The following is a 144179-nucleotide window of genomic DNA, read 5'->3' as shown; positions in this document are numbered from 1 at the left end:
GGGGAGGGAGTATGACAGGGAGTATGATAGGGGAGGGAGTATGGCAGGGAGTATGATAGGAGAGGGAGCATGACAGGGAGTATGATAGGGGAGGGAGTACGACAGGGAGTATGATAGGGGAGGGAGTATGATAGGAGAAGGAGCATGACAGGGAGTATGATAAGGGAGGGAGCAGGACAGGGAGTATGATAGGGGAGGGAGCAGGACAGGGAGTATGATAAGGGAGGGAGCATGACAGGGAGTATAATAGGGGAGGGACTATGACAGGGAGTATGACAAGGAGTATGATAGGGGAGGGAGCATGACAGGGAGTATGATAGGGGAGGGAGTATGACAGGGAGTATGATAGGGGAGGGAGTATAACAGGGAGTATGATAGATGAGGGAGCATGACAGGGAGTATGATAGGGGAGGGAGTATGACGGGGAGAATGTTAGAGGAGGGAGTATAACAGGGAGTATGATAAGGGAGGGAGCACAACAGGGAGTATGATAGATGAGGGAGCATGACAGGGAGTATGATAGGGGAGGGAGTATGACGGGGAGAATGTTAGAGGAGGGAGTATAACAGGGAGTATGATAAGGGAGGGAGCACAACAGGGAGTATGATAGATGAGGGAGCATGACAGGGAGTATGATAGGGGAGGGAGTATGACAGGGAGTATGATAAGGGAGGGAGCATGACAGGGAGTATGATAGGGGAGGGAGTATGACAGGGAGTATGATAAGGAAGGGAGTATGACAGGGAGTATGATAGGGGAGGGAGTATGACAGGGAGTATGATAGGGGAGGGAGTATGACAGGGGAGGGAGCATGACAGGGAGTATGATAGGGGAGGGAGTATGATAGGGGAGGGAGTATGACAGGGAGTATGATAAGGGAGGGCGTATGACAGGGAGTATGATAGGGGAGGGAGCATGACAGGGAGTATGATAGGGGAGGGAGCATGACAAGGAGTATGATAGGGGAGGGAGTATTACAGGGAGTATGATAGGGGAGGGAGCATGACAGGGAGTATAATAGGGGAGGGAGCATGATAGGGAGTTTGATAGGGGAGGGAGTATGACAGGGAGTATGATAGGGGAGGGAGTATGACAGGGAGTATGATAGGGTAGGGAGCATGACAGGGAGTATGACAGGGAGTATGAAAGGGGAGGGAGTATGACAGGGAGTATGATAAGGGAGGGAGCAGGACAGGGAGTATGATAGGGGAGGGAGCATGACAGGGAATATGACAGGGAGCATGATAGGGGAGGGAGTAAGACAGGGAGTATGATAAGGGAGGGAGCAGGACAGGGAGTATGATAGGGGAGGGAGCATGACAGGGAGTATGATAGGTGAGGGAGTATGATAGGGGAGGGAGAATGACAGGGAGTATGATAGGGGAGGGAGCATGACGGGGAGTATGATAGGGGAGGGAGTATGACGGGGAGTATGATAGGGGAGGGAGCATGACAGGGAGTATGATAAGGGAGGGAGCATGACAGGGAGTATGATAGGGGAGGGAGCATGACAGTGAGCATGATAGGGGAGGGAGCATGACAGGGAGTATGATGAGGGAGGGAGCATGACAGTGAGCATGATAGGGGAGGGAGCATGACAGTGAGCATGATAGGGGAGGGAGTATGACAGGGAGTATGATAGGAGAGGGAGCCTGAAAGGGAGTATGATAGGAGAGGGAGCATGACAGGGAGCATGACAGGGGAGCGAGTATGACAGGGAGTATGATAGGAGATGGAGCATGACAGGGAGTATGACAGGGGAGGGAGCATGACAGGGAGTATGATAGGGGAGGGAGTATGATAAGGGAGTGCGCATGACAGGGAGTATGATAGGGGAGGGAGCATGACATGGAGTATGATAGGGGAGGGAGTATTACAGGGAGTATGATAGGGGAGGGAGCATGACAGGGAGTATGATAGGGGAGGGAGTATGACAGGGGAGGGAGCATGACAGGGAGTATGACAGGGAGTATGGGAGCATGATAGGGGAGGGAGTATGACAGGGAGGGAGTATGACAGGGAGTATGATAGGGGAGGGAGTATGACAGGGAGTATGATAGGGGATGGAGCATGACAGGGAGTATGACAGGGAGTATGATAGGGGAGGGTGTATGACAGGGAGTATGATAAGGGAGGGAGCAGGACAGGGAGCATGACAGGGAGTATGACAGGGAGCATGATAGGGGAGAGAGTATGACAGGGAGTATGATAAAAGAGGGAGCAGGACAGGGAGTATGATAGGGGAGGGAGCATGACAGGGAGTATGATAGGTGAGGGAGTATGATAGGGGAGGGAGTATGACAGGGAGTATGATAGGGGAGGGAGCATGACGGGGAGTATGATAGGGAAGGGAGTATGACGGGGAGTATGATAGGGGAGGGAGCATGACAGGGAGTATGATAAGGGAGGGAGCATGACAGGGAGTATGATAGGGGAGGGAGCATGACAGGGAGTATGATAAGGGAGGGAGCATGACAGTGAGCATGATAGGGGAGGGAGCATGACAGTGAGCATGATAGGGGAGGGAGTATGACAGGGAGTATGATAGGAGAGGGAGCCTGACAGGGAGTATGATAGGAGAGGGAGCATGACAGGGAGTATGACAGGGGAGGGAGTATGACAGGGAGTATGATAGGAGATGGAGCATGACAGGGAGTATGATAGGGGAGGGAGTATGACGGGGAGTATGACAGTGAGCATGATAGGGGAGGGAGCATGACAGGGAGTATGATAAGGGAGGGAGCATGACAGTGAGCATGATAGGGGAGGGAGCATGACAGTGAGCATGATAGGGGAGGGAGTATGACAGGGAGTATGATAGGAGAGGGAGCCTGACAGGGAGTATGATAGGAGAGGGAGCATGACAGGGAGTATGACAGGGGAGGGAGTATGACAGGGAGTATGATAGGAGATGGAGCATGACAGGGAGTATGATAGGGGAGGGAGTATGACGGGGAGTATGACAGTGAGCATGATAGGGGAGGGAGTATGACAGGGAGTATGATAAGGGAGGGAGAAGGACAGGGAGTATGATAATGGAAGGAGCATGACAGGGAGTATGATAAGGGAGGGAGCATGACAGGGAGTATGATAGTGAAGGGAGCATGATAGGGGAGGGAGCATGACAGTGAGCAGATAGGGCAGGGAGCATGACAGGGAGTATGATAAGGGAGGGAGCATGACAGTGAGCATGATAGGGGAGGGAGCATGACAGTGAGCATGATAGGGGAGGGAGTATGACAGGGAGTATGATAGGGGAGGGAGTATGGCAGGGAGTATGATAGGAGAGGGAGCATGACAGGGAGTATGATAGGGGAGGGAGTATGACAGGGAGTATGATAAGGGAGGGAGTATGATAGGAGAGGGAGCATGACAGGGAGTATGATAGGAGAGGGAGCATGACAGGGAGTATGATAGGGGAGGGAGTATGACAGGGAGTATGATAGGGGAGGGAGTATGATAGGGGAGGGAGTATGACAGAGAGTATGATAGGGGAGGGAGCATGACAGGGAGTATGATAGGGGAGGGAGTATGACAGTGAGCATGATAGGGGAGGGAGCATGACAGGGAGTATGATAAGGGAGGGAGCATGACAGGGAGTATGATAGGGGAGGGAGTATGACAGGGAGTATGATAAGGGAGGGAGCAGGACAGGGAGTATGATAGGGGAGGGAGCAGGACAGGGAGTATGATAAGGGAGGGAGCATGACAGGGAGTATAATAGGGGAGGGACTATGACAGGGAGTATGACAAGGAGTATGATAGGGGAGGGAGCATGACAGGGAGTATGATAGGGGAGGGAGTATGACAGGGAGTATGATAGGGGAGGGAGTATAACAGGGAGTATGATAGATGAGGGAGCATGACAGGGAGTATGATAGGGGAGGGAGTATGACGGGGAGAATGTTAGAGGAAGGAGTAGAACAGGGAGTATGATAAGGGAGGGAGCACAACAGGGAGTATGATAGATGAGGGAGCATGACAGGGAGTATGATAGGGGAGGGAGTATGACAGGGAGTATGATAAGGGAGGGAGCATGACAGGGAGTATGATAGGGGAGGGAGTATGATAGGGGAGGGGGTATGACAGGGAGTATGATAAGGGAGGGAGCATGACAGGGAGTATGATAGAGGAGGGAGTATGATAGGGGAGGGAGTATGACAGGGAGTATGAAAGGGGAGGGAGTATGACAGGAAGTATGATAAGGGAGGGAGCATGACAGGGAGAATGATAGGGGAGGGAGTATGATAGGGGAGGGAGTATAATAGGGGAGCGGGTATGACAGGGAGTATGATAAGGGAGGGAGCATGACAGGGAGTATGATAGGGGAGGGAGTATGACAGGGAGTATGATAAGGAAGGGAGTATGACAGGGAGTATGATAGGGGAGGGAGTATGACAGGGAGTATGATAGAGGAGGGAGCATGACAGGGAGTATGATAGGGGAGGGAGTATGACAGGGAGTATGATAGGGGAGGGAGTATGACAGGGAGTATGATAGGGGAGGGAGCAGGACAGGGAGTATGATAAGGGAGGGAGCAGGACAGGGAGTATAATAGGGGAGGGACTATGACAGGGAGTATGACAAGGAGTATGATAGGGGAGGGAGCATGACAGGGAGTATGATAGGGGAGGGAGTATGACAGGGAGTATGATAGGGGAGGGAGTATAACAGGGAGTATGATAAGGGAGGGAGCATAACAGGGAGTATGATAGGGGAGGGAGTATGACAGAGAGTGTGATAGGGGAGGGAGCATGACAGGAAGTATGATAGGGGAGGGAGTATGACAGGGAGTATGATAGGGGAGGGAGCAGGACATGGAGTATGATAAGGGAGGGAGCAGGACAGGGAGTATGATAGGGGAGGGACTATGACAGGGAGTATGACAAGGAGTATGATAGGGGAGGGAGCATGACAGGGAGTATGATAGGGGAGGGAGTATGACAGGGAGTATGATAGGGGAGGGAGTATAACAGGGAGTATGATAGGGGAGGGAGTATGACGGGGAGTATGACAGTAAGCATGATAGGGGAGGGAGTATGACAGGGAGTATGATAAGTGAGGGAGAAGGACAGGGAGTATGATAATGGAAGGAGCATGACAGGGAGTATGATAAGGGAGGGAGCATGACAGGGAGTATGATAGTGAAGGGACCATGATAGGGGAGGGAGCATGACAGTGAGCAGATAGGGCAGGGAGCATGACAGGGAGTATGATAAGGGAGGGAGCATGACAGTGAGCATGATAGGGGAGGGAGCATGACAGTGAGCATGATAGGGGAAGGAGTATGACAGGGAGTATGATAGGGGAGGGAGTATGGCAGGGAGTATGATAGGAGAGGGAGCATGACAGGGAGTATGATAGGGGAGGGAGTATGACAGGGAGTATGATAGGGGAGGGAGTATGATAGGAGAGGGAGCATGACAGGGAGTATGATAGGAGAGGGAGCATGACAGGGAGTATGATAGGGGAGGGAGTATGACAGGGAGTATGATAGGGGAGGGAGTATGACAGGGAGTATGATAGGGGAGGGAGTATGATAGGGGAGGGAGTATGACAGGGAGAATGATAGGGAAGGGAGCATGACAGGGAGTATGATAGGGGAGGGAGCATGACAGGGAGTATGATAGGGGAGGGAGTATGACAGTGAGCATGATAGGGGAGGGAGCATGACAGGGAGTATGATAAGGGAGGGAGCATGACAGGGAGTATGATAGGGGAGGGAGTATGACAGGGAGTATGATAAGGGAGGGAGCAGGACAGGGAGTATGATAGGGGAGGGAGCAGGACAGGGAGTATGATAAGGGAGGGAGCATGACAGGGAGTATAATAGGGGAGGGACTATGACAGGGAGTATGACAAGGAGTATGATAGGGGAGGGAGCATGACAGGGAGTATGATAGGGGAGGGAGTATGACAGGGAGTATGATAGGGGAGGGAGTATGACGGGGAGAATGTTAGAGGAGGGAGTAGAACAGGGAGTATGATAAGGGAGGGAGCACAACAGGGAGTATGATAGATGAGGGAGCATGACAGGGAGTATGATAGGGGAGGGAGTATGACAGGGAGTATGATAAGGGAGGGAGCATGACAGGGAGTATGATAGGGGAGGGAGTATGATAGGGGAGGGGGTATGACAGGGAGTATGATAAGGGAGGGAGCATGACAGGGAGTATGATAGAGGAGGGAGTATGATAGGGGAGGGAGTATGACAGGGAGTATGAAAGGGGAGGGAGTATGACAGGGAGTATGATAAGGGAGGGAGCATGACAGGGAGAATGATAGGGGAGGGAGTATGATAGGGGAGTGAGTATAATAGGGGAGCGGGTATGACAGGGAGTATGATAAGGGAGGGAGCATGACAGGGAGTATGATAGGGGAGGGAGTATGACAGGGAGTATGATAAGGAAGGGAGTATGACAGGGAGTATGATAGGGGAGGGAGTATGACAGGGAGTATGATAGAGGAGGGAGCATGACAGGGAGTATGATAGGGGAGGGAGTATGACAGGGAGTATGATAGGGGAGGGAGTATGACAGGGAGTATGATAGGGGAGGGAGCAGGACAGGGAGTATGATAAGGGAGGGAGCAGGACAGGGAGTATGATAGGGGAGGGACTATGACAGGGAGTATGACAAGGAGTATGATAGGGGAGGGAGCATGACAGGGAGTATGATAGGGGAGGGAGTATGACAGGGAGTATGATAGGGGAGGGAGTATAACAGGGAGTATGATAAGGGAGGGAGCATAACAGGGAGTATGATAGGAGAGGGAGTATGACAGAGAGTGTGATAGGGGAGGGAGCATGACAGGAAGTATGATAGGGGAGGGAGTATGACAGGGAGTATGATAGGGGAGGGAGCAGGACATGGAATATGATAAGGGAGGGAGCAGGACAGGGAGTATGATAGGGGAGGGACTATGACAGGGAGTATGACAAGGAGTATGATAGGGGAGGGAGCATGACAGGGAGTATGATAGGGGAGGGAGTATGACAGGGAGTATGATAGGGGAGGGAGTATAACAGGGAGTATGATAAGGGAGGGAGCATAACAGGGAGTATGATAGGCGAGGGAGTATGACAGAGAGTGTGATAGGGGAGGGAGCATGACAGGAAGTATGATAGGGGAGGGAGATTGACAGGGAGTGTGATAGGGGAGGGAGTATGACAGGGAGTATGATAGATGAGGGAGCATGACAGGGAGTATGATAGGGGAGGGAGTATGACGGGGAGTATGTTGGGGAGGGAGTATAACAGGGAGTATGATAAGGGAGGGAGCATAACAGGGAGTATGATAGATGAGAGAGCATGACAGGGAGTATGATAGGGGAGGGAGTATGACAGGGAGTATGATAGGTGAGGGAGTATGATAGGGGAGGGAGTATGACAGGGAGTATGATAGGGGAGGGAGCATGACGGGGAGTATGATAGGGGAGGGAGTATGACAGGGAGTATGAAAGGGGAGGGAGTATAACAGGGAGTGTGATAGGGGAGGGAGTATGACAGGGAGTATGATAGATGAGGGAGCATGACAGGGAGAGTGATAGGGGAGGGAGTATGACGGGGAGAATGTTAGAGGAGGGAGTATAACAGGGAGTATGATAAGGGAGGGAGCATGACAGGGAGTATGATAGATGAGGGAACATGACAGGAAGTATGATAGGGGGGGGAGTATGACAGGGAGTATGATAAGGGAGGGAGCATGACAGGGAGTATGATAGGGGAGGGAGTATGATAGGGGAGGGGGTATGACAGGGAGTATGATAAGGGAGGGAGCATGACAGGGAGTATGATAGGTGAGGGAGTATGATAGGGGAGGGAGTATGACAGGGAGTATGATAGGGGAGGGAGCATGACGGGGAGTATGATAGGGGAGGGAGTATGACGGGGAGTATGATATGGGAGGGAGCATGACAGGGAGTATGATAAGGGAGGGAGCATGACAGGGAGTATGATAGGGGAGGGAGCATGATAGGGGAGGGAGCATGACAGTGAACATGATAGGGGAGGGGGCATGACAGGGAGTATGATAAGGGAGGGAGCATGATAGTGAGCATGATAGGGGAGGGAGCATGACAGTGAGCATGATAGGGGAGGGAGTATGACAGGGAGTATGATAGGAGAGGGAGCCTGACAGGGAGTATGATAGGAGATGGACCATGACAGGGAGTATGATAGGGGAGGGAGCATGACAGGGAGTATGATAGGGGAGGGAGTATGACAGTGAGCATGATAGGGGAGGGAGCATGACAGGGAGTATGATAAGGGAGGGAGCATGACAGGGAGTATGATAGGGGAGGGAGTATGACAGGGAGTATGATAAGGGAGGGAGCAGGACAGGGAGTATGATAGGGGAGGGAGCAGGACAGGGAGTATGATAAGGGACGGAGCATGACAGGGAGTATAATAGGGGAGGGACTATGACAGGGAGTATGATAGGGGAGGGAGTATGACAGGGAGTATGATAAGGGAGGGAGCATGACAGGGAGTATGATAGGGGAGGGAGTATGATAGGGGAGGGGGTATGACAGGGAGTATGATAAGGGAGGGAGCATGACAGGGAGTATGATAGAGGAGGGAGTCTGATAGGGGAGGGAGTATGACAGGGAGTATGATAGGGGAGGGAGTATGACAGGGAGTATGATAACGGAGGGAGCATGACAGGGAGAATGATAGGGGAGGGAGTATGATAGGGGAGGGAGTATAATAGGGGAGCGGGTATGACAGGGAGTATGATAAGGGAGGGAGTATGACAGGGAGTATGATAGGTGAGGGAGTATGATAGGGGAGGGAGTATGACAGGGAGTATGATAGGGGAGGGAGCATGACGGGGAGTATGATAGGGGAGGGAGTATGACGGGGAGTATGATAGGGGAGGGAGCATGACAGGGAGTATGATAGGGGAGGGAGCATGATAGGGGAGGGAGCATGACAGTGAACATGATAGGGGAGGGAGCATGACAGGGAGTATGATAAGGGAGGGAGCATGACAGTGAGCATGATAGGGGAGGGAGCATGACAGTGAGCATGATAGGGGAGGGAGTATGACAGGGAGTATGATAGGAGAGGGAGCCTGACAGGGAGTATAATAGGAGATGGACCATGACAGGGAGTATGATAGGGGAGGGAGCATGACACGGAGTATGATAGGGGAGGGAGTATGACAGTGAGCATGATAGGGGAGGGAGCATGACAGGGAGTATGATAAGGGAGGGAGCATGACAGGGAGTATGATAGGGGAGGGAGTATGACAGGGAGTATGATAAGGGAGGGAGCAGGACAGGGAGTATGATAGGGGAGGGAGCAGGACAGGGAGTATGATAAGGGAGGGAGCATGACAGGAAGTATAATAGGGGAGGGACTATGACAGGGAGTATGATAGGGGAGGGAGTATGACAGGGAGTATGATAAGGGAGGGAGCATGACAGGGAGTATGATAGGGGAGGGAGTATGATAGGGGAGGGGGTATGACAGGGAGTATGATAAGGGAGGGAGCATGACAGGGAGTATGATAGAGGAGGGAGTCTGATAGGGGAGGGAGTATGACAGGGAGTATGATAGGGGAGGGAGTATGACAGGGAGTATGATAACGGAGGGAGCATGACAGGGAGAATGATAGGGGAGGGAGTATGATAGGGGAGGGAGTATAATAGGGGAGCGGGTATGACAGGGAGTATGATAAGGGAGGGAGTATGACAGGGAGTATGATAGGTGAGGGAGTATGATAGGGGAGGGAGTATGACAGGGAGTATGATAGGGGAGGGAGCATGACGGGGAGTATGATAGGGGAGGGAGTATGACGGGGAGTATGATAGGGGAGGGAGCATGACAGGGAGTATGATAGGGGAGGGAGCATGATAGGGGAGGGAGCATGACAGTGAACATGATAGGGGAGGGAGCATGACAGGGAGTATGATAAGGGAGGGAGCATGACAGTGAGCATGATAGGGGAGGGAGCATGACAGTGAGCATGATAGGGGAGGGAGTATGACAGGGAGTATGATAGGAGAGGGAGCCTGACAGGGAGTATGATAGGAGATGGACCATGACAGGGAGTATGATAGGGGAGGGAGCATGACAGGGAGTATGATAGGGGAGAGAGTATGACAGTGAGCATGATAGGGGAGGGAGCATGACAGGGAGTATGATAAGGGAGAGAGCATGACAGGGAGTATGATAGGGGAGGGAGTATGACAGGGAGTATGATAAGGGAGGGGGCAGGACAGGGAGTATGATAGGGGAGGGAGCAGGACAGGGAGTATGATAAGGGAGGGAGCATGACAGGGAGTATAATAGGGGAGGGACTATGACAGGGAGTATGATAGGGGAGGGAGTATAACAGGGAGTATGATAAGGGAGGGAGCATAACAGGGAGTATGATAGGGGAGGGAGTATGACAGAGAGTGTGATAGGGGAGGGAGCATGACAGGAAGTATGATAGGGGAGGGAGAATGACAGGGAGTATGATAGGGGAGGGAGTATGACAGGGAGTATGATAGATGAGGGAGCATGACAGGGAGTATGATAGGGGAGGGAGTATGACGGGGAGTATGTTAGGGGAGGGAGTATAACAGGGAGTATGATAAGGGAGGGAACATAACAGGGAGTATGATAGATGAGGGAGCATGACAGGGAGTATGATAGGGGAGGGAGTATGACAGGGAGTATGATAGGTGAGGGAGTATGATAGGGGAGGTAATATGACGCGGAGTATGTTAGGGGAGGGAGTATAACAGGGAGTATGATAAGGGAGGGAGCATAACAGGGAGTATGATAGATGAGGGAGCATGACAGGGAGTATGATAGGGGAGGGAGTATGACAGGGAGAATGATAGGTGAGGGAGTATGATAGGGGAGGGAGTATGACAGGGAGTATGATAGGGGAGGGAGCATGACGGGGAGTATGATAGCGGAGGGAGTATGACGGGGAGTATGATAGGGGAGGGAGCATGACAGGGAGTATGATAAGGGAGGGAGCATGACAGGGAGTATGATAGGGGAGGGAGCATGATAGGGGAGGGAGCATGACAGTGAACATGATAGGGGAGGGAGCATGACAAGGAGTATGATAAGGGAGGGAGCATGACAGTGAGCATGATAGGGGAGGGAGCATGACAGTGAGCATGATAGGGGAGGGAGTATGACAGGGAGTATGATAGGAGAGGGAGCCTGACAGGGAGTATGATAGGGGAGGGAGTATGACAGGGAGTATGATAAGCGAGGGAGCATGACAGGGAGTATGATAGGGGAGGGAGCATGACAGGGAGTATGACAGGGGAGGGAGCATGACAGGGAGTATGATAGGGGAGGGAGTATGATAAGGGAGGGCGCATGACAGGGAGTATGATAGCGGAGGGAGCATGACATGGAGTATGATAGGGGAGGGAGTATTACAGGGAGTATGATAGGGGAGGGAGCATGACAGGGAGTATGATAGGGGAGGGAGTATGACAGGGGAGGGAGCATGACAGGGAGTATGAAAGGGGAGGGAGTATGACAGGGAGTATGATAGGGGAGGGAGTATGACAGGGAGTATGATAGGGGAGGGAGCATGACAGGGAGTATGACAGGGAGTATGATAGGGGAGGGAGTATGACAGGGAGTATGATAAGGGAGGGAGAAGGACAGGGAGTATGATAATGGAAGGAGCATGACAGGGAGTATGATAAGGGAGGGAGCATGACAGGGAGTATGATAGTGAAGGGAGCATGATAGGGGAGGGAGCATGACAGTGAGCAGATAGGGCAGGGAGCATGACAGGGAGTATGATAAGGGAGGGAGCATGACAGTGAGCATGATAGGGGAGGGAGCATGACAGTGAGCATGATAGGGGAGGGAGTATGACAGGGAGTATGATAGGGGAGGGAGTATGGCAGGGAGTATGATAGGAGAGGGAGCATGACAGGGAGTATGATAGGGGAGGGAGTATGACAGGGAGTATGATAGGGGAGGGAGTATGATAGGAGAGGGAGCATGACAGGGAGTATGATAGGAGAGGGAGCATGACAGGGAGTATGATAAGGGAGGGAGTATGACAGGGAGTATGATAGGGGAGGGAGTATGACAGGGAGTATGATAGGGGAGGGAGTATGATAGGGGAGGGAGTATGACAGGGAGTATGATAGGGGAGGGAGCATGACAGGGAGTATGATAGGGGAGGGAGCATGACAGGGAGTATGATAGGGGAGAGAGTATGACAGTGAGCATGATAGGGGAGGGAGCATGACAGGGAGTATGATAAGGGAGAGAGCATGACAGGGAGTATGATAGGGGAGGGAGTATGACAGGGAGTATGATAGGGGAGGGAGTATGATAGGAGAAGGAGCATGACAGGGAGTATGATAGGAGAGGGAGCATGACAGGGAGTATGATAGGGGAGGGAGTATGACAGTGAGCATGATAGGGGAGGGAGCATGACAGGGAGTATGATAAGGGAGGGAGCATGACAGGGAGTATGATAGGGGAGGGAGTATGACAGGGAGTATGATAAGGGAGGGAGCAGGACAGGGAGTATGATAGGGGAGGGAGCAGGACAGGGAGTATGATAAGGGAGGGAGCATGACAGGGAGTATAATAGGGGAGGGACTATGACAGGGAGTATGACAAGGAGTATGATAGGGGAGGGAGCATGACAGGGAGTATGATAGGGGAGGGAGTATGACAGGGAGTATGATAGGGGAGGGAGTATAACAGGGAGTATGATAGATGAGGGAGCATGACAGGGAGTATGATAGGGGAGGGAGTATGACGGGGAGAATGTTAGAGGAGGGAGTATAACAGGGAGTATGATAAGGGAGGGAGCACAACAGGGAGTATGATAGATGAGGGAGCATGACAGGGAGTATGATAGGGGAGGGAGTATGACGGGGAGAATGTTAGAGGAGGGAGTATAACAGGGAGTATGATAAGGGAGGGAGCACAACAGGGAGTATGATAGATGAGGGAGCATGACAGGGAGTATGATAGGGGAGGGAGTATGACAGGGAGTATGATAAGGGAGGGAGCATGACAGGGAGTATGATAGGGGAGGGAGTATGACAGGGAGTATGATAAGGGAGGGAGCATGACAGGGAGTATGATAGGGGAGGGAGTATGATAGGGGAGGGGGTATGACAGGGAGTATGATAAGGGAGGGAGCATGGCAGGGAGTATGATAGAGGAGGGAGTATGATAGGGGAGGGAGTATGACAGGGAGTATGATAGGGGAGGGAGTTAGACAGGGAGTATGATAAGGGAGGGAGCATGACAGGGAGAATGATAGGGGAGGGAGTATGATAGGGGAGGGAGTATAATAGGGGAGTGGGTATGACAGGGAGTATGATAAGGGAGGGAGCATGACAGGGAGTATGATAGGGGAGGGAGTATGACAGGGAGTATGATAAGGAAGGGAGTATGACAGGGAGTATGATAGGGGAGGGAGTATGACAGGGAGTATGATAGGGGAGGGAGTATGACAGGGGAGGGAGCATGACAGGGAGTATGATAGGGGAGGGAGTATGATAGGGGAGGGAGTATGACAGGGAGTATGATAAGGGAGGGCGTATGACAGGGAGTATGATAGGGGAGGGAGCATGACAGGGAGTATGATAGGGGAGGGAGCATGACAAGGAGTATGATAGGGGAGGGAGCATGACAGGGAGTATAATAGGGGAGGGAGCATGATAGGGAGTTTGATAGGGGAGGGAGTATGACAGGGAGTATGATAGGGGAGGGAGTATGACAGGGAGTATGATAGGGGAGGGAGCATGACAGGGAGTATGACAGGGGAGGGAGTATGACAGGGAGTATGATAAGGGAGGGAGCAGGACAGGGAGTATGATAGGGGAGGGAGCATGACAGGGAATATGACAGGGAGCATGATAGGGGAGGGAGTAAGACAGGGAGTATGATAAGGGAGGGAGCAGGACAGGGAGTATGATAGGGGAGGGAGCATGACAGGGAGTATGATAGGTGAGGGAGTATGATAGGGTAGGGAGAATGACAGGGAGTATGATAGGGGAGGGAGCATGACGGGGAGTATGATAGGGGAGGGAGTATGACGGGGAGTATGATAGGGGAGGGAGCATGACAGGGAGTATGATAAGGGAGGGAGCATGACAGGGAGTATGATAGGGGAGGGAGCATGACAGGGAGTATGACAGGGGAGGGAGCATGACAGGGAGTATGATAGGGGAGGGAGTATGATAAGGGAGGGCGCATGACAGGGAGTATGATAGGGGAGGGAGCATGACATGGAGTATGATAGGGGAGGGAGTATTAAAGGGAGTATGATAGGGGAGGGAGCATGACAGGGAGTATGATAGGGGAGGGAGTATGACAGGGGAGGGAGCATGACAGGGAGTATGATAGGGGAGGGAGTATGACAGGGAGTATGATAGGGGAGGGAGTATGACAGGGAGTATGATAGGGGAGGGAGCATGACAGGGAGTATGACAGGGAGTATGATAGGGGAGGGAGTATGACAGGGAGTATGATAAGGGAGGGAGCAGGACAGGGAGCATGACAGGGAGTATGACAGGGAGCATGATAGGGGAGGGAGTATGACAGGGAGTATGATAAAAGAGGGAGCAGGACAGGGAGTATGATAGGGGAGGGAGCATGACAGGGAGTATGATAGGTGAGGGAGTATGATAGGGGAGGGAGTATGACAGGGAGTATGATAGGGGAGGGAGCATGACGGGGAGTATGATAGGGAAGGGAGTATGACGGGGAGTATGATAGGGGAGGGAGCATGACAGGGAGTATGATAAGGGAGGGAGCATGACAGGGAGTATGATAGGGGAGGGAGCATGATAGGGGAGGGAGCATGACAGTGAGCATGATAGGGGAGGGAGCATGACAGGGAGTATGATAAGGGAGGGAGCATGACAGTGAGCATGATAGGGGAGGGAGCATGACAGTGAGCATGATAGGGGAGGGAGTATGACAGGGAGTATGATAGGAGAGGGAGCCTGACAGGGAGTATGATAGGAGAGGGAGCATGACAGGGAGTATGACAGGGGAGGGAGTATGACAGGGAGTATGATAGGAGATGGAGCATGACAGGGAGTATGATAGGGGAGGGAGTATGACGGGGAGTATGACAGTGAGCATGATAGGGGAGGGAGTATGACAGGGAGTATGATAAGGGAGGGAGAAGGACAGGGAGTATGATAATGGAAGGAGCATGACAGGGAGTATGATAAGGGAGGGAGCATGACAGGGAGTATGATAGTGAAGGGAGCATGATAGGGGAGGGAGCATGACAGTGAGCAGATAGGGCAGGGAGCATGACAGGGAGTATGATAAGGGAGGGAGCATGACAGTGAGCATGATAGGGGAGGGAGCATGACAGTGAGCATGATAGGGGAGGGAGTATGACAGGGAGTATGATAGGGGAGGGAGTATGGCAGGGAGTATGATAGGAGAGGGAGCATGACAGGGAGTATGATAGGGGAGGGAGTATGACAGGGAGTATGATAGGGGAGGGAGTATGATAGGAGAGGGAGCATGACAGGGAGTATGATAGGAGAGGGAGCATGACAGGGAGTATGATAGGGGAGGGAGTATGACAGGGAGTATGATAGGGGAGGGAGCATGATAGGGGAGGGAGTATGACAGGGAGTATGATAGGGGAGGGAGCATGACAGGGAGTATGATAGGGGAGGGAGCATGACAGGGAGTATGATAGGGGAGGGAGTATGACAGTGAGCATGATAGGGGAGGGAGCATGACAGGGAGTATGATAAGGGAGGGAGCATGACAGGGAGTATGATAGGGGAGGGAGTATGACAGGGAGTATGATAAGGGAGGGAGCAGGACAGGGAGTATCATAGGGGAGGGAGCAGGACAGGGAGTATGATAAGGGAGGGAGCATGACAGGGAGTATAATAGGGGAGGGACTATGACAGGGAGTATGACAAGGAGTATGATAGGGGAGGGAGCATGACAGGGAGTATGATAGGGGAGGGAGTATGACAGGGAGTATGATAGGGGAGGGAGTATAACAGGGAGTATGATAGATGAGGGAGCATGACAGGGAGTATGATAGGGGAGGGAGTATGACGGGGAGAATGTTAGAGGAGGGAGTAGAACAGGGAGTATGATAAGGGAGGGAGCACAACAGGGAGTATGATAGATGAGGGAGCATGACAGGGAGTATGATAGGGGAGGGAGTATGACAGGGAGTATGATAAGGGAGGGAGCATGACAGGGAGTATGATAGGGCAGGGAGTATGATAGGGGAGGGGGTATGACAGGGAGTATGATAAGGGAGGGAGCATGACAGGGAGTATGATAGAGGAGGGAGTATGATAGGGGAGGGAGTATGACAGGGAGTATGAAAGGGGAGGGAGTATGACAGGAAGTATGATAAGGGAGGGAGCATGACAGGGAGAATGATAGGGGAGGGAGTATGATAGGGGAGGGAGTATAATAGGGGAGCGGGTATGACAGGGAGTATGATAAGGGAGGGAGCATGACAGGGAGTATGATAGGGGAGGGAGTATGACAGGGAGTATGATAAGGAAGGGAGTATGACAGGGAGTATGATAGGGGAGGGAGTATGACAGGGAGTATGATAGAGGAGGGAGCATGACAGGGAGTATGATAGGGGAGGGAGTATGACAGGGAGTATGATAGGGGAGGGAGTATGACAGGGAGTATGATAGGGGAGGGAGCAGGACAGGGAGTATGATAAGGGAGGGAGCAGGACAGGGAGTATGATAGGGGAGGGACTATGACAGGGAGTATGACAAGGAGTATGATAGGGGAGGGAGCATGACAGGGAGTATGATAGGGGAGGGAGTATGACAGGGAGTATGATAGGGGAGGGAGTATAACAGGGAGTATGATAAGGGAGGGAGCATAACAGGGAGTATGATAGGGGAGGGAGTATGACAGAGAGTGTGATAGGGGAGGGAGCATGACAGGAAGTATGATAGGGGAGGGAGTATGACAGGGAGTATGATAGGGGAGGGAGCAGGACATGGAGTATGATAAGGGAGGGAGCAGGACAGGGAGTATGATAGGGGAGGGACTATGACAGGGAGTATGACAAGGAGTATGATAGGGGAGGGAGCATGACAGGGAGTATGATAGGGGAGGGAGTATGACAGGGAGTATGATAGGGGAGGGAGTATAACAGGGAGTATGATAGGGGAGGGAGTATGACGGGGAGTATGACAGTAAGCATGATAGGGGAGGGAGTATGACAGGGAGTATGATAAGGGAGGGAGAAGGACAGGGAGTATGATAATGGAAGGAGCATGACAGGGAGTATGATAAGGGAGGGAGCATGACAGGGAGTATGATAGTGAAGGGAGCATGATAGGGGAGGGAGCATGACAGTGAGCAGATAGGGCAGGGAGCATGACAGGGAGTATGATAAGGGAGGGAGCATGACAGTGAGCATGATAGGGGAGGGAGCATGACAGTGAGCATGATAGGGGAGGGAGTATGACAGGGAGTATGATAGGGGAGGGAGTATGGCAGGGAGTATGATAGGATAGGGAGCATGACAGGGAGTATGATAGGGGAGGGAGTATGACAGGGAGTATGATAGGGGAGGGAGTATGATAGGAGAGGGAGCATGACAGGGAGTATGATAGGAGAGGGAGCATGACAGGGAGTATGATAGGGGAGGGAGTATGACAGGGAGTATGATAGGGGAGGGAGTATGACAGGGAGTATGATAGGGGAGGGAGTATGATAGGGGAGGGAGTATGACAGGGAGTATGATAGGGGAGGGAGCATGACAGGGAGTATGATAGGGGAGGGAGCATGACAGGGAGTATGATAGGGGAGGGAGTATGACAGTGAGCATGATAGGGGAGGGAGCATGACAGGGAGTATGATAAGGGAGGGAGCATGACAGGGAGTATGATAGGGGAGGGAGTATGACAGGGAGTATGATAAGGGAGGGAGCAGGACAGGGAGTATGATAGGGGAGGGAGCAGGACAGGGAGTATGATAAGGGAGGGAGCATGACAGGGAGTATAATAGGGGATGGACTATGACAGGGAGTATGACAAGGAGTATGATAGGGGAGGGAGCATGACAGGGAGTATGATAGGGGAGGGAGTATGACAGGGAGTATGATAGGGGAGGGAGTATGACGGGGAGAATGTTAGAGGAGGGAGTAGAACAGGGAGTATGATAAGGGAGGGAGCACAACAGGGAGTATGATAGATGAGGGAGCATGACAGGGAGTATGATAGGGGAGGGAGAATGACAGGGAGTATGATAAGGGAGGGAGCATGACAGGGAGTATGATAGGGGAGGGAGTATGATAGGGGAGGGGGTAATGACAGGGAGTATGATAAGGGAGGGAGCATGACAGGGAGTATGATAGAGGAGGGAGTATGATAGGGGAGGGAGTATGACAGGGAGTATGAAAGGGGAGGGAGTATGACAGGGAGTATGATAAGGGAGGGAGCATGACAGGGAGAATGATAGGGGAGGGAGTATGATAGGGGAGGGAGTATAATAGGGGAGCGGGTATGACAGGGAGTATGATAAGGGAGGGAGCATGACAGGGAGTATGATAGGGGAGGGAGTATGACAGGGAGTATGATAAGGAAGGGAGTATGACAGGGAGTATGATAGGGGAGGGAGTATGACAGGGAGTATGATAGAGGAGGGAGTATGACAGGGAGTATGATAGGGGAGGGAGTATGACAGGGAGTATGATAGGGGAGAGAGTATGACAGGGAGTATGATAGGGGAGGGAGCAGGACAGGGAGTATGATAAGGGAGGGAGCTGGACAGGGAGTATGATAGGGGAGGGACTATGACAGGGAGTATGACAAGGAGTATGATAGGGGAGGGAGCATGACAGGGAGTATGATAGGGGAGGGAGTATGACAGGGAGTATGATAGGGGAGGGAGTATAACAGGGAGTATGATAAGGGAGGGAGCATAACAGGGAGTATGATAGGAGAGGGAGTATGACAGAGAGTGTGATAGGGGAGGGAGCATGACAGGAAGTATGATAGGGGAGGGAGTATGACAGGGAGTATGATAGGGGAGGGAGCAGGACATGGAGTATGATAAGGGAGGGAGCAGGACAGGGAGTATGATAGGGGAGGGACTATGACAGAGAGTATGACAAGGAGTATGATAGGGGAGGGAGCATGACAGGGAGTATGATAGGGGACGGAGTATGACAGGGAGTATGATAGGGGAGGGAGTATAACAGGGAGTATGATAAGGGAGGGAGCATAACAGGGAGTATGATAGGGGAGGGAGTATGACAGAGAGTGTGATAAGGGAGGGAGCATGACAGGAAGTATGATAGGGGAGGGAGATTGACAGGGAGTGTGATAGGGGAGGGAGTATGACAGGGAGTATGATAGATGAGGGAGCATGACAGGGAGTATGATAGGGGAGGGAGTATGACGGGGAGTATGTTAGGGGAGGGAGTATAACAGGGAGTATGATAAGGGAGGGAGCATAACAGGGAGTATGATAGATGAGGGAGCATGACAGGGAGTATGATAGGGGAGGGAGTATGACAGGGAGTATGATAGGTGAGGGAGTATGATAGGGGAGGGAGTATGACAGGGAGTATGATAGGGGAGGGAGTATGATAGGGGAGGGAGTATGACAGGGAGTATGATAGGGGAGGGAGCATGACAGGGAGTATGATAGGGGAGGGAGCATGACAGGGAGTATGATAGGGGAGGGAGTATGACAGTGAGCATGATAGTGGAGGGAGCATGACAGGGAGTATGATAAGGGAGGGAGCATGACAGGGAGTATGATAGGGGAGGGAGTATGACAGGGAGTATGATATGGGAGGGAGCAGGACAGGGAGTATGATAGGGGAGGGAGCAGGACAGGGAGTATGATAAGGGAGGGAGCATGACAGGGAGTATAATAGGGGAGGGACTATGACAGGGAGTATGACAAGGAGTATGATAGGGGAGGGAGCATGACAGGGAGTATGATAGGGGAGGGAGTATGACAGGGAGTATGATAGGGGAGGGAGTATGACGGGGAGAATGTTAGAGGAGGGAGTAGAACAGGGAGTATGATAAGGGAGGGGAGTATGATAGATGAGGGAGCATGACAGGGAGTATGATAGGGGAGGGAGTATGACAGGGAGTATGATAAGGGAGGGAGCATGACAGGGAGTATGATAGGGCAGGGAGTATGATAGGGGAGGGGGTATGACAGGGAGTATGATAAGGGAGGGAGCATGACAGGGAGTATGATAGAGGAGGGAGCAGGACAGGGAGTATGATAAGGGAGGGAGCAGGACAGGGAGTATGATAGGGGAGGGACTATGACAGGGAGTATGACAAGGAGTATGATAGGGGAGGGAGCATGACAGGGAGTATGATAGGGGAGGGAGTATGACAGGGAGTATGATAGGGGAGGGAGCAGGACAGGGAGTATGATAAGGGAGGGAGCAGGACAGGGAGTATGATAGGGGAGGGACTATGACAGGGAGTATGACAAGGAGTATGATAGGGGAGGGAGCATGATAGGGAGTATGATAGGGGAGGGAGTATGACAGGGAGTATGATAGGGGAGGGAGTATAACAGGGAGTATGATAAGGGAGGGAGCATAACAGGGAGTATGATAGGGGAGGGAGTATGACAGGGAGTATGATAGGGGAGGGAGTATGACAGGGAGTATGATAGGGGAGGGAGTATGATAGGGGAGGGAGTATGACAGGGAGTATGATAGGGGAGGGAGCATGACAGGGAGTATGATAGGGAGGGAGCATGACAAGGAGTATGATAGGGGAGGGAGTATGACAGTGAGCATGATAGGGGAGGGAGCATGACAGGGAGTATGATAAGGGAGGGAGCATGACAGGGAGTATGATAGGGGAGGGAGTATGACAGGGAGTATGATAAGGGAGGGAGCAGGACAGGGAGTATGATAGGGGAGGGAGCAGGACAGGGAGTATGATAAGGGAGGGAGCATGACAGGGAGTATAATAGGGGAGGGACTATGACAGGGAGTATGACAAGGAGTATGATAGGGGAGGGAGCATGACAGGGAGTATGATAGGGGAGGGAGTATGACAGGGAGTATGATAGGGGAGGGAGTATGACGGGGAGAATGTTAGAGGAGGGAGTAGAACAGGGAGTATGATAAGGGAGGGAGCACAACAGGGAGTATGATAGATGAGGGAGCATGACAGGGAGTATGATAGGGGAGGGAGTATGACAGGGAGTATGATAAGGGAGGGAGCATGACAGGGAGTATGATAGGGGAGGGAGTATGATAGGGGAGGGGGTATGACAGGGAGTATGATAAGGGAGGGAGCATGACAGGGAGTATGATAGAGGAGGGAGTATGATAGGGGAGGGAGTATGACAGGGAGTATGAAAGGGGAGGGAGTATGACAGGGAGTATGATAAGGAAGGGAGTATGACAGGGAGTATGATAGGGGAGGGAGTATGACAGGGAGTATGATAGAGGAGGGAGCATGACAGGGAGAATGATAGGGGAGGGAGTATGATAGGGGAGGGAGTATAATAGGGGAGCGGGTATGACAGGGAGTATGATAAGGGAGGGAGCATGACAGGGAGTATGATAGGGGAGGGAGTATGACAGGGAGTATGATAAGGAAGGGAGTATGACAGGGAGTATGATAGGGGAGGGAGTATGACAGGGAGTATGATAGAGGAGGGAGCATGACAGGGAGTATGATAGGGGAGGGAGTATGACAGGGAGTATGATAGGGGAGGGAGTATGACAGGGAGTATGATAGGGGAGGGAGCAGGACAGGGAGTATGATAAGGGAGGGAGCAGGACAGGGAGTATGATAGGGGAGGGACTATGACAGGGAGTATGACAAGGAGTATGATAGGGGAGGGAGCATGACAGGGAGTATGATAGGGGAGGGAGTATGACAGGGAGTATGATAGGGGAGGGAGTATAACAGGGAGTATGATAAGGGAGGGAGCATAACAGGGAGTATGATAGGAGAGGGAGTATGACAGAGAGTGTGATATGGGAGGGAGCATGACAGGAAGTATGATAGGGGAGGGAGTATGACAGGGAGTATGATAGGGGAGGGAGCAGGACATGGAGTATGATAAGGGAGGGAGCAGGACAGGGAGTATGATAGGGGAGGGACTATGACAGGGAGTATGACAAGGAGTATGATAGGGGAGGGAGCATGACAGGGAGTATGATAGGGGAGGGAGTATGACAGGGAGTATGATAGGGGAGGGAGTATAACAGGGAGTATGATAAGGGAGGGAGCATAACAGGGAGTATGATAGGGGAGGGAGTATGACAGAGAGTGTGATAGGGGAGGGAGCATGACAGGAAGTATGATAGGGGAGGGAGATTGACAGGGAGTGTGATAGGGGAGAGAGTATGACAGGGAGTATGATAGATGAGGGAGTATGATAGGGGAGGGAGTATGACAGGGAGTATGATAGGGGAGGGAGCATGACGGGGAGTATGATAGGGGAGGGAGTATGACAGGGAGTATGAAAGGGGAGGGAGTATAACAGAGAGTGTGATAGGGGAGGGAGTATAACAGGGAGTGTGATAGGGGAGGGAGTATGACAGGGAGTATGATAGATGAGGGAGCATGACAGGGAGAGTGATAGGGGAGGGAGTATGACGGGGAGAATGTTAGAGGAGGGAGTATAACAGGGAGTATGATAAGGGAGGGAGCATGACAGGGAGTATGATAGATGAGGGAGCATGACAGGGAGTATGATAGGGGGGGGAGTATGACAGGGAGTATGATAAGGGAGGGAGCATGACAGGGAGTATGATAGGGTTGGGAGTATGATAGGGGAGGGGGTATGACAGGGAGTATGATAAGGGAGGGAGCATGACAGGGAGTATGATAGAGGAGGGAGTATGATAGGGGAGGGAGTATGACAGGGAGTATGATAGGGGAGGGAGTATGACAGGGAGTATTATAAGGGAGGGAGCATGACAGGGAGAATGATAGGGGAGGGAGTATGATAGGGGAGGGAGTATAATAGGGGAGCGGGTATGACAGGGAGTATGATAAGGGAGGGAGTATGACAGGGAGTATGATAGGTGAGGGAGTATGATAGGGGAGGGAGTATGACAGGGAGTATGATAGGGGAGGGAGCATGACGGGGAGTATGATAGGGGAGGGAGTATGACGGGGAGTATGATAGGGGAGGGAGCATGACAGGGAGTATGATAAGGGAGGGAGCATGACAGGGAGTATGATAGGGGAGGGAGCATGATAGGGGAGGGAGCATGACAGGGAGTATGATAAGGGAGGGAGCATGATAGTGAGCATGATAGGGGAGGGAGCATGACAGTGAGCATGATAGGGGAGGGAGTATGACAGGGAGTATGATAGGAGAGGGAGCCTGACAGGGAGTATGATAGGAGATGGACCATGACAGGGAGTATGATAGGGGAGGGAGCATGACAGGGAGTATGATAGGGGAGGGAGTATGACAGTGAGAATGATAGGGGAGGGAGCATGACAGGGAGTATGATAAGGGAGGGAGCATGACAGGGAGTATGATAGGGGAGGGAGTATGACAGGGAGTATGATAAGGGAGGGAGCAGGACAGGGAGTATGATAGGGGAGGGAGCAGGACAGGGAGTATGATAAGGGAGGGAGCATGACAGGGAGTATAATAGGGGAGGGACTATGACAGGGAGTATGATAGGGGAGGGAGTATGACAGGGAGTATGATAAGGGAGGGAGCATGACAGGGAGTATGATAGGGGAGGGAGTATGATAGGGGAGGGGGTATGACAGGGAGTATGATAAGGGAGGGAGCATGACAGGGAGTATGATAGAGGAGGGAGTCTGATAGGGGAGGGAGTATGACAGGGAGTATGATAGGGGAGGGAGTATGACAGGGAGTATGATAACGGAGGGAGCATGACAGGGAGAATGATAGGGGAGGGAGTATGATAGGGGAGGGAGTATAATAGGGGAGCAGGTATGACAGGGAGTATGATAAGGGAGGGAGTATGACAGGGAGTATGATAGGTGAGGGAGTATGATAGGGGAGGGAGTATGACAGGGAGTATGATAGGGGAGGGAGCATGACGGGGAGTATGATAGGGGAGGGAGTATGACGGGGAGTATGATAGGGGAGGGAGCATGACAGGGAGTATGATAGGGGAGGGAGCATGATAGGGGAGGGAGCATGACAGTGAACATGATAGGGGAGGGAGCATGACAGGGAGTATGATAAGGGAGGGAGCATGACAGTGAGCATGATAGGGGAGGGAGCATGACAGTGAGCATGATAGGGGAGGGAGTATGACAGGGAGTATGATAGGAGAGGGAGCCTGACAGGGAGTATGATAGGAGATGGACCATGACAGGGAGTATGATAGGGGAGGGAGCATGACAGGGAGTATGATAGGGGAGAGAGTATGACAGTGAGCATGATAGGGGAGGGAGCATGACATTGAGTATGATAAGGGAGAGAGCATGACAGGGAGTATGATAGGGGAGGGAGTATGACAGGGAGTATGATAAGGGAGGGGGCAGGACAGGGAGTATGATAGGGGAGGGAGCAGGACAGGGAGTATGATAAGGGAGGGAGCATGACAGGGAGTATAATAGGGGAGGGACTATGACAGGGAGTATGATAGGGGAGGGAGTATAACAGGGAGTATGATAAGGGAGGGAGCATAACAGGGAGTATGATAGGGGAGGGAGTATGACAGAGAGTGTGATAGTGGAGGGAGCATGACAGGAAGTATGATAGGGGAGGGAGAATGACAGGGAGTATAATAGGGGAGGGAGCATGACAGGGAGTATGATAGATGAGGGAGCATGACAGGGAGTATGATAGGGGAGGGAGTATGACGGGGAGTATGTTAGGGGAGGGAGTATAACAGGGAGTATGATAAGGGAGGGAACATAACAGGGAGTATGATAGATGAGGGAGCATGACAGGGAGTATGATAGGGGAGGGAGTATGACAGGGAGTATGATAGGTGAGAGAGTATGATAGGGGAGGTAGTATGACGGGGAGTATGTTAGGGGAGGGAGTATAACAGGGAGTATGATAAGGGAGGGAGCATAACAGGGAGTATGATAGATGAGGGAGCATGACAGGGAGTATGATAGGGGAGGGAGTATGACAGGGAGTATGATAGGTGAGGGAGCATGACGGGGAGTATGATAGGGGAGGGAGTATGACGGGGAGTATGATAGGGGAGGGAGCATGACAGGGAGTATGATAAGGGAGGGAGCATGACAGGGAGTATGATAGGGGAGGGAGCATGATAGGGGAGGGAGTATGACAGTGAACATGATAGGGGAGGGAGCATGACAAGGAGTATGATAAGGGAGGGAGCATGACAGTGAGCATGATAGGGGAGGGAGCATGACAGTGAGCATGATAGGGGAGGGAGTATGACAGGGAGTATGATAGGAGAGGGAGCCTGACAGGGAGTATGATAGGGGAGGGAGTATGACAGGGAGTATGATAAGCGAGGGAGCATGACAGGGAGTATGATAGGGGAGGGAGCATGACAGGGAGTATGATAGGGGAGGGAGTATGACAGGGAGTATGATACGGGAGGGACTATGACAGGGAGTATGATAGGGGAGGGAGCATGACAGGGAGTATGATAGGGGAGGGAGTATGACAGGGAGTATGATAGGGGAGGGAGTATGACAGGGAGCATGATAGGGGAGGGAGTATGACAGGGAGTATGATAAGCGAGGGAGCATGACAGGGAGTATGATAGGGGAGGGAGCATGACAGGGAGTATGATAGGGGAGGGAGTATGACAGGGAGTATGATAAGGGAGGGAGCATGACAGGGAGTATGATAGGGGAGGGAGTGTGATAGGGGAGGGGGTATGACAGGGAGTATGATAAGGGAGGGAGCATGACAGGGAGTATGATAGAGGAGGGAGTATGATAGGGGAGGGAGTATGACAGGGAGTATGATAGGAGAGGGAGCCTGACAGGGAGTATGATAGGGGAGGGAGTATGACAGGGAGTATGATAAGCGAGGGAGCATGACAGGGAGTATGATAGGGGAGGGAGCATGACAGGGAGTATGATAGGGGAGGGAGTATGACAGGGAGTATGATAAGGGAGGGAGCATGACAGGGAGTCTGATAGGGGATGGAGTATGATAGGGGAGGGGGTATGACAGGGAGTATGATAAGGGAGGGAGCATGACAGGGAGTATGATAGAGGAGGGAGTATGATAGGGGAGGGAGCAGGACAGGGAGTATTATAAGGGAGGGAGCAGGACAGGGAGTATGATAGGGGAGGGAATATGACAGGGAGTATGACAAGGAGTATGATAGGGGAGGGAGCATGACAGGGAGTATGATAGGGGAGGGAGTATGACAGGGAGTATGATAGGGGAGGGAGTATAACAGGGAGTATGATAAGGGAGGGAGCATAACAGGGAGTATGATAGGGGAGGGAGTATGACAGAGAGTGTGATAGGGGAGGGAGCATGACAGGAAGTATGATAGGGGATGGAGTATGACAGGGAGTATGATAGGGGAGGGAGTATGACAGGGAGTATGATAGATGAGGGAGCATGACAGGGAGTATGATAGGGGAGGGAGTATGACGGGGAGTATGTTAGGGGAGGGCGTATAACAGAGAGTATGGTAAGGGAGGGAGCATAACAGGGAGTATGATAGATGAGGGAGCATGACAGGGAGTATGATAGGGGAGGGAGTATGACAGGGAGTATGATAGGTGAGGGAGTATGATAGGGGAGGGAGTATGACAGGGAGAAAGATAGGGGAGGGAGCATGACGGGGAGTATGATAGGGGAGGGAGTATGACGGGGAGTATGATAGGGGAGGGAGCATGACAGGGAGTATGATAAGGGAGGGAGCATGACAGGGAGTATGATAGGGGAGGGAGCATGATAGGGGAGGGAGCATGACAGTGAACATGATAGGGGAGGGAGCATGACAGGGAGTATGATAAGGGAGGGAGCATGACAGTGAGCATGATAGGGGAGGGAGCATGACAGTGAGCAGGATAGGGGAGGGAGTATGACAGGGAGTATGATAGGAGAGGGAGCCTGACAGGGAGTATGATAGGAGATGGACCATGACAGGGAGTATGACAGGGGAGGGAGTATGACGGGGAGTATGACAGTGAGCATGATAGGGGAGGGAGTATGACAGGGAGTATGAAAAGGGAGGGAGCAGGACAGGGAGTATGATAATGGAGGGAGCAGGACAGGGAGTATGATAAGGGAGGGAGCATGACAGGGAGTATGATAGTGTAGAGAGCATGATAGGGGAGGGAGCATGACACTGAGCATGATAGGGGAGGGAGCATGACAGGGAGTATGATAAGGGAGGGAGCATGACAGTGAGCATGATAGGGGAGGGAGTATGACAGGGAGTATGATAGGAGAGGGAGCATGACAGGGAGTGTGATAGGGGAGGGAGTATGACAGGGAGTATGATAGGGGAGGGAGTATGATAGGGGAGGGAGTATGATAGGGAGTATGATAGGAGAGGGAGCATGACAGGGAGTATGATAGGAGAGGGAGCATGACAGGGAGTATGATAGGGGAGGGAGTATGATAGGGAGTATGATAGGGGAGGGAGTATGACAGGGAGTATGATAGGGGAGGGAGTATCATAGGGGAGGGAGTATGACAGGGAGTATGATAGGGGAGGGAGCATGACAGGGAGTATGATAGGGGAGGGAGTATTACAGTGAGCATGATTGGGGAGGGAGCATGACAGGGAGTATGATAAGGGAGGGAGCATGACAGGGAGTATGATAGGGGAGGGAGTATCACAGGGAGTATGATAAGGGAGGGAGCAGGACAGGGAGTATGACAGGGGAGGGAGCAGGACAGGGAGTATGATAAGGGAGGGAGCATGACAGGGAGTATAATAGGGGAGGGGACTATGACAGGGAGTATGACAAGGAGTATGATAGGGGAGGGAGAATGACAGGGTGTATGATAGGGGAGGGAGTATGACAGGGAGTATGATAGGGGAGGGAGTATAACATGGAGTATGATAAGGGAGGGAGCATGACAGGGAGTATGATAGGGGAGGGAGTATGACAGGGAGTGTGATAGGGGAGGGAGTATGACAGGGAGTATGATAGATGAGGGAGCATGACAGGGAGTATGATAGGGGAGGGAGTATGACAGGGAGTATGATAAGGGAGGGAGTATGACAGGGAGTATGATAGAGGAGGGAGTATGATAGGGGAGGGAGTATGACAGGGAGTATGATAGGGGAGGGAGTATGACAGGGAGTATGATAGATGAGGGAGCATGACAGGGAGTATGATAGGGGAGGGAGTATGACAGGGAGTATGATAAGGGAGGGAGTATGACAGGGAGTATGATAGAGGAGGGAGTATGATAGGGGAGGGAGTATGACAGGGAGTATGATAGGGGAGGGAGTATGACAGTGAGCATGATAGGGGAGGGAGCATGACAGGGAGTATGATAAGGGAGGGAGCATGACAGGGAGTATGATAGGGGAGGGAGTATCACAGGGAGTATGATAAGGGAGGGAGCAGGACAGGGAGTATGACAGGGGAGGGAGCAGGACAGGGAGTATGATAAGGGAGGGAGCATGACAGGGAGTATAATAGGGGAGGGACTATGACAGGGAGTATGACAAGGAGTATGATAGGGGAGGGAGCATGACAGGGTGTATGATAGGGGAGGGAGTATGACAGGGAGTATGATAGGGGAGGGAGTATAACAGGGAGTATGATAAGGGAGGGAGCATGACAGGGAGTATGATAGGGGAGGGAGTATGACAGGGAGTGTGATAGGGGAGGGAGTATGACAGGGAGTATGATAGATGAGGGAGTATGACAGGGAGTATGATAGGGGAGGGAGTATGACAGGGAGTATGATAAGGGAGGGAGTATGACAGGGAGTATGATAGGGGAGGGGGTATGACAGGGAGTATGATAAGGGAGGGAGCATGACAGGGAGTATGATAGAGGAGGGAGTATGATAGGGGAGGGAGTATGACAGGGAGTATGATAGGGGAGGGAGTATGATAGGGGAGGGAGTATGACAGGGAGTATGATAAGGGAGGGAGTATTACAGGGAGTATGATAGAGGAGGGAGCATGACAGGGAGTATGATAGGGGAGGGAGTATGATAGGGAGTATGATAGGGGAGGGAGTATGACAGGGAGTATGATAGGGGAAGGAGCATGACAGGGAGTATGATAGGGGAGGGAGTATGACAGGGAGTATGATAGGGGAGGGAGCAGGACAGGGAATATGATAAGGGAGGGAGCATGACAGGGAGTATGATAAGGGAGGGAGCAGGACAGGGAGTATGATAGGGGTGGGACTATGACAGGGAGTATGACAAGGAATATGATAGGGGAGGGAGCATGACAGGGAGTATGATAGGGGAGGGAGTATGACAGGGAGTATGATAGGGGAGGGAGTATAACAGGGAGTATGATAAGGGAGGGAGCATGACAGGGAGTATGATAGGGGAGGGAGTATGACAGGGAGTGTGATAGGGGAGGGAGCATGACAGGAAGTATGATAGGGGAGGGAATATGACAGGGAGTATGATAGGGGAGGGAGTATGACAGGGAGTATGATAGATGAGGGAGCATGACAGGGAGTATGATAGGGGAGGGAGCATGACGGCGAGTATGTTAGGGGAGGGAGTATAACAGGGAGTATGATAAGGGAGGGAGCATAACAGGGAGTATGATAGATGAGGGAGCATGACAGGGAGTATGATAGGGGAGGGAGTATGACAGGGAGTATGATAAGGGAGGGAGCATTACAGGGAGTATGATAGAGGAGGGAGTATGATAGGGGAGGGAGTATGACAGGGAGTATGATAGGGGAGGGAGTATGATAGGAGAGGGAGTATGACAGGGAGTATGATAAGGGAGGAAGCATGACAGGGTGTATGATAGGGGAGGGAGTATAATAGGGGAGCGGGTATGACAGGGAGTATGATAAGGGAGGGAGTGTGACAGGGAGTATGATAAGGAAGGGAGTATGACAGGGAGTATGATAGGGGAGGGCGTATGACAGGGAGTATGATAGAGGAGGGAGCATGACAGGGAGTATGATAGGGGAAGGAGCATGACAGGGAGTATGATAGGGGAGGGAGTATGACAGGGAGTATGATAGGGGAGGGAGTATGACAGGGATTATGATAGGGGAGGGAGTATGACAGGGAGTATGATAGAGGAGCGAGTATGACAGGGAGTATGACAGGGAGTATGAAAGGGGAGGGAGTATGATGGAGTATGTTAAGGGAGGGAGCATGACAGGGAGTATGATAGGGGAGGGAGTATGACAGGGAGTATGATAGGGGAGGGAGCATGACAGGGAGTATGATAGGGGAGGGAGTATGACAGGGAGTATGATAGGGGAGGGAGTATGACAGGGAGTATGATAGGGGATGGAGTATGATAGGGGAGGGAGTATGACAGGGAGTATGATAGGGGAGGGAGTATGACAGGGAGTATGATAAGGGAGGGAGTATGAAAGGGAGTATGATAGGGGAGGGAGTATGACAGGGAGTATGATAGAGGAGGGAGCATGACAGGGAGTATGATGGGGGAGGGGGTATGATAGGGGAGGGAGCATGACGGGGAGTATGATAGGGGAGGGAGTATGACAGGGAGTATGATAGGGGAGGGAGTATGACAGGGAGTATGATAGACGAGGGAGCATGACAGGGAGTATGTTAGAGGAGGGAGTAGGATAAGGGAGGGAGTATGACAGGGAGTATGATAAGGGAGGGAGTATGACAGGGAGTATGATAGGGGAGGGAGTATGACAGGGAGTATGATAAGGGAGGGAGCATGACAGGGAGTATGATAGGGGAGGGAGTATGACAGGGTGTATGATAGGGGAGGGAGTATGACAGGGAGTATGATAGGGGAGGGAGTATGACAGGGAGTGTAATAGGGGAGGGACTATGACAGGGAGTATGATAAGGAGTATGATAGGGGAGGGAGCATGACAGGGAGTATGATAGGGGAGGGAGTATGATAGGGGAGGGAGTATGACAGGGAGTATGATAGGGGAGGGAGTATGACAGGGAGTATGATAGGGGAGGGAGTATGACAGGGAGTATGATAAGGGAGGGAGCATTACAGGGAGTATGATAGGGGAGGGAGTATGACAGGGAGTGTGATAGGGGAGGGAGTATGAGCGGGAGTATGATAGATGAGGGAGCATGACAGGGAGTATGATAGGGGAGGGAGTATGACAGGGAGTATGATAAAGGAGGGGGTATGACAGGGAGTATGATAGGGGAGGGAGTATGACATGGAGTATGATAGGGGAGGGAGTATGACAGGGAGTATGATATGACAGGGAGTATGATAGGGGAGGGAGTATGATAGGGGAGGGGGTATGACAGGGAGTATGATAAGGCAGGGAGCAGGACAGGGAGTATGATAGAGGAGGGAGTATGATAGGGGAGGGAGTATGACTGGGAGTATGATAGGGGAGGGAGTATGATAGGGGAGGGAGTATGACAGGGAGTATGATAAGGGAGGGAGCATGACAGGGAGTATGATAGGGGAGGGAGTATAATAGGGGAGCGGGTATGACAGGGAGTATGATAAGGGAGGGAGCATGACAGGGAGTATGATAGGGGAGGGAGTATGATAGGGGAGGGAGTATGACAGGGAGTATGATAAGGAAGGGAGTATGACAGGGAGTATAATAGGGGAGGGAGTATGACAGGGAGTATGATAGAGGAGGGAGCATGACAGGGAGTATGATAGGGGAGGGAGTATGACAGGGAGTATAATAGGGGAGGGACTATGACAGGGAGTATGACAAGGAGTATGATAGGGGAGGGAGCATGACAGGGAGTATGATAGGGGAGGGAGTATAACAGGGAGTATGATAAGGGAGGGAGCATTACAGGGAGTATGATAGGGGAGGGAGTATGACAGGGAGTGTGATAGGGGAGGGAGTATGACAGGGAGTATGATAGATGAGGGAGCATGACAGGGAGTATGATAGGGGAGGGAGTATGACAGGGAGTATGATAAAGGAGGGGGGTATGACAGGGAGTATGATAGGGGAGGGAGTATGACAGGGAGTATGATATGACAGGGAGTATGATCGGGGAGGGAGTATGATAGGGGAGGGGGTATGACAGGGAGTATGATAAGGGAGGGAGCATGACAGGGAGTATGATAGAGGAGGGAGTATGATAGGGGAGGGAGTATGACTGGGAGTATGATAGGGGAGGGAGTATGATAGGGGAGGGAGTATGAGGGAGTATGATAAGGGAGGGAGCATGACAGGGAGTATGATAGGGGAGGGAGTATAATAGGGGAGCGGGTATGACAGGGAGTATGATAAGGGAGGGAGCATGACAGGGAGTATGATAGGGGAGGGGAGTATGATAGGGGAGGGAGTATGACAGGGAGTATGATAAGGAAGGGAGTATGACAGGGAGTATGATAGGGGAGGGAGTATGACAGGGAGTATGATAGAGGAGGGAGCATGACAGGGAGTATGATAGGGAGGGGAGTATGACAGGGAGTATGATAGGGGAGGGAGTATGACAGGGAGTATGATAGGGGAAGGAGCATGAGAGGGAGTATGATAGGGGAGGGAGTATGACAGGGAGTATGATAAGGGAGGGAGCAGGACAGGGAGTATGATAGGGGAGGGACTATGACAGGGAGTATGACAAGGAGTATGATAGGGGAGGGAGCATGACAGGAAGTATGATAGGGGAGGGAGTATGAGAGGGAGTATGATAGGGGAGGGAGTATAACAGGGAGTATGATAAGGGAGGGAGCATGACAGGGAGTATGATAGGGGAGGGAGTATGACAGGGAGTGTGATAGGGGAGGGAGCATGACAGGAAGTATGATAGGGGAGGGAGTATGACAGGGAGTATGATAGGGGAGCGAGTATAACAGGGAGTATGATAAGGGAGGGAGCATAACAGGGAGTATGATAGATGAGGGAGCATGACAGGGAGTATGATAGGGGAGGGAGTATGACAGGAGAATGATAAGGGAGGGAGCATGACAGGGAGTATGATAGAGGAGGGAGTATGATAGGGGAGGGAGTATGACAGGGAGTATGATAGGGGAAGGAGCATGACAGGGGAGTATGATAGGGGAGGGAGTATGACAGGGAGTATGATAGGGGAGGGAGTATGACAGGGAGTATGATAGGGGAGGGAGCATGACAGGGAGTATGATAGAGGAGGGAGTATGATAGGGGAGGGAGTATGACAGGGAGTATGATAGGTGAGGGAGTATGATAGGAGAGGGAGTATGACAGGGAGTATGATAAGGGAGAGAGCATGACAGGGAGTATGATAGGGGAGGGAGTATAATAGGGGATCGGGTATGACAGGGAGTATGATAAGGGAGGGAGTATGACAGGGAGTATGATAAGGAAGGGAGTAGGACAGGGAGTATGATAGGGGAGGGAGTATGACAGGGAGTATGATAGAGGAGGGAGCATGACAGAGAGTATGATAGGGGAGGGAGTATGACAGGGAGTTTGATAGGGGAGGGAGTATGACAGGGAGTATGATAGGGGAGGGAGTATGACAGGGAGTATGATAGGGGAGGGAGTATGACAGGGAGTATGATAGGGGAGGGAGTATGACAGGGAGTATGATAGAGGAGGGAGTATGACAGGGAGTATGATAGGGGAGGGAGTATGACAGGGAGTATGATAGGGGAGGGAGTATGATGGAGTATGATAGGGGAGGGAGCATGACAGGGAGTATGATAGGGTAGGGAGTATGACAGGGAGTATGATAGGGGAGGGAGCATGACAGGGAGTATGATAGGGGAGGGAGTATGACAGGGAGTATGATAGGGGAGGGAGTATGATAGGGGAGGGAGTATGACAGGGAGTATGATAGGGGATTGAGTATGATAGGGGAGGGAGTATGACAGGGAGTATGATAGGGGAGGGAGTATGATAGGGGAGGGAGTATGACAGGGAGTATGATAAGGGAGGGAGTATGACAAGGAGTATGATAGGGGAGGGAGTATGACAGGGAGTATGATAGAGGAGGGAGCATGACAGGGAGTATGAGAGGGGAGGGGGTATGATAGGGGAGGGAGCATTACGGGGAGTATGATAGGGGAGGGAGTATGACGGGGAGTATGATAGGGGAGGGAGTATGACAGGGAGTATGATAGACAAGGGAGCATGACAGGGAGTATGTTAGGGGAGGGAGTATGACAGGGAGTATGATAGACGAGGGAGCATGACAGGGAGTATATTAGGGGAGGGAGTAGGATAAGGGAGGGAGTATGACAGGGAGTATGATAGGGGAGGGAGTATGACAGGGAGTATGATAAGGGAGGGAATATGACAGGGAGTATGATAGGGGAGGGAGCATGACAGGGAGTATAATAGGGGAGGGAGCATGACAGGGAGTATGATAGGGGAGGGAGTATGACAGGGAGTATGATAAGGGAGGGATCATGACAGGGAGTATGATAGGGGAGGGAGCATGACATGGAGTATGATAGGGGAGGGAGTATGACAGGGAGTATGATAGGGGAGGGAGTATGACAGGGAGTATGATAGGGGAGGGAGTATGACAGGGAGTATGATAGGGGAGGGAGCATGACAGGGAGTATGATAGGGGAGTTAGTATGACAGGGAGTATGATAGGGGAGGGAGTATGATAGGGGAGGGAGTATGACAGGGAGTATGATAAGCGTGGGAGCATGACAGGGAGTATGATAGGGGAGGTTGCATGACGGGGAGTATGATAGGGGAGGGAGCATGACAGGGAGTATGATAGGGGAGGGAGTATGACAGGGAGTATGATAGGGGAGGGAGTATGACAGGGAGTATGATAGGGGAGGGAGTATGACATGGAGTATGATAGGGGAGGGAGTATGATAGGGGAGGGAGCATGACAGGGAGTATGATAGGGGAGGGAGTATGACAGGGAGTATGATAGGGGAGGGAGTATGACAGGGAGTATGATAAGGGAGGGAGCATGACAGGGAGTATGATAGGGGAGGGAGCATGACAGGGAGTATGATAGGGGAGGGAGTATGATAGGGGAGGGAGTATGACAGGGAGTATGATAGGGGAGGGAGTATGACAGGGAGTATGATAGGGGAGGGAGTATGACAGGGAGTATGATAGGGGAGGGAGTATGACAGGGAGTATGATAAGGGAGGGAGCATGACAGGGAGTATGATAGGGGAGGGAGTATGACAGGGAGTATGATAGGGGAGGGAGTATGATAGGGGAGGGAGTATGACAGGGAGTTTGATAGGGGAGGGAGTTTGACTGCCTACCCTGACTGCACGTCTCCTGCTAAACACTTATTTTATAGTTTATTACTATATCCATACTTCTTGTACAGTACAGATAAAGCATAAAGAACAGAGTGCGGGGTGGAGGTTTGGAGGAATATAGGGAGGGGAGCAGTCAGTGTAGGCAAGGTGGGTGTAGGCAGGCTGGGTGTAGATAGCTTGAGGAGGAGTGCAGGCTCAGGGAGGTGAGGCGTGTAAGAGAGTGACAGGAGAGACATTGGGAGAGGACAGGATTCACAGACTGACTGTTACTGACAGAGTGAGTGACAGTGACATTAGGAGAGGGCAGGGTGCACAGAGACAAAGACAGAGCGAGTGACTGTGAGACTGACAGGGAGAGGGCAGGGACCAGGGTGCACAGAGAAAGTGTGAGTGTGATAATAACGGAAAAGGAAGGAGGAAGTGACAGAGGCAGAGAGGAGGCTGGTGGTGCCTGTAGCCGGCGTGCAGCTGCTCTCAGGAGGATGCACCAAGCACAGTCCCCAATTACCGGTGAGTGGTATCAACTTCGTGACAGAGAGGAGTTATATAGGGGGTAACACAGGGAGTTATACAGGGGGTTACACAGGGAGTTATATAGAGGTTACACAGGGAGTTATACAAGGGGTTACACAGGGAGTTATATAGAGTTTACACAGGGAGTTATACAGGGGTTACACAGGGAGTTATATAGAGGTTACACAGGGAGTTATACAGAGGGTTACACAGAGGGAACATGATGTTATGGGAGTTTTACAGATGTTACACATGGAGTTATACAGAGGTTACATGGTGTGATGGGAGTTATACAGAGGTTACACGGGGAGTTATACAGAGGTGAGATGGTGTGATGGGAGTTATACAGGGGTTACACGGGAGTTATACAGATGTTGCACAGGGAGTTATACAGAGGTTACATGGTGTGATAGGAGGTATACAGGAGGTTACACGGTGAGTTATACAGAGGTTACATGATGTGATGGGAGTTATACAGGAGGTTACACAGTGAGTTATACAGAGGTTACATGGTGTGATGGGAGTTATACAGAGGTTACACAGGGAGTTATACAGATGTTGCACAGGGAATTATACAGAGGCTACATGGCGTGATGGGAGTTATACAGAGGTTACACGGTGAGATATACAGAGGTTACATGGTGTGATGGGAGTTATACAGAGGTTACACGGGGAGTTATACAGAGGTTACATGGTGTGATGGGAGTTATACAGAGGTTACACGGGGAGTTATATAGAGGTTACATGGTGTGATGGGAGTTATACAGAGGTTACACGGGGAGTTCTACAGAGGTTACATGGCGTGATGGGAGTTATACAGGAGGTTACACAGGGAGTTATACAGAGGTTACACGGGGAGTTATACAGAGGTTACATGGTGTAATAGGAGTTATACAGATGTTACACGGGGAGTTATACAGATGTTGCACAGGGAGTTATACAGGGGGTTACACAGGGAGTTATACAGGGAGTTATATAGAGGTTACACAGGGAGTTATACAGACGGTTACACAGAGGGAACATGGTGTGATGGGAGTTATACAGATGTTACACAAGGAGTTATACAGAGGTTAGATGGTGTGATGGGAGTTATACAGAGGTTACACGGTGAGTTATACAGAGGTTAGATGGTGTGATGGGAGTTATACAGAGGTTACACGGTGAGTTATACAGAGGTTAGATGGTGTGATGGGAGTTATACAGAGGTTACAAGGGGAGTTATACAGATGTTGCACAGGGAGTTATACAGAGGTTACATGGTGTGATGGGAGTTATACAGAGGTTACACGGTGAGTTATACAGAGGTTACATGGTGTGATGGGAGTTATACAGAGGTTACACAGGGAGTTATACAGAGGTTACATGGTGTGATGGGAGTTATACAGGAGATTACATGGTGAGTTATACAGAGGTTACATGATGTGATGGGAGTTATACAGGAGGTTACAGAGGGAGTTATACAGAGGTTACACAGGGAGTTATACAGGGGGTTACACAGGGAGTTATATAGAGGTTACATAGGGAGTTATATAGAGGGTTACACAGAGGGAACATGGTGTGATGGGAGTTATACAGATGTTACAAGGGGAGTTATACAGATGTTGCACAGGGAGTTATACAGAGGTTACATGGTGTGATGGGAGTTATACAGAGGTTACACGGGGAGTTATACAGAGGTTACATGGTGTGATGGGAGTTGTACAGAGGTTACAAGGGGAGTTATACAGATGTTGCACAGGGAGTTATACAGAGGTTACATGGTGTGATGGGAGTTATACAGAGGTTACACAGGGAGTTATACAGAGGTTACACGGTGAGTTATACAGATGTTACATGGTGTGATGGGAGTTATACAGGAGGTTACATGGTGAGTTATACAGAGGCTACATGGTGTGATGGGAGTTATACAGAGGTTACACTGGGAGTTATACAGAGGTTACATGGTGTGATGGGAGTTATACAGAGGTTACACGGTTAGTTATACAGAGGTTACATGGTGTGATGGGAGTTATACAGAGGTTACACGGGGAGTTATACAGAGGTTACATGGTGTGATGGGAGTTATACAGAGGTTACATGGGGAGTTATACAGAGGTTACATGGCGTGATGGGAGTTATACAGGAGGTTACACAGGGAGTTATACATAGGTTACATGGGGAGTTATACAGAGGTTACATGGTGTAATAGGAGTTACACAGATGTTACACAGGGAGTTATACAGATGTTGCACAGGGAGTTATACAGAGGTTACATGGTGTGATGGGAGTTATACAGAGGTTACAAGGGGAGTTATACAGATGTTGCACAGGGAGTTATACAGAGGTTACATGGTGTGATGGGAGTTATACAGAGGTTACACAGGGAGTTATACAGAGGGTTACACAAAGGGAACATGGTGTGATGGGAGTTATACAGATGTTACACAAGGAGTTATACAGAGGTTACACGGTGTGATGGGAGTTATACAGAGGTTACACGGGGAGTTATACAGAGGTTACATGGTGTGATGGTAGTTATACAGAGGTTACAAGGGGAGTTATACAGGAGATTACACAGGGAGTTATACAGAGGTTACACAGTCAGTTATATAGAGGTTACATGGTGTGATGGGAGTTATACAGGGGTTACATGGTGTGATGGGAGTTATACAGGAGGTTACACAGGGAGTTATACAGAGGTTACACAGGGAGTTATACAGGGGGTTACACAGGGAGTTATATAGAGGTTACACAGGGAGTTATATAGATGGTTACACAGAGGGAACATGGTGTGATGGGAGTTATACAGATGTTACAAGGGGAGTTATACAGATGTTGCACAGGGAGTTATACAGAGGTTACATGGTGTGATGGGAGTTATACAGAGGTTACACGGGGAGTTATACAGAGGTTACATGGTGTGATGGGAGTTATACAGAGGTTACAAGGGGAGTTATACAGATGTTGCACAGGGAGTTATACAGAGGTTACATGGTGTGATGGGAGTTATACAGAGGTTACACAGGGAGTTATACAGAGGTTACATGGTGAGTTATACAGATGTTACATGGTGTGATGGGAGTTATACAGAGGTTACACTGGGAGTTATACAGAGGTTACATGGTGTGATGGGAGTTATACAGAGGTTACACGGTTAGTTATACAGAGGTTACATTGTGTGATGGGAGTTATACAGAGGTTACACAGGGAGTTATACAGAGGTTACATGGTGTGATGGGAGTTATACAGAGGTTACATGGGGAGTTATACAGAGGTTACATGGCCTGATGGGAGTTATACAGGAGGTTACACAGGGAGTTATACATTGGTTACATGGTGAGTTATACAGAGGTTACATGGTGTAATAGGAGTTATACAGAAGTTACACAGGGAGTTCTACAGATGTTGCACAGGGAGTTATACAGAGGTTACATGATGTGATGGGAGTTATACAGAGGTTACAAGGGGAGTTATACAGATGTTGCACAGGGAGTTATACAGAGGTTACATGGTGTGATGGGAGTTATACAGAGGTTACACAGGGAGTTATACAGAGGGTTACACAAAGGGAACATGGTGTGATGGGAGTTATACAGATGTTACACAAGGAGTTATACAGAGGTTACATGGTGTGATGGGAGTTATACAGAGGTTACACGGTGAGTTATACAGAGGTGACATGGTGTGATGGGAGTTATACAGAGGTTACAAGGGGAGTTATAGAGATGTTGCACAGGGAGTTATACAGAGGTTACATGCTGTGATGGGAGTTATACAGGAGGTTACATGGTGAGTTAAACAGAGGTTACATGGTGTGATGGGAGTTATACAGGAGGTTACACAGGGAGTTATACAGAGGTTACACAGGGAGTTATACAGAGGTTACACAGTCAGTTATACAGAGGTTACATGGTGTGATGGGAGTTATACAGAGGTTACACAGGGAGTTATACAGATGTTGCACAGGGAGTTATACAGAGGTTACATGGTGTGATGGGAGTTATACAGAGGTTACACGGGGAGTTATATAGAGGTTACATGGCGTGATGGGAGTTATACAGGAGGTTACACAGGAAGTTATACAGATGTTACATGGTGTAATAGGATAGAGAAAACCATAAACAGCGCTGAGAGGTCAAAATCCAACGGGAGACACAGATCCCAAATGTTCAGCTGTAATATTCCAACGAAGCTGTCTTATTTTCTCATAACTCCAACGTGGATTTTCATGATATGAGAAATAAAATACAAAAAATGGGTTACATAACTATTAGGATGTACACAGTGTAAATTCACTGTCACTCACAACGCGTTTCAACGCTCGCTGGCTTCTTTATCAAGTGGAGTGACCCTGTTATAGGATCAAACCAGCACTGGTATCCACCGTGGATACCAGTGCTGGTTTGATCCCATAGCAGGGTCCCTCCACTTGATAAAGACGCCCTCGAGTGTTGAAACGCATTGTGAGTGACAGTGAATTTACATTCCGTACCTGCAAAGCCTATTTCATGTCATTTAAATAGAGCACCCGGGTTCTATACCATCTGTAAAGCTCATGGATTAGGCTTGTTACTATCTGGTATGGATGTATTATTGCTTATATATATTTTAAACATTAAAAAGTGATTTTATCTACATCCTGAGTTTTCCTTCACTTTCATATATGTGACCAATGGGAAGTTGAGGAAAAAATATACGGAGAAAAGAAACCTTTATGAGTCTGCGACATGTCTTGCTGATGTAAGCTTATAGTAAGAATTACTTTATGCATCTTCTGCTATGTGCTATGGGAGTTATACAGATGTTACACAAGGAGTTATACAGAGGTTACACGGTGTGATGGGAGTTATACAGAGGTTACACGGGGAGTTATACAGAGGTTACATGGTGTGATGGTAGTTATACAGAGGTTACAAGGGGAGTTATACAGGAGATTACACAGGGAGTTATACAGAGGTTACACAGTCAGTTATATAGAGGTTACATGGTGTGATGGGAGTTATACAGGGGTTACATGGTGTGATGGGAGTTATACAGGAGGTTACACAGGGAGTTATACAGAGGTTACACAGGGAGTTATACAGGGGGTTACACAGGGAGTTATATAGAGGTTACACAGGGAGTTATATAGATGGTTACACAGAGGGAACATGGTGTGATGGGAGTTATACAGATGTTACAAGGGGAGTTATACAGATGTTGCACAGGGAGTTATACAGAGGTTACATGGTGTGATGGGAGTTATACAGAGGTTACACGGGGAGTTATACAGAGGTTACATGGTGTGATGGGAGTTATACAGAGGTTACAAGGGGAGTTATACAGATGTTGCACAGGGAGTTATACAGAGGTTACATGGTGTGATGGGAGTTATACAGAGGTTACACAGGGAGTTATACAGAGGTTACATGGTGAGTTATACAGATGTTACATGGTGTGATGGGAGTTATACAGAGGTTACACTGGGAGTTATACAGAGGTTACATGGTGTGATGGGAGTTATACAGAGGTTACACGGTTAGTTATACAGAGGTTACATTGTGTGATGGGAGTTATACAGAGGTTACACAGGGAGTTATACAGAGGTTACATGGTGTGATGGGAGTTATACAGAGGTTACATGGGGAGTTATACAGAGGTTACATGGCCTGATGGGAGTTATACAGGAGGTTACACAGGGAGTTATACATTGGTTACATGGTGAGTTATACAGAGGTTACATGGTGTAATAGGAGTTATACAGAAGTTACACAGTGAGTTCTACAGATGTTGCACAGGGAGTTATACAGAGGTTACATGATGTGATGGGAGTTATACAGAGGTTACAAGGGGAGTTATACAGATGTTGCACAGGGAGTTATACAGAGGTTACATGGTGTGATGGGAGTTATACAGAGGTTACACAGGGAGTTATACAGAGGGTTACACAAAGGGAACATGGTGTGATGGGAGTTATACAGATGTTACACAAGGAGTTATACAGAGGTTACATGGTGTGATGGGAGTTATACAGAGGTTACACGGTGAGTTATACAGAGGTGACATGGTGTGATGGGAGTTATACAGAGGTTACAAGGGGAGTTATAGAGATGTTGCACAGGGAGTTATACAGAGGTTACATGCTGTGATGGGAGTTATACAGGAGGTTACATGGTGAGTTAAACAGAGGTTACATGGTGTGATGGGAGTTATACAGGAGGTTACACAGGGAGTTATACAGAGGTTACACAGGGAGTTATACAGAGGTTACACAGTCAGTTATACAGAGGTTACATGGTGTGATGGGAGTTATACAGAGGTTACACAGGGAGTTATACAGATGTTGCACAGGGAGTTATACAGAGGTTACATGGTGTGATGGGAGTTATACAGAGGTTACACGGGGAGTTATATAGAGGTTACATGGCGTGATGGGAGTTATACAGGAGGTTACACAGGAAGTTATACAGATGTTACATGGTGTAATAGGATAGAGAAAACCATAAACAGCGCTGAGAGGTCAAAATCCAACGGGAGACACAGATCCCAAATGTTCAGCTGTAATATTCCAACGAAGCTGTCTTATTTTCTCATAACTCCAACGTGGATTTTCATGATATGAGAAATAAAATACAAAAAATGGGTTACATAACTATTAGGATGTACACAGTGTAAATTCACTGTCACTCACAACGCGTTTCAACGCTCGCTGGCTTCTTTATCAAGTGGAGTGACCCTGTTATAGGATCAAACCAGCACTGGTATCCACCGTGGATACCAGTGCTGGTTTGATCCCATAGCAGGGTCCCTCCACTTGATAAAGACGCCCTCGAGTGTTGAAACGCATTGTGAGTGACAGTGAATTTACATTCCGTACCTGCAAAGCCTATTTCATGTCATTTAAATAGAGCACCCGGGTTCTATACCATCTGTAAAGCTCATGGATTAGGCTTGTTACTATCTGGTATGGATGTATTATTGCTTATATATATTTTAAACATTAAAAAGTGATTTTATCTACATCCTGAGTTTTCCTTCACTTTCATATATGTGACCAATGGGAAGTTGAGGAAAAAATATACGGAGAAAAGAAACCTTTATGAGTCTGCGACATGTCTTGCTGATGTAAGCTTATAGTAAGAATTACTTTATGCATCTTCTGCTATGTGCACTAAAGGTGTATTCTACTACTGAGCACATCCTTGGGAACCAGTGGACTCATTCTTCAGTAACTGTGTACATCCTAATAGTTATGTAACCCATTTTTTGTATTTTATTTCTCATATCATGAAAATCCACGTTGGAGTTATGAGAAAATAAGACAGCTTCGTTGGAATATTACAGCTGCACATTTGGGATCTGTGTCTCCCGTTGGATTTTGACCTCTCAGCGCTGTTTATGGTTTTCTCTGTTGTATCCTATTACGCCATGTAACATCTGTATAACTTCCTGTGTAACCTCCTGTATAACTCCCATCACGCCATGTAACCTCTGTATAACTAAGTGGTGTTTCATTTTTAAAACCAGAGCCGCTGTGAGGTGTTGCGCCCTATAATTTAGTGTTTCTTGTTTTGTTTTATGGTGTAATAGGAGTTATACAGATGTTACACAGGGAGTTATATAGATGTTACATGGTGTGATGGGAGTTATACAGATGTTACACATGGGAGTTATACAGAGGTTACACAGGGAGTTATACGGATATGACATGGTGTGATGGGAGTTATACAGAGGTTACATGGTGTGATGGGAGTTATACAGAGGTTACACAGGAAGTTATATAGAGGTTACACAAGGAGTTATACAGGGAATGTTACATGGTGTGAAGGGAGTTATACAGAGGTTACTTAGGGAGTTATACAGAGGTTACATGATGTGATGGGAATTATACAGAGGTTACTCAGGGAGTTATACAGCGGTTACATGGTGTGATGGTAATTATACAAAGGTTACATGGTGTGATGGGAGTTATACAGAGGTTACATGATGTGATGGAAGTTATACAGAGGTTGCATAGTGTGATGGGAATTATACAGATGTTACACAGGGAGTTATATAGATGTTACATGGTGTGATGGGAGTTATACAGATGTTACACAGGGAGTTATATAGATGTTACATGGTGTGATGGGAGTTATACAGATGTTACACAGGGAGTTATATAGATGTTACATGGTGTGATGGGAGTTATACAGATGTTACACAGGGAGTTATATAGATGTTACATGGTGTGATGGGAGTTATACAGATGTTACACATGGGAGTTATACAGAGGTTACACAGGGAGTTATACAGAGGTTACACAGGGAGTTATACGGATATGACATGGTATGATGGGAGTTATACAGAGGTTACATGGTGTGATGGGAGTTATACAGAGGTTACACAGGAAGTTATATAGAGGTTACACAAGGAGTTATACAGGGAATGTTACATGGTGTGAAGGGAGTTATACAGAGGTTACTTAGGGAGTTATACAGAGGTTACATGATGTGATGGGAATTATACAGAGGTTATACAGGGTTTGATACACGGTGTAATGGGAGTTATACAGAGGTTACTAAGGGAGTTATACAGAGGTTACACAGGAAGTTATACAGGGATTGTTACATAGTGTGATGGGAGTTATACAGAGGTTACACAGGAAGTTATACAGGGATTGTTACATGGTGTGATGGGAGTTATACAGAGGTTACTCAGGGAGTTATACAGCGGTTACATGGTGTGATGGTAATTATACAAAGGTTACATGGTGTGATGGGAGTTATACAGAGGTTACATGATGTGATGGAAGTTATACAGAGGTTGCATAGTGTGATGGGAATTATACAGAGATTACACAGGGAGTTATACAGGGATTTTTACATGGTCTGATGGGAGTTATACAGAGGTTACCCAAGGAGTTACAGTATATAGGGGTTACATGGTGTGATGGGAGTTATACAGAGGTTACATGGTGTGATGGGAGTTATACAGAGGTTACACATGAAGTTATATAGAGGTTACACAAGGAGTTATACAAGGAATGTTACATGGTGTGATGGGAGTTATATAGAGGTTACTTAGGGAGTTATACAGAGGTTACATGATGTGATGGGAATTATACAGAGGTTATACAGGGTTTGATACACGGTGTAATGGGAGTTATGCAGAGGTTACTAGGGGAGTTATACAGAGGTTACACAGGGAGTTATACAGGGATTGTTACATGGTGTGATGGGAGTTATACAGAGGTTACACAGGAAGTTATTCAGGGATTGTTACATGGTGTGATGGGAGTTATACAGAGGTTACTCAGGGAGTTATACAGAGGTTACATGGTGTGATGGTAATTATACAAAGGTTATATGGTGTGATGGGAGTTATACAGAGGTTACATGATGTGATGGGAGTTATACAGAGGTTGCATAGTGTGATGGGAATTATACAGAGATTACACAGGGAGTTATACAGGGATTTTTACATGGTCTGATGGGAGTTATACAGAGGTTACACAAGGAGTTACAGTATATAGGGGTTACATGGTTTGATGGGAGTTATACAGATGTTACATGGTGTGGTGGGATTTATACAGAGGTTACACAGGGAGTTATACAGAGGTTACACAGGGAGTTATACAGGGATTGTTAAATAAGGGGCCTATTCTTCATCATCACTTAATTTTTACAAAACCAGGTGAAAATTAACATTTTCACCTGCAATTGTAAAAATCAAGTGTTCAGGCCATTCATCAAGATGGTAAGGCAGGAGATATCATAGATATCTCCTACTTACCTTTCTCTGGTGGAATGGCCCACTGTCCCCATACACTAGCATCACAGATATCTCCTACTTACCTTTCTCTGGCGGAATGGCCCACTGTCCCCATACACTAGCATTACAGATATCTCCTACTTACCTTCCTCTTGCAGAATGGCCCGCTGTCCCCATACACTAGCATTACAGATATCTCCTACTTACCTTCCTCTTGCGGAATGGCCCGCTGTCCCCATACACTAATATTACAGATATCTCCTACTTACCTTCCTCTGGCGGAATGGCCCACTGTCCCCATACACTAGTATCACAGATATCTCCGGCTTACCTTCCTCTTGCGGAATGGCTGCTGTCCCCATACACTAGTATCACAGATATCTCCTACTTACCTTCCTCTTGCGGAATGGCCCGCTGTCTCCATACACTAGTATTACAGATATCTACTACTTACCTTCCTCTGGCGGAATGGCCCACTGTCCCCATACACTAGTATCACAGATACCGTATGTCCTACTTACCTTCCTCTGGCGTAATGGCCCCACTGTCCCCATACACTAGTATTACAGATATCTCCTGCTTACCTTCCTCTTGCGAAATGGCCCGCTGTCCCCATACACTAGTATCACAGATATCTCCTACTTACCTTCCTCTTGCGGAATGGCCCGCTGTCCCCATACACTAGTATCACAGATATCTCCTACTTACCTTCCTCTGCCGGAATGGCCTGCTGTCCCCATACACTAGTATCACAGATATCTCCTACTTACCTTCCTCTGGCGGAATGGCCCGCTGTCCGCATACACTAGCATCACAGATATCTCCTACTTACCTTCCTCTTGCGGAATGGCCCGCTGTCCCCATACACTAGTATCACAGATATCTCCTACTTACCTTCCTCTGGCGGAATGGCCCGCTGTCCCCATACACTAGTATCATAGATATCTCCTACTTACCTTCCTCTGCCGGAATGGCCCGCTGTCCCCATACACTAGTATTACAGATATCTCCTACTTACCTTCCTCTTGCGGAATGGCTCGCTGTCCCCATACACTAGTATCACAGATATCTCCTACTTACCTTTCTCTGGCGGAATGGCCCGCTGTCTGCATACACTAGCATCACAGATATCTCCTACTTACCTTTCTCTGGCAGAATGGCCCGCTGTCCCCATACACTAGTATCACAGATATCTCCCACTCACCTTCCTCTTGCGGAATGGCCCGCTGTCCCCATACACTAGTATCACAGATATCTCCTTCTTACCTTCCTCTGCCGGAATGGCCCACTGTCCGCATACACTAGTATCACAGATATCTCCTACTTACCTTCCTCTTGCGGAATGGCCCGCTGTCCCCATACACTAGTATCACAGATATCTCCTACTTACCTTCCTCTGGCGGAATGGCCCGCTGTCCCCATACACTAGTATCACAGATATCTCCTACTTACCTTCCTCTGCCGGAATGGCCCGCTGTCCCCATACACTAGTATTACAGATATCTCCTACTTACCTTCCTCTTGCGGAATGGCTCGCTGTCCCCATACACTAGTATCACAGATATCTCCTACTTACCTTTCTCTGGCGGAATGGCCCACTATCTGCATACACTAGCATCACAGATATCTCCTACTTACCTTTCTCTGGCAGAATGGCCCGCTGTCCCCATACACTAGTATCACAGATATCTCCCACTCACCTTCCTCTTGCGGAATGGCCCGCTGTCCCCATACACTAGTATCACAGATATCTCCTTCTTACCTTCCTCTGCCGGAATGGCCCGCTGTCCGCATACACTAGTATCACAGATATCTCCTACTTACCTTCCTCTTGCGGAATGGCCCGCTGTCCCCATACACTAGTGTCACAGATATCTTCTACTTACCTTCCTCTGGCGGAATGGCCCGCTGTCCCCATACACTAGTATCACAGATATCTCCTACTTACCTTCCTCTGCCGGAATGGCCCGCTGTCCCCATACACTAGTATTACAGATATCTCCTACTTACCTTCCTCTTGCGGAATGGCCCGCTGTCCCCATACACTAATATTACAGATATCTCCGGCTTACCTTTCTCTGGCGGAATGGCCCGCTGTCCCCATACACTAGTATTACAGATATCTTCTACTTACCTTCCTCTCGCGGAATGGCTCGCTGTCCCCATACACTATTATGGGGACACAGGGTCTCATTCAGACCCGCTCGCGAGTGCTGTACGCTCGCAAGCGGGTCGATGTTACCCAAATGCGCATGTGCACAAAGGGGGCGTGCTGTCGATGGTGAGTGACAGCACGCCCCCTTTGGTGGGCGTGCCGGTGGCGTAGCTGCCCAGACGGAGGCGTTCCCATGGTCCGGCCCCAGTGACTCAGACTGCCCGCGGCCCGCATGACGCTGCAGCCCGGGGGGCACATGGCACCCTGCCCCCCGGCCCAGCCCGCCACTGGTCATATGTAGTCACGGAGGAACCTTCATACTGAAGGGAAATGCATTAGGACTGTGGACTGTCACACATCTCTCTTCCCCAGTCCTTGTGTCTGTCACCCCCCACTCTTCCTCAGCCCCTGTGTCACACATCCCTCTTCCCCAGCCCCTATCACACCTTCCCCTCTTCCCTAGCCCCTGTCACATCTCCCCTTCTTTTCCAGCCCCTATCACATCTCCCCCTCTTCCCCAGCCCGTCACATCTCCCCCTCTTCCCCAGCCCGTCACATCTCCCCCTCTTCCCCAGCCCCTATCACATCTCCCCCTCTTCCCCAGCCCCTATAACATCTCCCCCTCTTCCCCAGCCCGTCACATCTCCCCCTCTTCCCCAGCCCCTATCACATCTCCCCCTCTTCACCAGCCCCTATAACATCTCCCCTTCTTCCCCAGCCCCTATCACATCTCCCCCTCTTCCCCAGCACCTGTCACATCTTCCCCTCTTCCCCAACCCCTATCACATCTCCCCCTCTTCTCCAGCCCCTATAACATCTCCCCCTCTTCTCCAGCCCCTATCACATCTCCCCTTCTTCCCAAGCCCCTGTCACATATGCCCCTGTTCCCCAGCTCTTGACACATCTCCCCTTCTTCCCCAGCCCCTGTCACATCTCCCCCTCTTCTCCAGCCCCTATCACATTTCCCCCTCCTCTCCAGCCCCTATCACATCTCCCCCTCTTCCCCAGCTCCTGTCACATCTCCCTTTCTTCTCCAGCCCCTATCACATCTCCCCCTCTTCTCCAGCCCCTATCACATCTCCCCCTCTTCCCCAGCCCATCACATCTCCCCCTCTTCCCCAGCCCCTAGCACATCTCCCCTTCTTCCCAAGCCCCTGTCACATATGCCCCTCTTCCCCAGCTCTTGACACATTTCCCCTTCTTCCCCAGCCCCTGTCACATCTCCCCCTCTTTTCAAGCCACATCTCCCCCTCCTCTCCAGCCCCTATTACATCTCCCGTTCTTACCCAGCCCCTATCACATCTCCCCCTCTTCCCCAGCTCTTGAAACATCTCCCCTTCTTCCTGAGCCCCTGTCACATCTCCCTTTCTTCTCCAGCCCCTATCACACCTCCCCCTCTTCCCCAGCCCCTATGACATCTTCCCCTCTTCCTGAGCCCCTATCACATCTCCCCCTCTTCCCCAGCCCCTATGACATCTCCCCCTCTTCTCCAGCCCCTATCACATCTCCCCTTCTTCCCAAGCCCCTGTCACATATGCCCCTCTTCCCCAGCTCTTGACACATCTCCCCTTCTTTCCGAGCCCCTGTCACATCTCCCCCTCTTCTCCAGCCCCTATCACACCTCCCCCTCTTCCTGAGCCCCTATCACATCTCCCCCTCTTCTCCAGCCCCTATCACATCTCCCCCTCCTCTCCAGCCCCAATCACTTCTCCCATTCTTCCCCAGCCCCTATCACATCTCCCCCTCTTCCCCAGCTCTTGAAACATCTCCCCTTCTTCCCGAGCCCCTGTCACATCTCCCTTTCTTCTCCAGCCCCTATCACATCTCCCCCTCTTCCCCAGCTCCTATCAAATCTCCCCCTCTTCTCCAGCCCCTATCACATCTCCCTTTCTTCCCAAGCCCCTATCACATCTCCCCCTCTTCCCCAGCCCGTCACATCTCCCCCTCTTCTCCAGCCCCTATCACATCTCCCCCTCCTCTCCAGCCCCAATCACATCTCCCGTTCTTCCCCAGCCCCTATCACATCTCCCCCTCTTCCCCAGCTCTTGAAACATCTCCCCTTCTTCCTGAGCCCCTATCACATCTCCCTTTCTTCTCCAGCCCCTATCACACCTCCCTTTCTTCTCCAGCCCCTATCACACCTCCCCCTCTTCCTGAGCCCCTATCACATCTCCCCTTCTTCCCCAGCCCCTATGACATCTCCCCCTCTTCTCCAGCCCATATCACATCTCCCCTTCTTCCCAAGCCCCTGTCACATATGCCCCTCTTCCCCAGCTCTTGACACATCTCCCCTTCTTCCCGAGCCCCTGTCACATCTCCCCCTCTTCCCCAGCCCCAGTCACATCCCCCCCTCTTCTCCAGCCCCAGTCACATCTCCCCCTCTTCTCCAGCCCCTGTCACATCTCCCCCTCTTCTCCAGCCCCTATCACATCTCCCGTTCTTCCCCAGCCCCTATCACATCTCCCCCTCTTCCCCAGCTCTTGAAACATCTCCCCTTCTTCCCGAGCCCCTGACACATCTCCCCCTCTTCCTGAGCCACGTCACATCTCCCCCTCTTCCCCAGCCCCTGTCACATCTCCCTTTCTTCTCCAGCCCCTATCACACCTCCCCCTCTTCCCCAGCCCCTATCACATCTCCCCCTCTTCCCTAGCCCCTGTCACATCTCCCCCTCTTCCCCAGCCCGTCACATCTCCCCTTCTTCCCTAGCCCCTATCACATATCTCCCTCTTCCCCAGCCTCTATCACATATGCCCCTTGTCCCAATCTCCTGTCACCTCTTCCCCAACCCCTGCCACCCCCTTCATCTGTAGCTCCCCACCTCACGACCTGTGAGACTGTAGCCCAGCCCGACCCGGCCAACACTTACCTGCTGCACTTGACTGTACTCTTCAGTCTTCTCTGGTGGCTCACACCCAGTGGCTCCTCGGTAATGTCTAAATCCCCTTCCTGGAGAGGACCCTGATGTCACCAGTCAGTATCCAGCACCATTCCCTACCATCCAAGTGGGCATAGAGGGGGAATTTAGGGGTCTATTTACTAAGCAGTATTAGGAGACAGATAAGAAAGTGATAAGGTGCCAGCCAATCAGCTCCCAACTGTCATTTTTCAAACACAGCCTGTGAGATGGCAGTTAGGAGCTGATTGGCTGGCACCTTATCACTTTCTTATCACTTTTCACTGTGTCTCCTAACACTGCTTAGTAAATAGACCCCATAATCTTGTGGCAAGCGTAGCGAGCAACCGAGCCTGCGAGGGGCCAACTTTCTTCTTTAAGTGGAGACAACTTACTTGTTTAGCTGGCCTTAATGGGCATGACACTGCACTTCCATCCTCACTCACGTCACTTCCAGGTCCCTAGCATGAAGGGAAATAAGCTCTACCGTGGCTCCTCGGACTGAGGGCCTGATTCAGACCCGGTCGCAAGCGTTGTGTGCTCGCAACCGGGTCGATGGTGGATAGCGACGGGCAATCCGTTGCTCTGGGTCTCGCACCAAAGGGGGCGTGCTGTTGATGTTGAGTGACAGCACGCCCCCTTTGGTGGGCCGGGCGGGGGGCTGGCTGCCCAGACGGAGGCGTTCCCATGAGAATGCCTACCGTCTGGGGGCGGCCCCACTGACATCACAAGTGATGTCAGTGGGAGAGCTTTCGGCTCTGTTAGAGCCGAATGCTCTCTGTGGCTTGCGGCCACGAGACCCTACCACAAGGGTCTCGTCGCAAGCCCGATGGTCGCGATGGTCTTGACCGTCATGACCATCATCCTGGCCGCTCGCATTAGCTGTGGGTGGCAACCCACAGCAATGCGAGCGGCCAGGAGGCCGCTCCATAAAAAAAAAGCCCGGCCCTGATTCAGAGCGAGCGCTCTGTCAGAGCGTCCGGCTCTGAATCAGGGCCTGATTCAGCAGCGCGACATCATGACGTCACGCACGCTGCGCTGGTCCGGCCTCCCTGTGTTTGCCGGGACGGTAACAGCTAGATCCCCTTCCACCTTGCTAGTCAGGAGGATCTCTGGCAGCAATCGTCGTGCCAGGTTCCTGCTTACATTACACAGCAGGTAGTCTGCAGAGGAAAGGGGGGCACATGAACTTTGCTTCCAGAATTGCTGAGGGTTTGGGGCCCCTTAGAATCTTGGGACCCGGTTCAAGTGTACCCTATGTTCCCCCCCTGTTGCCTGGCCTGGCCATATCGAGAGCTGCCGCTAGCGGCCGGTTCAGGGGGTGGGGCCGGACTGATGACGTGATTACGCCCCGTTCCTTTCATGGAAAAGTCCGCGATGAGGTAACGGGGCTAAATGATGCAAACGCCATTTAGCCCCGCCCCCTCCTCACGGACCCGTAAATTTCCTATTAAATCTTCCCATCCTGTCCACTTCACTAGAAAGTGGGCAGGATGCGGGAGATCTACCTATACTTCTGGGGGTGCGAGGGGCTACCCGAAAAATCGGGAGCCTCCTGCGACTTCCGGGAGAGTGTAGGCAAGTATGATATAGAGATTACACAGGGAGTTACATAGGGGCTACATGGTGTGATGGGAGTTATACAGAGGTTACACTGGGAGTTATATAGGGGCTACATGGTGTGATGGGAGTTATACAGAGGTTACACAGGGAGTTATATAGGGGTTACATGGTGTGATGGGAGTTATACAGAGGTTACACAGGGAGTTATACGGATATGACATGGTGTGATGGGAGTTATACAGAGGTTGTTACATGGTGTGATGGGAGTTATACAGAGGTTACACAGGGAGTTACATAGGGGCTACATGGTGTAATGGGAGTTATACAGAGGTTACACTGGGAGTTATATAGGGGTTACATGGTGTGATGGGAGTTATACAGAGGTTACAAGGGAGTTATACGGATATGACATGGTGTGATGGGAGTTATACAGAGGTTGTTACATGGTGTGATGGGAGTTATACAGAGGTTACACAGGGAGTTATATAGGGGTTACATGGTATGATGGGGGTTATACAGAGGTTACACAGGGAGTTATACGGATATGACATGGTGTGATGGGAGTTATACAGAGGTTGTTACATGGTGTGATGGGAGTTATACAGAGGTTACACAAGGAGTTATATAGGGGTTACATGGTGTGATGGGAGTTATACAGAGGTTACACAAGGAGTTATATAGGGACTACATGGTGTGATGGGAGTTATACAGAGGTTACACGGAGTTTTATAGGGACTACATGGCGTGATGGGAGTTATACAGAGGTTACATGGTGTGATGGGAGTTATACAGAGGTTACATGGTGTGATGGGAGTTATACAGAGGTTACACAGGGAGTTACATAGGGGCTACATGGTGTGATGGGAGTTATACAGAGGTTACACTGGGAGTTATATAGGGGCTACATGGTGTGATGGGAGTTATACAGAGGTTACACTGGGAGTTATATAGGGGTTACATGGTGTGATGGGAGTTATACAGAGGTTACACAGGGAGTTATACGGATATGACATGGTGTGATGGGAGTTATACAGAGGTTACACAGGGAGTTATACGGATATGACATGGTGTGATGGGAGTTATACAGAGGTTACACAGGGAGTTATACGGATATGACATGGTGTGATGGGAGTTATACAGAGGTTACACAGGGAGTTATACGGATATGACATGGTGTGATGGGAGTTATACAGAGGTTGTTACATGGTGTGATGGGAGTTATACAGAGGTTACACAGGGAGTTATATAGGGGTTACATGGTATGATGAGAGTTATACAGAGGTTACACAGGGAGTTATAAAGGGGTTACATGGTGTGATGGGAGTTATACAGAGGTTACACAGGGAGTTATAAAGGGGTAACATGGTGTGATGGGAGTTATACAGAGGTTACACTGGGAGTTATACAGAGGTTACATGGTGTGATGGGAGTTATACAGAGGTTACACTGGGAGTTATACAGAGGTTACATGGTGTGATGGGAGTTATACAGAGGTTACACAAGGAGTTATATAGGGGCTACATGGTGTGATGGAAGTTATACAGAGGTTACACAGGAAGTTATACAGAGGTTACATGGTGTGATGGGAGTTATACAGAGGTTACACTGGGAGTTATATAGGGGTTACATGGTGTGATGGGAGTTATACAGAGGTTACAGAGGGAGTTATATAGGGACTACATGGTGCGATGGGAGTTATATAGAGGTTACACAGGGAACTATATAGGGGTTAATAATAATAGTAATATGAGTAGTTCAGTCATTGTGATCTGTCCTCTCTCTCTCTCCCCTCTGATATAGGGTGGGATGTCTCAGAGTTTCTGGGCTAAGCCTCTGGCTGGAGGGCTTCTCATTCTGATTATCAGTATTGGTTATTCTGAAGGTGAGAAACTCGTCCTGTATAATTGTATCTGTATTTCTGCCACCATATTCTGCTCTACTGCACAGTACCCCTCCTTCTGTTCTGTATCAGTGTCTAACGTTCCCCATACACCAGGAACGGATCACCGCGACCCTGCGGAGCAGAGATGCCAGGTTGCAGGATCGGTGAAATGTTGGATATCACTGATTTGCTTATCACCATCAAAATGTGATCGTGATTTGCAAATCGCTGATATTTAACATGGAGAATTTCACCGATCCTCTTACGGATCACAGAACGTCGAAGACCGCCGGTCAGCATTTCCGACTGGTGGATCGGTGATTCTGATCCCATCGCATGACCACGCAAGCTGTCTGTAGGTGTATGGGGGCCTTAATTCCCTGCTTCCGTTTATATTCTGCATTCCTTTTCAAATGTACAGTAACATAATTGGATAGTGCAGACGGTTTAAAATTCAGAACATGGGGCGTACTACATTCAGCGCCACTGGCAGTTTGCATTATCATGGGAGCATGCCTGCGGTCCAGGTCCTCTGCATAGCTCCTCTCCGGCGTTGGGGACTGTGCGGGAGGCGGTGGCTGCGAGGACTCTCCGGGAGACTCCCATTTGGCTCTGCATCAGCATGTAGGAATGGAGCCGAATAGAGACATGCTCACATGGTATTGCAAACAGCCTGCGGCACATATGGTAGTGCACCAATGTCAGTATACGGGAATCCGGAAGCTGGCGCCGCCGATGGCAGTAACCCCGTGTTCTCAACTTGAACTCCAGTCACATGTTCTAAAAAATACTTTTTTTCTAACTGAAAGGTAGTCACCATGTCGACCTTTACAATTCATTGCGCCCAATCCTAGTAGGTGCGAGTTTGTTTCATGAGGCTCGCAGACATCGCACGGATGCGCGCACCTGCGAAATGCGAGATTCAATTAGAAATGCCAATCCACGGGACTCGCTGTGAGGTTTGCGCGACTTTTCTACAAATTGCAACCTGGGAGAAGTGCATGAAATGTGGGGAATCCACCCTGGACCCCAGAAAACAAGTGAGATGGCAGGACCATATAGAAGGCTGATAGTGGCCATAAGGAAAGTACTGGAGGTTTTTAAAAAGTGTCAGATGGGTGATTTTTGCACTAGGTTAATGCCGACAGAATAAACCCAGCCCGTGCCACCCACCTGGAGGAGTTTCACACTTGGAAACATTGGTACCACTGGGGCCAGGGAAACTGTGTCAGAAGACACAGCCACTGGCCTCAATGCACTCAGCACCACAGCCACTGGCCTCAATACACTCAGCACCACAGCCACTGGCCTCAATACACTGAGCACCACAGCCACTGGCCTCAATACACTCAACACCACAGCCACTGGCCTCAATACACCCAGCACCACAGCCACTGGCCTCAATACACTGAGCACCACAGCCACTGGCCTCAATACACTCAACACCACAGCCACTGGCCTCAATACACTCGCACCACAGCCACTGGCGGGTGGCTCCAGATCCCCACTATGGGGGAGAAGTATCGAGTGTTGGAGTGAGATAAAATCAGCTTCTAACTGTAATTTCAAAGACTGTGCTGGATAAATGTCAGTTAGACGCTGGTTGGTTGTTTTGGGCAACTTCTCCACTGTATCCCTCTCCAATGTTTGATACATTTCCCCCTATACTTGAGGTACATTTCATATATTCATTCATTTCTGTGCACGACACTCAGTGCCGTTCCTTAACCCGTTAGATGCTGTGTCTGACAGACACTGTTCTGGTTCCGCAGCTGATAGTAATTACATTATTTAAAGAGTAGTACTGGTGCATCGTGCCATAGGCCTGAAGCCCTGCAGACCGCCAGCCGCCAGACTCCGTCCGATGTTACGGCACAAAACACAATTTCCATTCATTAAGGGTGTTTCATGTATTAATAATTGCGGCAGTGCATAGGTGTCAGACGGTAGTCCCCGGTCTGCAGAGCATATCAGCCCCTTTGCAGGAGATTTCTGTGACATCTCCTGCATTAGGCTATTAGTACACAGGTTTTCAAACTCATCCCCAAACAGTGCATGTTTTCCAGGTCTCCTCACAGAATCACTGTGAAATAATTAGCTCGACCTGTGGATCTTTGAACATGTGTCATTGAGTAATAAGTACACCTGTGCACCTGCTGGGTGACATGGAAATCATGAATTGTTTGCGGTCCTGAGGACCGAGTTTGAGTACCACTTTATTAGTACATAAAAGGGAAACGTAAAATTTAGCACTTTTACTTGACTTTTACGTGCACTGGGAGTTAACGTATTCATCGCCACAGCAGCACTGACCGTTAACCCCTACAGTGCCGCGTCTTCGATGCCTGGAGCCGACTCCCCAGCCACGAACCCACGCTGCAGTTGAGTGTGTAAAATCTCTACATTTGCTACTGACCACGAATGATCAGGATCAAAGAGTTCGGACAGGCTATTGGCTTTCTGCCCATATTCAATTGCCAGCGAAATGCCGAGATCGGCGAAAAGTTCTCGCCGGTGACGTCATTTTGCCAGGCGAGAACATTTCCCCCGTATTCAAGGGCAAAGAGTTTCCGCCGGTGCGAAAAGTCTGCGCCTTGTAACCAGCGGACAAGATTCGCCTCTGATAGGAGGTGGAAAAAAGTGCAGTTTTGGGGTGCAAGGTTGAGGGAACACCCCTGCAGCCTTGGGACAGTCCCCCAAAGGTAAACTGCATCAAAAAAATATTAAAATATACTTCAGATCACCCCAAAAAAGTACTATCGTTTTGGGGGCGAAAAAAAAAAACTAAGTTGGGGTACATACTTAAAAACTAGCGAAATAGACTCCAGGGGGTCCCCCAAGTATGCCCAAGCTGTTTTTTTGTTTGCAGGTGCTTGCTGAAGGTGTGTTTTTTAAAAAATTTTAAATACGCACTTTAGCGTTTTTTAACCATGCTTGCACCCATTTTCATGTACCCCAAATTTGCTGGGACTACTCATATTTGCAAAAAAAACCCCTGCTAAATACTATTCTTCACCACTTGTGCAAAGACACTAAATAGCACCTATTGAGACTATTCAAGTACCCCAAATACCTTCAGCAGGGATATTCGGGGGTATCCATAGTGATCCCCCATGTCAGTACATCTTTTGGGGGGTGTCAGGCTGATTTCCCCAAATCTGACAGTACTTTTCGTCAATCTCAGTTTCGCCGGGACGCGTTCTCGAGTCCTTTGCAATTGAATAGGGCGAATCGCGGGCAAAACTGGCGATGACGGTGAAAACTCCGGCATATGAAAACTCCGGGACTTTTCGCCGGCAATTGAATACGGCCATTAGAGTTAATTTGGAAATATCAATTGTATAGAATAGTATTCTATGACAGAGCTGATTCGGAAATGTTTCCGCCACAGGGTCTGCTATGCAACTAAAACACTACCCACAAGTTCCACTGGTCATTTACAGTTCTATGCCAAACAAAGGTTCATTCAGTGTGTGTGAAGATGAGAGATTTTTGGATGTCACAGGATGTATTTTCCTATTGGATGAACCGTCCAGGTCTTGTGACATTTCTCCCTTGTTTTGCCCGAAACAGGCTTTGACGACTTGTGTTCCTTTTGCTGCTTCCTACAAGGCAAGATAGAAGATCTGAATTGCACGTGGAGCAGCACCCAGCACACCGCCTCGCTGCAGAGTCTCACCAAGTAAGGAATGTACACACATGATAGACACACGTGATGTATTTGTAGTCACGCCTCCGAACCTTCCAGAATTAAAAATGGAGACAAAATATAGCATGTCCCAAGTCATCACAGGCAGCAGCCCAGTTTGCCCCTCCATGTCTGTTCTAGTTATGGGTCTCACCCCCATTACTGATAGCCACTCCCCCTTCCACCTCTTCCCTTGACCCTATCCCTTCACGTCTCCACCGCTACCTCTCTCCTTGTGTCTCTTCCCATCTTGCCTACTTCCTCAATCTCTTCCTCTCATCTGGCACTGTCCCTTCTCCATTCAAACATGCCCTTGTCACCCCCATTTTTAAAAAACCTACCCTTGATCCTAACACTCTCTCCAACTACCACCTCATCTCTCTTCTCCCTTTTGCCTCCAAGCTCCTTGAGCATATTGTCTACAACCGCCTTACCACCTTTCTTTCCTCCCACTCCCTCCTTGACCCTTTTCAGTCTGGCTTCCATTCTCTCCACTCCACTAAAACTGCCCTCACAAAAGTCTGCAATGACCTCCTTGCTGCCAATTCCAAGGGCCACTACTCTCTGTTCATTCTCCTTGACCTCTCTGCTGCCTTCGACATTGTTGACCACCCTCTCCTGCTGCAAATCCTTCACTCCCTTGGTCTATGTGACACTGCCCTCTCCTGGCTGTCCTCCTACCTCTCTGACCGATCCTTCTCTGTCCCCTCTCACAACTCCTCTCCCCCCCCCCACAGCCTCTTACAGTAGGTGTTCCCCCAAGGTTCTGTTCTTGGACCTCTCCTATTCTCTCTCTATACGTCCCTCTCTAGGTAAACTCATCCGTTATTTTGACCTCCATTATCATCTCTTTGCTGATGATACTCAGATCTACCTTTCCTCCACTGACCTCTCCCCCTCTCTCCTCACTCGTATCTCCAACTGTCGCTCTGCTATTTCTTCATGGATGTCCCAGCGATTTCTTAATCGTAATATTTCTAAGACTGATCTGATCATTTTCCCACCCCCCAACATAACCTCACTTCCCACTATTTCTTTAACAATTGATAGCGCAACTATCTCTTCTAGCCCCAAAGTGCGCCGTCTTGGAGTTATCCTGGGCTCATCCCTCTTCTACAAATCACATATCCAGAGCCTCTCACAGTCCTGTCGTTTACATCTCAAAAATATTTCCAAGATCAGACCCTATCTCACCCAGGATGCCACTAAAACCCTCATACACTCACTGGTCACTGGATTACTGTAACCTCCTCCTATCTGGCCTCCCCAACTCCCATCTCTCTCCTCTCAAGTCTGTGCTCAATGCTGCTGCTCGGCTTATCTTCCTCTCCAAATGCTCTACATCTGCCTCCCCTCTCCTACAATCCCTCCACTGGCTCCCCTTCCCTTTCAGAACCCAATTCAAGGTTCTCACACTTGCTTACAAAGCCCTCACCCATTCCTCTCCCATTTACATCTCTGACCTCATCTCCCTCCACTCTCTTGTCCGCCCTCTTCACTCAACTAATACACGCCGCCTCTCATGCCAACTGATTACTTCCTCCCACTCCCGCCTCCAAGATTTTGCCCACGCTGCTCCCCACCTCTGGAACTCTCTCCCTCTCCCCATCAGACTCTCCACCTTTCTACAATCCTTCAAACGGGCTCTCAAGACCCACTACCTCATCAAAGTCATCCAGCTCTCATCCTAACTTGCTGCAACATACTGCTTCCTCCCTGTGTACCCCATCTGTGTCACACCTGTTTGTCTGCCCCTCCCCTTTAGAATGTAAGCTCTCACGAGCAGGGCCTCTCCCCTCTTGTGCTTCTCCTTAATTTACTTTCATCTAGATCTTAACCCTCGCCAGGGCACCTAACACTTGGTTGCTTACGTTCTGTTGCATATCTAGGTGTTATAGTCACTAATGAAGCAATGTATATTATCCATGTCCTTGTCCTGAATTGTATTTTACTGTAAGTCACTTGTCAAATTATTTGTTTATGTACTGTGTAAGGCGCTGCGGAACACTTGTGGCACCATATAAATAAAGGATTATAATAATAATAATTTACCTGAGGGAACGTGGCCTGTCCCGTAAAAATCAGGACTGTTGTGTAGGCGCGCACATAAAATACACTCGCTGATCTGGGGGGATTTATCAGTGCGTCAGTGACTACATGGATATAAGTGAGTGAAGGTACCAAATACTGTTCCACTACATTCCAAAACATTAAATAAAAAAAAACTGGTTCCCGTGATTCCTGAATGAAAATAGTAAGATCATTTTGTAGCAGCTAATATGTTATGTTCTTTAATAAATATATCTTAATTTTCAGACTATCTAATTTACAAAAAGTTCTATTTGTAAGGAAATAGTATGGACTGGTAGCTAATACTACAGAGATACTTTAGTTATTGAGTCATAACAAAAGTATGGGAGACCCACAGACCAGTCATCGAGCGCGCCTCCTCCTATAGTGACAATGTGGGGCGCACCGCGAGGGTACAAGCACAGAGGAAGGAGGAAACCCCTCTTGTTGTCAGTCATCATGCTCAATTAGAGGCGAAAAGCCGCGATCGGCAAAAAGTGCGCGGTTTTAGCCACTTTCCGAAGTATCACCCTATTCAAGCGAAAACTCCATAGGCATAGACAGGCGAAAAAGTTTCTCCACCCAGAGGCAGGAGAAAAGATGTGCAAAATCCCTATTTTGGGCTAAAAAAAAGTGGGGACTTGTTTGAGAACCCTTTTCCCCCCATGCCCCCCCTAATGACTAATTAGGAAAAAAAAATTATAAATATCTTTCACCCTAAAAAAGACATGTCATTTTGTGGGTGAAGATGTAAAAAATTAAAATGGGACTAAAGTACTGGGACAGGTATTTTGGGGTGATCTATGGATGGGACAGGTATTTTGGGGTGATTTATGGATGGGACAGGTGTTTTGGGGAGATCTATGGATGGGATAGGTATTTTGGGGTGATCTATGGATGGGACAGGTATTTTGGGGAGATCTATGGATGGGACAGGTATTTTGGGGTGATCTATGGATGGGACAGGTATTTTGGGGTGATCTATGGATGGGACAGGTGTTTTGGGGTGATCTATGGATGGGACAGGTATTTTGGTGTGATCTATGGATGGGACAGGTGTTTTGGGGTGATCTATGGATGGGACAGGTATTTTGGGGTGATCTATGGATGGGACATGTATTTTGGGGTGATCTATGGACGGGACAGGTGTTTTTTTGGATTGCAGGAGGCTGCAGCAGGAGTATTTTTAACATTTTATTAAATCTGCACTTTACAGACACAAAAATATACTAGCAGTGTACCCATTTACATGTACCCCCAATTTAACTACAGCGATTATTTTACACAAAAGACATTGCTTTATATCATTTTTCCACACTTATGGAAATATGCATATAACAGCTCTTTGACTCAATATAAGATCCCTAATTACATTTATTAGGGCTATTAATACCCTTCTATATTGATTCCCCGGGTCAGTTGGGCTTTTTAGGGAGTACAGACGGATTTTCCCCCCAAAAAAACCTGTCTTTTTCGGCATTTCCGCTATTCGCTGCATTCGCACATATGCGTTTTCGCCTGTTTTGCAATTGAATAGGATGAAAAGCAGGAGCGCGCATTGTGTAAGTAGGCCAAAACTTCATCTCAAAACCGGCGAATGAGGCGAAAACACTGCACCTTATCGCCAATCTTGCTAATTGAATATGGGTCTCAGTCTGTGGAGTAGGACGCGCGTCCAGGGATCAGCCTGTGCATGGGTACCATAGGGTTCCAGGTGTCCCCTGCCGCGTCCCAGCTCCCAATAGCGCCTAAGGAGCCTCCCCACAGGGCTTAGTGACATGGGCTTTGGTGACACACATCACTGGGAGCTTCCTCCTGCAGTTGTTATGTGCGGAGCGTGGGCAGTGTCTGACAGTGGAGCCTAAATAGGTGCATGGGAGGGAGAGGTGCGACCCTACCTCTTCTGTAACACCTGCTCTATGCTGTTGGACCCCATGCTCCTCACAGCTGCAAGAGGAAGCTGATGGTGATATGTGTTACCGTGGCCCCTCCTGCAGGAGGTGGTGATGTGAGATGTTGGGGCGAGGAGGTGGTGCATTGTATGGTAGAGTTAGGAGCGCTGGGCATTGTACCACCTGAGACAGGTTCTTCAATGATTTTATCCGTGGGAGCCACCTTGGTCCATGCCGCGGCGCCGACCCATTTAATTAAAGGTTTTGAGATTTCAGTGTTACCTAAAGCAACTTTTGTTACATTTTGTATCAAACCTGCTACGGACGCCCCTCTTGGACCCTCTGGTAAGTTTACGTGAAAGCAGACTCTGCTTAGCCTCTAAACTTCCTTCTCATCGGTGGATCTTAGACAACTTTCTCTGTCTCCTCCTTTAGTCCTGAGGATCCCCCCCATCATCTCACCCTGCAGCCTGGTCAGAACTGGCTGGTGATTCCCAGGGAGAACCTGATTCATTCTCACCGGTATCAGCTGAGAGTATCGGGTGGAGACAAAGAGGAGACCTTGAACTTCACCTACAGTCATGATGGAGAGAATGGTAAGGAGGTGCAGGGGGGGAAAGGCACCATCTCCGACTGTTTTTTTTTATCAACTATAGCAACCAATCAGATCCTACCTATTTTATAGACTGTGCTTCATAAATGTTACTTCAAAGCTGATTGGTTGCCATGGGCAACTTCTCCACTGGTCCACTTCACTAAGGACCTCATTCAGACCCGCTTGCAAGCGCTATGTGCTCGCAAGCTGGTCGATGGTGAGGGCCTGCACTGCGCGTGCGCAAGCCCCGGAGCGAGTGACAAATGCACTTGCTGCGGGGCTCGCTGCAAAAGGGGCGGCTGTCGATGTTGATCGACAGCTCGCCCCGTTTTGTAGGCGGGGTGGGGGGGTGGCCGGACAAACGGAGGCGTTCCTGAAGGAGCGCCTGCCGTTTGTAGGCGGCCCTACGGACATCACCAGTGATGTCAGTAGGGAGCTTCCTGCTCTGTTAGAGCAGGAAGCTACCTGGGGCTTGCGGTAGACGAGACCCTACCACAAGGTCACCCACAGCTTAGCGAGCGGTCAGGAGGCCGCCTTTCAAAAGAAAAGCGGCCGCCCTCATTCAGAGCGAGCGGCTCTGAATGAGGTCCTAAGTTTTTCACTGCTTAATAAATAAACCCCTGAGTCACAGAGATCTAAATATACCCCCACTGACACCCTGAGCTCAGCCGCGTCTGTCCAAACTGCCTGGGAGTAGCAGATGGGGGGAGATACCAACCAATCCGCTTCTAACTGTCACTTTACAGGCTGTGTTTGAAAAATGACAGTTAGAAGACGATTGGTTGGTACATGGGGGTAGATGTATTATAGCGGCACTTAACGGGATCTTGCAAGTATCGCGAGATTCCCGCGTGGAGCCCTGGAGCCGGCAGCCGCCGCAGCAGGGACAGCGCTGTCCCTGCTGTGGAGATAAGGCAGCGCCAGGATGTAGCTGTCGATAACGACAGCTACAGCCGGCCGAACGGTCATGCGTTATGACCGTTCGTACATGGCCCTGCCGTCGGCGCTGATATCTTGTAGATAGCAGCGCCGATAATGACAGGGGCGCATAGCGCCGATGTCATTTACCGCCCAGACCCCCGATCATACATCGGGGAGAAGCGGTATCAGCGCACATAACGTGCGCTGATACCGTTTCTGGGCTTCTTACATCTACCCCATGATCTCTCTCCACTTTATCTCTCACCAAGCTTTGGTACATCTACTCCCCCCCCCCCCTAGTGTCGACTGCTGATTGTATTTTGACTATGAAAATTTCCTCTATATGACCTCATTAACATCACATACTGCCTTCTTATGCTAAACCCTCCCCTCCTTAAAACGCCCTGATCATCTCTGAACATGGGAAAATTCAGAGGGACGGTGCTAACCCCGTTTTTCCTTGTTTCACAGTGTCATGCACCTTATTGTGAATGTTACAGATTTACTTTGACTGACATGAACCTGCTCCACAAAAATATTGCATAAATGCAACAATGAGAGAGAAAGGACTGGTGCTTTGCACCAGTGGATGCACATGGCAGAGACATAGACACATTTGCGCAAAACATTAACGCCACTTCACCTCCGCGCACCTTTCCTGGCTGTATATGACCCCAGGGAAATCTGCACGCTGGAAATCACCGCACGAACGTCAGAAAGGGTAATGAAGTGACTAATTAGGCTCCTCCTTTCTTGCAGTGTTTATTAGACCACCGGTCCTTAATTCGTCTATCTTGGAAGATATAACAGTGGAAGTGACTTGGGAAAACCCAGAGGACTCTCCATACCCTCTGCTGGTGGAATTGAGGTATCGCATACTGGGAGATAGCAGTTGGACCCTGGTGAGTATGTGAGTGGTACAGTCGCAGGGAAGTGTTGATATTTAAGTAGCAGAGACGTATATATTGGGCCCATCCATTCAGTAGGAATTTGTTGCATCAAGTAGCCACAATTTGGCTGCCTCCACTGTCTGTGGGTAGTTAGTAAGTGTATTTGGCCGGCCAGATCAAGCACAGTGACCCAAGAGTTCAGCATAGAGATTTAGGTTTTGAGGGCAGGATTTGTATTGTTTACTCAGTGGCAAACGCAGGATTTCCAGAGGGGTTTTTCCAAATGCTTAATTTTAGAGCGAGTGTGGCCTGTCAATGAAGAGGGCAGAATTTGTACTTATCCAGTTTTAATAAGCGTCCTACAAAGTGTATTATGTGTAATAATTCCAGCATATACAGGACCAGCGATCACAGTAAGCCATTAGATGTATCAGTAGGCCATCCTGCCTGAGCTGAATGTATTTATTTTAGATGTGGGCACCATTGCAGAGCATGGGAGCAAGTTCGGGAGCCTGGAGGAGCAGCAGAAGAACCTAGCACTGCCCTGGACATACCGTATATGTACATATTGGGCTCTATAGCAGTGCATCTCTAACAGTGCATGTTTTCCAGATCTTCTAGTTGGTGCACGGGTTATTTATTACTGGCTGATACATGTTAAAAGATCCACAGGTGGTGCTAATTATTTCATTTGTGATACTGAGAAGAACATGCAGCACTAGTAACAATCTATTATATTACTATTTCTATTGTGGACATGGTGTGGGCTGGGAGGGGGGTTTCCAGGCATACGGAACCCCCCCCTGTGTTTGCCTATGTTACTAGTCACCAGATTAAGTTCAGCTTTGCTTATTGGCCATTAGATCAGGGTCTGTTATGTATACTAAGCTCCTGACTTTAGCTCTATTATATTATGGAGTTGGGTAGAGGATCCTGGTGGTCGGGATGCAGACAGACAGAATACCGACAGCAGGATCCCGACAGTCAGAATCCCAATGCCGGAAGGTAAGTATGCTAACCCTAACCCACCTATCCTGCAGCCTAACCCTAACCTTCCCTGCCCGCAGCTTAAGCCTAACCCTCCCCCTAGTGCCTAAGCCCTACACCTAACCCTAATACTTACCGACGCGATGCCGGCGATCGGGATGCTGGAGCTGGGATTCCGACTGCTGTCAGAATTCGGCGCCGGTATTCTGAGAGCCGGTATGCCGACCTCCGGGATGGTAAGTACCTCCCATATAATGGTCTGTCCAGCAGTTCTGCTTTGTATAAAAGCCATGGGCTTAGACTCAGATTTGAGATGTGTTTGGTATACTCGTCACAGGACCGGAAGCTATTTTTTACACTAGCAGCGTGGAACCCTCTGCGCTCTCAGGGTGTTCGTCTCACCCAGGACGCCGGTGTCTCTGCAGCTAGGTATGAATTTGCAGAGGCTCACTAGGGCACGCCCAGAAAATGATCGCAATTGCGTTAACGTAGCCAACCCCCGTTACTTTCCCCTCAAAAGCTGACTACCAGCCACTTGCTTGAAGGAAGAAAATCCTTGGTGGACCACCATTCCACGTGCGCAGTGCAGCTTTGGCGCATGCACATTATTTAAAAAAAACGCTCCACTGCGCCCGACAACCACACTCCGTCCGCCTATGAAACGGGACCGTCCGTATTACTGATGGCCGACAAAGGGTCCGTACAGTAATCGTGCTGAGTGGAGGTTAAAGGGACGCTAACCTTAAAAATAATGTATACCTAAGATGGGAATGCATGTACTGCAGATTGTTCTGTGTTATTCCTACAGCGATAGGGAGTTGTCTTCCACCTTTACCTGCAGTGTAATAATTTATGGCCTTTTTGGGCTGGGCCACGCACCCATTTATGTCATATCCTACCCCCCCTGTGATGTGGCGCATATCCCTTGCCGCTAATCCAGGCCCCCAAACCTTGTATGATCACAGTTCACTTAGGGGGTCATTCAGACCCACTCGCGAGCGGCAGTACGCTCGCAAGTGAGTCGATGGTCCCCACTGCGCATGCGCACGACGGAGGGAGCTCCGTCGTGCGCATGCGCGAGACCCGGCGAGCGAAGGACTTTCCATCGCTCCGGGTCTCGCACCAAAGGGGGCGTGCTGTCGATGTTGATTGACAGCATGCCCCCTTTGGTGGGCGTTCCGGGGGCGTGCCTGCCAGACGGAGGCGTTCCTATGGGAACGCCTACCGTCTGAAGCCGGCCCCACTGACATCACTAGTGATGTCAGTGGGAGTGATTTCGGCCCTGATAGAGCCAAAATCACTCCTGGCCTTGCGGTTGAGAAACCCGACCACAGGGTTTCACTCGCAAGTCCGATGGTCGCGATGGTCAAGACCATCGCGAAAATCTTGTTGGACGCTCGTATATGCTGTGGGTGGTGACCCACAGCTATACGAGCATCCAGGAGGACGCTCCATTTTAATGGAGGTGGGCCCTGATTCAGAGCGAGCGCTCTGGTCAGAGCGTCCGGCTCTGAATCAGGGCCTTAGTTTGATAGGAGAGCTCTGGGCAGAGATGATAGGATTTCGGGGGTAATGGAATGAAGCAATGGAACTGCACTGTAGGGTGAGATCTGTTGGCAATCTTACAATCGCTGTCATAGAATCTAGGTAAAATCCTGTAAACAGTATATACAGTATGCAAAAATACAAGCTATAGGGTTAAAGTCAGTTTTAATACAATGGTTGGTATACTAATGTAACAGTACTATCCGGTTTATCCATTATTGTATATTGTTATTGTATATATCTACCTTGTGAATAAGTACATTAATAAGTACATTATTTAATCTCAATCATAACTTTCTCATTGATCAGAAGCTTATTAATGTCCCATACAGGGACGACCAATACGTTTAACATGTTGACACCAGAATGTCGACATACAGTTTTTTGCTTAGTTTACCTTAACCCTAAACGTAACTCAAAAAATAATAAAAAAGCAAAAACAAAACACATATGTCGACATGAACATGCTGTTGTCGATATGTTGACATTTGTGAATGGCTGTCGACTTAACGTCCATGTTGGCATTCAGAATCTGACGACATTCTGGGGTCGATATTCTAAATGTTGACATTGTGACTGGGTCCCAGTCAGCGTCCTAGCTCATAAAGTACCAAACTGGAAAAAAAATGATAATATGAATCATATAAACCTGTATCCCAGGAGTATGGTGATGGGGCTCAGTAATGAGGTTATTATACCTATGTGACAATTGGAGATTATATCCAGCATCATGTTACATTCCAAAGCAGACTCTACTAATTACATTCAGGTTAACGAGAACAACCTGGAGGCCAACGCATATCTGCTAGATGACCCAGAGCCATATACAAAGTATGAATTCCAGATCCGCTATCTGCCAGATGAGCAGCAGGAGAACAGAGGCAGTATGTGGAGTGAGATTTATGTTCTCACTACTCCAGAAGATGGTAAGTGAGGGAGGGTGAGCTTTCCTGGAGACAACACGTTTTGCTTCCTACTCCCTAAAACATCATCACCTCCTTATCTCATTACTACCGCTTCGTGTTCTCATTTGTAATCTACCACAACCTCTTACATTTCTCTCTCCAGTTCATTATCTAATCTATATATATATATTTTTTTTGCATAATTCACTACTACCTCTAGTGTTCTTCTCTCTATCTCATTATCTCCACTTGTGCACTCCTCTCTATCCTATAACATCCTCTTGTGTTCTCCTCTCTATCCTATAACATCCTCTTGTGTTCTCCTCTCTATCCTATAACATCCTCTTGTGTTCTCCTCTCTATCCTATAACATCCTCTTGTGTTCTCCTCTCTATCCTATAACATCCTCTTGTGTTCTCCTCTCTATCCTATAACATCCTCTTGTGTTCTCCTCTCTATCCTATAACAACCTCTTGTGTTCTCCTCTCTATCCAATAACATCCTCATGTGTTCTCCTCTCTATCCTATAACATCCTCTTGTGTTCTCCTCTCTATCCTATAACATCTTCTTGTGTTCTCCTCTCTATCCCATAACATCCTCTTGTGTTCTCCTCTCTATCCTATAACATCTTCTTGTGTTCTCCTCTCTATCCCATAACATCCTCTTGTGTTCTCCTCTCTATCCTATAACATCCTCTTGTGTTCTCCTCTCTATCCTATAACATCCTCTTGTGTTCTCCTCCCTATCCTATAACATCCTCTTGTGTTCTCCTCTCTTCCTCTCTTTCCTATAACATCATCATGTGTTCTCCTCTCTATCCTATAATATCCTCTTGTGTTTTCCTCTCTATCCTATAACATCCTCTTGTGTTCTCCTCTCTATCCTATAACATTCTCTTGTGTTCTCCTCTCTATTCTATAACATCCTCTAGTGTTCTCCTCTCTATCCTATGACATCCTCTTGTGTTCTCCTCTCTAACCTATAACATCCTCTTGTGTTCTCCTCTCTATCCTATAACATCCTCTTGTGTTCTCCTCTCTATCCTATAAGATCATCATGTGTTCTTCTCTCTATCTCATTACCTCCACTTGTGCACTCCTCTCTATCCTATAACATCCTCTTGTGTTCTCCTCTCTATCCTATAACATCCTCTTGTGTTCTCCTCTCTATCTCATTACCTCCACTTGTGCACTCCTCTCTATCCTATAACATCCTCTTGTGTTCTCCTCTCTATCCTATAACATCCTCTTGTGTTCTCCTCTCTATCCTATAACATCCTCTTGTGTTCTCCTCTCTATCCTATAACAACCTCTTGTGTTCTCCTCTCTATCCAATAACATCCTCTTGTGTTCTCCTCTCTATCCAATAACATCCTCTTGTGTTCTCCTCTCTATCCTATAACAACCTCTTGTGTTCTCCTCTCTATCCAATAACATCCTCATGTGTTCTCCTCTCTATCCTATAACATCCTCTTGTGTTCTCCTCTCTATCCCATAACATCCTCTTGTGTTCTCCTCTCTATCCTATAACATCCTCTTGTGTTCTCCTCTCTTTCCTATAACATCATCATGTGTTCTCCTCTCTATCCTATAACAACCTCTTGTGTTCTCCTCTCTATCCTATAACAACCTCTTGTGTTCTCCTCTCTATCCTATAACATCCTCTTGTGTTCTCCTCTCTATCCTATAACATCCTCTTGTGTTCTCCTCTCTATCCTATAACATCCTCTTGTGTTCTCCTCTCTATCCTATAACATCCTCTTGTGTTCTCCTCTCTATCCTATAACATCCTCTTGTGTTCTCCTCTCTATCCTATAACATCCTCATGTGTTCTCCTCTCTATCCTATAACATTATCATGTGTTCTCCTCTCTATCCTATAACAACCTCTTGTGTTCTCTCTATCCTATAACATCCTCTTGTGTTCTCCTCTCTATCCTATAACATCCTCTTGTGTTCTCCTCTCTATCCTATAACATCCTCTTGTGTTCTCCTCTCTATCCTATAACATCATCATGTGTTCTCCTCTCTATCCTATAATATCCTCTTGTGTTCTCCTCTCTATCCTATAACATCCTCTTGTGTTCTCCTCTCTTTCCTATAACATCATCATGTGTTCTCCTCTCTATCCTATAACATCCTCTTGTGTTCTCCTCTCTATCCTATAACATCCTCTTGTGTTCTCCTCTCTATCCTATAACATCCTCTTGTGTTCTCCTCTCTATCCTATAACAACCTCTTGTGTTCTCCTCTCTATCCTATAACATCCTCGTGTTCTCCTCTCTATCCTATAACATCCTCTTGTGTTCTCCTCTCTATCCTATAACATCCTCTTGTGTTTTCCTCTCTATCCTATAACAACCTCTTGTGTTCTCCTCTCTATCCTATAACAACCTCTTGTGTTCTCCTCTCTATCCTATACCATCCTCTTGTGTTCTCCTCTCTATCCTATAACATCCTCTTGTGTTCTCCTCTCTATCCTATAACAACCTCTTGTGTTCTCCTCTCTATCCTATAACATCCTCTTGTGTTCTACTCTCTATCCTATAACATCCTCTTGTGTTCTCCTCTCTATCCTATAATATCCTCTTGTGTTCTCCTCTCTATCCTATAACATCCTCTTGTGTTCTCCTCTCTTTCCTATAACATCATCATGTGTTCTCTCTATCCTATAACAACCTCTTGTGTTCTCCTCTCTATCCTATAACAACCTCTTGTGTTCTCCTCTCTATCCTATAACATCCTCTTGTGTTCTCCTCTCTATCCTATAACAACCTCTTGTGTTCTCCTCTCTATCCTATAACATCCTCTTGTGTTCTCCTCTCTATCCTATAACATCCTCTTGTGTTCTCCTCTCTATCCTATAACATCCTCTTGTGTTCTCCTCTCTATCCTATAACATCCTCATGTGTTCTCCTCTCTATCCTATAACATTATCATGTGTTCTCCTCTCTATCCTATAACAACCTCTTGTGTTCTCTCTATCCTATAACATCCTCTTGTGTTCTCCTCTCTATCCTATAACATCCTCTTGTGTTCTCCTCTCTATCCTATAACATCCTCTTGTGTTCTCCTCTCTATCCTATAACATCCTCGTGTTCTCCTCTCTATCCTATAACATCCTCTTGTGTTCTCCTCTCTATCCTATAACATCCTCTTGTGTTCTCCTCTCTATCCTATAACATCCTCTTGTGTTCTCCTCTCTATCCTATAACAACCTCTTGTGTTCTCCTCTCTATCCTATAACATCCTCTTGTGTTTTCCTCTCTATCCTATAACAACCTCTTGTGTTCTCCTCTCTATCCTATAACAACCTCTTGTGTTCTCCTCTCTATCCTATACCATCCTCTTGTGTTCTCCTCTCTATCCTATAATATCCTCTTGTGTTCTCCTCTCTATCCTATAACATCCTCTTGTGTTCTCCTCTCTATCCTATAACAACCTCTTGTGTTCTCCTCTCTATCCTATAACATCCTCTTGTGTTCTACTCTCTATCCTATAACATCCTCTTGTGTTCTCCTCTCTATCCTATAACATCCTCTAGTGTTCTCCTCTCTATCCTATAACATCCTCTAGTGTTCTCCTCTCTATCCTATAACATCCTCTAGTGTTCTCCTCTCTATCCTATAACATCCTCTTGTGTTCTCCTCTCTATCCTATAACATCCTCTTGTGTTCTCCTCTCTATCCTATAACATCCTCTTGTGTTCTCCTCTCTATCCTATAACATCCTCTTGTGTTCTCCTCTCTATCCTATAACATCCTCTTGTGTTCTCCTCTCTATCCTATAACATCCTCTTGTGTTCTCCTCTCTATCCTATCAACATCTTATGTGCTCTTGTGTTTCATTCTCTGTCTTCTCAGCTCATCCATATTCCTTTCTATATATTTCCTTTTCCTCTAACATGTCTATTGTTCTATCACACTTGTCTCTCCTTTAGTTCCTAGTGGGACCCTGGACGTGTGGAGAAGTTTGGAGATGTGGCCTCTGCTACTGATAATGTGGAAGGTGAGAGCACCTAATGATTGTATGATGGTGTGTGACAGCGGCTACTGCACCAGGTCTGCATGTACAATGTAGACCATGTCACTGCCTTAAATGTACATGGAAAATGAAGATGCTGCCATATGTAGAGGAAGGGTACCTGCAGGTGAGGTACCCTTCCTCTACATGGGTAATAGTATGTGAGCAATGGGTGATAATGCCATGCTAGTATATATGGAAGACAGTCCTGTCAGATGACTATTCCCTGTAAGAATGACAAAGCTCTCTCCCCCCTCCTCATCTTTCTCTCTGCCTCTCCCTCTCTTTGCAGCCTTTGAGCCCTCGCTTTGCAAGAGGCAAAATCCTCAGTTACCAGGTGGTGTTTAATAGCATTGAGCCCATAATCACTGAAGCTCCATGTTGCAGCACGATACTGCCTGCCCAGACCACACGTGTGTGCGTCAGTGCCAGGAACTCAAGGGGGCTCGGCAACAGCACTTGTCTCACCCAGCTTTGTTCAGGTAATTTATTACTGTGCTATAGACTGGAGCACATGATATCACTGGGCAATGCCCGCTGGTATGTCCCTGGGCAGCTGTCTTTGTCACGTTGTGTCACTGGGCAGCGCCTTCTGGTACGTCTCTGGGCAGCTGCCTTTTGGTACTTTAGTGTCACTGGACAGCACCCTCTGGTATGTCAATGGGCAGCTACCTTTGGTACATTAGTGCCACTGGGCAGCACCCTCTGGTACGTCAATGGGCAGGTGCCTTTGGCACGTTGTGTCACTGGGCAGCATCCTCTGGTATGTCACTGGGCAGCTGCCTTTGGCACATTGGGGCACGGAGCAGCGCCATCAGGTATGCCACTGGGCAGCTGCCCTTGGCCTGTTGTGTCCCTGGGCAACGCCATCTGGTACGTCACTGGGCAGCTGCCTTTGGTATGTCTTGTCACTTGGCAGCACCCTCTGGTATGTTATTTTATTGAGAAATTTCCTATTTGTGAACAATGTCTCAACTGAACCTGTTACCACTGACCAAGCCACTGCCTGCTGTACTTTACCTATAGAATAGCATTTTGGGCATAATACTGTAGTTGATTTATGCACCGAGGCCTATCCTATTGTCGCTCTCTGTGTGATTTATGCACCGTGGCCTAGTCCTATTGTTGCTCTCTGTGTGATTTATGTACCGTGGCCTAGTCCTATTGTCACTCTCTGTGTGATTTATGCACCGTGGCCTAGTCCTATTGTTGCTCTCTGTGTGATTTATGTACCGTGGCCTAGTCCTATTGTCACTCTCTGTGTGATTTATGCACCTTGGCCTAGTCCTATTGTCGCTCTCTGTGTGATTTATGCACCGTGGCCTAGTCCTATTGTCGCTCTCTGTGTGATTTATGCACCGTGGCCTAGTCCTATTGTCGCTCTCTGTGTGATTTATGCACCGTGGCCTAGTCCTATTGTCGCTCTCTGTGTGATTTATGCACCGTGGCCTAGTCCTATTGTCGCTCTCTGTGTGATTTATGCACCGTGGCCTAGTCCTTCGCTCTCTGTGTGATTTATGCACCGTCGCCTAGTCCTATTGTCACTCTCTGTGTGATTTATGCACCGTGACCTAGTCCTATTGTCGCTCTCTGTGTGATTTATGCACCGTGACCTAGTCCTATTGTCGCTCTGTGTGATTTATGCACCGTGGCCTAGTCCCATTGTCGCTCTCTGTGTGATTTATGCACCGTGGCCTAGTCCCATTGTCGCTCTCTGTGTGATTTATGCACCGTGGCCTAGTCCTATTGTCGCTCTCTGTGTGATTTATGCACCGTGGCCTAGTCCTATTGTCGCTCTCTGTGTGATTTATGCACCGTGGCCTAGTCCTATTGTCGCTCTCTGTGTGATTTATGCACCGTGGCCTAGTCCTATTGTCGCTCTCTGTGTGATTTATGCACCGTGGCCTAGTCTTATTGTCGCTCTCTGTGTGATTTATGCACCGTGGCCTAGTCCTATTGTCGCTCTCTGTGTGATTTATGCACCGTGGCCTAGTCCTATTGTCGCTCTCTGTGTGATTTATGCACCGTGGCCTAGTCCTATTGTCGCTCTCTGTGTGATTTATGCACCGTGGCCTAGTCCTATTGTCGCTCTCTGTGTGATTTATGCACCGTGGCCTAGTCCTATTGTCGCTCTCTGTGTGATTTATGCACCGTGGCCTAGTCCTATTGTCGCTCTCTGTGTGATTTATGCACCGTGGCCTAGTCCTATTGTCGCTCTCTGTGTGATTTATGCACCGTGGCCTAGTCCTATTGTCGCTCTCTGTGTGATTTATGCACCGTGGCCTAGTCCTATTGTCGCTCTCTGTGTGATTTATGCACCGTAGCCTAGTCCTATTGTCGCTCTCTGTGTGATTTATGCACCGTGGCCAAGTCCTATTGTCGCTCTCTGTGTGATTTATGCACCGTGGCCAAGTCCTATTGTCGCTCTCTGTGTGATTTATGCACCGTGGCCAAGTCCTATTGTCGCTCTCTGTGTGATTTATGCACCGTGGCCAAGTCCTATTGTCGCTCTCTGTGTGATTTATGCACCGTGGCCAAGTCCTATTGTCGCTCTCTGTGTGATTTATGCACCGTAGCCTAGTCCTATTGTCGCTCTCAGTGTGATTTATGCACCGTGGCCTAGTCCTATTGTCACTCTCTGTGTGATTTATGCACCGTGGCCTAGTCCTATTGTCGCTCTCTGTGAGGTTCTGAAGGGACTACACTTGGTGTTGCTGCCCAATGTCGCTCTCTAGTTTGATATTTGCATTCACTGATTCAGAGCTGCTGGTCTGTTACGTCTTCCGTATCAAACCAAAGTAATAGACCTCACGGTTGAGTGACTTTCATCCACTGTTGTCCCTCGTTTGTGATGTCTTTCTCCAGACATTCTCTGTACCAGGAGAACCATCAGCGAGGGGAAGTTATCATCTCCGTAGCTCCTGGCAGATGTTCCCAGCAATCTCTTTTCTCTCTCTCATTTTTGCGCGATTGAAGGTCCAGCTGGAAGTGCTTATAATGGAAAATTTAAAAATGTTACTTTAAAGTCCAACCTGCTACCAGATTAGACTTAACTTGAACGTACCTGGAAATGAGCTGAAAATATAAATGGGTTTCTATATATTGGTTGCTTATTTTGTAAAAATATCTTGCTCAGAGGGGTTCTGTTCCATGAAGGTAACATAAGAATTCCATACTTATTTTTCATGCCAATCTGACTGAGATTATTGATTACCGTTCATGCAGAAATTGCTGGGATGTCTCCTTTTGGTGGTAGAGCCTGGGGAGATGCGACAGGAAGAATCAACGTCTGGTGGGAAGAGACACTGTCCCCCGACCTCTCTTTGAGTTATCTGGTGGAATGGAGAGAAGATGGGAGACAACAGCTTAACTGGACCAGAAGCCAGACGGCCAATCAGACACTAATACTTCCAGGTGAGACCCAGGTGAGAGCCTAGCAACACCCCTAAGTGAATAACGAGAGTCTGATACTCCCACAAAAGCAGGAGCACATGAGAGCAATGGGAGAAGGACAGATGAGAGTACAATGACCCTCAGAAGTGAGTGTCAGAAGTCTAAGTGAAACACTAACACAACCAGGCAAATTATAAGTAATAGTCTAAAGAACGTATTAAGTGAATAGTAAGAGAAGTGATAACTGGATAGGGACAAGCTCCGTTTTGCTTCATCCGTGACTTTGTATGTGTGTAAACCTAATTCCTGAGCAGTTATAGTCACATCCCAGCGTCTCTGGTTTGGGGATTATACAGTCGGGAAGCCGGCGGTCGGGATTCCGTCCATCGGCTTCCCGACTGTTTCCCGGTGAGTGGTGTGTCGCTGCGTCTGTGATGCAAATTAGAAGCAAAATCGAAAAAAAAAAAATACAGAGCGCTACACCTTTCAAGACGGCTCAGTCACCGGGGATCTCGTGTCATTATGACGTTTAGACAATAGGTGTATGAGGGCACATCTGTACTAGCACTTGTAAATGTGAATACAAAACTTCCAGGTGAGGAACAGGTGAGAATCTTACACTTCCAGATGAGGGTCAGGTGAGAATGATACAGTTCCAGGTGAGGGACAGGTGAGAATCCTACACTTCCAGGTGTGGGACAGGAGAATCCTACAATTCCAGGTGAGAATCTTATACTTCCAGTTGAGGGACAGGTGAGAATCCTACACTTCCAGGTGAGGGAGAGGTGAGAATCTTACACTTCCAGTTGAGGGACAGGTGAGAATCCTACACTTCCAGGTGAGGGAGAGGTGAGAATCTTACACTTCCAGTTGAGGGACAGGTAAGAATCCTACACTTCCAGGTGAGGTAGAGGTAAGAATCCTACACTTCCAGGTGAGGGACAGGTGAGAATCCTACATTTCCAGATGAGGGACAGGTGAGAATCTTACACTTCCAGGTGAGGGAGAGGTGAGAATATTACACTTCCAGTTGAGGGACAGGTGAGAATCCTACACTTCCAGGTGAGGTAGAGGTAAGAATCCTACACTTCCAGGTGAGGGACAGGTGAGAATCCTACACTTCCAGGTGACTGACAAAACCAAGCAGAACAATATACAATGAGAGCAAAGTGCTAACTTGTAATACTCAGGTGAGAGGCAAACTCTCCATTACACTCTTAGGTGAGTGACAGATGAGGCCAAAACACTCTCAGGTGAGGGACAGATGAGGCCAAAACACTCAGGTTTGGTACAGATGAGGCCAAACACTCTCAGGTGAGGGACAGATGAGGCCAACACTCATGTATGGGACAGATGAGGCCAAAACACTCCCAGGTGAGGGACAGATGAGGTGATTACACTACCAGGTGAGTAACAGGTGAGAGCCTAACTCTCAGTATAGAAAGAAGCTTGACACTCTCAGGTAACGGGAAAGTGAGGCCATCACACTCTTGGCTCAGGGACAGGTGAGAGTGTGGTAAAAGTTTCACACTCTCAGGTAATGGACAGGTGAGGCCAATTCACTCTTGGATGAGGGACCATTGAGATACTAGCGATCCCAGATGAGGGACAGGTGGAGACACAGCACTTCAGGTGAAGGTTTAATGCGAGCAGAACAATCTCAGGTGATAGCCAAAAGTTGGGGACAGGTGAGAAGGGAACACTCTCAAGTAAGGAAAGGGTGAGAAACGAGGATTTTTAGTGGCAGATGCTTTTAACACATCAAAGCTTTGTTATTAACAATGGAAATATCACCTCCTATTATATTATGTATACAGCTATTAATAAAACGTCAAACATTTAAAATGAGAATAAATACCCTAAATAACTATAAAAGCGCACATAGCACATTTGAAAAGTACAATGAGGGTTAACTAGCCCTCTGGTAATTATTTTGTTTTTAATCTTGGAGCGTTTATTTGAAGTCATCACACTCATCTTGTCAGTTATACATAATGTATCCGTGTTCTATTTGTAGACATATTAGAATACACACACACACACACACAAAAAGCTTGATGATGAATTAATTCTCTTAAAAAACCTATATTTAATAACTGAAGACAAAGTAAATATGGTGCTATTGAGTATAAAAGGTTATACTTGTGATGGACATTGTGAACAGTCCGTCATCGACATTTGCAGTTGCCTATGGTCTACTCTAGCTACTCTGTAGCTTTGGATTTGCCATTGGGAACGCAGCAGCATTCCAGACACACCCATGCCCCTTTTTGCGATCACTTTAGGTCGCCTCCCACTCCCCACCCCGATGCACCCAGGGCTCACAGACCCCTTCCCTAAACCTAACCACCCCCTTCCCCGCAGCCTAAACCTAAGTCTCCTGGGGGGGGGTGACTAGCCTAACTTCCCCCCGGGGGTGCCTAACCCTAACCTTCCCTTCCCCTAGCCTAAACCTAACCTTCCCTGGGGGGGTGCCTAACCCTAAGTCTCCCCCCGGGAGCCCTAAAACCTAACCCAACCCACACCCCCCCCGTGCGGCTGTCCGCGCCCGGCTTACCTTCGTTCGGTATGTCAGGCTCCTGGCGTAGGTCTAATGACAGGTGTCGGGATCTCGACGTCTGTCATTAGTACCTTGCCGGGATTTGACAGTTGGGAAGCCGGCGGTCGCCATTTCGACCGTCGGCTTCCTTACTGGATCCCGATGGATGCACCTTTCAGATTTCAGGGGCTGTCAGTGTGACACTATAATCATCAGTACAAGGATTTTATATCCTAATTTAAAGTAAGATCACATCAAGCCACTGACATTATTTTGAAGGACTTATATATATTCTCAAATTGGAAAGGGTATAGCTAAATAGTCGCCAAATGTAACTCTTGAGCAATTGGGATATTGTGAACATATATTGAAATACCATGTTATTCTTATATTTCACCTACGATTCCGAGCTCAGTACTAATATAATCAATGAGTAACAAATAAAAGGAAAAAGCAAAAAATATGGTAGTTGCTCAATCAGCTTAGTATACTACAGGTGCTTGTAAAGGGCGGGGTTTACACTGAACACAGAAAAAAGAAAATACTTGAATCCTACATGATAATAGAAATTCAGAGGTATTGGTTTACAATTACATACATTTGCAAATATATGAATAAGCGCTGGGCCGATGTCAAGGCTCCTCTATACCAGCGTCCCTAACATTAAGGGGTTCACGTCCGAGAAGCAAGGCACCCCAAAAAATTCCAGCCAAGGACCACACACTTATTGATTTATCTTTACACACGTATCCTTTAACACTTCACTATCACCTTTTTTTCCCCTTTTCGTGTGATGCCCTGGGGATGGTCCTTGGCTGGAATTTTTTGGGGTGCCTTGCTTCTCGGACGTGAACCCCTTAATGTTAGGGACGCTGGTATAGAGGAGCCTTGACGTCGGCCAAGCGCTTATTCATATATTTGCAAATGTATGTAAACCAATACCTCTGAATTTCTATTATGTAGGATTCAAGTATTTTTGATTTATCTGCAGTGTGCTGGGGGGCAGTTTTCTTTTTTCTATGTAACAAATAAAAGACACACAGCAGGCATATACTTTATTTTAATACACTTTTTTCTATATATACTTTTCTTAACACACTAATTTTTTTACCTCTATTTCGCTGGCTAATATCCCGCAAAGGGATATTTTTAATGCATATCGAATAAAAGTTTAATTTTTATATGTAAACTAATAATACTAATGTGCTCTCTTTAACTAACATATATTTTTGTCTCTCTTATGAATATCTAACTATTAGTTTTGTCAGTCGGCAGCACCCCCAAACAGAATAACCATTGATTTATTACAAAATACAGGGTCCTTTATCTAATTGTAAGAGGTGTGTGCAGATGTATATATTTCCCCCCCCTCTTATTTTGAACTCCCAGATGAGGGACAGGTTAGAGCCTTACACTCCCAGGTGAGGGACAGGTTAGAGCCTTACGCTCCTAGGTGAGGGACAGGTTAGAGCCTTACGCTCCCAGGTGAGGGACAGGTTAGAGCCTTACACTCCCAGGTGAGGGACAGGTTAGAGCCTTACACTCCCAGGTGAGGGACAGGTTAGAGCCTTACGCTCCCAGGTGAGGGACAGGTTAGAGCCTTACACTCCCAGGTGAGGGACAGGTTAGAGCCTTACACTCCCAGGTGAGGGATAGGTTAGAGCCTTACACTCCCAGGTGAGGGACAGGTTAGAGCCTTACACTCCCAGGTGAGGGACAGGACAGATTAGAAATCCACCATGTGTATGGCCCACAGAGAGGCAAGTAGTGATAGCCCATGTGTGTTCGTCTTACATTCAGAAGTATCTTGAAGTTCAGCATTGAGAAGCCCTGTATTCTGTGGGAAGGTTGAGAAAGGGCCTAACACTCATGGGGGACAGGCAGCTGTTACTTATCTCAAAAAGTGCAAGAAAGTCCCAACAATGTTTTGCTTTATATTCTTTTCTGGTGTAAGCTTTACTATATTATACTCTCCTTCAGCCAATCACTAACATCCTGTATGTCTCGCACCGCAGGAGAATTCACCACCGGCGTCCTCTACCATGTCTCTGTATATGCCCTCAAGGATGGCGAATGTGTTGCTAATTTCTCTACTGAGACCTACAGCCTAGAGGGAGGTGAGTAATGACTGGGGGAAGGGGAGCTGGGAAACTACAATGTACATTGTGCTGAGAAAAACCAGCAAACTTACTACAACCTGATGTACAAGGCTCCCACTGCTAAGAGATTTATCATTTAGGCATTGCGGCAGAGCTTTAATGTATTGCATGCAGGTGACAACAGGGAGTGCTATGGCTGTCTATGGGTGTTTTTCATGCTTAGCTCACTGGAATAAACAATATGGTTCCCAGAGGTTGGTTACGGGATGCTGGTGCTCGTGATCCCGGCGGTCAAAATCCCGACGCCTGCATTCCGACAGGATAAGCATACAGACACCTGTCGGTAGGTATATTAACACTTCCCCTACCCCTCCCTCCCTGGTCCCTAAAACTAACCTCCACCCCTAGTGCCGAAACCTAACCTCCGCCTACCCACACCCTAAACCTAACCATCCCAACTTGGTGCCTAACCCTCCCCCTAGTGCCTAACCCGTAACACTCCCCCTAACCCCGCTACTTACCTTCGGGATGTCGGCGGTCAGGATTCTGACAGGTGTCTGGATTCCAAGGGTTTTAAGCGCCGGCTTCCCCTGTGCCGGTATACTGAACATATCCCGGTGCCGAGCTATAGGTATAAGTAAAATAGTTTTCTTCACTAAGTTATGTTTGTATGTTATTTAACAAAAATAATAAAAAAGGATTATTATACTTGTGTTAATTCCTTTTCCCCTGAGTCCATTTCCAGACACTGAATATACAGTATAGTCGAATTCAGAATGCTTGCACTTTAAACATCCTAAAGTGCTAATTTCTCCCTCTTCTATACCCTCCCATACACCCATCCTGCTGGGCACAGTGTTACTTTTCTAATCATGTCCCGACTGACAGAACCTGAGAAGAAACATCGATAAGAGGGAAATATAATATTTATCTTTAGTCAAACTTCAGATAGTAGATTAGCAGTAATATGGGAAGGTGCGTAGTGTCCCCCAAGTATACAGATCCTGTATTTTCTATCATCCTATTGGTGGACACGGGACCCTTGGAATATCCCAAAGCTGCTCCCTCAGGAGGGTACTGTCACAGATTTTGTATATGCAGTACCTTATGCCCAATATGTTGTGCAGTCGACATCGGAATAACAACACTTATGTCGACATGGATAAAATGTTGTAATCAGAAATGGAAAATGTCGACACGGACAGAATGTCAACATTGTGAAAATGTCGACGGCAGGGTTAGGTTTGGGGGGTTTAGGAATAGGCTTACTTGGAACAGACAGTGTTGAGGTGCTGAATGCTGACATTATGAAAGTTAAACTAATATGCAATCCTCCCAAATCCCGGCTCTTTAGCCGCAAACACATTGAACTTGTATAATTTGGCCAAAATATGGACCAGAGAGTGCATGGCTGCCTGACACAGTGGCTCCGTGGAGACACCCGTGCCTCAGCCAAAATACGCTCAGCGATCTAATAGAATGGGCCTTTAAATCGCAAGGAAAAGCCTTTCCTGCTGCAATGTAAGTGTGGCTAATCACCTCTAGCAAGGATCTGCTTGGGCACAGGCCATTATTTAAGTATTATATAGAACCAGAGGATCATCCAGGCATCAAAGGTGTCCTGGCAACATAGATCTTGAAAGTTTTAACAACAGCCAATGAATGAGGGATTCCTCCTCCTCCTCCGTTGATGGATCTGGATGTCATCTTGCAATAACAATATCTCAATTTCAGTTGGAATTTGGAAATGACCAAAAGCAGGAAAAGAATTTCCTGTGAAGAGCAGCCTTACCTTCATGAGACCACCAAACCAAAACCCAGTCTCGCTAAGCACTGATGATGAACCAGTGTCTGAGTTTACAGGTCGTGTATCGGAGGAAGATGTCATCAACGGACCCACTGACAACCTAACAATGTGCATGTATCACAACCGTCTACCAAAGGAGGAAACGGGTAAGTTAGATGAAGTTTAAGAGGGCCGCCATTGCGTCTAGAAGAAATGTGCGCTCATCCCTGTCTGTGAGCAGTAGCACTCCGACTTGTGATTCAACCGGGACACCATAATGTGGACATCTGGCTGACCCCTTCCATACACAATCTGCTGGGAGCTGTCCAGGGTGAAGGAACCATTATCCGGGATAGATTATGTGGCTGCTAAGGTAATCAACTCCCGGTAGTCTGCTCCTGGAATGAATACGGACAAAATGGCTGGCACATTTTGTTCCGCCCAGTGCATGACCTCGTTGGATACCTTTATTACAAGGGAGCTTTGCATGCTTCCCTAATATCAGATGTACCACGCTACCGTGGCATTACCTGACCAAATCTAAATGGGATGTCACCGAAACAGAAGATGAACTTGGAGCAGAGTGTTCAGCACCGCTCGGAATTCTAGAACAGCCCTTGGCTATAGAATGAGCTGTTGTCTAGTCACACAGCCACATTGGAGAATGGCAGTAAGCATTCTTATGCCATACACTCTTCCCATTCCAGACCGTGTATCACAAATCTCAACGATTCCAACCATAGTGGGCATAAAGTGCTCCTGATACAAAATCTGTGACCGAACCCTCCTGAAGGGGCAGCTTTGGGAGGTTCCTCCAGAACAGGAATGTTTAGTGTCTTTAGGCTCCAAATGTCCCCAAAAGGATACTTTTGGTTTTTGTACCAAAGAGAAGTTTGAATAAAAACCGATCTCCTTGTATTCTACTGGCTCAAGAATTAGCAATGGAATGGTGATTGATGTGTGAAGGGCTTAACATATGGGTGGTGCTTATCCTTATTTTCAGGAAGACAAACGTAGGTGCTTATTTCAGAGTAGATCAATGATGTGTCCCTGATCACAAATGCCCCTCACCGAGGAATCTGAAGTGGAACTGAACCACTGATTGTTGTAGAGCAGCAGACGACCTCCCAACGCAATCTTCCACCAAGTGGGAAGACCGCAGACTGCCCATCGTACGAACCGCAGACTGCCCATCATACGTACCGCAGACTGCCCATCATACGTACCGCAGACTGCCCATCATACGAACCGCAGACTGCCCATCATACGTACCGCAGACTGCCCACCATACGTACCGCAGACTGCCCACCATACGTACCGCAGACTGCCCACCATACGTACCGCAGACTGCCCACCATACGTACCGCAGACTGCCCACCATACGAACCGCAGACTGCCCATCATACGAACCGCAGACTGCCCATCATACGAACCGCAGACTGCCCATCATATGTACCGCAGACTGCCCATCATATGTACTGCAGACTGCCCATCATATGAACCGCAGACTGCCCATCATATGAACCGCAGACTGCCCATCATATGAACCGCAGACTGCCCATCATATGAACCGGAGACTGCCCACCATATGAACTGCATACTGCCCATCATACGAACTGCAGATTATCCATCATACGTACCGCAGACTGCCCATCATACAAACCACAGACTGCCCATCATACAAACCACAGACTGCCCATCATACAAACCGCAGACTGCCCATCATACAAACCAAGACCTTCTACCTCTCTGCTGTCTGAATTGTCATTTCGACCACTAACCAAGCTACCCAGGATTTACTGCTCCTCCCTTATGGTCCAGCACCACAGAAGCCACCATCCTGAAGGATGGCCTCCTCCGCTATATAGTGCAGGGCAGCCATTATTGAGGCTGTACCCTTCTAATCTGGCTTTTCCTGTGGCACTCTGGGACTATAAAAAGTCCTAACTGATCTCAGGGCACCCACTGGTAGTGGAGTATGGCTTCCCCTGTTCCCTTCACCAGCGCCGGGAAAGAGGCTCAGTCCAATGTGTGTGTTCAGCCGGATGGGGATATTAAAGGGGGAGGAGTTAAGATTTAAAGAGCCAACATCCTGAAGGAGTCTCTCTCTCTCTCTGTCTCTCTCTCTCTCTCTAACCCGCCCCCCTCCCCCCCAGGGTCCACATTCACCCATAAGGATGATAAAAAAAATGTTACTCGAATATGAAAGGGCAAGAGGAAACTCTATCGTGTGGTTTTCTTACAGAGTAGTATAACAACTTTATCTTGTCTCTTTTATCTCATCAGTCCCTTCTGCTGGCCCCAACTTCTCCATCCACATTCTTACGTCTACAGAAGTCGTCATCTCATGGGATGAGATACCAGTGCATCACCGGAGAGGAAACCTGAAACATTATTCCATCTATGTAAACAGCACAGACCGTTATCAAAACCACACAGGTAATCCTCACACTGTATAATACAGTCACTATCAGCACCACACATGTTCCCCTCACCATCTCTCCTCACACTGTATAATACAGTCACTATCAGCACCACACCGGCTCCCCTCACCATCTCTCCTCACACTGTATAATACAGTCACTATCAGCACCACACAGGTTCCCCTCACCATCTCTCCTCACACTGTGTAATGCAGTCACTATCAGCACCACACAGGTTCCCCTCACCATCTCTCCTCACTCTGTATAATACAGTCACTATCAGCACCACAAAGGTTCCCCTCACCATCTCTCCTCACACTGTATAATACAGTCACTATCAGCACCACACATGTTGCCCTCACCATCTCTCCTCACACTGTATAATACAGTCACTATCAGCACCACACAGGTTCCCCTCACCATCTCTCCTCACACTGTATAATACAGTCACTATCGGCACCACACAGGTTCCCCTCACTATCTCTCCTCACACTGTATAATACAGTCACTATCAGCACCACACAGGTTCCCCTCACCATCTCTCCTCACACTGTGTAATACAGTCACTATCAGCCCCACACAGCTTCCCCTCACCATCTCTCCTCACACTGTGTAATACAGTCACTATCAGCACCACACAGGTCCCCTCACCATCTCTCCTCACACTGTATAATACAGTCACTGTCAGCACCACACAGGTTCTCCTCACCATCTCTCCTCACACTGTATAATACAGTCACTATCAGCACCATACAGGTTCCCCTCACCATTTCTCCTCACACTGTATAATACAGTCACTATCAGCACCACACAGGTTCCCCTCACATCTCTCCTCACACTGTGTAATACAGTCACTATCAGCACCACACAGGTTCCCCTCATCACCTCTCCTCACACTGTATAATACAGTCACTATCAGCACCACACAAGTTCCCCTCACCATCTCTCCTCACACTGTATAATACAGTCACTATCAGCACCACACAGGTTCCCCTCACCATTTCTCCTCACACTGTATAATACAGTCACTATCAGCACCACACAGGTTCCCCTCACATCTGTCCTCACACTGTAAAATACAGTCACTATCAGCACCACACAGGTTCCCCTCACCATCTCTCCTCACATTGTAAAATACAGTCACTATCGGCACCACACAGGTTCCCCTCCCCATCTCTCCTCACACTGTGTAATACAGTCACTATCGGCACCACACAGGTTCCCCTCCCCATCTCTCCTCACACTGTATAATACAGTCACTATCGGCACCACACAGGTTCCCCTCCCCATCTCTCTTCACACTGTATAATACAGTCGCTATCGGCACCACACAGGTTCCCCTCACCATCTTTCCTCACACTGTATAATACAGTCGCTATCGGCACCACACAGGTTCCCCTCACCATCTCTCCTCACACTGTATAATACAGTCGTTATCGGCACCACACAGGCTCCCCTCACCATCTCTCCTCACACTGTATAATACAGTCACTATCAGCATCACACAGGTTCCCCTCACCATCTCTCCTCACACTGTATAATACAGTCACTATCGGCACCACACAGGCTCCCCTCACCATCTCTCCTCACACTGTATAATACAGTCACTATCGGCACCACACAGGTTCCCCTCCCCATCTCTCCTCACACTGTATAATACAGTCACTATCGGCACCACACAGGTTCCCCTCACCATCTCTCCTCACACTGTATAATACAGTCACTATCAGCACCACACAGGTTCCCCTCACCATCTCTCCTCACACTGTATAATACAGTCACTATCGGCACCACACAGGTTCCCCTCCCCATCTCTCCTCACACTGTGTAATACAGTCACTATCAGCCCCACACAGCTTCCCCTCACCATCTCTCCTCACACTGTGTAATACAGTCACTATCAGCACCACACAGGTTCCCCTCACCATCTCTCCTCACACTGTATAATACAGTCACTGTCAGCACCACACAGGTTCTCCTCACCATCTCTCCTCACACTGTATAATACAGTCACTATCAGCACCATACAGGTTCCCCTCACCATTTCTCCTCACACTGTATAATACAGTCACTATCAGCACCACACAGGTTCCCCTCACATCTCTCCTCACACTGTGTAATACAGTCACTATCAGCACCACACAGGTTCCCCTCATCACCTCTCCTCACACTGTATAATACAGTCACTATCAGCACCACACAAGTTCCCCTCACCATCTCTCCTCACACTGTATAATACAGTCACTATCAGCACCACACACGTTCCCCTCACCATTTCTCCTCACACTGTATAATACAGTCACTATCAGCACCACACAGGTTCCCCTCACATCTGTCCTCACACTGTAAAATACAGTCACTATCAGCACCACACAGGTTCCCCTCACCATCTCTCCTCACATTGTAAAATACAGTCACTATCGGCACCACACAGGTTCCCCTCCCCATCTCTCCTCACACTGTGTAATACAGTCACTATCGGCACCACACAGGTTCCCCTCCCCATCTCTCCTCACACTGTATAATACAGTCACTATCGGCACCACACAGGTTCCCCTCCCCATCTCTCCTCACACTGTATAATACAGTCGCTATCGGCACCACACAGGTTCCCCTCACCATCTCTCCTCACACTGTATAATACAGTCGTTATCGGCACCACACAGGCTCCCCTCACCATCTCTCCTCACACTGTATAATACAGTCGCTATCGGCACCACAAAGGTCCCCTCACCATCTCTCCTCACACTGTATAATACAGTCACTATCGGCATCACACAGGTTCCCCTCACCATCTCTCCTCACACTGTATAATACAGTCACTATCGGCACCACACAGGCTCCCCTCACCATCTCTCCTCACACTGTATAATACAGTCACTATCGGCACCACACAGGTTCCCCTCCCCATCTCTCCTCACACTGTATAATACAGTCACTATCGGCACCACACAGGTTCCCCTCACCATCTCTCCTCACACTGTATAATACAGTCACTATCAGCACCACACAGGTTCCCCTCACCATCTCTCCTCACACTGTATAATACAGTCACTATCGGCACCACACAGGTTCCCCTCCCCATCTCTCCTCACACTGTATAATACAGTCACTATCGGCACCACACAGGTTCCCCTCACCATCTCTCCTCACACTGTATAATACAGTCACTATCAGCACCACACAGGTTCCCCTCACCATCTCTCCTCACACTGTGTAATAGGCACTAGGGGGAGAGTTAGGGTGTGGGAAGGGGGAGATTAGGTTTAGGCACTGGGGAGGGAGGGTTAGGGGAAGGATTAGGATAGCGACTGACAGGTGTCAGTATCCGAACCCTGTTAGGATGCCTGCGTTAGGATTCTGACCGCCGCCATCCCGTACCCAACCTTTAGCCATGTGAGTATGTATTATATGTCTATTTTCTCATTATCAAATGATGACATTTGGGTTTATGTGTGTACTGTATATGCCTGTTGTGTCTTTACAAAGGCAGCAGGAATCCCATGTGCCAGGGAAACCCCTATATGCAAAGTATTGATACACTAATCTCATTATGCCCCCTCAGGGACACAGTCTGAGATAATAATATATACTCACTGTGCAAATCACATACAGTCTATAGCTGAAGTGTCATATGTATTTTTATCACAGTGTACAGCGGGAATGAGATCCTCTCAGGACTGTCACCAGGGATAGTATATACGGTCTGGATGACTGCAGCCACTACAGCAGGGGAAGGACCACCAAGCACCAAGAAGAATTTTCAAACCACAGGTAAGTACATTGTGTGGTTTTGTAACGCTGGGTAATTCAATAAATTGCTCTCAAGCACTCCAATATGCTGTGTGTTCTCTAACACTCTACTCTGTATGCAGTCTCTCCCATATTCTGTCTTTCTAGAAGTCTTCCTAAATTATATTTTTATCTCCCATATACTGCCTCACCAGCACTCTCACTCTCTCTTGTCTTCTGCCTCACCAGCACTCTCTCTCCCTTGTTCTCCCTTGCCAGGACACTCTCAACTGTGTTCTGTCTCGTCGGCACTCTCTTTCCTGAGTTCTGCCTTGCCGGCACACTCTCTCCCATCTTCTGCCTCACTGGCACTCTCCCATCTTCTACCTCACCAGCACTCTCTCTCCTGTCTTCTGCCTCACCAGCACTCTCTCTCTCCTGTCTTCTGCCTCACTGGCACTCTCTCTCCCGTCTTCTGCCTCGCTGGCACTCTCTCTCCCGTCTTCTGCCTCGCTGGCACTCTCTCTCTCCTGTCTTCTGCCTCACTGGCACTCTCTCTCCGTCTTCTGCCTCGCTGGCACTCTCTCTCCCGTCTTCTGCCTCGCTGGCACTCTCTCTCCCGTCTTCTGCATCGTCGGCACTCTCTCTCCTATCTTCTGCCTCGACGGCACTCTCTCTCCTATCTTCTGCATCGTCGGCACTCTCTCTCCTATCTTCTGCCTCGACGGCACTCTCTCACCCATCTTCTGCCTCGCCGGCACTCTCTCTCCCATCTTCTGCCTCGTCGGCACTCTCTCTCCTATCTTCTGCATCGTCGGCACTCTCTCTCCTATCTTCTGCCTCGACGGCACTCTCTCACCCATCTTCTGCCTCGCCGGCACTCTCTCTCTTGTGTTCTGCTTTGCCGGCACTTTCTCACTGCTGAGTTCTGCCTTGCCGGCACTCTCTCTCTTGTCTTATGCCTCGCCGGCACTCTCTCTCCTGTGTTCTGCCTTGCCGGCACTCTCTCTCCCGTCTTCTCCCTCGCCGGTACCTCTCTACCATCTTCTCACTCGCCGGCACTCTCTCTCCTGTCTTCTGCCTTGCCGGCACTCTCTCTCCTATGTTCTTCCTCGCCGGCACTCTCTCTCCTGTCTTCCGCCTCGCCGGCACTCTCTCTCCTGTCTTCTGCCTCGCCGGCACTCTCTCTCTCCTGTCTTCTGCCTTGCTGGCACTCTCCCGTATTCTGCCTCGCCGGCACTCTCTCTCCCGTCTTCTGCCTCGCTGGCACTCTCTCTCCCGTCTTCTGCCTCGCTGGCACTCTCTCTCCCATCTTCTGCATCGTCGGCACTCTCTCTCCCATCTTCTGCCTCGCCGGCACTCTCTCTCCTGTGTTCTGCTTTGCCGGCACTTTCTCTCTGCTGAGTTCTACCTTGCCGGCACTCTCTCTCCTATGTTCCTCCTCGCCGGCACTCTATCTCCTGTGTTCTGCCTCGCCGGCACTCTCTCCTGTGTTCTGCCTTGCCGGCACTCTGTCTCCCGTCTTCTCCCTCGCCGGTACCTCTCTACCATCTTCTCCCTCGCCGGCACTCTCTCTCCTGTGTTCTGCCTCGCCGGCACTCTCTCTCCTGTGTTCTGCCTCGCCGGCACTCTCTCTCCTGTCTTCTGCCTCGCCGGCACTCTCTCTCCTGTCTTCTGCCTCGCCGGCACTCTCTCTCCTGTGTTCTGCCTCGCCGGCACTCTCTCTCCTGTGTTCTGCCTCGCCGGCACTCTCTCTCCTGTGTTCTGCCTCGCCGGCACTCTCTCTCCTGTGTTCTGCCTCGCCGGCACTCTCTCTCCTGTGTTCTGCCTCGCCGGCACTCTCTCTCCTGTGTTCTGCCTCGCCGGCACTCTCTCTCCTGTCTTCTGCCTCGCCGGCACTCTCTCTCCTGTCTTCTGCCTCGCCGGCACTCTCTCTCCTGTCTTCTGCCTCGCCGGCACTCTCTTTCCTGCCACTTATTGTTGGGTGTGGTGCAGAGCACAATACTTTTTGCAAAGACAATTAAAGGGACAGTTACAGTGAGGTAAGGCCCTGATTCAGAGCCGCTCGTAAGCGGCTGCTCGTTTGTTCTGACTGATGTTCGCACATCTGCGCATGCGTATGGATTTTAATACGCATGCGCGAACCAGTCAGTGCGGCCGAAAATCGTTTGTTCGCTATATAGCGAATGCCTGCTATTTTGAGTGACAGAAGGAGGCGTATGTGGGTGGTAACAGGGGAAGGTGCTTGAAAACGGGGGTGTGGAATTCGAACGCAGGCGTGCTTAAAGGTCAAAACGGGCGTTTTAAGGGAGTGCATAATTAATCCAGCAGCGTCATTGACAACGTCACTTGTTTTTTTTTTACTCAGAACTGCTCGCAAAATAGCGGTTGGAAAAACCAGCCACAAGAATAGCGAGCAGTTCATACGCTGTTCGATGTACTCAATTAATCTAATAAATAGCGGACATGAGGTATGCTGTGAGCGGCAAGGGGGCGTATTTTTAAAAATTACAACCGCAAGTTTTGCTCGCTCGTTCAGACTTAGAGGCGTGAACAGACTGCAATTAGCGAACGGTTCATTTGAATAGCCACCCCTTGTTTTAGAACGAACGACCGCAAATAGCGAGCGGCTCTGAATGAGGGCCTATGTTGGTAGTTGTAGTGACAGGTCTGCATGTCTAATAAAGTTGTTTGCTGTGTTGTGGATACATTTAAAAGCAAAGTGTGAAACAGTAAAACAAGAAGAGCTGTTCCTGTATGTACTGTGTGCAGATAAGTATGAGGAATAAAAAGAAGCATGCTCATAGAAGGAGCAGGTTACCTGCAAAGGTTCAGTCTCAAGCTGGGTAGTTGCAAATCCAGGATTCTACAGTTTGGAAGTAAAACAAATATGTTGCAGGGATGTGATGTAAAGGTTTTGCACTCTGTGATATGATAAAGGATAACTCTATTCAAGATGCTGCGTTGCAAAATGATGTTACAGAGAAAGAGAAAGCTAAATAGCAGAGTAAAACTAATAATGTGTATAGTCATGTGCAGCCCTCCGACTGCGAGTACGCTCGCTGTTGTCTCCCTGCCGCAGCCTGATGGATAGGCTGCGGCATTTGGGAGGAGGAAAGGGGGCATTACCGGGAAGCGTTCCCGGAAATCGGGGCGTGTTGTCCCCGTTATCCGGGAGGGACGAGGCCAGAGTCTGCCTGAGTACATTCAGACTTTCTGGCCTCGCAATCTGCCAAGACCCGGCCAGGCTGCGGGAAGCTTTAGCTCCCATCGCCTGGCCGAAGGTACATCGGCAACAATCACGATCTGATGGTCGCGATTGTTTCTGATGGTGACCCCAGGCTGCGACCTCGGTCGCAGCGCTGGGATAATGCAAATGCAGCTAGGAGGTATGTGACACCTCCTTCTGCATTTGCATTTTAAATGGACAGAAATGCACAGCCGCTTATGTGCGCTTACGTGCCACTGTGCAATGCCGTCCATCTCTGAATCAGGCACTAACTGAAAAGCTCCATGAATGCTCTAAGGGGAAAAGAGGATGCGAGTTTTGAGAAGCAGATACGTTCCAGTCCAACTTGTCTACTTTCAGAGCAACTTCACAGTGTCTTGCTGAAAGAAATCTATTTCTAGAGGAAATTCTGCATGAAACAGCAGAACAAAGTGAATTTTAGAGAAGGAACTTTACCATGTCCATGCTGTGATTGAGGAGTTGCAAGGAGAGAATATGAACATTCACAAAAATGTCTATCAAGTGCACAGAAACAGTTGGTAATGAGTGCCAGAGAGGGAGAGCTTCAGTGTAAAATACAAGTTGCAAAATCTGGAATAGTTGGAATAAAAGTTCTTTTCCTACAAACATTCTGAGTGCAGATTCCTATTCTACGTTAGTCTGTTTCATTCTCCCTGACCTTCAGCTTCTCTGCTTTGTTCTCTCCAACATTCAGTGTCTCTGCTGCATTCATTCTGACATGCAGTATGTCTCTCAGTCATTCAGCGTCTCTCCAACACTCTGGACCTCATTCAGACCCGCTCGCAAGTGCTGAGCGCTCGCAAGCGAGTCGATGTTTAGGCCCTGCGCACGCGCAGCGGCCGCACTGCGTGTACGCAAGCCCCGGAGCGAGAGAAATTCTCTCGCTCTGGAGCTCACTACAAAAAGGGCAGCTGTTGATGGTGATTGACAGCTCACCTCGTTTTGTAGCCGTGGCGGGTGGTGGTTTTCACAAACAGAGGAACGCATGCCGTTTTGTGGGCGGCCACACTGACATCAGCAGTGAAGTCCCTGGGGCTTGCGGTTGCCAAGACCCAACCTCAAGGTCTCGTCGCAAGCCCCGATGGTCACGATGGTCTTGACCATCGCGGCCATCAACCTGGTCGGTCACTAAAGCTGTGGGTGGTAACCCACAGCTTAGCTAGCGACCAGGAGGCCGCACTTCAAAAGAGAAGCGGCCGCCCACATTCAGAACGAGCCGCCCACATTCAGAACGAGTTGGGTCTGAATGAGGGCCTCTGTCCCAACTTCTGCCTCTTTCCAACACTAACATAAACCTGTGACTGTCTCTGTTGGGTTCTTTGTGTAAGCAGTGCTGGAAGTCAATGATTTTCTCTTGCTTTAACACACAGTTACTGTAACTAGGTGCACACTACATTTTAGGAAGGTTACAGATCATAACGAAAAACAAAAGTTAAATAAAATCCCCCAAAAGAGCAGAACATAATATAACAGCAGTTAGAAACTATAGCTCCCTCTTGTGGTACAAAATACTCCTCACACCTGTAATAATTGCCCATCCACTTAGAAGGCATCCTGCTGTGTAACGGCCACTTTGCAGCTTGTACATGAGCACATATCAGGATAAGCCATTGTGAATGAGCCATTGTGACTCAGAATTCTGTGGATGAGAATTATTAAATGACGGAAGGGTTTCACTTGTTCCTTGGCGACCTGGAACAACAACTTCATTTGGCATTGTTTAAGTTGCTGAGACCAATACAAGACAATTCTTGGCAAGCACAGGATTATAAAGAACAACTGAACATCATGTCATGCATGACAGGGGTAGCACCCCACGCCTGGTGTAATGTCTCCTCTAAATCCTCATACAGGGCTCGATTAAAACAATCAACGGATGTCTAAAGACAGCACCCAATGAACTCTTTTGGCTGTAGTTGGATAGGTGATAACGTGTTCAGTGAAAGTGAGCTCCCCTAGTAATCCTTTTTGTGTGATTTTATGTTCGCTGCTGTCTTTACCATTCTAACAGCTTTATATAGGTTGCCGCAATGGTTACAGCTCACGCCAGTTTGTTATCAGTGAAAGCCTTGAATTATTCAGAAGGTAAAGCATGCCATTGTCAGATACAAGGACAGCTGTCTAATGGCGGAGGCAGTCACAGCAGAATTGAAAAAAAAACAAAAGCTGATTACCTCCATGTAAATTCTGATGGGTGTAAACCACAGTACAGGTAAAAATGATACGTCATTGGGGATTGCAGCGGGATACATAATTGTACAGGTCAGGTGGCTTCTAAGAACAAGAAGTCTATTAGATTATGTGAATAAAACTGTAATATATAAATAAAGTAAAATGTGTCTGCAGGAGAAGATTCCATGTTAGACTGTTTGTAGCTCAGGCAGGAAAAAGACAGGAGCGTAACCAAGGGGCGAGGGTCAGAAGGGAAATCAATGTAAGCCGCGTTCATACGCCATATCATCCAATAGCAGAGTCAGCTACGGTGGCAGATCCCAATGATCTGGTCTCTTGCTGGCGACCTGACAGCATCATTCAGAGGCAGCGTCGGTGGCCTCTTTCTGCTGTGTGTGAGCTTTGTCATTAAAATCAGTTTGCCAAGATTAGGTGCAAGATGATAGTCCTAGACTGCAGCATGTGACACTCCGCCACGCTGCTGCGTTTCGCCTCCTGTACGGCCTAAATGACCACAGCGAGGAGACGCACGGAAAGTTGTTGTTTTTTTTTTTTTTACTTTCTTTTTATTGAAGATTTCACCATAACAAATATAAATACAGACAAATCACGTTGTAAAAAGTAGTAGATATGTAACAATCAGACGTCATGGGGTCAGGAGGTCATCTTGATACAGTTTCATCCAAAAGAAAGCAATAATCTATAAAGTGTTTACAGTGCGCGATAACAGTTTATAAGGCATTGTAACACATACTAACCTAGATGAAAATGATAGTAACTAATGAGGAAGGGGGATAGGAGGGGACATATAAACCTTTCCTAATGGTGCAATCTGTTACTCAGCAGGAGAGTGTCTCAGAGCGGTCCATCCATGTATGACTATATGATGATATCCATGTGAGGATATGAGGGTAATGAGTACAACTCCTAATACCCAGGGCTTGTGCTAGACACACACACACTATCAGGGCGTAACTAGAACATTTGGGCCCCATAGCAACATTTTTAAGGGGCCCCCCCTAACTTAGATCTTACACAATGCCCACAGTAGTAGTTCCTCTAAAACACTAAATGCCCACTTGTAATGGTGCCCCTTATGCAATGCCCAATGTAATGGTGCCTCTTACGCAGTGCCCCCAACAGTAATAATACCCCCTGTAGTTGTGCCCCCAGTAGTAAGTTCCCTGTAGTGAACCCAGTAATAAGGCCCCTGTAGAAGGCCCCTGTAGTGCCCCCAGTAGTAAGGCCTCTGTAGTGGCCCCAATAGTAAGGCCCCTGTAGTGCCCCCATATTATGCCCCCAGTAGTAAGGCCCTGTAGTGCCCCCAGTAGTAGGGCCCCTGTAGTGCCCCCATATGATGCCCCCAGTAGTAAGGCCCCAGTAGTAAGGCCCCTGTAGTGCCCCCAGTAGTAGGGCCCCTGTAGTGCCCCCAGTAGTAGGGCCCCTGTAGTGCCCCCAGTAGTAAGGCCCCTGTAGTGCCCCTGTAGTAAGGCCCCTGTAGTGCCCCCATATGATGCCCACAGTATAAAAAAGCCCCTGTAGTACCCCCAGTAGTAGGGCCCCTGTAGTGCCCCCAGTAGTAAGGCCCCTGTAGTGCCCCCAGTAGTAAGGCCCTTGTAGTGCCCCCAATAGTAAGGCCCCTGTAGTGCCCCCAGTAGTGCAGCCCCTGTAGTGCCCTCAGTAGTGCGGCCCCTGTAATGCCCCCTGTAGTGTCCCCAGTAGTGCGGCCCCTGTAATGCCCCCAGTAGTAAGCCCCTCCCGCGCACACACACAAACACATAAAAAAAAAAAACAACACTTACCTTCAACCCCGCTCCAGTGCCTGCTGCCGTCCGTCCCCGGCGCCCGCTCCTCAGAACTATGGGAGTGACATCATGAGTAGTAGGGCCCCTGTAGTGCCCCCAGTAGTAGGGCCCCTGTAGTGCCCCCAGTAGTAGGGCCCCTGTAGTGCCCCCAGTAGTAGGGCCCCTGTAGTGCCCCCAGTAGCAAGGCCCCTGTAGTAGGGCCCCTGTAGTGCCCCCATATGATGCCCCCAGTAGTAAGGCCCCTGTAGTACCCCCAGTAGTAGGGCCCCTGTAGTGCCCCCAGTAGTAGGGCCCCTGTAGTACCCCCAGTAGTAGGGCCCTGTAGTACCCCCAGTAGTAAGGCCCCTGTAGTGCCCCCAGTAGTAAGGCCCCTGTAGTGCCCCCAATAGTCCCCGGCGCCCGCTCCTCAGAACTATGGGAGTGACGTCATGACGTCACTCCCATAGTGCACTGCGGGTCCTGGAAGATGGAGCTCAGGAGCGAGCTCCATCCTCCGCAGCGGTCGGGAGGGGGGGGGGGGGGGCGGTTGGTCAGGAGGCGGGTGCCCCGGGAAGGGGGGGGGGGGGGTAGAGAAGGAGCCGGGCGCCCGCTGGTAACACAATCTCAGCAAGCACCCAGCAAATGGGGGGGGGGGGTGATCGGAGGGCCGGGTGCCCTCTGGTGGCCGGCGCCCCTAGGAAGCTGCCTAAGCTTGCCTAGTGGAAGTGCCGGCCCTGCTAATAACCCCGGAAGTATAGCATGTAAGACCCTGATTCAGTGTCGTTAGATAGGTGTCTATGGGGCATATTCAATTGGGCGCGAGGTTTAGCTAGGTAAAAAACCTTGCGTCCAATTTTGGGGCGCTCCCAATACCTGCGGTATCCAATAAAAAAATAGTGGTCTGAAAATCCCGCTGCGTGAGAAAAAAAAATAACGAATCTGCACTTACCTGGCCGGGGGTCTCCGGTGGTCTCCACGGCTGCCAGTGGCCTCCTCTCCATCTTCTCTTTGGAGAGGGGGCTGCTGGGAGCCCCTGGGGCTGCTGGTAGGCTCCAGGGCTGGTGGGAGGGGCAAGGGCTGCAGGGAGATGTAGTTCTCCCAGTGCTCAATCCGGGGGTGGGGTGCACACAGACACTGGGGGGGGGGGCACACACAGCACTCATACACACACACTCACTCATACACACTTACAAACACTCACACACACTGACATGCTGCAGGAGAGGACCTGGCTTCCAACGCTGGATACAGAAGAAGATGAAGAAGACAGCGCTGCCGGAGGTAAGTGATTAAGGACTAATTGAGCAAATCGGAAACTTCCAATCGCATAATTTGTCCTCAGGGGGGTGCAGCCGAGGTCCCAGAGCAAGTCCCAGTGATATTCCCCCAAAATAAAGATTTTGGGAAAAATCACACTTGCTCTGGAGGTGCGTGACAAAAACCTCCCGCGGCACAAAAAAGAAAAAACACGCAACCTAATTGAATAGCAAAAATCCTGCACCTGCGGGTACAACCTCGCATGCGCGGGATTTTTGCTCTTCACGCACCCAAATGAATATGCTCCTATATGAGTAGCAAGCTGTATTGTCAAAAACCCTCATAAATTTGGGTTGTGTCCAGGTATTCAATGTAGGTACCCCCATTTCTCCTAAAATATATCCACTCCCTTTTCTGTGGTCCTCATTTATCAAGGAGTTTTATCGCTCACAAGGGGTGATAAAACTCATTCCGTATGATAATGGTGCTCCAGCCAATCAGATCTCAGCTGTCATCTGTTTGAAAAATGAGAGTTGGGAGCTGATTGGCTGGAGCACCATTTATCATACTCAACGAGTTTTATCACTCGTTCTGAGCGATAAAACTCGTTGATAAATAGGCCCTATCTGGAAAGTAGGTCTTCTCTCACAGTAAAGAAGTTCTAACAAGGAGCGCTGCACTAGTCTTAACGAGGGGGGAACAGGTACGGCCATTTTCTGAGAATTAGCTTTCTACGCCACAGTCAGTTTAAATTTGAGGAGGGGAGACAACCTGGGGTCATTTTGCTCCGTGATTTGGGAGGCTCAGACATCAAAATGACAGAAGAGCATAGGAATTACATGTGTGGCGTAACCCCCCCATAAGTGCGTTAATGAATGCGGACATTTTATTCCTAAAAAAAACGCGTGGTTTCCCTACATTCCCAGAAGCAGGGATGGAGATTTGCTCCATTTTGTTTACATTTCTGACAGCAGCCTGTTTCATCCAGGACCAAGTGTCTCCGCGGTCAGGGTCAGAGTATAAGTATATTAAGTTAGTGGTATAGTATTTTAAAAGAATCCTTATGAAGTGTGTCCAGGGCGTAAAGCAGCAGATGTAGAAATCCATGGGTCACTTTTATTCGCAGTGACTAAGGGGTCTATATACTAAGCAGTGTTATGGTGCATACACACGGTCAGATTTTTCTTCAGATCTGAACGATAACGATTTAAAAAATCATTCAGTCATTCATATCTGATGGAAAATCTGACATATCTGACATGCCTGAATGATGACCGATGAATGATGCGCGTTCTCGATGGTCAGATATCTGACATCTGATGTGTTTGCAGTCAGCTTTGGATGATTTCAGTCATTTTAATGCAGTCAAAAATCGTTCATAGTTGAAATCGTTTAAATCGTTGGTCAAATCGTTCAGAACGTTCATCTGACACATCTGACCATGTGTATGCTTCATTAGGAGACAGAGTGAAAAGTGATAAGGTGCCAGCCAATCAGCTCCCAACTGTCATTTTTCAAACACAGCCTGTGAGATGGCAGTTAGGAGCTGATTGGCTGGCACCTTATCACTTTCTTATCACTTTTTCACTGTGTCTCCTAACACTGCTTAGTACATAGAGCCCTATGTCAGCGTACACATAGATATTTCATTGTTAAGGCCAGGGGTGTATCTACCCATTGGCCAGGATGGCACTCGCCAGGGGCGCCGGCCAAGGGGAGGTGCCATCCGGGGGTACCTCCCGTGGCTAGGGGTAGAATCAAGACAGGGCCGCTAGGACTGCACTCCCGGGTATGCCACTGGGACAGCAGCGATGAGGCACACATGATGCCATGTGCGCCTTCTTCTTCTTCAAATAAAGCTTTATTTATTCTATGTATCAGGCAGCCACCGGCAAGCGATGGCGGCTGCACAGATCTTGACATCTAGGAACTTCCAAGATGTCAAAGTCCGGGCAGCCGCCATCGCATACCAGCGGCTGCCTGGTAGGTACATAGAATAAATAAAGCTTTTTTTTTCATTGAACAAGGCTCGCATGACATCATGTGCGCCTCATCACTGCTGCTGCACTGAGGAGCCACCGAGTCACAGGCTGAAGTTGGTAAATATTTGTGGGCCGCAGGGAGCCGGTGGCTGGATGGTGGGGGCCAGGGACTGGATCCAGGGGCTGGATGCGTGGAGCCAGGGACTGGAGCAGGGGGGACAGGGACTGGAGCCCCGCATTACAGGCAGGCTAATGGCTGGGGAGACAGGAGGGGGGTGACTGGGGAGACAGAAGTAGGATGGTGGGGCTGGGGAGACAGGAGGGTGATGGCTGGGGAGACAGGAGAGGGATGACTGGGGAGACAGGAGAGGCATGGCTGGGGAGACAGGAGGGGGATGGTGGGGCTGGGGAGACAAGAGGGAGACAAGGCCCACCAAGAGCCAGGTAACAGGGCCGTGGCCTAATCGCGGGAGGCCCGCCAGGCCCCTCAGGAAGCCCGGGCCCGGGTAATTTGTACCCACTCCCCCTCCCCCTCTCGGCGCCCCTGGATGGGGATGCTGGAGAGACAAAAAGGGTGCTGCCTGAAGAAACAGAAGGGGGGTGCTGGCTGATAAAACATGGGGGTTGGCTGGGGATACAGAAGGAGGGCTGGCTGTAGAGACGTTGTAAGCACAGAGTAATTATTCAGAAAATATGGGGGGGAGGGGGTGCCAGTCCATTACTTTGCCAGGGGCGCTTGGACCCCTAGATACACCCCTGGTTAAGGGTTTTAAGAAAATGAAGTAAAGTTCCAGAGTATCTTATGGAGGTAAAGTATGACTAGCTGGGGTAAAAGAGAGGGCATAATGCCGGAGTTGTAAGAAATTTTCTTGGGGTATCTTATATTTATATTTTAATTGTTGAAATGAGTATACTGTATATCTACACCAGGGTGAGTCACCACCTATCTGAGTTGCCCCAGTTTCCCTCCATTTACACGTATAACTTTATATATGTATATAGCTTTCCATTTCATTGCTGAGAGTGTCCATGTGTATCTGAGCTTGTATTATAAATTACATGATTTACTTAATTGAGAAAAATAGGTGGAGAAGGGGCCATGTACATGCTGTGAGGGTTGGCACCCGGCCTTTTCTACCTCACAATACCATCTGAGTACTCAGCAATCAAGTCTCAGCACTTCTGGGGTCAGGGCGGGACTTCCAGCATGGGAAGCACCGATGGGGTCAGGGCGGGACTTCCAGCATGGGACATCGCTTCTGGGGTCAGGGCGGGACTTCCAGCATGGGACATCGCTTCTGGGGTCAGGGCGGGACTTCCAGCATGGGACATCGCTTCTGGGATCAGGGAGGGACTTCCAGGTATGGGACAGCGCTTCTGGGGTCAGGGAGGGACTTCCAGGCACAAGACAGCGCTCCTGGGGTCAGAGTGGGACTTCCAGGCATGGGACAGCGCTCCTGGGATCAGGGCGGGACTTTCGGTCCATCAGACACTTACAAATAAAACCAACAGTTAAAGGAAAAACAAAAGTCCAAAAAAAACGCAACACACAGGAAGGCCCAAAAAAAAAAAATGTAAAAAAGCAAAATTTTAAATTTAAACAACAATTTTACTTCTTAGAACCAGAACTACCCACTATGCCTACACGTCAGGAAGATCCCAGAGAGGGAGAAAGCACAGTGCACCACAGCGCGCCCACCCAGTGAGTAACACATATACCGTATATCGGGCTTGATTCTGATGTGGCCGGTATATTGCACAGCTGCAGGGAATCGTCCACCTGAAATGTAAATGCAGCAGGAGGTCTCTGTAGGAAACGGACACCTCCCGCATTGCATCTGCGATCTGAGTGCAGCGTCTGCAGACCATTGCATCCTTATTAAGTCTGCGTAAGCTGAAGTTTACTTCGGTACCCCTCTGCCGGGTCCAGAGTCTGCACCCAGTAATGCTGATTATGGGCTCGGCATGCCTACAAAACGTGGGCAACACACTTCCATTTTGTAGAAACGCCCCGGTCGCCGCCCCAAACGCCGCTGCATGTCAGTCATGGTGCAGCTTAGGGGGGGGGGGCTGCGAGCGATCACAAAGGACCCATTCTGCACATGCGCAGAACGGGGTCTGCGCAAAACCATCGGATTTGTACGGGTTTGCATACAAATCCGAATAAGGTAGAGTTAGATACTACGTATGATCTACGTCAGTACCTACAGCACTCCCCTATGCTGCATCTCTTCTCTCCTGCCGCTCTCTCTCTGTCCGCATTGCTTTCTTGTGTTTCTCCGGAATGCTATCATGTCTCTCTCCGGAATGCTATCATGTCTCTCTCCGGAACGCTATCATGTCTCTCTCCGGAACACTATCATGTGTCTTTGCCGTTTCTTGAACAACTTTTTTTTTAATCCCTATTTTTCCCTCTGATATCTCAGGGACCCGGAACCGTATTTTGACCGTAGTATCCATCAGCATCTTTTTTTTCATCTTGCTGGGAATACCAAGCATCCTGAAAACTCTGCTCAATGTCTGTTGGCCAAAAATCCCCAAACCCGAGGATAAATTCAAGGGACTCTGCACGACACCCAGCAGCAAAGTGTGGGAACACCAGCAGGTAGAGTACCTCCCATATATAGCTGGACAGGTGGGAAGCTGCACTCTCAGGAAAATGGCTCAGGTAAAAGTCACCCGCCACTCATCAGAAACCCAGGGGCGGAGGTTATAGTTCCCGATGGGGGTTGCAACCCTGTTGACCAATAAGAAGCCACAATCACAGATATTACATCACCCAGTGAGTGGCAATATATATAACCATTATACAGTATATATAGAGATTCACCATTTTATGCTGATTAATAAGTTTTTTATACTTACAGACAAATAAATGATTTAATAGTGTTTACTATCATATAAAGACTCATACATTTATATATATATATATATATATATATATATATATATAAATAAAAGGTATGATTAGATCTAGAGCTGGTGCAAAGAGATGATAGGAATAGCTACATCCAGGAACAGGAGACTTATCGATGAAGAAACCTGAAACCTCTGGTTCCCAATTCCCCAACGTTTCCTCACCACACCGAGGAAGCTTTGAGCCTGCACCTGGCAGGAGAGGAGCGACCTTCTAATGCCCAGGTGACACCAATTATAATCCCTGAGTCATCTGAATGACCCATGTGCCTACTCCTGGTAGTTAAAGGACATTCTATCAGTCCTCGGATTCCCATTATCAAAAAGTTTTTCCATGAAAGGACAAATGTCAGTCTTGTTCCCAATCCCGGGTCTTGGATATCCCAGGAAGACTGGGACATGGAAGAAGGAACCCGGGACTCGCCCTGTCCAGCATTTTTCTGGGCAGACTTATTCCACCCCTTTCACTGTAACCTGCCCCTACTTGAGAGCTGTTGGGCGCGAGGAAACAAAAGTCAGGAGATCGGTCCAAGAATGAATCCCGCTCTTCACTAAACCAACCTTCACCCATTCTTTCATGAAAGCGGAAATCTCAGCCCGAGAGTCTGCTACACACAATGGAGGGTTCTCTTCCAAGAGGCTACTAAAACTAAGCTTCATTAAAGTGTTCAGAGAACACAACACGGGATGGATCGTGCACAATCCCTGCTCCTCCCTTTGCAGATATGTGACATTCCTCTAGCTGGGAATTCATTTGTTGCTCCACAGGCGTTAGAAGAAAACCAGCATAGGGGTAAAACAAAAAACAAACCTTTCCCATAGAGATAAGATTTGTCCTTTCCACAGAGTCACCATGGAAGAGGCTGTATTCTGGTTCTCCCACTACTTCACCATGGCCACGTGATTTTTAGTACGTTATTTGGTTGGCCAATAGTGATCATTTACCCCCGGCCGGGGCATGTGTGACAGGAGGAGTTGGGTGGAGCAGGATCATGCGTGTATGGTCCCGAGATCGTTAGCATGCGTAGATTAGGCCACTCCCTCTCGTGCTTCCTCCGCTGGACCCCTCTGTACTTTTTGAGGTCAGCTCTGTTCTGAGCACATCTGCATGGTATGTTATAACACAATATTACAACACTGAAGTGAATGTGTGTACACAGCGTTCTCAGATTCTACGATATGCCTACGTTACTCAGCTTTTTTCCCACCAGAAGTGACTGTTGTTTTTGCTATTTTAATTTTTTTTCTTCAGAAGTAAATTAGCACACAAGTTCTCCATAGAGGCAGTTGACCTTGAGTTAGGGGACCTTAGATTAGCACCTCGATGTTGGTTTGCTCCAGGTCCCTGAAGAACTCGGAACCTAATTCCTTACCCTAAAGCAGTGGTTCTCAAACTCGGTCCTCAGGACCCCACACAGGTCATGTTTTCCAGGTCACCTAGCAGGCACACAGGTGTTTTCATTACTCACTGACACATTTTAAAAGATCCACAGGTGGAGCAAATTATTTAATTTGTGATTCTGAGAGGAGACCTAGAAAACATGCATTGTTTGGGGTCCTGAGGACCAAGTTTGAGAACCTGTGCCCTAAAGCATGCAGGCATTTTGTTACACTATTTTCTGCTCTGAAGGTATTTTTGCTGCATGTTAGCCCCCACACTAGTTGAGGAGGAAAAAAGATGTCCATGTCCTTTCTCCCGGCTGCAGCAGGTACCAGAGCTTTGCCCACAAGGGGGAGGTCAGGGAGTGTCCCAGAATCCTCCTCTCTAAGGATCATGACCTGCACTAGGCAAAAGTACGAGTCAAGGCCTTGGAGTGTCGGAACTCTGAAACGCAGGAGCTCAGACAAGACACAACCTCCATTCTTCATCAGGGAGTTGGCCAATGCACAGTCCACGGCTCCAGACTCTATGCTGCCCCCTTGCCCAGTTTTGTATTTACCTATATATATTCCCCTCTGCCAGTGTAAATACGGTTTACATCGCGACCTGCCCTTTCAACCTAATCACTCCTGTTCCTGCGTTGCTGAGCTGCGCTGGTTCTTGGACATCACCATGTGATATAGGTTTAGAACTATCTTTAACTCTGTTGGCAGCTGTATCCCTTCGGACGCCCAGTCTGTCATAGAGTTATGTCTCACTATGAAATGGACGATCAAGAACCCCTGCTACTATAGAGCTGGGGTTGCCTCAAATGGGGGTGGCATGGTGGGAGTTTTGATAATTTTCTGGAATGCCCAACCCAACGTAGACCACTAAGGAGGAGGAATGGCTCACTCTGTGCTACCCTCTGCCAGTCTACCTACTATTTATATAATAGCCCTTTTATTCCCATCCTTCACCCTCCCACACCTCTGTTCCTCTATTGTATTTGGTGCCCTCACATTTACGTCTAATAAAGCTTCTGCCTAAATTCTACACTTGGATCCATGGTCCTGACCCGACTACTGGCCCCCACCTCCGTGTCAATAAGCAAACTGTACAACCCTCACACTGCAGTCTGTGATGTAAGCCTACTTCCTTGGGCCAGAACCCTGATATTGGAAACGTAACTATGTGGTGCCTTCTAAACTTGCTGTGATGTCATGGCCACTCAGGGCCGTAGCTAGGGTAGTGCGGCCGATGCCATCGCACAGGGCACCACAGGGCAGGGGGCGCTGTTTGGGCATGTCAAATTTCTGTTTATTATCATTCTCACTTGTAGCTTCCTCTTATTTCATCCCCAGCATCTCCTGGCCTTTCCTATCTCTTCCCTGGCCCTTCCCCTTGAGTCAATTCCTCTTTTTTGGGTGCATTATATCCCTTTGAAAAATGAGGGGGGCGCCAATGCTCTTTGTGGCACAGGGCACCAAAAAGTCTGGTTACGGCTCTGTGGCCACTCCTATATCTGCATACACCAATCGCATACAGCAGGGGTTCTCAATTCCAGTTCCCAAGCCCCCCCCCCCCCCGCAACAGTTCATGTCTTCTGGATTTCTTTAGTCCAGTGGATCCCAAATTGGGGTTCTGCAGGTTGATGGTCCAGGACCATTTAAAATTATTTATGGTTAATGTGATAGACAAAACCAGTGCTGGTGGCTGTCAGTCATAAAATACAAACAGAAGCGTAACCCTGTCCACCACCACGTAACTGACCCTAAGGATGACACAGGTAAACACAGTTCACTTAATTTCATATTTTTTTCTGAGTTTCTCAATAAGAAAATGTTGGCCTAGGGATGCCGTCAAAAAATGCCGATACTCTAGGCCACCGTGATTTAGTCTGGGTCAGTAATATTCCCACCTGTTTCCAGCGACAGAAATCCTGAAAACATGACCTGTTGGGGGTACTTTTGGAGCTGAGAACAACTGGCACCCTTGCAGGGGTGGTGTGTGTTTCTAAACCCTGCTATCGCTTTAGAACCGCCTGCAGCATAGCATGCAGTGCAGGACAGAGCTGTATTGACATATGTCATGTGACAGACACTTTCCAGGCCAGGTTAATGTTTGAAGCGCAGCCTGTTAAACACACAGACCCACAGTGCAATCTGAATTCCAGTTTTGCCCGATCAGCTGATGCTTCCTCTGTACAGGATGCCCTGGGGTGCTGTGCTGGGAGACAGGGAATAAGCATCTGCCTGATATTATTCACCCACTTGCACCTGCCTGCAAATCCATAGCAAAAGCTGACTCCCTCGTTTCATTGTCCCAGGACTGACACATTGCAGACCCAGAATCCAGGAGGGAGGTGACGTCAACCCTTTGTTAGGGACAGAACCTTTTTTTTGCCCTTCAGCACCATAATTAACGGCTGTCCCGATTAACATTCTGGAGATTAAAAAAATAAAGTCTTTGTTTTTTCTTTAATAATAATGTAAGAAAATAAACACGTAGCAGACCTCGGTCATCCGGATATGATGGCAAGCCTTTGAGACAATGGATGCACCTGTGTCATCACTGGGGTTTTGGAATATACATCAAATTGTAGTGTTTCCAATCGTGAAATAAAGTTACACAACCAACTAAAGTAACAGTTACTAGGTGCTCCTGGCGGGAGAGTGACCTGAATACTAGTTAATTGAGTTACATATTAAGAATAGGGAGTAATTATAAACAGAAAAACCATGCTGGGGCCGTGTATACAAATTAGTGCAAAGGAGACTTTACAAAAATAAATAAAGCATTTTCCTTTTCTCTCTGCCATTTGCTGGGTTGCAGCCCCTATAATGAACTTTGGGTTTCAGACTATAGATAGACAGTAAAAAGGTCGACAATGTCTAGATAGATACCAGATGTTAGACAGTCAATAGGTCAGCTTGGACAAAATGGTCGACACACTAAAGGTTGACATGTAAGAAGGTCGACAGGTACAACGGGTCGACAGGGTCAAGCGGTCTACACAAAATTGGTCGACACATGATTCTTTTTGTTGGTTAAGGTTAGACACTTACCCAGACGGTTAGAGTTAGACACCAGGAGGGAGGGTTAGGCACTAGAAGGGACAGTTAGGGTCATACACCTACCCCGACGGTTAGGCACCAAGGGGAGGGTTAGGGTGAAGATTAGGGCTAAAAAGTTTTTTTTTTTTTTTTTCGACCTTTTGACACTGTCGACCTTCTTACATGTTGACCTTTAGTGTGTTGACCTATTGACTGTCTAACATCTGGTGTTTATCTATACACTGTCAACCTTTTTACTGTCTGTTAATCCACACCCATGAATTTATGCACCAAATTATTACTTGAAAAGGGAAATTCCCCAATAATATTGTTCCTGGCCGATCGGAGGTTGAGATGGCTTCCTCACAGGTTTAAAATATATCTTCTGCATGGAGTGTCATCTGTAAGTAGCGCCTTTTATAAGTACAGGGAATTTATCGTAGCTTTTCTTTTTTAGTAAAGGATTTATTTACCTAATTTATTAAATTCAAGGTGAAAATTGTGCGGGATGGTTTTAATGATTTAGCTGTTCTCTAGTCACCTTCATCCAGGTCAGCATGGCCCAAGACAGAAGCAAAACTGCAATGCCCACACTGCTCAGTACACCCTTACATGTTGCTTACACCGTGGAGGCGGCCATTTTGGCTCAATCTGAATTTAGCATAGAAGTACAACAGAAACATTTTACATGGCTGCCTCATGAGGTCCATCTCTTATCAGTACATTTACAGAGGCGACGCTATAGGAAACTCTATGCCAAGGGTATCTACTGCTCCCTAGCCACTGGGGACCTAGATTCCATTGTAAAGGGATGATGGAGGCCAAGGTCCAGCTGATAGACAATGGTGTTTGCCTATGGATAAAAATACTGCCTTGTATACTAATATGCATTTCTTTACATCAACACAGGACCTCATCTCTATCATCACAGTAGTTGAAGAGATTGAGCCCCCTCCACCTGCTCCTCCGCTGCCCCTGCACGAACCGCCATTACTACTACCCAACAAGCCACCGGCCATTATTTCTGGTTATGAAAAACACTTCTTGCCAACCCCAGAAGAGGTGATGGGATTTTGCTGAGAGCCATTATGGAGACGATCCCTATCACAGGCAGACTCAGCTGGTAATAGGCAGACAACGTAAGGGGTGTGACTGCCGCATCCACCCCCACACTGTAACACAATATGGCTGCAAAGTGTCAACGACCCAGTGAAGGGTGCAGGGATTAGTTTCAGCACAAGGGGGCGCACTGCGCATTGAACGTGAATAGAGAGACGTGTACGGACAGGATTTTTCAGACTGGCACATTTTATTTGCTGAACCTGTTCTGCGAGATCTTCTATTTACAACATAGATATATACGGTTTCTCCAATTACCAGGCAATCTGTCACCAGACCTTACTGTGAAAGCCAGGCTGCCTAAAGCTGGGTACACACCTATACAATCACCGGTCCGTTCATCCATTATCGGGAGAACGCTCGTTGGATTGTATAGGTGTGTACACTGTCCCGATGCAGTAGTGTTAGCCAATAAATGGCTTTTAACACTCCTGCAACAATCGGAAGGTCACATCTTATGTACTGTGTAATATTTATCGGTTCGACCTCCCGATCCCATAGAAGCCCGTATACACTGTGCTATGTCTGCACAGTGTGTACACGGCTGACAGGGGGTCACACTGGGGACAGACTGTACGGCTGATCGGGATAGTTTTACCCGATCAGCCTGCAATCGAGAAAGTGTGTACCCAGCTTTAGTCCCTGTATATACCTTTCTACCCCCATGTACAGACTCTTGTGCCCACTTTTTCTAGACTTTCTCACTTGGAGATCAACTTTTTAGATTGTTTTTATTTTTTTTACCTCCATTTTGTTACTGTTAATATTAAAAAATAAAAATTTTTTTTAGAAGGATATCCAATGTCCTCAGCACTTGATTGCATCATATTAAGAATCTAGCATCTGCCAATTTACAGGAAACTGGCAGGAACATATTCCCGGAATAAATTATTAGCCGGAATGGAGTACAAATGAGGAGGTTATTCCTGGCAGTGTTCTGCAGATGGAGGCGTCTTAACTAGCAATATGCAGGTTTAAAGATGCAAAAAAATGAATTCTGGAGCTCTGCCTGGTGAAAGTTCTTAGGTTGTTAAGTGCAGGTCCTATAAATAGAGAATTGACCAATCACAGCTCAGCTTAGAGAGGACTGATACCAGGTCAGGTCTTGTGTCAGCTGACTGTGTGACCACGGCAACATGACAGCTCATTAACGGATGCGGGCGCAGCCTGAGTGCTGCCATATAACATTTATACTGTTTACTCACTATATATTTAGGCTTAACATTTGCACTAAACCATAGCAACCAGAAAGCAATTTGACGTTATCTGTCTCCTGAAAGACATGTAGGCTCATGTACAAATTGGCAAAATCCCAGCCTGACGCTCTGTGTGTATAATTGTGCCTAATTTTACTACCAGCCAGTAAAGGCCACTTCACCGGGCTTTGGCAACACCCCGTACAGGGAAGTGTAGCATTAGTAAATAACCTATAAGTGAAGTTATGTCTAAATAACCAAGAACATGATAATGGACACTTTCTTTAACAAACTCAAATACTGCACACTCTAAAGAAGGGATGGGGAACCTCAGGCCCGGGGGCCGTATAAGGCCCTCAGAATCATTTGGTCTGGCTCTCTGAGCTTTTCTCTGCTAGCCTCATCTGGCTAGCAGGGTGCCTAGAATGGCACACTGCCGCCAGAATCTATGCAGCAGTGCCGCCTGGGGTGTCCTTAGGATGCTTCAGACGGTCACACCGCTGCCCTTACAGCGCCCTGGAGCATCCTCAGGATGCTTCGGGCATTGCTGTAATCACTGGCGATTGTGGCCCCGCCCCCATGTGACATCACACAGAGGATGTGGCCTGCGAGTAATGTTATATATATCGAAATGGCCCTCTGCAGAAAAAAGGTTCCCCACCCCTCCTCTAAAGGCTCATGTTCTGCTGTAACTCAGTATTTCATCAGGACTTACAGCGGGTTGGGTATGGGATGCCGCCGGTCAGAATACCGACAGAGGCATCCCAACAGTCAGAATCCCGACACTAAAAGGTAAGCTAACCCTTACCCCTAACCCTCCCCAGTGCCTAAACCTAACTTTCCCCCTTAGTGCCTAACCCCTAAACCTAATCCTCGATACTTACCTTTGGGATGTTGGCAGTCGGGATTCTGGAGCTGTGAACCCGACGCTAACAGGATTCTGTCACCGGTATTTTGACCATCGGCATCTCGCACGCCGGGATGCTGGCTACATCCCCTTTCAGCTACTAAAGAAAATATAAACATTGCAATTTGGAAGCCCTCCTGATGGCTGCAGCAATAGAAAAACGTGAGGTCATGAGTTCATAGTGAACGGACATCTCAAAATGGCTGCCTCCGACCCCGGAGAAAAAACGGGATTTCACGGCTACCTGGCCCCCCTGGTTGGACGAAGTGCCCATAGTATCCTCTACTTGTATTCTGGGGCTTCCTACTCTTCCACTTTTCTCCATTCTACCTTTCCCTTTTGGGTCTTGTTTTTGTTTACCAGTTTCATTGGGTTTTTTTTGGGTAAAATATTTTCTTTAATACATTTTGTTAGAATTATAATGAATACTGTTTCAGATATTTTTTATATATATATTCTGTACAAATTTTTATGATTGTCTCTGTTATGTACAGATTTGATATTGTATTTATTGTATTATGTTTTGAATATATATATATATATTTTTTTTTTTTGGATTGTTTTAAAAAATGAAACATAAAATTGAAATTTAAAAATAAAAAAAATGGCTGCCTCCACCAGTGACTCCAACATCATTTGGTTCCATTGAATTGGCAGTCCGCGTTCTTATGAATATTTATTTATGATTAGATAATTAAAGCAGCAGAACACTCGTAGGGCAAGCCTAACCTGTAGCAATAAATATTTATTATTACTAATAATTACAGTATTTGTGTAACCATGTTTATTTATTACTGGAAAATAATCAGAGCACCAGTATATTTACAGGGCTTGTTAAAACTTTCCACCAATCAGCGCATTAGGAGGCCCACAATGATAGCCCATCTTATAGATAGAGCACGACATGTTTTACAGGCCTAAACCAAACTGTAGCCAAACCAAGCATAAAAACATTGACATCACAAAAGTTAAAAGGGATTCTCCACAGGAGAGTACAATGTATTTAGTGTCATCTCATTTAGCCCCCCCCCCAAAAAAAAAAAAAAAAAACAGTGTCCCCAATGTAATTGGGCAGCTGTGGCGCTGGCTACGGTGTCTGGGAGCATATTGTTGTCTTTATAAAAACAAAAAGTTAAACTATAAAAAAAAAAATTGCCGATTTAATTTGCTACTTGTGAGCGAACACCTGTAAGAAAGAGTGTTTTGGATTCCATTTGGATGGCTGTGCGGCAATCCAAGTAAGGGTCACGGGAAACACGAAAAAAAAAAAGGGAAGAGGCAGCGAGAATAATTGCAACCAAACTCAAAAATGACTCTAATGCAGAGGTAATGGAGGAAGGGCGTGAACATTCGAGAGCACAGCGGCCTAAAGTATTATAAGCCATTTTTAGTTTAATGCAAGTGTGGCCTGAAGACCCGGCCCACACGGTCAATATGGCAGCCACGGCCCTGTGGGGGTTAGTCCCTCATGGTGCCTGCCATTTTCATATGAACCATCGGCACTAGGCGCCATGTACTGTAAATGTATATGTAATAACACGTTATAACATGTTATACAGGAATCGGTATGTAATACTGCCAGACCTAAGCCTTGCAGATGAAGATCCAGACTAGAGTAAGTCCCCTAACCCTCCCCCCAACCCTCTCGTGGTGGTGCCTAACCCTAACCACCCCAGGGGTACCTTACCCTCCCGGGGGGGGGGTTGCCAGACCCTAACCTCCCCCCGGTGGTGCCTTACCCTACCCCCCCCCTTTCCCTAGCATAACCCTCCCACAGGGTGCCTAATCCTAAATCCCCCCAGAAGCCCCTAAACCTAACCCTCCCCCCCGCGGCTAAGAGCTCCCAACGCCCGGCCAACTACGTTTAGTAAGCCGAGCGTCGGGATTTCAGCGTAGGGCTAATGATAGGCGTCGGTATTTAGACGCCTACCTTTAGTCCCATACCGGGCTTTCACTGTCGGCATTTCGTTACATCCCGTTATACACAATGTGCTGTGCGCAGTTGTAGAATTGTGGAAACCTGTATAAATGCCTGGGCTATGCATTTATAGGCCCCGATTTACTACAAGTGGATTGTAGTGTGATCATTTCACCTAAATTCACATTGCGAATTTAGTATCACGAGTGTGCACCAACATTCTCAAGCAGGAACAGGTGGCGAGGAAGCTCTGTCCTTGCAAATCCTTACCGCACCCTGCCCACTGTAGGAGAGCTCACCGATCAGCGGACCCTCGGCTGCAGGTATTTTTGTTTTAGAAGGCTTTGACATTTGGAGACAGATTGTTCATGGGACATTCTCAGACAGGAAGGGAGATGGTAAGTATACTGACCTAGCACAATGTCTAGTGTGAAATGACCAAGCCTCTGTTTACATTCAGTGCCCTTCAAAGGTATTCATGTATTGTGGGGCTTTATAAGCTGTTAGGGAATCAGACTGTGTTTGGACAAACTGGTTCGGTCGGGATACTGTATGCATGAAAGAGATTATGGTTTAGTTGCTTTGAAATGTATTTATATTTTGTGAGATAGCTGGCTGATTGGTATATGATTCCTAGAGGTACATGGGGGAAGATTACATGCTGTATTGTGTCTTCTGCCAAAATAGAGGGCTGATGTGGCTCTGTAAGTATATATCCTCTGACTCTCAGGGGGCATTTACTAAAGTGCAGGGCAGGTTTTTAGAAGTGGAGATGTTGCCCATAGCAACCAGTCAGATTCCAGCTATTATCTTCTTGATAAATATTAAGTAGAATCTGATTGGCTGCTATGGGCAACATCTCTACTTCTAAAAACCTGCACATTATTAAATACACCCCTCATACAGGACTGACTTCGGTCACATCTTGCATGCTATGGAGCAATAAATATCAGTATTTGCTTCAAGACATCTTTCCCTGCTGTATCCTGTGACCACCAGGATAGTATAAAACGTTGTTCCGTTCTCCGGCTTTTCTGGATTGAGCCCAGTGTCTCCAAGCTGGGAGCCAGCTACCCTGCAGACTGGCCCATGGTGAGGGAGCAGTGGGAATTAGCTGACATTACTCAGGAAGTGTTACAGCAGGGTGTCCACACATACCCAGAAGTAGGCAGTAGGAGCCTGGGAGTAGCGGTTCCAGGTGCCTTATAGGAGTCTGGTGATGGCAGCAAGTTACCCGCCCACTGCGCAGCAGTCAGTAAAAGGCGGTTACTGACAGTGATAGGGAATCTCTAAGAGTGGTGAAGTAAGTTACTACCCACTATTCTGATCAGTGGATCAAAATATCAGTGATCGGTTGGTCACAGTTAATCGTCCCACATTAAGTAAAAAAATAAAATAAAATATATATATATATAAATAACAGGCAAGCAAGGCAGTGGCATTGTACATTGGATACAGCACAGCGTAAACAGACTTTTTATGAAGTATGATAGCAAGTAATAAACAACTGATTCCAGTATTATTGGTGAAAAGAATATAGTCACAGCGGCTGTCAAGGATAATAGACAATAAAGACTGAGGCTCTGTCTCACGCTGCTGTTTGTACACTCTTTATTAGCTGGCAACCATACTAACAGGAAAAGAGTAACAGCGCTGTGAAACACCCGACACTATACTCTATTACAAGTAAAAATATTTGACAGATGAATATTCAATAAAAATATTAATTGCATTTTATTTATACATGCTAAAACAAATCAGTGCCCATAAATCTAGGGCAAATTAATAGGTCACATATAAAAATACACAAGCAATAAAAAAACTTAGTTGTTAATAAACAGTTAATGAGCAAGTGTCTGATCATATGTCCATATGGCAACTATGTAATAAGTGTTGCAGTAGATGATATTGAAACACTACTTCTGTATATATCCTTAAATCACCAGCGTTTCATGGATATAGCTGACATGTGGCACCGTACAATTGTGGATGGAGTATTGAGATCTGCCAGTCTCTAGCCGGACGCGGCTTTGAGGCAATTTAACTACAGCACATACTCGCACTGTGATATTGACTGAGAAGCCCCCCAAGTGTTACTTATATATATGTGAATTCCCATTGGTGGACCGCACTCTATATACACTTAAAAGAAAGGTGCAATAAGGACATATGAAACTAGGGAACTTAGAAGCTCTGGCAAAGAAACATACCAGCATTGTACGGTGCCACATGTCAGCTATATCCATGAAACGCTGGTGATTTAAGGATATATACAGAAGTAGTGTTTCAATATCATCTATTGCAACACTTGATGTTACATAGTTGCCATATGTCTAAAGCTGCATACACACACACAATGATTTAAGGTGCGTACACACTAGACGATATGCTCCCTGAGCGATATCGTATAGTGTGTCCCCGGCAGGCTGTGCTCAATGTCGTTCGTGACATTGAGCACAGCCGCTGAACGATATCATTAACGATATCGTTCAGCGCCGGGCTCTCTCCCCCATTCCCCGACATGCAGCAACCTGACGAGGTCGTCAGATTGTGCTGCATGTTCAGGCGATGGACAATGTCGGAAACGACCAGCGGGAGTGCGCATCGCTGGTCGTTTCCGACATAAAAGTGCACGATTTCTGAGCCATCGCACGATTCCGATGTCGTAATCGTGCAGTCGCTCAGTAATATCGCCCAGTGTGTACCCACTATTAGTAAATGAACGATTTTAGTAAACGATTTTCGTTCATTTTTTCAAGGGAAAAATTTACGAAAATCGTTTACTAAAACCGTTCATTTACTAAATGTAATGAACGATTTTTTTTTAACTACAAATGATTTTTGCATATTCCCTTACTGAAAATCGTTGAGTTGGTCGGTCTGACTGAACTACAAACGTGAACGTGCGTGAACGATAATCGTTCTAACTCAGAAAGTGAACGATTTTTTTCAACGATTAACGATATAGTTATCGATAATCGTTCAAAAAAATCGTTGTGTGCGTATGCACCTTAACTGTTTTATTAGGTGTCATGACATACGATCACAGACACTTGCTCATTAACTGTTTATTATTAACAACTCATTTTTTTTATTGCTTTTTTACTGCTTGTGTATTTTTACTGTATATGTGACCTATACGTTTGCCCTGTATTTATGGGCACTGATTATTGGTGAAAAGACATCAAAACCAATCTGCTTCCGACACTTCTCCGTGGGCCCGATTCGGAGGTTTATGCAATGCCGATATTTACTCAGATTGAGCGATTTTTAGTCAGTCTCCCGTGCATGAAAGCCGCACTGCGCACACACAGCGATTGGTTTGTGATTACGCTCGCACAGAAGACTCTTTCGCAAAGTGATAGGCAGTCAGCATTTCAGGGAGGTAACGGGCGGTGGCTAGGCAAACACAGGTGTGTCAGGACTGTTTAGACGCCGTTTCATGGGCGTGCATAAGTCAGCCATTGCCATCTCCCTCGCAGCATGACAGCCCTTTGCGTATCAGGAGAGCCGCGGTGTACGAGACAGGTTAGACTTCACTCAGAAGCTGCCTTGCTGCCCTAACTGCAACGATGTTCCCGATGTTTACGCTGTTGCACGTCCTCAGACGGATATGAGAAGGCAGCAGTGAGCGCCCCTGTGCTCGGGTGAGCTTTGGAAGACATTAGCGTATTTTGCAAATGAGAACCATGAGAGATCACAGATGCGATTGCATTAGTGTAAAGGTCAGAATCAGGCCCAGACTGCACTAGATAAACTGACAGAAGCCGATTAGCTGCTCTGGGCAACTTCTCCACTTTATCTCCCTCCGTGGCTAGATACACATCTCTCAATGGGTTGGGCACGGGACGCCAGCACTGGGGATCCCGGTGGTCAGAATCCACAGACACAGATACAGACACCTGGTAATAGGTATCCTAACTCTGCCCCTCTCCCTACCCTACCCCTCCCCCCTCTCTATACCCTACACCTATCCCTCCCCCTCTCTATACCCTCACTTATCCCTACCCTACACCTATCCCTCCCCCTCTCTCTACTCTACCCCTCCCCCCTCTCTATACCCTCACCCTCCCTCTCCTACACCCATCCCTCCCCCCTCTCCCTCCCCTACACCCATCCCTCCCCCCTCTCTATACCCTCACCTATCCCTCCCCTACACCCATCCCTCCCCCCTCTCCCTCCCCTACACCCATCCCTCCCCCACACCCATCCCTCCCCCCTCTCCCTACCCTACACCCATCCCTCCCCCCTCTCCCTACCCTACACCCATCCCTCCCCCCTCTCCCTACCCTACACCCATCCCTCCCCCCTCTCCCTACCCTACACCCATCCCTCCCCCTCTCTATACCCTACACCTATCCCTCCCCGATGCTCGAACCGAGCCTCCCCCACTAGTACGAAAACCTGACCTCCCCCTTCCCACACCCTAAACCTGACCCTCCACCTTTAGTGCCTAACCCTCCCCCCATAGTGCCTAACCTTCCACCCATAGTGCCTAACCTTCCACCCTTAGTGCCTAACCCTAACCCCTTAGTGCCTAACCCTAACCCCTTAGTGCCTAACCCTAACCCCTTAGTGCCTAACCCTAACCCTCCCCCCATAGTGCCTAACCTTCCACCCATAGTGCCTAACCTTCCACCCATAGTGCCTAACCTTCCACCCATAGTGCCTAACCTTCCCCCCTTAGGGCCTAACCCTCCCCCCTTAGGGCCTAACCCTCCCCCCTTAGGGCCTAACCCTCCCCCCTTAGGGCCTGATTCAGAGCCGGACGCTATTTGCGCTCGCTCGTTCAGAAAAAAGGGGTGGTTATTCAAATGAACCGTTCGCTCTTTGCGTTCTGTTCACGCCTCTAGGTCTAAACGAGCGAACAAAACTTGCGGTTGTTTTTTGGAAAACTACACCCCCTGGCCACTCGCATCCTACGTCATGTCCGCTATTTATTAGATTAATCGAATACATCGACCAGCGTATGAACTGCTCGCTATTCTTGTGGTTGGTTTTTCCTACCGCAATCATGCGAGCAGTTCTGACTATAAAATAACCCAGTGACGTGGTCAATAACGCTGCTGTATTAATTATGCACATCCATAAAACGCCCGTTTTGACCTTTAAGCACGCCTGCGTTCGGATCTCCACTCCCCGTTTTCAAGCACCTTCCCCTGTTACCACCCACATACGCCTCCTCCTGTCACTCAAAATAGCAGGCATTCGCTATTTAGCGAACAAACGATTTTCGGCCGCACTGACTGGTTCGCGCATGCGTATTACGATCCGTACGCATGCGCAGTTGTGCAAACATCGCTCGGAACGAACGAGCGGCCGCTTACGAGGGGCTCTGAATCAGGCCCTTAGTGCCTAACCCTCCACCCTTAGTGCCTAACCCTAACCCCGCTACTTACCTTCGGGATGCCGGCGTCGGGATTCTGACAGGAATCCCCGCGGTCGGGATATTGACCGCATCCCCCCCCCCTCAATAACATCAACTGCAACATATAAAAAAAAAAAATCTAATCTTATGTTGATTTCCAATGTGATCAAATTCTTTAAAAGGATTCCAGTATAGACATTCTGATGGTGAAGGTACAGATGCACTTGTATAAAAGGCTAACCTCACCTAAAACTGAAGGATATTCGCTATATGTAGAGGTATATTACAATAAAACACTATTGGGGCCTGCTCGATCTACAGAGCACTGGAAAGTAACACTAAGGGCAGTATCCAATTAGCCCTGAACATTATTTGGGCGCTAATGGATCCCCGGGGGCCATCCAATTAGCCCCAAAGTCCGGGCCCGACACTGGAACCTATCGTGGATTTTTATCAGGATCTGATGTGTCGCGAAAAGTGCCGTGTTTTCGCCAGCGGAACGGTGAAGAGACACAAGTCTGTGAACTTATCACGGATCCTGTGTGCCCTCGGGAGAATTATCCTATATGTGCGCCCAAAACAAGTAGGATAGGGTAAAAAAAACATTGCTGAAAAACAGGCATTATCTGCAAAAAAAATCCTCGTTTTTCACCCCCGAAAATATATCGGGGCCAACTGGATACCGCCCTAAGGATTATGGTCTTGGGTGGATTCTAGGAAGAACCAGACAAGCGACAAAGTGTTAGATCAGGTACTGAATGAAAAATACATGTCCCATTTATTAAGAATATATTCATACAATTATTAACATCTGTTTTTTCATTAACTACCGTTTGTGCATTAAAAAGATCTCCATAAAAGCCTTAAAGTGCACCCACTGCCTACCCTAGTTGTGTGAGGTCACTAGATCCTAGCGAATGGATTGGCTGCATACTTCAATTCCGCACACAAATGGCTGCCTTCACTAAGTGTGGTCAACAAGTGCACTTTAAAAAATATTTCTGGACAAAAAAAAAAATATATATATATACTATACATGTGATATCCATTTTCTTTTTAATTACTATTATTATTATATCATACCGAGTGACAATATCTAACTTAATTTAAAAAAGTTATAATACTAGCGATAATTAGCTATCAATGAGGCATTTTTAATCGACTGGAGCAACATACTCTGAAACTCCCTCCAGGTTTAATTGATGCATTCCTTGCAAATGTCATGCACTATTTATTTACATAACTACACAACACTGACAAGTCTTCTTTTTCACAGGCGAGTCCTTGTCCCGTGTCTCGGCTGTGTTGGTTCCATGCGGATGCTGACGGGCATCAGTCTCTTGGGCTTTGTGTAACAGGGGCTGGTCCTCGGCGGGAGTGTTCGCTACCACTGTGCCAGGCTGGTGGGAAGCTGATGTGCCTGGCTGATGGTTAGAAGAGTGTTGACCATGTCCTGAATCATGTATAACTACAACTTGGGATATGTGTATTTGTCCCGCTTGGTTCTGGTGCACACCCGGTAGCGATGCGCCGGGGTCCTGGTGTTTAGATGGCAGTGTTGTGATTTTATCTCGATCCTCAGCTGGCAGCACTGGGCTCTGGTCTTTGTAGGTAGGCAATGACGTTGAATCCAGGTTCTGGTCACTGAATGGCAGCAAAGGGTTTTGCTTTGGATCTTCTGCTGGTTGTGTTAGGTCAGTGCCTTTATCCTGACCTGTATGTAACAGGACAGTTTTGTCTTGGGTCCCTGGTGACACAGATATTATAAACTGTTCATTCTGGTCATGGATGACTGATCCTGAAATTTCTTCTTCATTCAAGTTTTGCTCGTTTTTGTGGCCACTGGTCGTTAACGGTAAACCATGGTCCTGAGGTGGCTCTGAGGTGGGTGAAGTTGACGGTGTTCCATTTCGGATTGTACCTTCATGCTCTTTTTGGTTTTCAAGGATTTCAGTGTTTGTGTTTTCAGCCAGGAGTGCTGCATGGTCATTCTGATGTTCATCGAACGTAACACTTCTGATGTCTTCATTTGACAAACTTGGTTGCGAGATGTCCTCTTTATGGACTTCTGTATTTATGTTTATATCCACATGACCCAACTCCCGAGTGAGATGTTCCACATTCTGTTGCTCCTCAGGTTCCAGACTGTTGACCAGACGTTCAAAGTTTTGGTTATGAAGTTCTTTGTTTTTATCAACGTGCTCTAGGTCCAGATTCGGATCTTCAGGTTGCCCATCCTCGTCACGATTCTCGGCTTTCTCATCCTGATGCTCACCGCTGTGATTTAAGTTTTGTTTTTCATTTTCTTCTTTTTGCTTCAGAGGTTCAAGGGGCCCATCTTCACCTTTTTGGTCAAAACGTTCCAGGTTCCAGCTTTGATCCAGTTCATTAGATTTTGAATGTTCTACGTGCAGGTGATCTTCCACTTGATCATTTTTTGGAGGTTTTATCCCACGAGGAGCCGGTATGGGTTGTCCAACCAGCCCATGCGTACCCTGGCTGGGTTCTTTTTGTGATGGGTCAACAAGTTCTGTCTTTTCACCTTGGCTGTTATGCATCGGCTCAACATCTTTTATAATTCGATTTTCCTCACGAGTCTCTTTCTGGTCAGCTGCATGATGGTTCCTGTCGCCATTCGCAAGCTCTTTATGCAGGGTAGTCTCCTAAAACAACAAAAAAACAGCAGTGTAATACAGTGTCATGTACTCAGAATCTAGAAGACTCATGAATATAACATTTCAAAGATGAACTCTGCTTAGACAAGACAAAAATAAGCCTAGAATGTTAGTGAAGTTACTGTACCTGGACGGTCTTCACTTTTGTACTGTTCAGTTCTGGATTTTCCAAATGGACCAGCTGTAACTGGAGGCTGAAATACAAGTAGGGAAAAAGGCTCCATAAACATTTTGTCCATGCTCAAAGGAACCTACTTTCCTTCATTGCTGTCATACGGGATGTAGTTATGATCCCGGCGGTCGAGATGCCAGCGATCAGAATGCCGACGCCGAAATCCCGACATCAGTCAGAATCCTGGCGCCAGCATCCCGATGGCAAGTATTGGGGTTAGAGGCTAGGCATTAGGGGGAAGGTTAGGCTTAGGCTGCTTGGGGGAGGGTTAGGTTGAGGGGGAGGGTTAGCCTACTTACCTGTAGGTGGTGGCATTGTAACCCAGACGGGATGCCGGCCGTCGGCGTATCCTGTATCCAAGCCTGTCATACAGTATTGGTGACCATCGACTCACCTCTCCAACTCAAGTTCCAGGTTATGTATTTTATCCTCTGTCGGACTCAATGGATTTTCTGCTTCTACTCCGGGAGCAGGAACCATCCCATCCATCAACCAGCGATCTCGCAGAGACTTCCTCTGTGGGCAGGTAGACAGGGTAAGAGAACGGCTGTATTACTGCGATGCCCTGCAGGGGGCAGCTAGTGGGTTGGTGGCTGACAAGAGGACCTGTTTACAGTGGAGGCAGCCATTTTGTTGGCTGAACCATTATTTATAAGACTGCAACCTATCACTTCACTAGGTTCCAGTGATGTCACTGAGGTATTTGAATATTGGCTCAACCCGTAACACGGCTGCCTCCGCTACTAGATATCAACAGGACCATTTGAGTATACTTAAGTCCTGATCATACAAGTATAAAGTGATTGGAGGGTAGTTACCTCAGAGCTCTTCAGTCAGCAGAATAGGCGGAAAAAAAGCTCTTTACATAACTATAGTGGCTCTATGTATTATATAAGTGTTTTTGCTACAGCTGTTTAATTGCTGGTGTGACAGTCGCAGGAGAAATTACAGGCTCCTATAAATCATTTCTCTCCTTTTGGATTTCTCACCATCGTAGGAATATGGTATTTTTATCGCCTACTTTTGAAGGTGTTGTCCTGCTGAAATAGCGGGCCAGCAGCAAAAAAAAAAGGCTCCAGCACTTGTCACACAAGCAAATAAGCATCGGTTGAGCTTTGCGAGCACAACTTCAATGAACCCTAAGGGTGCGGGGACACGTAACACATTTTATATCTCATCACATTGTGCTAAGTGCAACCGAAAGTTATAAAAGAGGAGCCATTCAAATAACAGGATGAGACCAGATCTCTGCCGGCTCGGATGTTGCTCCCTTCTACACAGAGAGTACCCCCCCCCCCATAATATGCGCCTTTTACAACCCTTTTATCTATCATTTCAATAATCCAGGCTAGTGTATACGTGTGGTCCTCTGTCATCATCTCCATCTTTCTCCAGAAACTCTCTGGAAGACGTCTGTATGCAAATAATGGAGGAAATTAAGAGGCCCGGTAGGGGATTTAGTAACGGACATGTGGCAACACGCTCATCCTACGAGGGGTGTACAATGGAAGTATAATGTCGGTAAGGGATCTATTTAACCCTAATGTGCACCATTTACGCTATTCGGCATATACCCTCTCTCAAAGGTGTGATACGCCTCCCCCTAAATAAGTCCCCCCATGTGGGGTCTGTCGGGATTGTGTCCATCCAGGCGCAGATTAGTGGACTCGTGCTGCTGTATTTATCATGGTATACGTTTATCTTAACACTAGCAGGCAGCTCTCCCAGGGGTCTATTTATCAAGCAGTGAAATGCGTGGAGAAGTGGACCAGTGGAGAAGTTGCCCATAGCAACCAATCAGCTCCTACCTATTATTTTATAGACTGTATTTGATAAATGCTACTTGAAAGCTGATTGGTTCCTATAGGCAACTTCTCCACTGGTTCACTTCTCCACGCATTTCACTGCTTTATAAATAGACCCCCCCCTCCCAGATCTCCAAGATATAATGCGAGGCACGGAAGTAACCACAAGAAAATGGAGTCTGCATTATAGTCTCGCGGTTGTTGCCGTGACGCTATTTGAGTGCGGTCAGTGGTGACAACATACAAGGCGAATAGGTCTCTTACTGGCGATATTTACCGGTCGGTATACTAGTATAGACGCAGTGGGGCTCAAACATTAGTACCTTCAGTTGTTGCAGTTTGAGCCTCTGCTGCTCCAGCTCCCGCTGTATCCTGTCCACCTCACTCAGGACGCGGCGCTTCTCCTGTCACAGCAATAGAGAGTAACATTATCACCGTGCATTGTGTGCTAGAGTGTCAGCTCTGTGGGGCAGTTTTTGTTTCCTCAAAAGATTTGCCTCCATGGTTTTTTTTTTATCAGTGCTCTCTGTCTTCTCCAAAATAATTGCATACTTCGTACAATACAAGCGTCTGCCCATATATTAGAGCAGGGGTGTCAAACTCGTGGCCATCCAGCTGCTGTGGACTACATATCCCAGCATGCCCTGCCACAGTTTTAGCATGCCCTATCAGCAAAACTGTGGCAGTGCATGCTGGGATGTGTGGTTCCACTGCAGCTGGGTGGCCCGAGTTTGACACCAGTGTATTAGAGTGTAAGCTCCAAAGAACAGAACTGTTCTCTCCCAGGAATTTGGCAAGTGTAACTGTGTAGCTGCATGGTGCAAAGTTCTGCAGAATAAGGTCCCATTAGTCCAGCAGATCATAGGGTCTCTATCATTTCCATTCTCCCCATACATAGAGAGTGTAAGCTCTACAGGATACTATTCCTTGGTCCCAAGGTTTCCCCCACTGACTGTGTTACAGCTCTCATTACATTAGCAGTCATAATCCTCCTTCAAGCTGCTCATCACCATAGTATCTATGTATTTTCTGTACTAGAGTGTAAGCTCTGCAGCCCAAGCTACATTTATCCCGCCGGTCCATGGGCTTCCTGTACTGTCTCTGTGTCCTCTGTACATTACAGTGTAAGCTGTGCATGACTAATCTCCCGGAAGGTCACAGTATTTTCTGTACTGTATCGGTGAATAGCTGTTTATTAGAGTGTAAGCTCTGTAGCACAGGACGAAGAGTTGTACTCACATTGATTCCATGCAAGCGCTGGCTGTATATCTGAGTCTCCCCCATCTTGACGCTGCAGAGGAACAAGAAATATCACCTTTATCACAATACAGAACTTCACCACTTCCTGGCACAGCTGCTGTTAACCCTTTTCCTGCTGCACAGAGGCCGAGACTGCAGCAAAGGTGCATCCAGCAAAACGCAACAGGCCAGCACCAAATAATACAACGAGGTGCCCACCAATTCCTATATTTACTTTTACAGTGCCCCCCCTCCACATTCCTGATTCCAAACAGTAGAATCATATTAGCCCTGTCCTAGCGCAGAAACTCACCTGTGCCGATTGCATGGGTTCTGCTATATGTAAGGGGTTACTGTATAAGATAGGCACGGACGCACGTCTCCTTAAACCCCCTTCATTGAGGCGTAGAGGACACCTTCATAAATTATATAATATACGGTATATAGGGAAGCGATATACTGAAACCAAATCAACACTAAAATCTCCCGTAATCGCAGATCACCATTATCGTGTATACGCATCAGCGGCGATTGGAGGAGGCGTATACAATATTCCTATCAATCCACTGGGAGCCAGTGACATCGCTGAGGCATGAGGCATCATCAGCGCCACCATCCTGCGTCTCTTATAAGCGCACACTTACATCTAGAGTCCCTGACCAAAGTAAGCAGAGGAGTGCTGGGTAATGCAAGTTGTGTAGATTAATCTATAAGTTGGGTCATTAATTATCTGTTGGGTAGTGCATACTATAGGTGTTGTCTCTCCATTTACATTGACTCATCTCTTGCACGAAACCCAATGTCGTACCATTAACCCTTCTGCTGCTGGAGTACCCTGAGTCATACCTTAAAATAGCAATCCAATATAATCAGAGTCTTGCACCACTTCCTGAACACCGGCTGCCAGAACCCAGTACAGCGCGGTTTCCCCGGCAACCTCCTCAGCAGTTTGTACGCCGAAGTTGAGTAACCAGGAAACTAAACGGTTAAGAAAAGAACTGAACTTGCCAGGAAAATCACATTGTGGAGGGTTGCACTGAACAGCAGATGCTCAACACAGCCATCCGAGGGCAGTCCGCTTTAATACAGCCATTTGACCAAGGTCCACCTCAACGGGGAACAGCGCAAAACTAAACTCAACTTGGCCGCAGGTGCTCCTGCTTTGCATGCACAGAAAAAAAAAAAAAGGCAGAAATTTTGCCAGTATGCATCATTGCAGCCAGACCGCTCCCTCTGCTGCGCTGTATGATATCGGTCATCATTATACTGTACAAGGAAGGCGTAGCCCTGTCCCAGCTGAGGTGAAGCCCGCTAGCACGGCAGCCCTGGTAGTGGGAAAACACACTAGATTCGCTCCACATTCCGGCCTACCTCCTACTAAGCACTACTGACCCCAATATGCCTTCGTATACCTGCCCAGCAAACACGGAGTGTCCTCTGACAGAGCTCTCTAGGGCATTAACCCCTATCCTGTCAGAGCCTGACACTCACCTCTCACTGGCTGTATATAATAGGGGTGGTTACAGCGCTATGTTTGGGGCCAGGGCAGCTTCAATTTTAGATTACTTGGTGTAGGAGCCCGTAGAGATGGGACCTATAGCCTGAATTCACCACTATCTGTAATGCAGTAACTTACTGACATGATATTTGCATGTAACTTCCTCATCTCCTGGTAGAAGACTCTACCATTATCTGTGCACGTCAGCCTCCCTACCTGGCACCAATTAAATGCTGCACTGCAAAGCATGGTTGATGCTAGATCCCATGTGGCTAAAGGACTTCTGTGACGTATCCACCACGTGACCGCTGCAGGAGGCTGGACCGCTCCTGCGTTACCATCCACTAGGGCATAGAGGGGGAACAAATATTTGTGGCTAGCGTAGCGAGCCCGCGAGGGGACACTTTTGGTCCCCCGTAAGCATCCCCGCCCATCCCCCTTTCATGTGGGGCACGTGGGTGTGACGTCACAGGTCCCCTGCAGCCCTCTATTCTAGTCATAACCCTGTTAGCATAACCCCATTGGTGTCTCTAATGGCGCACAGACGGCACCAGCATAATAAGACACGTTGTCACGCCTCCAAAATTTCATACACATCACTTTTAACCTCTCTCTGGGATAGATTTAATAAAGCTTGGAGAGAGATCAAACTGGAGATAAATAGCACCAACCAATCAGCTCCTAACTCACGTTACAGGCTGTGTTTGAAAAATTACAGTTAAGAGCTGATTGGTTGGTGCTATTTATCTCCAATTTTATCTCTCTCCAAGCTTTATTAAATCTCCCCCTCTCTCTCTCGATCTAACACAAATACATTGTCCTGTCAATCAGTGGAGGTTTGCAGAGGGTTTATGGGTCTATTTACCAAGCAGTGTTCTGTTAACGGGGTCTATTTATCATGGAATATTTGCAGATTATACCTTAAATATTGAAGTTTTCCCTGTATGTATCTATGGCGCATCCCGTTTTCGATCGCAAAAGCAGCCCCCCCAATAGGTTTCTATAAAGGGCTGCTTAATTGCGGAATTTACCAAGCTCATGGCATTTGCCATTGCAGACTATAGGCTACACTACGCAGTGTTTACCGGGAGCGGGATCCGTATGCATGAGCATAACTGCGCCGGGACTGAAGTGACTGCGTTAGCGGTCACTACACTATAACACACCGCAGGGGTACAGGCTCCAATTGGGGGCCCTGTCCCTGGATATGTTTTTTAATCCACTGAGGCTGTCCTTAATTCTTATTGCCGCGTTCAGCTTCGATAAGCAATTATAATTATCGGGTCAATGGGGCCGATACAGAGGCGGACGCACTGCCGATGTCGGGCGCAGTGGAGCGATTTCTTTGCCACTGCGCATGCGTCCAAGTCGCACCGCGCATGTGTCCCCCGATTGTGTCCGTGCAGAGTCGCAGCTGCAATTTCAAGTGCACGGAGAAGTGTATAGTAAATGTAGCGGGCGTTGGCTTAGTGCATACACGGAGATGGTCTGTGTTATGGGCGCGTGATGGGAAAGTGGCTGCGTACACAGAGGCTCAACCGCCCACATAGACGGTCATACTCGGACGAAGAAACTGCACCTGCTGTGGGGACTGACGCAAGTTTCAATGGCGTGACTGATGATGGCGTCTAGCATGGCACGTGTACGGGCGCTGACAGCGGGCGTCTCAGTCCATGAACATTCGGGCGCACGGCTGTACACCAGGGGAGGGTTTTGTAGCGTCATTTGCATAAAGTCCCAGGCGGGCGACCGCCTATAGACGCAGCCGAGGCTGCTTCTGCATCCACCTATGAATCAGCCCCAAAGTGCGCTAAAGCATGGAGAGAGGTTAGAACCTGATAACTATATCACTTAGAGTCTCAGGTGTGCCTATGGCAGTGTATGGGTTACTGGCGCACGGAGGATGCAGGTCATTTGTTACTCCAACCTCAATATACCCCAGGAATGCACGACACTGCGGAGCATGTGACCGCGGCCCACACAGACATTAACCCACGACATGCGCATCAAATGTCCACACTCCTACAAATCCATATATAGTATACAGTATCTTATTATAGTATTGTCTATTTATAGATCACCATCATATGGGACAGCGCTTTACGGAGAATATTTGTCATTTACAGCCTTCCCTGCCCCATTGGAGCTTACAGTCATATTCCCTACCAGGGGTTAATTTCTGTCAGTAGCAAAGATGGCCTCGGTATAGGGCCCCCAGGTTCAGTGGGGCTCCAAGACTTGATCCATATTCCAGTAGAAGCCCTGTTTAAAATCTTATCTCAATCTGTGAACATACTGACACTGTCTTTACACCTCCACAATATAGAACACAAAGTTCACAATGGCCAATTGAATTTAAATTGCATTCCAGCTATGTACATGAAAGACAGCCATACCAATGCTACCCTGCTGCAAATCATCAACACGTGTAACAGTCAGTATTTTCCCCTTCATATATTTCCCATAGCAATGTAGTGCCCCCATCAAGTGGGAGTCCATCCGATAGAATTGTGCATATACTGCAAATGTTAATAGGTTTGTTTTTTGTTTTTTTATCTTTCTTTAAGTTTTCCCGCCTAATATCGGTGGCTCCAATGTGCAAATGAGAGGTAGGGGAGAACACTGCTGAATACAACAGAATGGTGACTGGATTTAAAGGAGGTTGAATGGACACAAGGTTGGCAGAAGACCTACAGTGATTTATGGAACATGGGCTGAGGACATGAGCGAGAGGCTAGCAGTGGAGTACCCCAGGGAACTGGTTTTGGACCTGGTGTTATTCAATATCTCTACTGGATGACAATACTGCTGGTGTTGAAGGTATAATCTGGCTACTTGCAGATGGCACGGGGACAAGCTATAAAGCAGATGCACCATGGGGGATAAGCAAAGTGACTGAAGAGCTAGGCAGACTAGAGGACCAGGGTATGCAGTCAGGAATGATGTCGCCATTCACGATGCCAACATTCACAATGTTGACAGCAGGTCAACATTGATGATGTCGACATTAAGGTATGGTGAGATGTAAATGATGTAGGACAGGTATGGAGAGGTGTAAATGATGTAGGACAGGTATGTGGATGTGTCAATTAGGTGGGGACAGGCAGATGGAGGTGTCAATGATGTGGGACAGGTATATGGAGGTGCAAGTGACATGAGACAGGTATGTGTGTGTGTCATTTTTTTGTACCCCAAGTTGTTGGAAAGATTTTAATTTTCTGAAAAACACTTGCTATAATTTTTCAACCATTACTAAAAAGTGCAGAAATCAGCCATTTGACACCTTTTAAGAGTCTCCAGTACTTTCCTTATGGCCACTATCAACCTTCTATATGGTCCTGCCATCTCAGTTGCCACTTTTGTGGGTTCCAGGATGGTTTCCCCACTTTTTCATGCACCTCACCCAGGTTGCTTTTTGTACAGCAATCGTGCAACCTCACCGCAGGTACGGCAAATTGGCATTTCTAATTGAATATCACATTGCTCCGGTGCGCCCATTCACGCAATGTCTGCAGGTTTCATGGTACAAACTTGCTGTCGCAAACTCACTCCTAATTAAATTGGCCGGGTGCTAGGTTGTGTATGGAGAGAAAAGATGGCGGGTGCCGTAAGTAAATAGTGTTCACTCCAGCACCCTGCACTTGTTAAAACCCGTGCAGTTCCTCTTTCCTGCCTGCGGTGTCACTCTCTGTTCTGGTGTTACTAGCACACAAACTGCTTAATCTCAGCTGTTTGTTGAATCAGCTGAGTGTGCTAGAAGCACCAGAGCAGAGAGCGACACCCTAGGCAGGATAGAGGAAGTGCACGAGTTGTGACAGATGCAGGGTGCTAGAATGAAGACTGTGTAATACCACTCCATAGAATAAATCAAATCATATCTGAGGCCGGAGGTATAACAAACAGGCAGAATAGACAGGCTTAATGGTTCTTATCTGCCGTTAAATTCTAGGTCTCCATTTTACTTATGCTGCCCCCTATACGTGGTAATAGATCTGTATAAACAACATGCTCCTATAATTGAGTAACACTAATGTGATAACTTCAGTAGCGCTCATTAGGAAAATGGCTGCACATGTACTGCTTAGAGCAGAGGCTTTGTAGGGGCTCAGAGGCCACAGCGGTTAGGATTACTTCATCCCACAAAATGGCTGCCTCCGCTGTGTGTGAGGGAAGCACTTTCCCGGCCCCTGGGGTAGAATATTTTGTCGGCTCTGTCTGGACTGAAATTAGATGAATTGCATGCGCACAAAGTATTAGATTACAATCATCCCCAGTAAATGCACATACAGATTCTATTAGAGGACACACGTGTACTGTACGTGCCTCACTAGCCTTAAAAATCCTGATTTTTCTGTCAGCAAAATTCTGTTATCCAATAGCGAGGGTGGGTCTAGGGTTACACCAGCACCCGCTCTGATGTTACACCTGCAACTGGTACCTTATCTGCAAATACTGTATGCCCACTAGCGAATGGACAGTGAGGTGCATTAGGTCATTACTGGAGAGGTGACAAGAAGCATTTTATGCTAGAAACCCCCCCACCAGGTCAGAGCATTTTCCAATCCCCGGGTTCCCAAACAAGCAGATATTGTAGGATATAAACCTGACACAGCAGAAAGCCACAAAACCCCTAATCCCTGTCTAATAGGAACACTCGATCCCCCAACAATTGACCAGAATCCGGCAACAAGGCTGTGAGCGGCGTCACCAGATACACATTATTATTGAGGTATTACAGTGCAGGAGGGCGGACTGTGGTATATACTGTTCACGCTGTGTGCAGAGGACACTGTACAGTGCCTTCTGTGTGTCCATTGTGTCTGTAATATGAGTAGTGGGAGAGGGAGAGGCTGAGAAATATCACTGTACAGAGGTGGAGGGACAGAGCAGGCTTTAGCAACCCCCAGGCTTTACAGCGGTGGAGGAAATACAGGTGGCAGACATGGGCTAGCCGGGCAGGCTGGAACTTGTAGTCCACCTGGCAGCTGGAGAGCTACAGGTAGCCTCTCTCCGAGACATGAGGAAAATATTTATTACTATAATAACTAGGTGAGACGCAAGCATGAACAGGACGGTGTTTGAGGGTCAGGAATTTTTAACCTGTGCTGGAGCCGAGAGGGACATATGGTTGCGCTGTATGTAATGCATATTTCTGCTAGTGGTTTTACTGATGGCTACAACATAGGATAGTTTATATATAATAATTATATATATATATATATATATATATATATATATATATATATATATACACACACACAGACACACACACAGACACACACACAGACACACACACACAAAGAGGAATAGACATTGTGATCAGGGGAGAGTTGGTAAATGAGTGCGGATGGTGATCGGGTGAGATAGGAGGAAGCCACAATGGGACAGGAAGAGATAAGAGCAGAATGAAATTGGGAATGATGGGGTAGAAGTGTAAACTGAGATGGGCAGCGAGGGCAGATAGTGATAGGGCAAGATAAGGGTACAGACGGGGCATGAGGGTAGACAGTGATAGGGGAGACAGGGGCAGAGTGAGATGGGGCATGAGGGTAGATATAGTGGGAGATAAGGGCAGTCTGAGATGGCTGAGGGCAGATAGTGATAGTGGAGACAGGGGCAGAGTGAGATGGGGCATGAGGGCAGATAGTGATAGGGGAGACAGGGGCAGTCTGAGGGCAGATAGTGATAGTGGAGACAGGGGCAGTCTGAGGGCAGATAGTGATAGGGGGAGACAGGGGCAGTCTGAGGGCAGATAGTGATAGGGGGAGACAGGGGCAGTCTGAGATGGCTGAGGGCAGATAGTGATAGGGGGAGACAGGGGCAGTCTGAGGGCAGATAGTGATAGGGGGAGACAGGGGCAGTCTGAGGGCAGATAGTGATAGGGGGAGACAGGGGCAGTCTGAGGGCAGATAGTGATAGTGGAGACAGGGGCAGAGTGAGATGGGGCATGAGGGCAGATAGTGATAGGGGAGACAGGGGCAGTCTGAGGGCAGATAGTGATAGTGGAGACAGGGGCAGTCTGAGGGCAGATAGTGATAGGGGGAGACAGGGGCAGTCTGAGGGCAGATAGTGATAGGGGGAGACAGGGGCAGTCTGAGGGCAGATAGTGATAGTGGAGACAGGGGCAGTCTGAGGGCAGATAGTGATAGGGGGAGACAGGGGCAGTCTGAGGGCAGATAGTGATAGGGGGAGACAGGGGCAGTCTGAGATGGCTGAGGGCAGATAGTGATAGGGGGAGACAGGGGCAGTCTGAGGGCAGATAGTGATAGGGGGAGACAGGGGCAGTCTGAGGGCAGATAGTGATAGGGGGAGACAGGGGCAGTCTGAGGGCAGATAGTGATAGGGGGAGAAAGAGATGGGGAATGAGGGCAGATAGTGATAGGGTAGATAGTGATAGAGGAGACAGGGGCAGTCTGAGGGCAGATAGTGATAAGGGGAGACAGAGATGGGGAATGAGGGCAGATAGTGATAAGGTAGATAGTGATACAGGAGACAGGGGCAGTCTGAGGGCAGATAGTGATAGTGGGAGATAAGGGCAGTCTGAGATGGCTGAGGGCAGATAGTGATAGTGGAGACAGGGGCAGTCTGAGGGCAGATAGTGATAGGGAATGAGGGCAGATAGTGACGGGGAGGGGTGATTGTACAGTATGGGAGGAATGTTCTCATTAGTTACAAAAACATTTTTTCTAAATGATCCACATACCAATAATACCAATAGCATCATCTCACACACTGCCGCCCAATACAACAACATACAAACATCAACAATACTCTGTACTACAATGTCTCAGGTACACTGATACTCCATACAGTACTATAACATGCCAGGTGCACTGATACTCCACACAGTACTATAACATGCTAGGTACACTGATACTCCATACAGTACTATAACATGCCAGGTGCACTGATACTCCACACAGTACTATAACATGCCAGGTGCACTGATACTCCACACAGTACTATAACATGCTAGGTACACTGATACTCCATACAGTACTATAACATCAAAGATACACTAATACTCCACACAGTGCTATAACGTTCTAGGTACACTGATACTCCACACAGTACTATAACATCAAAGATACACTAATACTCCACACAGTACTATAACGTTCTAGGTACACTGATACTCCACACAGTACTATAACGTTCTAGGTACACTGATACTCCACACAGTACTATAACATCCAAGATACACTAATACTCCACACAGTACTATAACGTTCTAGGTACACTGATACTCCACACAGTACTATAACATCCAAGATACACTAATACTCCACACAGTACTAGAACATGCTAGGTACACTGATACTCCATACAGTACTATATCATGCCAGGTGCACTGATACTCCACACAGCACTATAACATGCTAGGTACACTGATACTCCATACAGTACTATAACATCAAAGATACACTAATACTCCACACAGTGCTATAACGTTCTAGGTACACTGATACTCCACACAGTACTATAACATCAAAGATACACTAATACTCCACACAGTACTATAACGTTCTAGGTACACTGATACTCCACACAGTACTATAACGTTCTAGGTACACTGATACTCCACACAGTACTATAACATCCAAGATACACTAATACTCCACACAGTACTATAACGTTCTAGGTACACTGATACTCCACACAGTACTATAACATCCAAGATACACTAATACTCCACACAGTACTATAACATTCAAGATACACTGATACTCCACACAGTACTATAACGTTCCAGGTACACTGATACTCCACACAGTACTATAACATCCAAGATACAGTAATACTCCATAAAGTACTATAACGTTCTAGGTACACAGATACTCCACACAGTACTATAATGTCTCAGGTACACTGATACTCCACAAAGTACTATAACGTTCTAGGTACACCGCTACTCCACACAGTACTATAATGTCTCAGGTACACTGATACTACACACAGTACTATAATGTCCCAGTAACACTGATACTCCACACAGTACTATAATGTCCCAGTAACACTGATACTCCACACCGTACTGTAATGTCCCAGGTACACTGATATTACACACAGTACTATAATTTCCCAGGTATACTGATACTCCACACAGTACTATAATGTCCCAGTAACACTGATACTCCACACCGTACTGTAATGTCCCAGGTACACTGATATTACACATAGTACTATAATGTCCCAGGTACACTGATATTACACATAGTACTATAATTTCCCAGGTACAATGATATGCTGCAAACAATACATTCATTTAGCTAGAGAGACACATTTCACAAAGCTTTCGGCGATTGCTCGCGGCCAGTTGAATCTGCCCCATATACTCTGCAAGCCAACAGCTCTATGACCTATAACACTGCTCCATATGCAAGTCCATATCACATTTCAGTGTATATACGGTATATCCAGTATATAAACAATAAAATCCCATATCTACAGGACCAGAGCTACCACTAGGCCAACTAAAGGGGCCCATACATCAGCAGAAAAACAATTCAACCATTCTGCGTTTTTTCCCCTGATCACACAATTCCCCAATGCACCAATCGGCGCCCATACATTGTAGATAGTGGCCAGTGATTTCCAGTTAATTTTCAGCAAATAACAGATTTGCCAACCATGAAAGGCCCATCATTTTACTAGTAATGGTCGGCAAATCGGCTGATCGTTACCATAAACTAGCAATCTACAGCCCTGATTGGTCGGTAGAATCCAGCATGTTGGACAACCTGATTTACTGATCCTGATCACTTTTGGATCGGAATCAGTGATCTCCATACATTTTTACACAAATCATCTGCAAAACTGGGACCTGCCCCCAATTGATTGCTGATGTATGGTCCCCATAAAGCATTAGGGGAGGCCTAAAATGCTGATTGACTGACATTATATCAATCTTTACTAGAGGTTTTTTTTTTTACCTGGTGCCCATGGGGTTTAAATTAAACAAACCCCCTTCCTCAATGGATGACAATGGGGAAGAGAGGATGCGTTTAGTTATTTAAATTAACCTTAGCGTTCCCTGTGTGCTTCATTCCATACACTGTGATGCTGTCAGCTGCTCCTCCTTGTCAGTGATTGGCTGCGACTTTATCACCGATTTGTGATGTCACAGCGCAGCCCCACACTCCCAGTCTGTCACTGAGGTGTAGAAGCAGCAACTCTAACATACCCGCCCTCTCCTGGCGCCCTGCTCCACACAGGTTAAAAAATAAGGGATGAAGGTACAGCGACAGGCATAGTGAGGGTGAAGGCCCAGCACCCGCTATGCCCCCCGCATATAATATTAAAACCAATATCATGCAGACTATAAAACTGCCCACATAACTCATCAAAAGTAATCTGTATTTCCAGAGTTCAGCTACAGATCGTCCTGAGGTACAGGACTGATATCCTGTTACTGGAAGTACAAGTATAGTCACATGCTGAGCTCTAGTACCACACAGTGCCATATAATATGCTGAGATCAATACTTCTGTGTACAGTATTACACCCCACACAGTACACTGAATGCCAGCAATATTATCACTGTCCCCGAGTGATGCACTGTTTACATGCCAGTTCCAATAAAGTTAATTAATACTAATGAATGATGTATGGGCTGGGAGAGGCACAGGTGTGTATACAGGGAGTGCAGTACATTCACATATATGCAATGTGTCATTTACAAAACAACCGGCATCTATACATACCAGTGTTCTCCCCAGGCTGTTTTTTGCAGGTGCACCACCTGGCACTTTGGAAGCCTGCAAGTGGGGACAGTATCTGGGAGCTGTATAAATAGGACCAGATCCTACAGAGTTTGCAGTTTTTTCATAATCAGGCGACTGGGCCTCTAATAAGAAGGAGAATTAATATATAAAATGTTATTTCAAATCATTATAAGGTCAGGGCATAAAACCATTTTATTATTTTTTCGAAGGCCCAGATCTGGCAACTTCGTGATGCCACCCAGCTGGAAAAGTTTTCTGGGGAGAACACTGCATACACTATAAACTGAATAGATACTATGGACTCCCATCCCTTAAGAAACACTCTTAACACCTGTCCCCATAAGCACCTGTCACCTGTCCCAGGTAATACCTGTCCCCTATAAGCTTATGTCCCTGTCCTAGGTAATAGCTGTCCCTCATAAGTTCTTATCACCTGTCCCTGGTAATATCTGTCTCCAAAAGCTCCTGTCACCTGTCCCCTATAAGCTCATGTCACCTGTCCCAGGTGATATATCTGTCTCCAAAAGCTCCTGTCACCTGTCCCCTATAAGCTCATGTCACCTGTCCCAGGTAATATCTGTCTCCAAAAGCTCCTGTCACCTGTCCCCTATAAGCTCATGTAATCTGTCCCAGGTAATATCTGTCTCCAAAAGCTCCCATCACCTGTCCCGGGCAAAACCTTTCAAGCTCCTGCCACCTGTCCCAGGTAAAACCCATCCTCCATAAGCTCCTGCCACCTGTCCCAGGTAAAACCTGTCCCCCATAAGCTCCTGCTACCTGTCCCAGGTAAAACCCATCCTCCATAAGCTCCTGCCACCTGTCCCAGGTAAAACCCATCCTCCATAAGCTCCTGCCACCTGTCCCAGGTAAAACCCATCCTCCATAAGCTCCTGCCACCTGTCCCAGGTAAAACCCATCCTCCATAAGCTCCTGCCACCTGTCCCAGGTAAAACCTGTCCCCCATAAGCTCCTGCCACCTGTCCCCCATAAGCTCCTGCCAACTGTCCCAGGTAAAACCTGTCCCCCATAAGCTGCCATCACCTGTGCCAGGTAATAACTGTCCCCAGCTTCCTGTAACCCCATCACCCTACTTACCGTTCTAAGTTAATACGAGTACTCCTGCACCCCATCACCTAACTCACCCACATATTACCCGTCACCCAACTACTTACCCCCCGTGTTGCTGGAGCCCAGCTCCCTGCACCCAACAGTATCCCCCAATGATTCTCTCACCTCCGCTCTCCCTCTGTCCTCCGGGCGGACGCTGCCAGCTGCACTCCCCGCTCACATTGCAGGGAGTCCGGGGCTGCTGCTGTGCTGTGTGCGGGAGGGCGGGGGAGTCACAGGGGAGGAGGAGGCGACACCTGAGCTGGAGCTGCTGCTGGTCTCACCGGTTCTAGAGTCAGGGAGCAGGGAGGGAGGGGCCGGCAGAGGGCGATCATCCTGTCAGCAGCAACAGCATACCCCACCATGTACATCACCGGCCCCGGACCGGTCCCAGGCTGTCATTACATCTGCATGCCTGCATATATTAGTACTGCCACTCATCACTTACACTGTGTATAGATAGATAGATAGATAGATAGATAGATAGATAGATAGATAGATAGATAGATAGATAGATAGATAGATAGATAGATAGATAGATAGATAGATAGATAGAATGGATACAGTGCTAATCTATGCAGTCATGCACCTGGAATCACAATGGGAACTATTTTAAGATTGTATATTTATAGTTGTGTAATTGTATATATAATATATACATACACACACATGCCTTTGCAGTGATGTGTTGTATAAAAACACACCCACACACAAGTTTAGATTGTTGCTCACGGCTTACACACCTGGGTATCCCAAAAGACTGGCATACTGCACCTAGTAGTGGCACAAATCTTTATTCTGACGTCAGCACCAGTCTTATGGTATGTTTTATATATATTATTAATATACGTGAGGCTTGGTTTGAAGGCTTGCAATCTTGCATGTTTGTAGATGCTCCCAGTTGTGTTTTATATATTACACAAACTCCAGCTACTCATCAGGTAGCTGGACACTATCAGGATAGCTGTAACGTTTTATACTACATTTGGTTTATCCACTCAGTTTGTATCACTCCAGTTTTCTGCCTCTGGCACCAAAGGCCTCCGTTGACCCATTTGAGTCTCAGTCTGCCTCCTCAGAGACTCATCCCTGCTTCCCACTATCTCACCTAGGGTCCCATTTATTAATAATCGCATTTGCAATGTCATCTGGGCGTGATATTAGCGCCCACGATCACATTGCAGGATGCGACCATAGAACCCGAATGTATCAAATTGCACACAGTAGTGATATGAGGAGGAGAATAGAGTCAGCAGGAAGCCACAGACTGAGAGTTATATAGTAGAAGGAGCAGGATACCCAACAGCACAGAGTAGTGATATGAGGAGGGGAATAGAGGCAGCAGGAAGCCATAGATTGAGAGTTATATAGTAGAAGGAGCAGGGTCCCCAACAGCACAGAGTAGTGATATGAGGAGGGGAATAGAGGCAGCAGGAAGTCACAGACTGAAAGTTATATAGTAGAAGGAGCAGGGTCCCTAACAGCACAGAGTAACAGGGGCTCAGAAAGAGCCGTCTCTTCACTTCTGTGATGGGGATTCTGCGCATGCGCGTTCAGCAGACCACACATGCGCGGCGGCCATTGCCAGGGGGGGATCCTAGATTTGAAATGTGCAGCCTATAGGCTACAGCAGCTTACACCTTATTCAGATGGCCTAAGCTACGGGGACCAAGTACTGGAATGCTTCCGAAATTGGTAAATCTGACAGCATTGCATCCCCCATAGAAACCTATGGGGACTGAGACAGCAGCAGATATTAGAGATATAACTCTAAGTCTGTGGCTTCCTGCTGCCTCTATTCCCCTCCTCATATCACTACTCTGTGCTGCTGGGTAACCTGCTCCTTCTACTATATAACTCTCAGTCTGTGACTTCCTGCTGCCTCTATTCCCCTCCTCATATCACTACTCTGTGCTGCTGGGGACCCTGCTCCTTATACTATATAACTCTCAGTCTGTGACTTCCTGCTGCCTCTATTCCCTTTCTCATATCACTACTCTGTACTGTTGGGGACACTGCTCCTTCTACTATATAACTCTCAGTCTGTGACTTCCTGCTGCCTCTATTCCCCTTCTCATATCACTACTCTGTACTGTTGGGGACACTACTCCTTCTACTATATAACTCTCAGTCTGTGACTTCCTGCTGCCTCTATTCCCCTCCTCATATCACTACTCTGTGCTGTTGGGGACCCTGCTCCTTCTACTATATAACTCTCAGTCTGTGATTTCCTGCTGCCTCTATTCCCCTCCTCATATCACTACTCTGTGCTGTTGGGGAGCCTGCTCCTTCTACTATGTAACTCTCAGTCTGTGACTTCATGCTGCCTCTATTCCCCTCCTCATAGCACTACTCTGTGCTGCTGGGGACCCTGCTCCTTATACTATATAACTCTCAGTCTGTGACTTCCTGCTGCCTCTATTCCCCTCCTCATATCACTACTCTGTGCTGTTGGGGAGCCTGCTCCTTCTACTATATAACTCTCAGTCTGTGACTTCCTGCTGCCTCTATTCCCCTCCTCATATCACTACTCTGCGCTGCTGGGGACCCTGCTCCTTCTACTATATAACTCTCAGTCTGTGTATCATGCTGCCTCTATTCCCCATCCTCATATCACTACTCTATGCTGTTGGGGACCCTGCTCCTTATACTATATAACTCTAAGTCTATGGCTTCCTGCTGCCTCTATGCCCCTCCTCATATCACTACTCTGTGCTGCTGGGTATCCTGCTTCTTCTACTATATAACTCTCAGTCTATGGCTTCCTGCTGCCTCTATTCCCCTCCTCATATCACTACTCTGTGCTGTTGGGGAGCCTGCTCCTTCTACTATATAACTCTGTCTGTGACTTCATGCTGCCTCTATTCCCCTCCTCATATCACTACTCTGTGATGTTGGGGGTCCCTGCTCCATATACTATATAACTCTCAGTCTGTGACTTCCTGCTGCCTCTATTCCCCTCCTCATATCACTACTCTGTGCTGCTGGGTAACCTGCTCCTTATACTATATAACTCTCAGTCTGTGACTTCATGCTGCCTCTATTCCCCTCCTCATATCACTACTCTGTGCTGTTGGGTGACCCTGCTCCTTATACTATATAACTCTCAGTCTGTGACTTCATGCTGCCTCTATTCCCCTCCTCATATCACTACTCTGTGCTGTTGGGTGACCCTGCTCCTTCTACTATATAACTCCCAGTATGTGGCTTCCTGCTGCCTCTTATTCACCTCCTCATTTCACTACTCTGTGCTGTTGGGTGACCCTGCTCCTTATACTATATAACTCTCAGTCTGTGACTTCATGCTGCCTCTATTCCCCTCCTCATATCACTACTCTGTGCTGTTGGGTGACCCTGCTCCTTCTACTATATAACTCCCAGTATGTGGCTTCCTGCTGCCTCTTATTCCCCTCCTCATATCACTACTCTGTGCTGTTGGGGATCCTGCTCCTTCTACTATATAACTCTCAGTCTGTGACTTCCTGCTGCCTCTATTCCCCTCCTCATATCACTACTCTGTGCTGCTGGGCTCCCTGCTCCTTCTATTATATATCACTTAAGATTTCTATTTATGAAGCCCTGTTTTCTTTATATTTATCTGATGAAAATATGTTAACAAAACATGATATATCCTAATTAAAGGATCTATAGCAGTTGGTATTTTCTATGTAATGGCCATTTAGTGACAGGGGAGTGTGGGAGAGGGGAGGCAGAAGAGAGAGGCGGGGTGGAGTGAGAGAAATGAAGGGATGAGGAGGTGAGAGAGAGGGAGACAGAGCTGTATTAAATTGCTCTACATTATTCATTTCTCACTGGTTATTGATCCCCCACCTCTTTCCTGACTCCACAGCCTCCGCTCCCCAGAGACAGAAGGTAGCAGAGCCATGCAGCACTAGAGGACGTAGTGGGGAACATTAATGCCTGACTCCCTGCAGACCAGAGAGGGACAGACGCCTGCCAGCTCCAAGGGGCACATTGTTGTGACCGGACAAAGACATTTCATTCATGCCAGATCCAGTGGCCGGAGTTCCTGCAGTCATTCACAATGGGGATGAACAGCATCACTAGTACCACACTAAAGTGTATATACAATAGGGGCTACTGTCAGTCACATCTCCAGGCATGGAATTATCATTTTACACTTTATAGGGCGTTTTACTTGCCCATCCCCCCACCCTCTATCACCACAGAAGCTTCATTGCTCCAACCTCCTCTAACGCTGGGAACACACTAGACGATTTGTCGTCCCATCCGACGGATCGGGCACGTCGTCTATTGTGTACCCCCTATGTCGCTGATGATGCGCGCTGCCGCGCGTTGTCAGAGACATCCTCCGTCACCCCTACATGCAGACCCGACGAATGCAGCATGGCCCCCGCCGTTGCTGCCCGCATTGGCAAATGTGTATGCACTTGATGATGCCGGCTCCCTAGCCGCGTCCCTTTGCTGCCAAGGTCAGACTGGGTACACATCGATTAGGTCGCGATGGTGGACGGGGCCGGGCCGCCGGCCAGCTGAGTAAATCTCAGCTTACGCAGGTTGGCCGGCTTGCAAGGCCAGGAGACTACGTCCATGGACCAACACCCCCGTTTCTGGGAATGCCGGCCGTCCCCATCCCAACACTGGGCCTGATTCAGAGCTGCTCGTAAGCGGCCGCTCGTTCGCTCCGAGCGATGTTTGCCCAACTGCGCATGCGTACGGATCGTAATACGCATGCGCGAACCAGTCTGTGTGGCCGAAATTCGTTTGTTCGCTAAACAGCGAATGCCTGCTATTTTGAGTGACAGAAGGAGGCGTATGTGGGTGGTAACAGGGGAAGGTGCTTGAAAACGGGGAGTGGAGATCAGAACGCAGGCGTGCTTAAAGGTCAAAACGGGCGTTTTAAGGGTGTGCATAATTAATACAGGAGCATCACTGACCATGTCACTGGGTTATTTTATAGTCTGAACTGCTCGCAAGATTGTGGTAGCAAAAACCAACCACAAGAATAGCGAGCAGTTCATACGCTGGTCGATGTACTCGATTAATCTAATAAATAGCGGACATGATGTGAGCGGACAGGGGGCGTATTTTTCCAAAAAACGACCGCAAGTTTTGTTTGCTCGTTCAGACCTAGAGGCGTGAACGGTTCATTTGAATAGCCACCCCTATTTTCTGGACGAGCGAGCGCTAATTGCGTCCGGCTCTGAATCAGGCCCTCTGCCCCTTATATGCTTCTGACCCGTTCGGCACTTGAGCAGAACGGGTCCTGCGCAAGCACAGATTCCCGATAATCGGGAATCTGAGCTCAGCATTGCTCTAGCGTGCGATGCTGAATTAGCCCCTGCGATTAGTAGCTTGCAATCTGCTGCAGTAATTCCAGATTTATTTTCATATAGTACTAACCTTCAGTTGTAGGATTCATGAGTCCCTAATGTCTGTCCTAGAGTTCTACAATCCTACACAGTAAAGGTGCGTACACACTAGACGATATGCTCCCTGAGCGATATCGTCTAGTGTGTCCCCGGCAGGCTGTGCTCAATGTCGTTCATGACATTGAGCACACCCGCTGAACGATATCATTAACGATATCGTTCAGCGCCGGGCTCTCTCCCCCATTCCCCAACATGCAGCAACCTGAGAAGGTCGTCAGATTGTGCTGCATGTTCAGGCGATGGACAATGTCGGAAACGACCAGCGGGAGTGCGCATCGCTGGTCGTTTCCGACATAAAAGTGCACGATTTGTGCACGATTACTGAGCGATTGCACGATTACGATGTCGTAATCGTGCAGTCGCTCAGTAATATCGCCCAGTGTGTATCCACCATTAGTCATAGAGGGGCAGACTCCTGATACCCCTACAGGACAAAGAAGGGCAGATTCCTGATACCACTACAGGACAGGGAGGGGCAGATTCCTGATACCCCTACAGACAGAGAGGGGCAGATTCCTGATACCCCTACAGACAGAAAGGGGCAGATTCCTGATACCCCTACAGACAGAGAGGCAGATTTCTGACACCCCTACAGGACAAAGAAGGGCAGATTCATGATAATACTACAGGACAGGGAGGGGCAGATTCCCGACCCCTGCATTACAGAGAGGGGCAGATTATCCTGACACCCCTACATTACAGAAAGGGGCAGATTCCTGACACCTTTACATTACAGAGAGGGGCAGATTACCCTGACACCCCTGCATTACAGAGAGGGGCAGATTACCCTGACACCCCTGCATTACAGAGAGGGGAGGATTACCCTGACACCCCTGCGTTACAGAGAGGGGCAGATTACCCTGACACCCCTGCATTACGGAGAGGGGCAGATTACCCTGACACCCCTGCATTACAGAGAGGGGCAGATTCCTGACACCCCTGCATTACAGAGAGGGGCAGATTACCCTGACACCCTTACATTACAGAGAGGGGCAGATTACCCTGACACCCTTGCATTACAGAGAGGGGCAGATTACCCTGACACCCCTGCATTACAGAGAGGGGCAGATTACCCTGACACCCCTGCATTACAGGGAGGGGCAGATTACCCTGACACCCCTGCATTACAGAGAAGGGCAGATTCCTGATACCCCTGCATTACAGAGAGGGGCAGATAACCCTGACACCCCTGCATTACAGAGAGGGGCAGATTACCCTGACACCCCTACATTACAGAAAGGGGCAGATTCCTGACACCTTTACATTACAGAGAGGGGCAGATTACCCTGACACCCCTGCATTACAGAGAGGGGCAGATTCCTGACACCCCTGCATTACAGAGAGGGGCAGATTACCCTGACACCCCTGCATTACAGAGAGGGGCAGATTCCTGACACCCCTGCATTACAGAGAGGGGCAGATTACCCTGACACCCTTACATTACAGAGAGGGTCAGATTACCCTGACACCCCTGCATTACAGAGAGGGGCAGATTACCCTGACACCCCTGCATTACAGAGAGGGGCAGATTACCCTGACACCCCTGCATTACAGGGAGGGGCAGATTACCCTGACACCCCTGCATTACAGAGAGGGGCAGATTCCTGACACCCCTGTATTACAGAGAGGGGCAGATAACCCTGACACCCCTGCATTACAGAGAGGGGCAGATTACCCTGACACCCCTGTATTACAGAGAGGGACAGATTACCCTGACACCCTTACATTACAGAGAGGGGCAGATTACCCTGACACCCCTACATTGCAGAGAGGGGCAGATTACCCTGACACCCCTGCATTACAGAGAGGGGCAGATTCCTGACACCCCTGCATTACAGAGAGGGGCAGATTATCCTGACACCCCTGCATTACAGAGAGGGGCAGAATACCCTGACACCCCTGCATTACAGAGAGGGGCAGATTCCTGAACCCCTGCATTACAGAGAGGGACAGATTACCCTGACACCCCGGCATTACAGAGAGGGGCAGATTCCTGATACCCCTGCATTACAGAGAGGGGCAGATTCCTGACACCCCTGCATTACAGAGAGGGGCAGATTACCCTGACACCCCTGCATTACAGAGAGGGACAGATTACCCTAACACCCCTGCATTACAGAGAGGGGCAGAATACCCTGACACCCCTGCATTACAGAGAGGGGCAGTTTACCCTGACACCCCTGCATTACAGAGAGGGGCAGATTACCCTGACACCCCTGCATTACAGAGAGGGGCAGATTCCTGACATCCCTGCATTATAGAGAGGGGCAGATTACCCTGACACCCCTGCATTACAGAGAGGGGCAGATTATCCTGACACCCTTACATTACAGAGAGGGACAGATTACCCTGACACCCCTGCATTACAGAGAGGGGCAGATTCCTGACACCCCTGCATTACAGAGGGGCAGATTACTCTGACACCCTTACAATACAGAGAGGGGCAGATTACCCTGACGCCTTTACATTACAGAGAGGGGCAGAATACCCTGACACCCCTGCATTACAGAGAGGGGCAGATTACCCTGACACCCCTGCATTACAGAGAGGGACAGATTACCCTGACACCCTTACATTACAGAGAGGGGCAGATTACCCTGACACCCCTGCATTACAGAGAGGGGCAGATTACCCTGACACCCCTACATTACAGAGAGGGGCAGATTACCCTGACACCCCTGCATTACAGAGAGGGGCAGATTCCTGATACCCCTGCATTACAGAGAGGGGCAGATTACCCTGACACTCCTATATTACAGAGAGGGGCAGATTACCCTGACACTCCTATATTACAGAGAGGGGCAGATTCCTGATACCCCTGCATTACAGAGAGGGGCAGATTACCCTGACACTCCTATATTACAGAGAGGGGCAGATTACCCTGACACTCCTATATTACAGAGAGGGGCAGATTCCTGATACCCCTGCATTACAGAGAGGGGCAGATTACCCTGACACTCCTATATTACAGAGAGGGGCAGATTACCCTGACACTCCTATATTACAGAAGGCCGCTGATCCCTCAGGTGAGGAGACTGGGGGAGTTGGACACATTCCTGCAGACAAGTTACAAGTTCTGTCTTTACACCTCAGGACACATTAATGGCAGATTCTTCCCATCCCCAGGGCACAAGTTGAGGCAGGTTCTTCCCCAGCCACCCCCAGATTTTACAGCAGTGCCCCCATGAAGCAGAACAATATCCCCAAAGACGAGTCCTGGCAAACGCCTGTGTAGCATCTGTTTCGGAGGAGCTGTCAGCCACATCTATCTCTGTGGGAATATCAGACTGTGCCAGTGTAGCAGAGAGGAATGACGAAAGTAATAGCACAAAGCAAATTCCGTAGTGTAACAAACACACCGCCAGCACTCACTGAGGCACTGTTGTTAGAGGATTTAATAAAAAGAAAATAAAACAAAATTACATTTATTTAGTCTCACATACCTCACCACTATCGCCCCAAGTCTGTCTGATTTGCAGTTCAGTGCGATTGTAAGATAATCTATTGCGATCGCAATGCTGCCGCAGCACTACATAGGGACGCCCACTTCACCTTACACACACATCCATAAAGGTTAGCAAGACTGCGAAAACATCGGTACAATCGATTACCATCGGACCCATACGCACACTTGCACAAGCCCTGACCTCACTCAGAAATTGCTAACAGCCATGCACCCTATGAGACCTCACACTGCGTATGGCTTTGCAGTGGGCAATTTGAGCATGCCCCTGCAACGCCGTGCGAACGCACTGTTACGCCTGCGTTTCCCCGACCACCCCTCCGTTACCACCCACAAACAGTACTTCCTGTCAATCACTCTGCGATGGGTCTGCGAAGCCGCTGTGATCGCAGTCCCAGTCGCAGTGGCCGGTTCGCGCACTGCGATGCGTATGCATGTGAAGTGCGAATCAATCGGCAGATTGCGTGCGTATTAGCAACTGCGATCCAACCGGACCGCACAGGTAAGTTCCTGCTAGCCTCAGAGCACAGCATAGATACATCCCTGCTATCCCCAGAGCACAGCACAGGTGCATCCCTGCCTACCCCAGAGCACAGCACAGGTGCATCCCTGCCAACCGCAGAGAACAGCACAGGTGCATCCCTGCCAACCCCAGAACACAGCACAGGTGCATCCCTGCCAACCCCAGAACACAGCACAGGTGCATCCCTGCCAACCGCAGAGAACAGCACAGGTGCATCCCTGCCAACCCCAGAGCACAGCACAGGTGCATCCCTGCCAACCGCAGAGAACAGCACAAAGTACATCCTTGCCAACCCCAGAGCACAGCACAGGGATTCAGTATGATTTACCGCCAGCCGTTCAAATCCCGACAGCGGCATCCCTGCAGCACTAAAAATCCTGATTGTCCCCAGGTAAGTATTCTCTAACACTAACCTCCCCCCTAAGTGCCTAACACTAATCCCCCCTTCCCCTAGCCTAAACCTAACCTCCCGAGGGGGTGCCTAACCCGAGGTCACCCCCGGGAACCCTGAACCTAAGCCCCCCCCCCCCACGGCTGCATGCGCACGTTGCCTGGCTTACCTTCGATCGGTAAGCCAGGTGTCAGGCTCCCGGCGTAGGGAAAATGACAGGCGTCGGGACTTCGATGACTGTCATTTAAGCCTTGCCGGGATTATACAGTTGGGAAGCCGGCGGTCGGGATTCCGTCCATCGGCTTCCCGAATGTTTCCCCAGCACAGGTACGTTCCTGCTAGCCTCATAGCACAGCACAGTTACAGAACATTCTTCCTAGCCCCTGAGCACAGCACAGATTCATTCCTGCTAGCCACAGAGCACAACACAGATTAATTCCTGCTAGCCACAGACCACAACACAGGTAAATT

At 48.3% G+C, this 144179-nt stretch overlaps 2 protein-coding genes across 7 annotated transcripts; one reads left to right on the top strand and one right to left on the bottom strand.

The window, feature by feature from the left end:
- The first annotated feature begins 35442 nt into the window (after window positions 1-35442).
- IL27RA (interleukin 27 receptor subunit alpha) lies at window positions 35443-108885 on the top strand. 5 transcript variants are annotated; one of them, XR_015878523.1, is made up of 15 exons: window positions 42537-42803; window positions 53843-53924; window positions 57498-57606; window positions 62010-62170; window positions 63850-63992; window positions 67282-67438; window positions 71357-71424; window positions 71732-71921; window positions 74665-74853; window positions 79387-79488; window positions 83543-83695; window positions 87331-87453; window positions 99477-99558; window positions 100283-100461; window positions 106098-106181. XR_015878523.1 is itself a non-coding variant. In XM_088473964.1 (14 exons), exons 2-14 carry the CDS (start codon window positions 53849-53851, stop codon window positions 106266-106268), a joined length of 1821 nt encoding a protein of 606 aa, XP_088330090.1. In that variant the 5' UTR covers window positions 35443-35717; window positions 53843-53848; the 3' UTR covers window positions 106269-108885. The 5 variants fall into 5 exon arrangements, 4 of the variants coding, with proteins under 4 accessions (XP_088330090.1, XP_088330091.1, XP_088330088.1 ...); XM_088473964.1 differs by lacking the exons at window positions 42537-42803; window positions 99477-99558 and adding an exon at window positions 35443-35717 and having other exon boundaries at window positions 106098-108885; XM_088473962.1 differs by lacking the exon at window positions 99477-99558 and having other exon boundaries at window positions 106098-108885.
- Window positions 108886-116438: 7553 nt separating this feature from the next.
- On the bottom strand, window positions 116439-134262 carry PALM3 (paralemmin 3). Of its 2 annotated transcripts, XM_088473961.1 has the most exons (7): window positions 134044-134262; window positions 132790-132932; window positions 121588-121639; window positions 120672-120752; window positions 118938-119059; window positions 118499-118565; window positions 116439-118359 (listed from the first exon to the last, which is right to left on the bottom strand). In XM_088473961.1, the coding sequence occupies exons 3-7, from the start codon at window positions 121630-121632 to the stop codon at window positions 116932-116934; spliced, it is 1743 nt and encodes a 580-aa protein (XP_088330087.1). In that variant the 5' UTR covers window positions 121633-121639; window positions 132790-132932; window positions 134044-134262; the 3' UTR covers window positions 116439-116931. The 2 variants fall into 2 exon arrangements, with proteins under 2 accessions (XP_088330087.1, XP_088330086.1); XM_088473960.1 differs by lacking the exon at window positions 132790-132932.
- Window positions 134263-144179: the final 9917 nt, after the last annotated feature.

Source organism: Taudactylus pleione, unplaced genomic scaffold (genome assembly GCF_031769625.1).
Source record: "Taudactylus pleione unplaced genomic scaffold, aTauple2 ptg000145l, whole genome shotgun sequence".
NCBI classification, from domain to species: domain Eukaryota; kingdom Metazoa; phylum Chordata; class Amphibia; order Anura; family Myobatrachidae; genus Taudactylus; species Taudactylus pleione.
Note: the sequence above shows the minus strand (reverse complement) of the source record. Positions and strands in the feature narration are given on the sequence as shown.

Excerpts from the sequence above, each read along its gene's own strand:
- IL27RA (XM_088473964.1), top strand. The coding sequence starts at position 53,849 with ATGTCTCAGAGTTTCTGGGCTAAGCCTCTGGCTGGAGGGCTTCTCATT. Across the intron at positions 57,607-62,009 it reads TCGCTGCAGAGTCTCACCAA|TCCTGAGGATCCCCCCCATC; the intron begins GTAAGGAATGTA and ends CTCCTCCTTTAG. Across the intron at positions 62,171-63,849 it reads CAGTCATGATGGAGAGAATG|TGTTTATTAGACCACCGGTC; the intron begins GTAAGGAGGTGC and ends CCTTTCTTGCAG.
- PALM3 (XM_088473961.1), bottom strand. The coding sequence starts at position 121,632 with ATGGGGGAGACTCAGATATACAGCCAGCGCTTGCATGGAATCAAT. Across the intron at positions 120,753-121,587 it reads AGCGCTTGCATGGAATCAAT|GAGAAGCGCCGCGTCCTGAG; the intron begins GTGAGTACAACT and ends TTGCTGTGACAG. Across the intron at positions 119,060-120,671 it reads TCAAACTGCAACAACTGAAG|AGGAAGTCTCTGCGAGATCG; the intron begins GTACTAATGTTT and ends ACCTGCCCACAG.